Genomic DNA, 144,179 nt, shown 5'->3' with positions numbered 1-144,179 from the left:
TCCTTTGGCAACTGCCATAAAAGACTTATCACATTTTGATCTTGGAGAAGATTTCACTGCCTGGAAATTTCCAGACCCACAAAGTGGGTAAAGAAGACTTCATATAATTGATTATATGTTGGCTTAGCATTTTTTTAAATTTTATTGCCAAAGTCCTAGAGAATGGCTTGAAGAGAATTCCTATTGCGTAGCTTATAGGCTTCTACATGTGTGTATGAAAAACCTGTTGTATTATGGGACTTGTTTTCTGTTTAGAGTATAAAATCTTATAAATCTCACCTAGTGCATATTGATTTTACAAAGATAATTTAATTTCATACTAAACTTCTGTCTTTGTACTTTTCTCAAGAAGATTTCTTATTGCTTTAGCATTTTCCAATTGTTTTGCTAAAAACACCTGGGCTTTTAGGCTGCTGCAGCTTCTACAGATATGTCAAATTCCCTGGCACACTGGAGTGTTTTGCTTGCTTTTAATGTAAATGGAAAGGCTGAAAGCTTGGAAAGTAATGCAATGCCCAAGGTCAGCTCAGTTTGGTAGGAAGAGCTTCCAAAATAACAAGCCACTCTTGAATTGTTTCTTTTAGGAAAAAATAAAGAAAAAAGTTCTGCTTTTTCACTTTTTCACTCAGAGCCCTTCTTAAGGACCATGTTAGCTGTGCTTATCAGCAGGGCTCTCCCTCCTCTTGCTGTCAACTCAGGCTGGAATATCTGTGAGACAGGAATATCTGATAAGAATATCAGATGAGATAAGAATGGATTATAGCTGCTGCTCCCTGCCAGCCTAAGCCTTCTTTGGTGATTGTCCCTGAGAGCAGACACTGCTTTGGCATCACGTTGCTGATTGCTAGAGAGGCCATAGAGCTGTTGGGCTGTTTGATGGATACAAAGCTGGGCAGATGGATATGAAGGGTGGGGAGAGGAAGAGGAGGATGAGGAGGAATCACAATCCTCTGAAGCACAGCATCTGTGGGAGAGAGGAGAGAGGGGAGCAGGGGCAGAGCAGAACACAGGGCAGAATGAATGTGCAGCTACAGGACAGCTGTGTGGGACAATGAATAATCAATGAATAATCAGTCACACACATCAAACCCCAGTGCTTCTGGCTGGGCTTTTCAGAAAGTCCCCCGTGATTTAAGAGCACAACTGCCATTGACTTTCAGCTGGGCTTAAGCACTTTCCAAAATTCACCTCCTTACACATCAAGCTGTTAGCTGTTGTTCTTTGCACCCTTTTAAAGCCTTGTCTTTTCTTGATTTGGCTGCCTTGGAAACCTACTGACAGTTTCCATGGAGCAGTGCACTGCAGTTTATATCTATAATTAGGGCCTTATCTTTATGTTTGCTGCTTTTACAGCATGGCCATCCCCAGTGGTCATCCCCAAATCTCTGAGAAGCTGAAAGATAACCTTTTCCTGGGAAAAGGCTGTGAACTATGGAAATGTTCATATGTCAGTGAAAACAGTCTCCTCTCACTCTTGTCTTGCTTTATCCAGCTCCTCATCAATGTCATATTTGAGGCCATGCTAATTGCACCAGCTCTAAAACAGCCTTCCTTTAACTAAGTGCGGAAATAAAATTTGGGGTTTAGCAATTGTATTCAACACTCTCCTGCCACGTTGACATCTAAGGCCATGCTGGACCAGAGCAGGACAGGGTGTGATTTGCACCCTGATGATTTTGGGTATGGCAGAGAAGCTGGAAAGCAGCCTCTGGGGGCTCAAGATGGAGAGCTGGAAATGTTCTTGTTATTGATACCATGCACCAGCAACCTCTGTAAGGAAAATGGGGATTTATCCCTACCAAATTATTTTATGATCATTGAGCAGGTATTTCAATCAGTTAAATAAGGCTCTGAACTCCAAGGCAGAATTGAACTCAGTGAGTTCCTATCTCATCTGACAGCAAGAGAAAATGCAAATATAATATTCTTACTTCATTCGAGGTAGTTACATGCTATGGCTTCTACTTGGTGTTCTTAAATTCTCATTTATTCCCATATGAATTTGACAGTGTATTTAGCAGCAGGTCCATGAAGAAAGGAGTTTATAGATGCATTTAAAGAGCATTTGAAGTGCTCTTTATTTAGACTATAAAGTTGTTGTGTTATTTCTTTGTGAAATTGTAAAGTGCTTTTGCACCAAAAACAATACACAAGATCATAATTTTTAAGTACTGAAAATGCAAAATCACACAGTTTAACCTGAGTAGCAACTTTAGAAGTTCTAATGACATTGATTAAAAGATAATGGTTAGGTGTTTTTCTCTTTAGAGGAAAATAACTACAGGTTGGAGAACTCTCAAAGTCTTATGGCAGATTATGATGCTGTGAATTATCTTAATTTTTCAATAAAATGTTCGTAAAAATGTGGGAGAGGTAGACTCAGGCATTTGAGATGGATCTGGCAGTGAAGGAATAATACCACCATTAATGTTCAGTAAGAAATAATCCTGTAGATAAAACAAGTTTAACATTTTAAAGCCATATTTTATAATATTTTTTAGGTGTATTCTCATCCTGAAGAATTTCTTGCAGGGAGAGGTGCCATGTCCAAGAGGGCTTTCACAGTCTCTGAATTTGTTAGCTCTCATGAGCAGCTCAGTAGTGGGGATGTCTGATATGTTAGAACCAACTCAGGGGAACCAGTATAGGGTAGAAAGTAATTTGCTGGAAGGCCAGGTACTGAAAAAAGTAAATTGTAAAAAGTCTCTTTTAATAACAATGTTTTATTTTCAAATGAAAAGTTTTATTTGGAAAATTTTGATTGCACAGTGATTTCCTAGCAACAAAACTTGTCTCCTGGGGCAAAGCAGTAACTAAGGGCAGAAAAGTGAAGACTGGGTTGGAATGCATCACATTATATCTTTTTTATTAAAAAATGTTTGCAAAATATATTGCATGTAAAATTACAAAAGCACAGCTGACATAGGCAAGGTATCCATATGTTCTTTCCCAAAAAGTGAAGAGCAGAACTTGAAAATCTTGCTGGTTTACAGCCATCTGCTGGATCTCCCCCAAACCCACTCCTGTCTTTCCCTGCAAGGGACTGATTTAGATTCATGCACTCATAGACAGATCAGAGATAGCCTGGCAAAAAACCTCTGTGATCCACAGGCATGTCATGGCCTGTGTTTTGAATGCAGGTTTCAATAGACCTAAATGCTCTGCCTGCAGAACAATTGCTGTATGTGTTACTTGGTTTTGATGGGGTCAGCCTGTCACAGTCTATCAAGAGTTTGTATTTATGTTTTCTCTTCTGCCCAGAGGTGAAGGCAAGATGTAACATTTCTATCAATATTTGGAGTGGATAGCCTGGTTTAGCTTCTAGCTTTTTCTGAGTGGTATTTGGACTGATGCTGTCTGGCTTATTCTGATTTAAGGTAAGTAAACATTTCCTCTTTATTTTTTCCATTTAAAATTGTAGTTACCCATCTGTGCCTGTGGCTACTTGTGCTTATAAGTGCTTGAGCCCAACTTTCAGCTGCCTCTGCCTTTTTCAGAAATATTGGTCAGCTCCAGCAAAAAAAAAAAAAAACAGGTTTTCAATGTTCCTTAATGGCTCTCAACTCTGATATCGCCCCCATCCTCCCAATTGCCCATCCAGCTACTGGAAAATCAAGACCTGGTTCAGATGAAGGCTGGAACTTGGGATCCACTCAGCAGAGGCAAGGGAGGCAGCAGGACAGTGCTGGCAGTGGTGTTTTGTGTCTATTCCCAGTCAATGGAGCAGTTCCAAGGAAAGCTCACTTGCTGTGTTAATGGATCCTGCTCGGGTGCTACTTTGGTGTCTATCTCTCTCTGACTGCTGAGTACAGTTCAATACCTCCCCCAAAATGCTGTAGTACCTGCTTTTAATAGCACTTTTAGAGTTTTTGGTAGCTTTTCTCAAAATCAGATTGTACCTAACTCATTTTTTCCATGTAATGCCCAGCATATCCACGTGTGACTGGGATCCATATTTCTCCTTAGCTAAAAGGAATGTATCTGGGATCACTCCCCAGAAGAATTCCTTGGCTGTGTTAGCCCAAGTTGTGCACACACTTGGCACAGGAGTGGACTGAACAGGTTTATTCTGAATTGACTGCTCTTCCATGAGATCCTGCTGTACCGTGGAGATCAGCTTCTGAGATCAGTTTGAATTATTTGTTTTGCTAGTCTATTTTTAGCCAAAATGACATTTTTATGAATGCAAAAATATTCAACTCTGGAAGCTTTTTGTACTGTCAAAAGCTGCTTGTTTTTGTGAAGTTGTTTTTTACCTCTATAGGCAAAAACTTGTGCTCGCTGGACAAAAGTCTCACTCCAGTTCTTCCTGCCAAGAATAATGCAGGTAGAATTCCAGGCACTCCAAGGTTCTGCTCAGTGTTAGGAAGGGAGCAAGGGCCAAGTGTGTACACACAGGAGGATCCCTACACTGCACATGGTAGAAGAGATGGCTGCACTTTGATTGAGCAATCGAAATGTGTTTGTGTGTGTTGTGCTCATAACATGGAGGAGGTTTCTTGAGAAAAGAGCCCTCCTTTTTCCCAAGTGAATTATTATATTTAGATTTGTGCTGCTTTGTGCGACAGAATTGATGGGATAGAATTTAAGAGGCATCTCTGACTGGTAGGCCTTGTCAGAGGCACAGAGTCAATAATCTTCCAGAAGTTTGTGCCCTACCGTATGTCCCAGTATGGATCCCTCTCAATCTCACTGGTTTTTGGAACTAAAACTTTTCATGGTGAGAGTTCTCAGGGTTCACTTTGCCTCATGTTGTCAGCTTAGACTGAAATAAAGTTTTTTCCTTGATACTTATCCTGAATTTTCCAAGCAACACAGACATGAATTTAAACTACTCAAGCATTTACCCAGAACATTGACTGTGATTTCAGATTTTTTTTACTAGGTTGATATCAATTAAAATGAATATGCAAGAGAATTTTGTAAATCCTGTTTAGCACAGGTTTAGTGGATGAATTTCTTAATTCTTGAAGGATAGTCCTTGCCCCTAAGATCCAGCAGAAAGGCTCTACTAGTTTTCTGCATTTGTTTACTCAGTTTTCAGAGAATTATCTACCACGATTCCTAACTGGTAATATTTCATTTTAAGCTTATCATCATCTGTTTGTTTATAAAGTTAGGACTGTATTTTTCTTGTGTGCATGACTCTGCATTTTTTGAATAGAAATTTCATCAGAGGCTTTATGTCTTAATCGAAAGCCTTCTGTAACTCTTTGCAGTCAATTTAGTTTTGACAGCTGTGAATAATATTATATCACCAGCAAACCTTGATATCTTATGCATGTCTCCACTTTCTGGATTTTTCAGGAGAATGCTGAAAAACAGCAGTGTAAGAACAATCCTCCCCATGGTAATTTCTCTCTATTACAACAACTGAACAATTATTTCTACTCTTTCCTTCCCCCCTAACTGCTGATAACTCATATTGTCTGTGAGAAGAAAACTTCCTCTTTTTTCTCCTCTTTCTATACAGTTTCAGTTGTTTAAAATACTTTCATGGCTGTCCTCCAGCCCAAGGACTGAGTCCCACAGGATGTGCCCACACTCCTGCATTTCTGGCCAGCCCTCTGGGCTCCCCTGCTTCCCACAGGGCATCAAAGACAGAACTTGGCTCTTTCTGGAGGCTTCCTTTTCTTTCTCTTCTAGCTAGATGACTTATGAGACACAATTTTCCTCCACAACCCTCCTCCTAATGTGAATAACACAACACATTTATTTTTGTTTACTATTTTGTCAACTACTATGTTTATCTTTTGTTTTAATAGCATGTCAGTTTTTGGTGCCAGGCACCACACTTGTGGTGATAGAAACAATAAAAGGCAGTAAAGTCTTTAGACATTTGCACCTTGCTAAGCACGAAGCAGTCCAGTGTATTTAGCAGAGCTTTGACCTGGAACCATATTACCTTAGCTCATGATTATTATTATCAGGATGCAGAATTAATTTGGACTTAAATTTTATCTAGTTTGAAAGAAAAAGATTCTGCTGCACTTTTAATTATGGCTGCCCTAGAAGTTTGTGCTCACACAGTTGATGAGAAGTAACACTTAGCTCTCCGGAGAGAGATTTCAAGAGCTCTCAGTAGCTCTTGGGGCTCTTATGTGTTATGTGTGTGCCATGTGCCAGCTCAAAGACTCTGTGGTGTGGGTCACAAACAGGTTGTGCATCAAGCTGTGCCCTGCTGGGCTATAACACTGATCCAACCATGGAATATCTGTCCCAAAAGCAGAGCTGCTGATGAACAGATAGGGAAATGAGCAGGTGCTGGAATAGCTGCATTGGGTGTAACAGAAAGACTGAAGTAAGAATAGAAGATGCCATATTAAAGCTTGTCACAATATTATTGGTGTTAATTTCAATGAGCTCAGTTATCTGTGTTTGATTTTACTTCTTTGCATGGCTATATTTCCACAACATTTCTTTGAGATCTGTTAAGATCCCTTTTATTACTTTTTACTGGTTTTAAGTATTTTACTATCTTTCAAGTATCTTTTTCTGAAGTTTTATTTTGTTTCTAAATTTTACCTATCACGTTTTCAGTAAGAAAATGTAAATTGCTTTTGAAAAGGATGTCCATTTGTGTCTTGGCCTGAGAACCTCCTTTAGGTTTTAGATTCACCTGTCCTTGAAAGAGCCTATAAATCAGCCTATAATATGGATCACATACAATCAAGTTAAGTGGTGTAATGACATTATCTGTAGTCTCAAAAACTGAAGTAAAACAATTCAATAAAGTTGAATAAAGTTTCCTGATCTGATGCAGAGTTTGACAGATCAGACTCAGTGCTGAATAACTCTGGTTGGCAGGTACATCTTCTGCTAATGCTCTTCTTCTTTAGCTGGATGATTGCAGAAGCATTTTTGATCTGAACAGCCAAACAGATGTAAAATCAATGCCTGTTATTGCTTGGCCACTTCTATCTTGAAATAAGGAATCTTCAAATATTTGCTGTATGGAATTCAGCTGCTCAAATGCCCGCAGAATAAAATTCTCTGGCTAAGGTGTCATGAAGAAAGGAGTCCCACAAATCTAAGAATTTTTATTACCTTTAAAGCATTGTATGAATTTAAATGTAGAAAAATGCCTTCCTCCAAGATGCTTTCTTCATGGCTACTTTCCCAAAATGCAAAAGACATCTATATATTGGATTTGTCCTCCTGAGAAGAAATATCTTTAGTCATCTATACAGCCAAATTTTCTATCTATTCCTACTGTAACATAGATGTATCTGTCATACACTGATCATACACATTCATTGTGTATATACTCCAAAAACACAAGGATAAATTTATCAACAGAGCTAAGGTAACTCCCAGTTGTACCCTGCTCTCTCAATTACATGTTAGGGAATTTTTTTCTGTTCATTTTTACCACCACCCCTTAAAACAGTCTATGTAATAAGTTTGCGTTATGTTCTGAAAAGAGATGTCCTGGTAGAAAAATCTGTAGCTACTCTCCTGTATTATTATTATTAATTGTCCTCTTACATTTCTCCCTTTTTTCATCAGTTATTTCTTAACTCACCTGGATTTTTCTTGTTCACTTCTATTTTACTTTTGGAGAAGAAAAAGAGATAGACTGAGAGGAAAACAACAGGGACAGAACCACCAGTAGGAACAGCAGCATTAGGTAATATGTGGAGGGCAGGGCAAGCATCTTTGATACTGGCCCTAAGTACCGTCCCAGGTGCTAACAGCTCCAGGGACCTCTTGACCCCAATGCAGTTTATTTTGTCTAGGCTGCAATGGATCTTCCAAATGCTTAAGCAGTTTCTCTCTTTTAATGTATCTCTGCTTGCTATGTTATTCATAAAACAAAATCTTTTAAGCTTGGCTATGTATAATGACCTTAAATCATTGAAAATGGAGAGATGTCTCTCTTCAATCATGGGATTTAAAGGGCTACAGATTTATCAGTCAGGGAAAAAATACTACAAATATCCAATTTGGATTCATGGCAAATTTGAGTAATTGTGAAGGATGTGCAGTTAGTTTCTCTTTTGTTTTTAGCTGAGAGATGACATCAAATGAGTCTGCTTATGAATATGTATCAACCATAATACAAATTCTTCTGCATAGGAAATTTGACTTAACTGTGTGTTAGGAGACAGTTTGCCTCTGTAATTATATTACCACTTAATATTGTGTAAAACTCCACTCTGTACTAATTACACTCAACAAACAGAGTGCTCAGCGTAATTATTACTGGGAAAAGTACAAAACAGAAGACATTTTCTAATTTCTTGGTCAACAGTAGTAAGGAAATATCATGTGGTTATCTGAATCATACTGGAAATCAAATGTTCAATGCAGATTAGACGTCATATGCATGATATTTAGTTTTCAGATTCAGACAAACATAAAGTGTATTTCCTGATGTGTTTTCAGCCCTGTTTTCCTGGTAATGTGTTTTTCCTTGACATTCCAATTCAGTTCTAAAAGGGACAACATGGCCTAAATACTGCAAAGGAGCATATGGGGTTTTTTTTGATTTAGGACATGTAGAAATCAAGGTCTGAATAGACACCTTCTATTTTCTCTTATCTTAATGACATTAATATTGAACATGGATATTTTATAGTTTATTAAGACGTTTGTTCAGGGGTATGTTGGTTCGCCTTTCTCTCTGTAGGACAACTACCCGATTTTTGTAAGATTAATATACTCAGCTTTGCTCAACGGGTCAAGAAGTCCAAATTTTTGGGCTGGTGGAGAGAGAGAGGCCACAGTCACCCATTCCTTTCCATTCATTGCAAACGATAGAGCTACTCTGAGCCATCGTGCATGTCTGGAGGAGCACCAGGGCTGGTCCTGCATGATGGCTCCTGGGCAGTGCTGGCTGCAGGAGCTGGCTGGGCCGGGATCCTGGATGGCCCTGGAGCTGCCCCCTGCCCCTGGGAGCTCCTGGTGCTCCTGGAACCTCTCCGGCCAGGTGTGGGTGGCTCGGCGGCCGGCCGCTGGCGCAGGTCGTAGCGGCGCTGAGGGCAGCGGCTGCGGGACCTGTCGGCAGCCATCCTCCTGCGCAGGCGGGTGGGCAGGCCCACCACGAAGAGCTCGTAGTCGTCGTCGCCTCGCACGGAGTGCAGCACCTGCTCCAGAGACTGCCGGCACACGGGGCAGTCCTCCCTGGCCCGGGCCCAGTGCCGGATGCACCGAAAGCAGAACTGGTGCATGCAGTAGGCCACGAAGGCCGGCTTCCTCACGGCGCCCAGGCAGATGGGGCACTCCGAGCCCACCACCGCCTTCAGCGGCCCTGCCCCGGCAGCAGAGCCGCTGTCCCCCGTGCCTTCTTTGGCACCGCCTGCCATGTGCTGCCAAGAGAGACCTGGAAGGTGCTGGAAGTTGCAGACGGGCTTGCTTGGGATGTTGAGCTGCTCCCTCTCATTAGCACTGGGGCTGCGGATGTTGAGCAAGCAGAGGGAGAAAGGCCACGGTTGTTGGCTGGCCGGGGGACAGGTGGAACAGATGCTCAGATCCCCCTGGAAGGAAACCTTCCCAGCTTGTCAGGGTAAGGTTCCCCCTCCCAGACCATCTCTATGGCTATGAGACGTCATAATCCTTCACTAGGCCTGTTCTCACTGGCACCAAAATCCAGCACTGTGAGATCACAGTGGGCCATCCCCAGCCGCAGCTCACAGGCCGGGAGGCAGAACAACTACCCACTGCATCCCCCCTTGTCTTGTGCAAAGAAAAGAAAGAGAGAGAGAGAGAGAGAAAGAAAGAGAGAGAGAGAAAGAGAGAAAGAGAGAGAGAAAGAAAGAGAGAGAGAGAAAGAGAGAAAGAGAGAGAGAAAGAAAGAGAGAAAGAGAGAGAGAAAGCAAGAGAGAGAGAGAAAGGGGAAGGGAAGGGAAGGGAAGGGAAGGGAAGGGAAGGGAAGGGAAGGGAAGGGAAGGGAAGGGAAGGGAAGGGAAGGGAAGGGAAGGGAAGGGAAGGGAAGGGAAGGGAAGGGAAGGGAAGGGAAGGGAAGGGAAGGGAAGGGAAGGGAAGGGAAGGGAAGGGAAGGGAAGGGAAGGGAAGGGAAGGGAAGGGAAGGGAAGGGAAGGGAAGGGAAGGGAAGGGAAGGGAAGGGAAGGGAAGGGAAGGGAAGGGAAGGGAAGGGAAGGGAAGGGAAGGGAAGGGAAGGGAAGGGAAGGGAAGGGAAGGGAAGGGAAGGGAAGGGAAGGGAAGGGAAGGGAAGGGAAGGGAAGGGAAGGGAAGGGAAGGGAAGGGAAGGGAAGGGAAGGGAAGGGAAGGGAAGGGAAGGGAAGGGAAGGGAAGGGAAGGGAAGGGAAGGGAAGGGAAGGGAAGGGAAGGGAAGGGAAGGGAAGGGAAGGGAAGGGAAGGGAAGGAAGGAAGGAAGAAAGAAAGAAAGAAAGAAAGAAAGAAAGAAAGAAAGAAAGAAAGAAAGAAAGAAAGAAAGAAAGAAAGAAAGAAAGAAAGAAAGAAAGAAAGAAAGAAAGAAAGAAAGAAAGAAAGAAAGAAAGAAAGAAAGAAAGAAAGAAAGAAAGAAAGAAAGAAAGAAAAGAAAGAAAGAAATTATATTTGCAGTCACTTTTGTGGGATCAAATAGTTTCTTTTTAGAGGTTTTCTTTACTGATAGAAATGACCTTGGTTCCCCTTCCATTTTAAAAGTTAATCATGCTGGTATTTTGGTGGCGGAAATATAAATGAAGCCTCATTACAATCAACTACATGCAGGGTCAGTAAATTCTTTCTGTTGGAAAACTAGTGAGATGAAAATGAGACTGTTAATAGAATATCCATCACATTGATGAAACTGTTGATTGAAATTCACCCTCACATATAACTTATTTGTAATTTCTCTGTAACCATGTATATCAATGGGGCCTTGCTACTTTCTTATTAGTGTTTAAATGATAGCAGGAAATGTTTTCAATTCAAAACCTTTTTTGCTACTGGGTTTCACAAGAGCAAACCTTAGCTCTTGTATAGAAATCAATTGCTTTATTGTCTGAATAAATGCATTGTCTCAAAAATGCATTATATAGGAAAAAAAAAGGAGGCTTAATTAGTTTGCTTGATGTTGTGCTTACATGTGGATTTTCCAGACCTAAAAAAAGTCTAAACTAAATTTTTGTTTCCAAATAGGAATCTTAGTATTTAAAGGTAGGTCTAAGGAAGCTTTTCAATAATGTGTTTGAATTCTAATCTAAGATTGAATTCAGTATGACTTTCCACTTTGTCCCACTTTCTAGGTGACAGTTGCTCGTTTCAGTATGATTTTTACAAAGACCATATAAAAAAGGAATGAATCTCTTTTCATTCCTTCTTCAAAACACTATACAAAATTAATTATACTGGTCCTTTTTTCTAACTTAAAAAAATATTAACCATGGAAAAGCTAAATTGTCTAAGGCATGGATGTATATGGGGCTGTCATGAAACTTAATTTAGCCAAAGATACAGCCAGATGGCTTTTGCCTTAAGCTATGTAGCACCTTATTAGTTAGGTATTCTTTTTGCAAAGTTTTAAACTATTTTAAATCCAAATCTCATTTTTTCTTCCACTGTATGTCAAAGGTTTGGAAATACCCTGCTCATTTTTGCCATCTCAAAACCAAGCTCTTTGTTTTAATTTGCTGCTGCATGAAGAAAAGATCCCTAATTATTGGCAGTGAAAACTAAGTTGTTCCAAAAAGTCTTCTTTATTCATTATCTATTCCCATTTCAGTCTGGCCTTCAGTGTTTTCTTCTTTCAGCAGTGTTTCAGAAGGTAAACTGTGAAGAGAGTATCTTAATAGATGACAGTATCCAAATGAATAAATGAGCCAAATTAATAATATTAGTTCCTCAGGTGGCATCATGGAAGCAACAAGAAAATGAGCATGGATGATTTTGGACCTTTTCTCCCATGCAGAGCTCTTTGCTCTCCCCCTTTAGTGCTCTGAACAACAGAAACATGGGGATGAAGAGAACAGCTTCCTGTTTTCTCATTTTTCTTGCCCTGCTAATCAATCCTGTAGCCAAGTGGCCCAGAACGGGCTCTTGTTATATATAAAGCAGGCATCCAGATTTTCTCTGAGTCCTATTGTTTTCTTCCCACAGGTAACAATGGGAAAGAAACATCAAAGTTGACTAGACTGAATTTCTCAGTCTAGAAGAGCAGAGCACACATAAAGTTAAAACAAGGGCAGACAGCAAATCTTCTGAAAGATCAATGCTCATATCTCTAACCCAAACTGCGTGGTGGCTGCGTCTGGCATTACAAACAGCACTAGATTTTTCTAATAGCAGTTTGTGCTAAGGAATTAAATCTGGCATTCTGCACTGGCATAGTAGGGCAGTTAGGGAGTGATCTCCTATTGACTTCACACTCAAATGAGCTGTATTTTTTTATAAATCACCACTTTCTTGGCATGCAGAGCATGAATAAGGAAGATCTGAGATTCAAGGCATTAGAGAAATGTTATGAAGATCGATTGGAAGCAGTGATTAACTACTTAGTGCATCACAAAGCAGCATTTCCTCATTCTACAAAAGGGCAATACACAGTTATAGGTCACAAAGCGAAAATGATTCTTCGTTTGTAAAGTTTCACAGGACACATTCTCAGGTATTTAAATATGCTACTTTTTACACTTAAGGTAAGATCAACTCCATGCACTTTCCATACCCTGAAGAAGCAATAGGTTACTGTTTTCTGTTGGGAGATTGTGCTATGGCAGATGTTTTGCAGAGTGTAAGAACTCCAACAGGAGCTATTGGATGAGTACATGTGCTATGAGCCTGAGTTTGTGGATCTCAGCAGTCAATGGCATCTTGTACTGCTCCATCCTTGCTTAAATTGTGCTGTGAAGCAAAATATCAGCAATTGGCCCAATTGACAAAATGTCAGTCATAAACTTCAGCATTTTGCACCAGGCCATGGAACAATCTGCATTAATGGCACAGTCAACAAAATTGTTTACTGAATTTGCACCCTGCTGCTAATGACCAACATAAATAAGTGGTCAATACACCTGGCATGAGGAGCTTATCTGAGTGGGCAGCTTGTGTTCCACTTTTTGAGTTAAAAATTAAACTATTGTGTCAAAAATCATTAATTTGATAAAAACATAGAGCGCTTCCTCATCCCCAGAATCAGTATTTTAGAGGAGCTAATTTAGTCTGATATTCAGCCACTCTCAGGATTCCTGCCAATAAAATAGAAACAGGACAGGTATGGAGACAGTAAAGTGTAGATCTGGTGTCTAGAGAAATACATGGCAGGAACTCATGAATTCTAAGAGTGGGGCTGACTCAAAAAGATTACAATCAAACAAATCTGCATTCAGACAACTGGCAACTTCTGTTTGAGGACTGTAACTCTACAGAAGATTTAAGCTTTTCTTGAGTGAAGCCTAGCTGCACCATCAGATGCCTTAGAAAGCCGAGATGTTACTGGGATTGCACAATCAGGGATCAGAAAAATAATCACAAATGCAACAGAAAGCTGACCACCAAGTGAAGATGCATAAAACCACAGTACAGCGGACTGACTGAAATTGCAGAAAGCTGTCTTGCTACAAAGCAGCTGTTGCCAAACTTCAACTTGCAGCTGCAGGACTGTTTCAAACAAACTGGAAACACTTGAATTGATTTTGAATGTGTTATGTGACAACAGATAATATTCAGAAGCAGGATGTTATGCATTAAATAAAAATAAAAATTGAATTCTCCTCCATAAAACCATAATTTGATCCATTAAGTCTATTTACAATTTTTATTTTTTATTTTCCTCTGCTCTGAGAAATAATTAGTTGGCCTACCATCTTCCAGCTGGAAACAGTCTAAACACACCCTATAATTTTCTCTTTCCTTTACATCACTGGTACCATTCCAAAGAATTCCTCCTGTTTGTTTAGGGTATGAACCTTTACAAAATATTTGAAACATTATAATGAAATAAGCATCCTGGTAGTCACTTAACCAAACCAGGTTTCAATTGCTTGGTCATCCATGCTGACAGCAAGTTAATAGCTTTTGTTCTTTTTTCTCAGACTGCATACATCTTTGGTATTTTAAGTACTAAGAGTAATACTGGTTCAGCTCAAATTCCCAAGAAACTTGCAGAGACAGACAATACGTTTTCTCCTACATGATGTGCTCCTGCATAAACAGACTTTGTCTTTTTGTCACATTTATAAAAGGTCTTAAAGTGGTCACCACAAGCACCTTCATGATCTTTTCTGCAGTTTTCTATTTCTTCCTATTGTTCTTTCATTAACTCTTTCCTTGCCATCTAATTTAGGATAGATCCTGACCAATTTTAGTTCCTCATATTCTAAAATCCAAATATCTTTCATTTTGTTCTATCCTACCTTCTAAGTATAGTTCATAACTAGCTGATATCTGCTCCAGGCTTCATTCTTTTTGGGTTTTTTCTTTCTTCTTTCCCTCTTGCCATTGGAAGGTCAAACTCCATTGGAATTAAGACCTCCTCATTTAAGCCCTTTTGTCTCAATAAATATATTTGCATTTACCATTACTTTTACACTTCTCTGAGCTGAAAAGCACAACTTTTCAATACTTTTTCCCAGGAAGACTGTTTGGGACCACCCTCAACCAAGACTGAATGTTCCTCTGTGAATACAATGTGCTTAATCACCACATTTGATCAAGGGTTGATTATTTGGGTTACTTCATATCATGGTTTAGGAATGGTATTCCCCAATTTAGCAAACTCCGAAAAGAAAAATGCAAACATATTTTCTATCCGATGTTTTTAGGTATTATGCCTATGAATATTCTCTTCCTGCACCAAGTTGTTCTCCCACAAAGGCACTCATTTGCCTGAAGTTTCTCTACAAACTCACTTTCTTGGTACTCAGAGAGGAAAAAAAATCTGTGGTAAAGTTCTGCCACAGACTGCTTATTAATTGTGGACTAGACAGTTGATCAGTTTGTACCACCCCCTAAAGAAAGATAATAATCTCATCACTGCCTCATTCACACATCTATTTAGATTATAAACTCAATAAACAGACTTTCTCTTACCATCTTGTTTAACAAAAAGAAGAAACCCAGGCCTACCACAAAACCAAAATATACTGTTGGCATAATTTCTCCATTAAAAAAATAAAAGTCCTTTCTTTTTTAGGTGATAGTGCACATTAATGCAAGTATCATTATGATAGTTCTCTAATTCCTAATCTACCTCTTCAGAAAGGATGAAGACTCCTGCATTCATCCTCTGAGTTTGTCATTGTTTCCTCTTGTTCTGATGTAGAGCTGCTGATAACTGAGATCACAGCATGCCTTCTGCATCTGAGTCCAGAGCATCCAAAGGAGCTTTCAAAATTGGTTTTGAAGAGATGCTTTAATTCTTGATTACATTGACACCTGCCCACCTTTGACTCCTGTGATCAAAGACTCAACACCCCATCTGCAAACACAATGCCCTTATTCATCTAGCAGTGCTCAGTCCTTGCTGGTTGTGTTGATTATCTACTGTTCCTTTTCCATGGTATTGGACTTCTGCTTATTAGTAGACATTGATTTTTGGTCTGTTAAAAAAGGGGATGCATTCCTTTTCTTTCTTTCTCCTCTTATCTCCAGCTCTTTCAACTATTCCAGATATGCATCTGGAAACACGAAAAAAACTGTGATCTTTCTTTGCCCCATGATTGAATTTTGCTATAATAAATTTCCCTTGGAGTACTGCCTTTCTCTCTGGCTGTTGCAACCAAATTCAGGTCCACGTACCAGCTGCTAGCCTTTCTGAATCTTTCAAGCAGAGAGTTTCCACTTACCAGGTAGTGAGACAACAGGACCTGTTATTTTCTTTGGCAGCCCTAGTTAGAGGGAATTTTGGTCGTATTTTTTAATCTCAAATCTGTAGTGTTTGCAAGTGTCTCTTGTGACTTGTCCCTGCAGTTGGTAAAGCAAAAATAAAATGTTCTCAAGACATGTTGTGAGAGAGGAAACATGCTTTTCTTCCAATGGCAATGCTTGAAACAGTGGCCTTGGACTAAAAAGCAAAGTCACCTTAATAAGCTTATAATTATGACATGCCCTCAAAATTGCCTTTGCTATGGTATTTGTACCTTCCTAGTACCCAACTTTATATATACATATTTATACCCCTGTTTTGCACCATTTCTTTCAAATTCAGTTCTTCTAAAAGCAAAAAAGTTAGCAAAGCTATTGGCCACATAGTGTTCTATCATTCCTTCATTAATATAATTTTACTTTGACTAGAAAAAAAACTGTCCTGATATATTGAACTGAAGCAGAAGAAGGAAATCACTGGAAAAGAAAGGTAGAAGTAGTCTATTAAATAAGAGAAGGAAAATTGAGCTAAATCAAATGAAAGAATTGTAAAGGATGAGAGACACTTTAAAAGAATTATTTTAGAAAGATGAGGGCAAGGCAGAAGAAGAAATGAAACAAAGAATTTAGTGTGGTGGTAAGCAAAGAAATTATGTACACAGCAAAAATTTCATTTGATGTTAAGTGGAGGGTTAGATTTACTGCAAGATCTAATGCATTCATCAAGGTTATTCTAAGAGGAAGGATTTTAACATCTCATTTGCCATCCTTTCCTTTGTCATCTTCAATCTAACATACGCACATATTTTTTAATGTTCTGTTTCTCTAGAAAATGGTGGGGACAGAAACCACTGGGTGTAAATAGCTCCAACTATAACAGAAATTAAAGTGAAAGATTTAACATTTTTTAGTTTAAACACTTTATAACTGTTTAACTCATATCGGCTTCTTTTATGCTTTCAAACCCTAGCCCAGTGCAAGCCTCTTTTGTCATGGTTCTTTTCTGTACACTGAAGCAGAGATGGACCTCTTCTGCTTTCTCTTGTAATAATTGGGTGTCAAAAGTCACAAAATTATTCTTTCTTACTGTTTTCTTCATATAGGTCACAACACATTGAAGCAAACTGAAAGGAAAAACTTCTGGAAAGTGAGACATTCTCTGGTAAGGCATCTAAAATTTCTTCATGAGTTTTTTTCTTTTTATTTGTTTAAGAGGGAGGTGTTTCCATTTAAATTTTGATTTCTCTGCTTTTAACTTTAACTTATATCTAATTTTCCTTTCAATATTAGCTTCTGCAAAAATCTTACCAAAATTATTCCAGTATTTTCTTGATGGTCAATGAAAGTCAATCTGAAAACAAACATTGAAGTCTTTGTTAAAGTTTGTTTTGTGTATCTTTAAAATAAGGAAGAAAACAAATCTGGACAGCAGTTATACCTGTCAAAGATAACTGAACTGGCCAGCTTGCAGTTTTAGATGGGAAGAGACAAAAAAGAACTTAATATAAGTTAAAATATTCTTCTAGATGGCCTTTGAAATGTCACAATGCTTGTAACTAATACAATACAACTTATTTTCAGGAGAAAAATGCCTTCTGTATTAAAAAAAAAAAAAAAGTGCTTCTACCATTATAATGATTTGTCTCACTCTGGAAGCCTTGTGAGAAAAGATTTTTGTCCTTAGTACCTCTGTCCAGCCTGAAGGAGCTGGATGCACAGATATACCTTCAGGGCAGGATTACATCCACTTCAGAGAATTTAGAATTACAGAGACAATAGCAAATCTGCTTTCAGCCTCATTCACTACCACAGAAAGAAACACTCTCTTTTCTACAAGATGGGAAACTAAGGTAGTCTCTGAACATTAAAAAAAAAAAAAAAAAAAAAAAAAAAGAAAACATAAAAATTAAGGGCTTCAAAACACAGTCTAGTTTCTTGGAACAGACAAGCCACATGCTGCTCCCTGATCACAGCTTGAAGAAAACACCCAATTTAGTCCTTACTGTGTAACAAAGAAACTGTAGTTTCTACTAGGAAACTGAGGACTGCACACTGACCACATTTTCTGGTTATAAATAACAGATCACAGACTACAAGCACTGTGATTCTCAGATTATATTTTTATCTCCATTGTGCATTCTTGATCAAACATCTCATCCTCTGAGTGATTTTTATATCACCTTGCGATACATTGCTTTTAAAATTTAATGCTTCCAAGTTGTTATTTTCCCCTTCAACTTCCCTAACTTCTGGTTCTCAGTTTGCAGTTCCAGAAACTTAGTTTCTTTTTAAGTAAGCAAAGTAGTAGAAGCCCCCAAATTGAGTGCTGTTATCATAGAATCACAGAATGTTTTGTGTGGGAAGGGACCTTTAAAGGTCATCTGATCTGACTCCCCAGGCAGGAACAACTTTCACTAGACCTGATTGCTCAAAGCAAATTCCATCTTAAATTATCAATGGCAAAAATACATGTACAAACCAAATCAAGAACCTGGAATAAATAAAAACAGTACTAGCAAACAAAGCTATTTTTGTTCTCTCCTTTTCCAGGTACCACATAAACAACCATCAATGAAGAGAATTGTAGCATGTTGCTGAGCCACTGGCTCAGCCTGAATGATGAATAAAACAAAGTAATTGTGCTTCAAAATCCAAATGCAAATGGGCACTCCACTAGTAAAAATTGGGAAAGGAAGGCTTTGTAATTATTAATAGCTGTTAGCAAAAGGATATAAAATTTGTAACTCCTCCCTAGAACTTGCCTTGTACATAGCCAGAACAAATTCTTGGTAGAAATTGCTCTTTATATAATGCTCAGTTCTTCAAAATACTGAGACACAAACTATATTTTAGGGGTTAGACTTAGTGATAAATGCACTAGAAATGGAGAAGGTGAATCAATTTCTCACCCCTTGGTACTGTCAGCATGATCTTCTGAAACGGGAAAATGCAATAGAAAAATCTTTGCATCTGGCTATTAACTTCCAAGCCATGAGGGACATGTAACAAGGCTGCATGCCAACAGATGTTCAGCTGCTAGAAATACACTTATTTTGAAGTTAAATCCAATACATGAATTATGTTCTCTGGACACAGTGCTGCATTGATTCAAGGGACATTTTGCTATTGTTTAAGTAGTCGAGGTTATAAAATTGATTGAGAAAAATCCTACATATCAGACAGGTTTCAGATACTGAGTGATCCTCAGGTGTCTCAGGCAGCAGTTTTCTTCTGACAAAATGTGCCTCAGTGCAGCTGCACCACCCACTTGAAGCACATCCTGTGTAACCTACACGATGACTTAACAAAATATCTGATACCCCTTCAATGTCTGGTAACTGATGCCCTTGAAAAAAGTAACTAACCACATGTCTATGTTTTCAGTATATGAATTTCTGCTTAAAATAGAGTACTGAAATATTACTACTTTGGAAACAGCTGGAAATGAGACCACTGCTAATCCAGCTTTCTCTCTTCTGTCACAAATCTTGCCAAGAATCATTTGCTAGGTTTCCATGTGTAAGGCTGAGAACTTTTATTAGAATTTGTAAAACTTCTTGAAAAATTTTAGAAGAATGCTCATTCTCAAGAGCTCATCTTCAATGTTAAGTGTCCTGCTCCAATGTAATACCAATAAGGAAAAGTGTTTGTGTTATTGAAAATACCTTAAATGCAACATTAAACAGAAATTCCTGGAAAGGGTTAATCATGACACAGTGACTAGATATAACTAAATCACAAGTATCTATTTAGGGTTCGTTTGGGGATGTTTTTGCCAGAGCAAGTGATAAATTTTGGAAGCATAAATTTAGATTTTTAGTCTTTGATAAAGACTAAAAATCTTATTATGAAGCAAATATTCTAGCTAAACTAAAAAATAATATAACCCAATGAAGATTGTTTATATGTTAATGCTGCTAAGCATTGTTCAGCTGTTGGCACTTTTTAATTTTTCTGTACCAAATGTTTAATAAAATGCACAAACTTAGCCAAGTTGCAAAAAACCTGAATAAGCTTGAAAATCTTTTAACAGAAGTGTGACTAGGCATGGGGAAGTAGATGCTATGGCTCTAGAGAAAGTGTATGCAGAAATTTCTTTTTGTACATGGTTTTATTAGGGAAGATCCAGGCAAAATTGAGAAAAATGCACATGACAAAAAGACCTGAATTGAAGACAAAAATTTTAAAAAAGGTGTTAAACCTGTAATCCTTAATAGTTCAGCTAATCTGATGTGTGGCTTGCTGTTCTTTGAAATATGAAGACATTTTTTTCATCTGTTGCAAACAAAACCTGCCGCAGAATGAAGCTGATTTTATCTTGTTATTACTGCATTTATTTTTCACAGTTACTACAATGAAATTGTTTGCTCTAACATCCCTTGACCACATATTTGTGTGATCAGTAATGCATCATTAACAGAGAAACTGAAAAAAAATTTGTTCTCAGAGGGTTGTATTATAACTCCTAGGGGAAAAACAAGTTTGAACATTTTTACTGTTCTTTTTTGTAATTCATGGGTTTCCCAAAACAAACAAAAGGAAAAAAGAGTCCTCTTTATGAATACAGTACACACAGAAAGATAACTGTGAAGCACTCATTAGTGACGTTTATTTAATTAAATAAGTACATGTCATTTTAAACTCCCCCAACTAAGACTTAGAAGTGATAAATCTGCTAAATCTTTAAGCCTTCTTTACCTTGCACTAATCATCTAGCCTCTAATTTTTTTTATGAATAGGTAAAGCAAATTTATAACATTCATTTGAATTACAGTTTTACCAAACATAAGTCAGACTGGATGCGACCTTTATCAACTCACAACTTGTAGTTTGTTATCATTCATCATATCTCTTGAAATTAACATATTAATTTAGGAGCATCATAAATATTATGGAAAAGGTGACTCTAGATTTTTCACCAATACATATGTCATCCACATACATAGCAATCAGTCTCTACAGACACAAAATATGTTTTTAACATTCCTCTGGAGTCAGCCCAGCCAATGACAAACAACCTTAATGGAAGGCTTCCAGAGGACAAAACAATGTCCATCCTTTTGGCTGACTGAGGTAATGTTTCACATTCAACTGTCTGGCATTTCTTTGTACCATGATAAATGCTCAATGCTGTAGCTAATCCATTCTGAAATTTCATAGTGTTTTCATGGTATCACAGAGCAGATTTTTTTTTTGTGACAGATGCAAGCATTAAAGAAATAAATAGGGGGAAAAAAGCAAAGAAAAAGTAGCTACGTTCACCCTCCTCTCTAATTTCTGACCAAAGACATAGTGAACTGTGGTTCATGAACTTTTGGGGTAAAACAAAACTTCTGTTCCCACTCAGTCTTCTCTTCCTATTAAAATTTAAAGGTAGAGAAACCTCAAATAATTTCCATTAACTGTAGAGAATGGACAAGGAATACTTTCTGATAGGATTGGTAGAGTGAAGACACACAGGCAGATCTGGATACAGAGAGTGAGAGCATTGCACAGGAAAAATCCTGACTGAACCACTTTTCTAAGAGCCACATTGAATTCAGAGACCAATCTGCCATGGGGAAAATGAGTGTCCCAGAAGGGAACAAGAGGAAGAACTCAATGAGAGACTGGGAAAATTAAACGCATGAAAGTTCAGATATCAGAGGAGGAGATGAAGGCAAGTGGAGGGAGATTGATGCATGGAGTACAGAAGTTTATGGAGTGATGTAGAGGAATTTACTTCAAGAGTGTGCAATAATTTTGTTACCTGCCACTTTCAAAATGGACAAGAAAGATAAGGAGGAAGAAGGAGAACTTGTATAATTAGTAGAGGAGAAAAGTTCTGTATTCCCTGAAAGTAGTCTTTTTTGTAATGAAATGTTGTATTTTCAAGGCAAGATAATATGACAAGTCAATCTCCTCTTCAGAGTTTGGGTATATCTGATTAAATAATAAATAAATAAATGGAGATTTGAGGCTCCAAGAAAAGCAAGTGCTTCTGCACTCAGTCCAATGTCAAACTGTCTGCTTAAGTCCATTATTATTTTAAGTGTGTCTCATCACTTCTTGCTTTATCGCTCCTAGAAAGAATACATCTGCAAAATTAATATTTGGGTATGCAAATACTTAGTTTGCATTCTAAGATGAGGGCAGACTGCATCTGAAAAATCACAACACTCTTGTCCTTCAAGCTTGATGTGAGTTGTAAGTCTTGGTATCATCTTCAAAATAACCAGAGGCTCACACTCTTAGGGTCTGTCAATTTTTAGTTAGCAGAGTAATAATCATTTTAGAGGAAAATCATTGTTTTTATTCAAATAACTATGTTCATCAAAGTGGTCTTGCTTGAATTTTCTGTTGCTGGGGACTGTGTAAGAAGCACAAGGATGGAGACATCTTTTCACCATCTTATATTGTTGTGGTGATAACACAACAGACAATATGGAGGTTAATCCAGCAACTCAACAGCTATACACATAGGGCTTATCAGGTTTATTTAGTAAATCTCTAAAAGATCCAGAACTGAAGGGATGGAGATAATCATTAAAATCTTGTTTGTTCCATTATGTATACCAAGATAATTTGCCAAAGCATCTAAAAAATTTTAAAAAAAGGTTTCACAAATGTGGTGGTGCTCTTGATACTCCACGACACTCAATATCACAACTCAGCTACACTGCTCACAAATGTGGTATAAAATAAGAAATATTATAGGACCTTTCTAAAGGGAGATTAATCTTTCAAAAACTGACAAGGAAGCTCTGTATAATTAACAAACATAAACATTTCTGCCTCTCTGCTTGATAATAAGTGCATATTATGGCTACTTAAACGTCAACAGCTATTTTTTGTATCATTAACTCACACAAGAGCCAAATGCTAAATAGCCATTTCAGCAGCATAAATGATGGAGCAAACTTTTGAGTAGGAAATAAAAAATTTTAATACACAAGCAGAATTTTACATCCCTAGCAGCCAGCAGCCATTTGGAGTTGACAGATCAGCTACGTGCTTCAAAACCTTTATGACAAAACAACTTACAAAACAAAATGCACAAATAAAATTCATAACATGTCACATACTAAGAGTTTTCCAAATGTGTGCTAACATATATATCATTATGGTAAAGGTTAGAAGACCTTCAATATACTCAGCTTTTATTTTGTCAGATAGGAAAAGAGAGGTTGAGGGGTCTTGTTTACAGAGATTTACTTTTCACTGTGTTTGGATGAACTATTCATTGCATATTTAACAATTCATGATTTTTTGTCTCTATAGACTGGCTGTATCCTACTGCAATCTGTTATTATTTTAACAAAACAGAAACTTTCTCCCTACATTAAGCATTTTGGAAGATAATACTGCTCGGCTTGATACTCCAATGGATCCTGCTGGACTGTGCACTTTCCTGTGGGGTGTGATGTGTTGGGCATCATCAATCCATCAGACTCACCTCAGGTTCTGGATCTGAATTCACAAATTCTCTTTGACTGCCTCTTCCAACCCCATGAGTCTTCTCCTTTTGACACATAACATATCACTCCTAGCCAGAACACCACTCCAGAGCTGCTCTGTGCCAGTTGTTAGCACAGGCTTATGGAGAAGCCTTGGTCCAGGGGGCTTCTGCTCTGTCAGTCAGCTGTGAAGATACAGAGCATCAGTTTTGGCAATGGCAACATCAATTCTGGCGCCAGGCAGAGCAGGGAGAAGAGTGGAGCAAAGCAGCAGAGTGTGGAGACCCCAAGCAGAGTGTGATCTGATTGAGGAGTGTCACACCTCTTGTGACACTAATTCCTGTCTCACTGAATTGGGGCAGGCAGACACAGCACATCCCAGACATAGGCTGGCCAACTGTGGCAGCACAGTTTTGAACAGAGAAACAGAGAAAATTGGTCTGTGTGGATACCCGTACACAGCTCATCTTTAGCTGTCGTGGCAGTGTACAGTTCAAGGGCTTTTTATAATTATTAGCTTTTTCATTTCCTTTTAAGTCCATTTTTGTTAATTGAAAATTAATTACAAGCAAGATTTTTTCTCATGGAGCTGCTATTGGTGAATAGCAACCAACTGTGTTGTGAGCAATCCAAGGATGCTGGAAAGGCTGACTAGTAAGTTATGGGTGGTGGTGTTGAGTCCAAGGTTTGTTGCTGTGGTTTTGCATCCATTAGTGTTCCAGCATTACCAAAAGAGCTGTGGATGGCACAGCCTCATCCATTGCTGTTTCTACCAAGGCTCTTAGTTCTCAAGACTTGTAGTCCAAGGTGGGGCTTTTTATTAGGGAGTAGATCTGCTGAGTTTCATCAGTCTGTTATTTAATAGGAAAAGAAAGGTTGTTTCCATGGCCATTACTTCAGACTTCAGAGATCCTTTCTATTTCCTGAGTCTGCAATTCCAGATTTATCTTCTATTTCCTTTGGTAATTAAGTCTCTTGGTGGATATTTACAAGTTCATGCGGTACTGCATTATGTCCAAAAAATGAAAGTCTACTTTTCAGTGAAATGCTCAACTTTGTAACATTCAACAAATACTTTTGGATTTATTTTATATACTGCTATGACAAAATGGTGCAGAAAATATTTTTAAATTAACTTTACAATTCCAAATCATATGATATTGATCAAACTGTGAAGCACACTGACTTAGTGGATTTCTCTTATCATTCAAAGGACACAGCTACATGAGAATTGCTCATGGTGAAGTACAAGAGGAAGGGCAGCAAGGGACATGAGGGCCGAAGATCATGTCTGGGAATAATGAGGGTACTGTAGGAACTTTTCAAGACAGACTTTTATGAAGAATATCTTTCTTTGTTCCCTGTATCACAGAGGGAAGTGCCAATAATTCCAGGAAGCCTTTTATTTGACCTCGTTAAATCACCCAGCTACTTTGGTCTACAAACTACAATCCAGCTACAATTCAGAAGTTTCATTTCTGAATTATAAATATATTCTTGTTATGCCTCTGTTTTAATAACAGCAAATAATTGACTATCAAACTACATTTCCTGGTCAGTGATGTATTTCTAGCCCTTGCTCTGCAACATCACACACTCTTTTCATTGTGTCCACATTTTTTCTTTTGACTGAGGTTCTCTTGATCATTTCCTTGTTCTGCTTGCACTGGGCTAAGGAAGAGGACACGTGTTAAAAAAGAGCAACTCTCTACATTATTTTCAATCTTGAAATCATGCTTGCATTTTAGTGAAAAGTTTCACTAAATCACTTTAACCTTGCTGATTATGGTGCCCACTACCTTCTTTAATAACCAATTTAATATTGCTTGCTGCCAAATCTGCCCCTTGAGCCACATACATGTGTTAAATTACCGCATAATGCAGAGGGCTCATAGGTGAAGTTCACTTTAAAAATCCCTAAGCAGTTTAAATGATGTTAATATCTAAATCTCCTTGGTAAAAACTAGTTTTCCCATCCTAATATGAGTTTAGATTGTTTAGAGTTGGGACTTCAGACACAAATACTTTCATTAATCAAGTCAGAATAACACTGGAAGAAAATTGATGAGGAGATAAATCAGTTAAATGGAGGGAAAATCCTTTAATCAAGGTTGCAAAATATTAATTTTTACCAATATCTTTGTACAACCAAGACATTATATTGACAATATAACATGGCTTGCTTATTCTGGACTATCGCTGTTTAATTGCAGTCACAAGTTCAATCATTTATATTGACATATTCAAACCATTTGATTTAACATCCTAAATTAAAAATTGTTGGCCTAGCTGATGTCACAAAATACCGTGCCACAAATGCTACTAGTTACTAAACTATCTGTGTGACCAGACTGCTCAAGAATCAAAAAGAAATCACATTAATTTAGAGGGCATCACTCTTTCTACTGATTTCATTCTGTTCAGTAAGGAAAACAAAGCAAAAAAATTAACAAAAAGCCAATCAAAAAAAAAATACAGAAATTCATATTGTTTAGAAAATGTTTTTTTCCAAGAAGCTGACCAAAAGAAACAAACTCACAAACTGTTTTTTTAATTCTAAGCTGTCAAAAAAATCTTTAAAAATATTTTGAAACAGAATTCAGAGGCAATGTAGAAGGTTTGATCTCAGGGAGTTAACCTGATGGAAAAAATACACTTTGCCTTTACAATGGATTTTCTTTCTGGATATTCCTTTAAAAGTTTTTCATGTCATAAAGTGAAACATTGAAGGACAGGAGGACCACTTCAATCACATTGCCTAACCCATGAGAAGGGATATGAGCACATTACTGTAATTATCTGAACACAAATGCTCATGTTGGACAGAGTCTCTTTTTGTCCTGTTGAAAAAAAATTGAACAAACTAACTTTGAAGGTTTTCTTTAGGAAGCCACCTTGGATTCTGAGTTTGGAGATGATCACTGAAAGAGAAAAGGGGGAAAAATATGTGTTCCTCAAACTTTGTGTCTATTTTCTGTCTATTTGTTTCAATACAGTATACTCAAATTTCACACTTTTTTACTGGAAGAAAACAGATACATTCTAAAATTTTCAAACCTAATATGATAAAGGATTTTTTAATGAGAAAAGGTAAGAAAGTCCTAAGTACAGCCAATGATATTCTCAATTATACCAGTTAACAGCAAAAAACCCATGACATTTAGCCATGGATAATCCAATTTGGATGAGTACTGGACTATAGTCCTATATTTTTGTCTAGACTCTAATTATCTAGACAATGATTTACAGGACAAGTCTATAGAAATGAGAGGAAGAGCTATCTAACTACCAATTGTTATTCCAACTTGTTCTTTCCTGATCATACAAAGACTGGATCTAAGAATTTCCAGGGAGGAAAAAAAGACAAGTTAATACTATTCATGAAACCCATGAACAAGGTCTAGCTCAATACAAAATGTCTACCAGCTAGCCCAAGAGACACCAGCTATTCATCAAAAAGAGCTCATTAAAAAGTGTTGCATAATTAGCTTCATTTTGGAGCACTTTTGATTCCCAAAGTTCCCTTTTTTGTGTAGAGCAACAAATTTCTGACTGATTCCAAACAAGATTCCAAAATTTGTTTGGGAGAAAAGAGGGTTCAATTAAAAGCAAATTGTCTCCTCTGCTCCATCATTACATCTCATGAATCCTGAAAAGATTTACACAAAATTATCACTGTTTTTCCTAGCAGCCTTATAGCAGCACCCTTCTAAAATGAAAGTCTATACATTTTGCTTGCCCAGGCTTTATTAATAAATAGAACCCATTTAACATCTTCATTAATGATCTGGATGATGGGACAAAGCACACCCTCAGCCAATTTTCCAATAGCATAAAGGAGGGGAGGGTGCACAGAAGGCAGAGCCAGGCTTTATTCAGTGGTGCCCAGTGACAGGACCAGAGGCAGTGGGCACAAATTGAAACACACAGGTTCACACTGAACATCAGGAAACACTTTTTTACTCTAAGAGTGGCTGAGCACTGGTAGAGGTTGCCCAGAGAAGTTGTAGAGTCTCCACACTTGGAGATATTCAAAAGATCTGGTCCTGTGCAACCTGCTTACGTGACTCTGCTGGAGCAGGGATATGGGAAATATGGACCAATCTCAAACCTTCTGTGAATCTCTGAAAGCTGGGGAGCTGTTCCTAAGGGACAGGACAAGTAAAAAGTCATCCAAAGTCCTGTCACACACTTTAGAAAGCACACCTGGAGAAAAACTTGCACAAAGACTGGAGAATGCTGGCACACTGCAGGAGAATATAAATAATTTCCATCAGTTCTACAGAGCACAATTCTCTTTCTGTTTTTAAAGGAAGAATGTGACTTTTTTTCTAATGTTAATAATATGGGTGTAGTCAGCAAGGACTGTAAGGTGACAAAGGCAATACAGATATTAATTGGCACATCTCATTAAGAATATGCTGCATGGAATCCTCTGATGCCATTGTCTAGAAAACTTGACTTTTCAATCAGTAAAAAAAACCCTCTTTTTCGGGGTTATTTTATTTGAAGAAGCAGTCTAATTAGAAAGTTAAAACAAAGAACCTGGCTTTTCAGATCACACAGTAGCATTTAGCATTTTTCAATTTTTATTACATTATTATTATGGTGTTACCAAATTGGTTTTGAAAGGGCTTTCATGTTTTGTCAACACATTAGAGTACCTGAATATAATCTAAAACTCTATAATAAATCACAAACCTCATGGAAAGGAATACAGTGCAGAACTGATCCTTTTCCCTGATGTTCTCAGCACTTTTCTCAGCTGTACCACAGGTGCCAATAGACATTTTCTCCAGCTTGTGCTGTGGATTCCCAGACACAGCCAGGCTATGAGAGTCAGCAGTGCCATCTGGAAGTTATCGGTGCTAACAAGACATGTGGAGATGTGCCTGTTTTTAACAGAAAGGGATTTCAGTCTCTGCACTGTCCTTCATGATCAAAAAATAATGTCTTTTGGAAGAAAGGCTTAATGTTCACTGCGTTTCTATGCTCCCCATTTAAACTGTAAAGCAGAGGAAGACTACACCTGTCTCAAAGGCAATGGAATGTGTTTGTGTCTAAGGAGATTTGAGTTAAATGTTTTATTTCAAACTTTTTCAGCTCCTTGCTCTTTGTCAAGAAGGAAAATCTTGACAATGAAAGGGAATTTAACAGCACCTTAGCAAGACTGTCCTCTCTAGGTCACTGGTTTAAAAATAGTTCAAGTCAGTGTAAAGGAGGATTTAGTGTCTAATAATTGTTTTGCAATCTTCATGAACTGAATTGATCTGAACTCAGAGACACAGAATTTGTGAATTTTACCCTGTGGTAAAAAAAAGCTTCCTTTAAAATTGACACTTCACAAGTCTATCACTGAAGCAAAAAAAGCTAGGGAAACTTTAAAGTGATTAATTTAATGAACAATTTTCCAGATGCTTTCACTTCCTCAAACCTGATGTTTAAGGCCAAACTTTCCTAGTCATGCTGATCAACAGAGCTCTTTCTGATCTCTTGTATAACCATCTCCTGAGCTATCCTGAGGATCTGGAGGATGCATCTCACTCTTTGGATGCCTTAGAAATACACACCATGTCCTGGCCACAGAAAGTCTGGGCCATAACCCTGGTTTTAAAATGAGACACCATACAGATGAAATGTGAGATGCCAACCAACTAACTGAAAATTTCTATAGACAAAGCATTAATAAAGTTACAGCAAATAAAAAACATTGGCTTTTAAAAGAAACTATAACTGACAAGTTAGGTGCAAAGATTTATGGAGTCCAGTGTCAGGTATAAGAGCAAATTTGGTCAGCTTAACTTCAGACCAAATTTGAAGAGTCCCCTTTTCTGTACCCATCCAAGAAGCTCTTTAGAATGTGTGGAGTGAGAAACTTGTTCTAATTACAATATGCTGTGTCTTCAAACTCAGCTCAAAGCAGTAAACTTCAGTGTGGATAAGCAGACTTGCATCCATACCCTATTTCCTCTTCAGAATTCCCCTGCTGTATAATTAAATTGTCAAACAATCATTAGCCCATTGTAAGTAAAAAGCTTTTTTCTTCCTGGATGGACAGTTTGACAATCCACATTCAGGCTTTTGCAAAACACATAATTTGACAGCCAGAGATTAATCAATCATATAAATTGAATTAATACATTCAGTTCATTACTGGTTTTTGTTTGTGACCAGGCAAAACAGTAGCTTGTGAGCTGTCATTCAGATATGGGGTACATTGTCTTACCCCTTTCTTCTCCATCACCCCCTCACTCTGAACCTGATCTCACTCCTACAAATTAATTCAGTTATTCCAAATGTCAGAAAACTACCACATGAGCATTTAATGTAGAAAATTGTAAAGAAAGTAACAAATTGATTGTCATCAGAGCTTTTTAATGGAAAACTCAAAATATTCTTGCTTTTAAAAATTAAGATAAAAGCATAATATCCTCTAGTTGTGTAACAGATTTTAGAGATGGCAAAACAATTACAGGAAGTGGCAAGAACCAATAGGTTCTGAAAGCTGACAAGTTTAATATTGAAAAGAGATTATTGTGCTCCTTCATAAAACAGTGTGAGTCCACACCTCAAAAGCTCATATTCTTTTCCTTAGATTGACATTTTTTCTCTCCTTCAGCATTGGTTCTTCCAGATGAGCAGCAATGAATCCTCTCTAACTTCTTTTCAGACATTGTTCTGTGATTGCTGGACTCAAAGAGCACCCCAGGGATCATTTAAAGTGATGTCCCCACCAAAACCAGGATCATACAGGCCTTGACCATCCTTCATAATTTGTACCATGCCCTGATCTTGACAATTTCTCTGAAAAGCAAACTCTCTGTATCTTCAGGTTATCCAGTCTTATGCTTCGCCATCCTCCCAAGTTTTCTAAGCTTTTGCATCCAAAATCATCATCATCTGTGATAAAAGACAAATTGATTTCTTCAGTCCTTGGAAAACATTTAGTGATTGTTGATATTGCAATGATCACTAAACGATCAACCACATATGATCAAGTCACCCTCTGGCACCTCCCAGTGAACCAGGTCCCTCCCAGGTTGTGCTTTCTGAACCCATCATTCACACTGCTGGATTCTCTTCATTTTGACTTAAAAATGCATTTCCCAAACAGAGATGATGCATATTCCAAGGCTTCTCTGGAGTTAAGTGAGGAGTGTAACTAGATGTTTTCTGTATAAACTTCTGCTTCATGAATCTAAAATGAAAAGTACTTTCCTACTCTATCTTTTTCCACTGTACTCTTTGCTTTCTTTAAGGAAAACATATCCTGTTTCAAATTTTAATTTGTTTTCTTTTTTCTCACTTTGGTTCATAAATACTTGGCTGCAAACTTTCAGGTTTCTGAGCAACTCTCCAATCTGCCACAAGCATTTTTAGCATTTTCCTCAAAATACTTAAAACTCTTTTCATTTTTGCACAAGCCATAAATTTAAAGGCATAGTCTCCATTCCACTATTCATATTTTTCATGAATATACCAAGTAGAATTTGACCAAATGCTTAAGGGGATTAAGTCAGCATGTCTTCCATGTTTGATGTGGTTTCACTGATTATGAAGTTTTCAACTACTTTTATAGCTACCCAAAGGCAAATCCATGCATGCCATATTTCCTAAATGTATAACATTCTACTGTTGAAAAAACTTTTAAGGACACTATTAGAGTTAATTTACATCTATATCTACTGCTTTCTCCTATCTACACCAGGCTGCCACCATTCTTAAGAAAGTAAACAGAAAAATTTGATATGATTCTTTCTTGACAGTTCCTGGTTGCCTGATGTTACAACCCTTATATTTTTTAGGTACTTAAAATTACCTCAGTAATTTGTTCCGTATTGTTTCCAGGAACTGAAACCTGACTGCTTGATTTATAATCCCTTGGCTCCTTTTAGAAAATGCTATGAAAGATTTTGTTTTCCTTCATTCTCTAGGATCTTTCCTGTCTGCATCTTCTAGAGATAATCACTAATCATTCAGAGTTTACTTTGGCTCATTTCTTAGAATGAATTTCATCAAATCCTGAGAATTTTAATGTAACAATTTTACATAAATATTCCCTGAACTATTCTCTTCTCTACTCCAGCCTGAATTCCAAGCAACTTGTTAAAAATAATGTTAAGGTATCCAGCACAATCTACCTTTTCCACAAAGATTAAAGCAAACAATTAATTTCCGTTTCCCCTCATGAAAGAAAATTATTCTTTTCCTCTCTAGAACACTTTGTTCAATATCTTTCTCCTTTTCTATCTTATTTCTAATGTATATTAAAAAGCTTAATAAAAGAAAGGTTTCAGATGCATTTATACACATGGAGCAGTTAATAAAAAAAAAAAAAAAAAAGAAAAAAAAAGAAGATAAGAGGAACTAAAAAATTAGACATAAACACCTATAAAAAGTCCCATCACAGGGGTGCTTCTTCCCAGTTAAGGCAGACTCCCCTCCAGGGCAACAACTCAGAAAGCATCTGACTACTTGGGGAACAAGGAGATGTGGTCTTGACAGTTTTCTTCCCTCCTATGGCTTTTACCCTGGAGACTGGCACTTTGGTTAACATCAAAGTTATTCTGTTAAATGGAAGTAGGAAATCTATACAGTAGGTAAAATTCATTCTAGATATTCTGACCTTGGCTATGAGGTATAAATTGGGAAGGAATTTAATAAAGTAAAAAATCACCAATGTTGTCTGCCAGGTTGCAAAGGATTAGCATCTAGATCAGAATATGTGACCTGTGCTCTATTTGTCCCTAGCAGAAGAGTTTTTATTTATACAGATTATCCTTGTTCTCTTTTATAACTTATTTGGGCTTGATTAAATTTTTTTTTTTTTTTTGTAGGCAGCACTTGAAACATGTAAATTACTTTTCTTCTTCAGGAATATTACTTTAATGGGGGCCTACAAAAGCTCTGTCCCCTAGCAACAGCTCTCTGAAAGCTCTCCGTATAAATCAATGCCAGATAGGTGGAACACATAGAAGGGACAAAGATATTAAATGGATTTTGTTGGTCAAGGTCACTTTTTTGTCCATGTTGAATTCAACTTCATTCATTAATTAATTTTAAAAATCAAAGCAAAAGAGAGACAAATGTGTTCCATCTTCCTCAGGAGGCCTTAACAGTTTTGTAATAATGAAATTATATACAATATTATATTAAATGACTACTTTTTGAAGACTTGATGAAATCTCAGCATTTCATTAGCAGCAATAATAATGATAAATTATTTCAGTAACTGTAAAATTTGCTTATCATGGAAAACTGATATCTATATTTTCAAGGTCTTGTTCAGTGCAGTTCAGCTCATTGGTGTATTTGGTTTCCAAAATAATTTGATCAAGTAATATATTTCAACCTGAATTTCAACTATAAGTGTAAGGATCAGTACACTCATTCTGAAAAATTTTGACTTAATTTAAATATCACATTTAGAATTGTTACATTTGCAATTGAGAATGTTGCATTTTTTCCTTGCTTTCCATACAATGTTCTTTCCTTATGGTAAAATTTGTTATGACAAGGAAAAAGAGCATCTGTAAAAGAAAATTCATTCTGCCATTACTCAGATGCAAGAATTTAAAGATGAATCAATAAACTAAGCAAGGTGAAGAAATACTTATAATACCATTGTGTTATCTCTCTGCATTTGCATAGATTATCAACAGGTGATTATCAACAATTTCAAATGTATTTGCATAGTGAGGATGAAAGAAACTGCTCTGTTTTGACCTTGTTGAATTTCACATTTCTTATCTTAATTCTTGAAGAAGCATTGCCATTCAAAATAATTGGAAAAGACAACCCATTTTTATATTTCATTCTTGAAAGTAAATAAATTGGCTTTTAATCAAACTCACCAAAAAACCTCTAAGAAACGTGCCAAGAACAGAAGGCTTCAGCCCTCAAATGGATGGATAAAACTGGAATAAATTCAAAGGTGATGGATAGAAAGCATTGAGTATTATGCCTCAATGCAGCAGTGAGTGTAATTTAACTTAGAATTTGTTGGCCCATCTGTAAGTCGTTTACACTTTGGAAATGTGAAAGAACACAAAGATGGAAGAAGTCTGCCATGGAGGAGAGCAAAGACTGGTCTGAGAAAGTGGCAGGAAATTTTCTAGCACCATAAAGGGTCCCATTAACATCTCTATAATTTGATCTTATATCCAATTCTGGTAGAAAACTGATTACCCATTCTGCACTCCATTCAGCTGTAAATATTTCAAACCTGACTGTTTTATGTCCCTTCCCTATAACAAAGTTACAATCTCTAAAATGTTTGTAACTTATACAGCTTGTTGTAAAGACCAAATGTCATTGGCTGAAGGAAGAAATTGTACTCAAGAAAAGAGCTTTGTTGCATTTTGGCAGATTAAATTCAAAAGAAATACAGTATTAGTATCCAAGCAATGCAGTCTGTCAAAATAAAAGGCAGGCAAGAACTGTTAGAGCTGAAGTAATGGGTAATAAAAGCCAAGGGACCAACAGGAAAGTAGCTGAGCTTAATATGAGCAACTTAGAGCCGTGAGTGTCTTTCTGAGCTGGGAAAACAAAATCTGAGAGAGCCTTTACACTGAGTTGGTGCCAAATGACCCCTTTTGTGCCCCATCTTATTCACCAAACAAGCAAGAGCATTTTTAACAATAGCACTTGAAATGTTGGTTTTGCCTCCAACAAAAAGAAAATTCGGGATGGCTGTTCAATAATTTTCCTCATATTTTCAGTAGTTACAAAGTAGTAGAAGCAAATATAAGTTCTTATATTTCCCATATCTATGTGTCCCTCTGATTAGGAATTGTTTTTAGCCACAAGCAAGGTGATCAGTATCAAAAGCAAAGCAGTCCTTGCCTTCCCTGCAAACAACCATTTCCTTAAGCCACAAAATTTTGGTTTATTTTTATCCCCATGCCTACTAATAGCCTGCAGAGACATTCAAAGCATCTTATATAGATGAAGAGATGGAAATTCAAATAAACACCTGCCTGCAGGACATTTGCATTTGTCTGGAACTGTCTCTGAAATGCTGGCACTGAGCAAGTGGGCAACACTTGACTGAAAGAGCAGCTGAGCTGTTGGAGATCCTCTCCTGCCCAGTCAGCCTGGCCTCAGGCAGGGTACAGTCCCTTTGTTGACAGGTTAAATTATCCCTATGACTGGAGTAAAGTCATCTTAGGTGGTTACGTTTCCTACTACCTCCCACTAATGCCAGCAAGAGTTACAGCACACTTGAAGAAGACTACAGGCTTTGGATAATTTCCCCCTCTGAGGTAGGAGTGTAGCAGTGGCTCTGTGGTAAGGGTTAGAATTGAGCTGCAGTTGTGAGATTTGATTGTGGAGTCACTGGGCATCAGGGCTGTGCCTGTGGGAATGGCTTAATTTGTTTATTCCCTGAGGAGTCTGAGAATCTCCTAACAGTTGCATGCATAGATGGGACAGTGAACTGGTTTGCAGCAGCCATCCAGCTTCAAATTTTGTGATTTACAGAACCTCTAACCACTTTCATCACTAGACAAACCTCAAAGGTTGTTGCAGACAACTCTTATGGAAAATTCTTTCCTTAGGATTTTTCCTCCTGAGAAGCCGGGAGGCCTCAGGAACAAAATGCAAACATTGATTATCTGCTGCTGTGGAATGCAACAGGTGCATCTGTGATTGGTCTCATGTGCTTGTTTCTAATTAATGGCCAATCACAATCAGCTGTCTTGGACACTGTTCGAGACACAAGCTTTTGTCATAATTCTTTTTCTATTCTTAGCTAGCCTTCTGATGAAACCTTTTCTTCTATTCTTTTAGTATAGTTTTAATGTAATATATACCATAAAAAAAGAAATCAAGCCTTCTGAAACACGGAGCCGACATTCTTGTCTCTTTCCTCACTCAAGAACCCCTGTGAACACTGTCACAAAAGGTCTCACCTTTATACCTTTATAACCCAGAGAACTCTAGGGAGAATTTTGGGCAGTTCTTGTTATTCCCTCAGGCAGATCCAGTTGTATCAGTTCAGTTTTAAACTAGTATGGATGATGATATGCAAGTAACTGCCATGGCAATATTTACTCAGAAATTAAAGATATTTTCCCTAAAAATCAAAGCATCATTACTTTCTGGAGCAAGTGAGGGAGTGGTTTTGGCAGAGCATCAAAGTTACCAATAGTTTAATCATAAGACCATGTTGTGTGAAGAGAAAGTTTTACAATCCTTGTGGGTTGTCAAATGTTGGGTTTCAAATGGAACATCTCATTAAAAAATATTAATATTATTTCTGGAACAACAATCTTAAGACCTTTTCTTTTGCTGACAACTGCCAAAATATGGAAAATATATTTGCATCTACCAAAGTGAAAAAAGGTATATAATCCTTAACACTGTGATAGCAAATGAAATTGCCCCATTTTATGAAATTTATCCTCAGCTGAGCTGATACATTCCAGTAAGACAAAACCTTCATGTTTTTCCAATAATACACTGGCTCCTGTTACAATAAAAAAGAAAAAGAAGAAGAAAGCTCAAATAGAAACAGCCTTTCTTGTACCTTCTGATGCTTCAAAGTATAAAAATTTCAAAATGTTCCCATGAAGATTTTAAGCTCCTCTGTAGAACTGGATATTTCCTTTCTGTTCTCTGGACACTGTCTGAGCCTATTTCTCATCTTTCTTTCATGTGGTGTGAAGCAAAGCCCGCAGTGCCTGGGTGCTGAATTAACCTCAACTGCACTTGCTGGTCCCTGTGCATCAGCAAATGGCAGTGACAGTGACTCCAGCCTGGAGACTTTCTCTCAGAAAGCATATTCCAAATATTAACTGAGCTGCACAAGAGATCCATGATCTTAGAAATACGCTATATGGAACTGTGAGCAAGACTTCTCAGCAGAATGACAGACAAAAGGACTTCACTAGCAGTGCCCTGAGAGGCTGATGTGGCTGGAGATCCTCAGGGAATATCTGTGAAGGCTCAGGCAAAGAAAGCCAGATATATTCAGAGGACTGCCAAGGCCCTTCACCAGGGATAGAGACAACCAAATGCAGCTGCTTGCTGTGCTCTGGTCATCTCTCTCTATTCCTCTAAAAACCATTTTCCACTGATTTTTGGTCTCCTGAGCCTTATGGAGGTCTTACGGTATAGAGTTCCAGTGGAACCTCAGAGGAAAAGGTCAAAAGGGGAACTATGAAATGGGCCCACACATTTTTGACCATAGAGGAGATGTACCCTGACTTATCCTGAGGGGGAACAGCCTTTCAAAGATAATAGAAAGAAGAAAACTTCAGGATGCAACAGAGACACAAGGTTTGGAAAGGTCATTTCCAGCAGAGACTCAGGCACAGTTCAGTATTGCAAAGTCCTTTGCCTTTTCCAGATATAGGGCAAATGCCACTTTTAATAGGAACATGTTTGATGAAGGGCTGTCGTAAGTTTCTTGGTTGTTTGAGGTTTTTTGGTAAACAAACTAAATTAAATACAGTCCTTAATTCAACTTGGATCCCATTAGCCTGCCTACAGTAATATTAGTAAACTATTGATAAGACCTTTGAATCTAACAAAAGCAGAAATAAATGCTTGGACTGCAGCTTCTGGAGGATGGGGAAAGAAAAATGGAGGAGTTTGTTGTTTTTGCTTTAACTCTACCTCAAATGAAGACATCCTTTCACCTTCCTGAGCAGTCTGGAGCCAGAAGGGGATTTGCACACCCTTACCCAAGGGCAGAGCTCCTGTCCTTCCTTGATCCTTTTATAGGGAAAATTTGTTTGCAAGAGCATTGAGCAGAGCCATACAGTGAAATTCTATTGCTTTCATAGTATCCTCACTGTTGTCATTTAAATGATTAGAATAATGTTGACTGGGATTACATTGAGCACTGATAGCACAAGATATTGATGTATGATTCAATTACAACATAATTAGGTATGCATCACTTGTTGAGCTGCCTGTATTGCTGATCTGAGCCTGGAATGACACAAATGTCCTGTTTGATCCAATATGCTTAGAATAACTGAGCTGGGGCTGGGAGAGAGGAGGCTGGTTCCTACAGCTGAAAGGATATTAGTGCAAGTGTTAGTGCGTTTATGCTTTTGGTTTTTCTTTTCTTTTTTGGGGATTCCTCTCCCACACTGGAACTCTGTGTCAGCACAGATTCACAAATAATACATATTGTGGAAAAGGGCATTCTGAAAATTCACAAAAATCTGTGTATTTCCATAAATTGAGTATGTTCAGATCAAAAAGCCACATTGCAATTTTTTTCTCACTGATCTGCTTCATGTTTCATTTGATCTTGTGGAAGCTCCAGTGTATGTTCAGAATGCTTCAGCAGTAGCTTGCACCTTGTTCTGGGCAGGGAACTGTACTCCTCAAATACAGGCACACAAAGATCACCTCCTCACACCACTTCTGGTATGAGGACTGACTTCTTAAATAAACCTTACTTCAGCTTTTGCTAGATAATACAAAAAAATGTCTCCAAATGGATTTCAAAACTCAAATGGATCTTCTATCCTTTATTTCTAGCCTGTTTTACACTGCTTTAAGTGGCTAACAAATTGAAGAAGAAGCCATAAGTCATTTGGGCAGAGGTAAAACTCTTCAAAAAGTGACATACTGATGATTTACACATCAAATTTGAAACATGAAATTTAAACAAGAAAATACATTACCAAGCAACAGTTTTCATTGTTCACTTTACTTTAGAATATTTTTCTTTGAAATAAAACTTACATAGAAATTACATACAAATTTTATCTAGAAAAATCTGCAGGAAGACTTTTTAAATTTGCCACAATTTCTCTGTTCCAAAATGAAACTGAAAACGTCATACCATTTGCAAAATATTTACACCTGGATGGAGCTAATTAGTCTATAGTTTCTAGGGCCTTTTTTCATATTACTCTGGTGTCCTGTATTACTGAATAATAAAATATTTTTATTAACCCATCATAAGTTTTTCCCTAAATAATAGGGAAAAACTTATGATTCCGTCTTCCTAAATATCATAAAATTCTTTTGTACATCTTTGTGCAGTGGCACTATTCCCACTGAGACTGCACTGAAATAATGTATTTGAAGTGTGCAGAAAAGACTGAATATGCACAGTGATTTTTAAAAACAAAAAAGTCCCAGAAGAATCTTTTTAGAAAGTGATTAAAACATCAATGAAGTCTTCTGGTAGATATATATTAATATCTTCTATTACCTTTATATGGGGTACCACATCTAACATTTTCATTTGATGTCACCTCTATGTAACTGACATTTTATGAGCAGTCACTAAGGCAAGTCTGTCACAGCTCTTCTAAAGGGTTGCAGCCAAGAATCTTTGACATCAGAAATTATATATAAAAGTCAGTTTGGGTAATATCATTATAATCTCAAAATTACAGATAATCTGGACCACAAAAAAATCTAAAACTTTTGCAGTGCATGTAGTATTCCTAAGCAATATTAAGTAGACAGGTAACATTTCATACATAGAAAATCTGATAAAGAGGCAGAGGATAAAAAGAACAGGCACCACATCACCTAGACCACCTATGGCAGAGCCAGGAGCATTTCTGCAGAGCTAAATCCTGATGTGCTTAATCCTATTGAAGTACTCCATCTGTTTGGCCATAACAGAACTTTTTATTTGAAGAAACAAACCAGAACACTTAAAACACAATCTGGCCATGAAATCTCTGCAGAGAGAGATCAATGTCCCAGCAGAGATCCACTGGCATAAGTGAATTTGCATACAAGTAAAGGGGGTCTCATTGCAACACCAGCTCTCATTGCTTAAATCACAAATCACAGTCTTAAACTGAGACATTTTAACATCTTCACTCATAATCCTGCTAAATGGTAGTTAAATGGAGAGGACATATAATTTCTTCCTTTTTTATCAGGTAAGGATGCAGGGCTTTGCAATCCTAACAGGTGTGCCTCTTTTATAACTTTGGGGTAAACTGCAGCCATAAACAGACAAAATTTGGCCCAACCCTCATGTACATGATTCTCCAAGCTTGACCAATTCATGGTAATAAGAAGCAGACACATTCTACTTCAGCTGCACTGTTAGAAAATTTCCTTTTAAGAATCACAGCTCATTACAGAATGTCAGAAGTCTCTTAACTGCTTATTTCTGCAGTCCAGACTTCCATGCTTGAGGAAGTGCTTATAAATTACTTTTTCCAGGTATTTTACTCCAGTGACTGGAATCTGTTCTGAGTCAACCAAGAGCCACAGTGCAGAGGAATAAGTGCTCATTAGGATGAAAATCTCACAGAAAGAAAAGAGAAGTCTAAGATATACAGGACAGGCATTTCTTAATGTTTATTTATGAGATACTCATTCAGAGCACCATCTTTTGCAAGAATATGACAGATATATTTCTGGAGCTTAAGGCTCTCTTATGCCCACATTTCCACATAAGAATTTAAGCAAGGTCAACTCTGCTACCACTGACCAGTTTTCCTACAATTTCATCTGTGTTTGTTTTATAGCTGTTTTTCCAAAACCACCCACATGATCAGGCACACCTTTGCTATGAATTCTCACCATGGTCAGGTCCCCCTTCTATTTAAATTTAGAGTATGTGTGGGCAGGAAAGTGAAAATAGCATTTATGTATTGGCTGCCTTGGATTTACAGCAGGAGAAGCAGAGGATGCTGTGTTGTTGGGAAGGCAAGGAAAGGTAAAAAGGTCTTCATTTCCCTGGATGCACATAGCTCAGGCCCTAAACTTCCACCCACATCTCTCTCTGCCACTTGGCAACACACAAATAGATGCAGCAGATGTACAAACCCACAGCCAAAGCTGGTAGCAATGAGATGTTTCTAGATGGTATCTTTGAAGGAATCGTTTTTAACTTCTAAAAAAATGTTTCTGCAGCAGTGCTGGAATCACATCTGCAGAAGCAGAGTGAAGCACTAACTTCTGGATTCCCTTCTGTGTCCCTCTCTCTTGAGGAATTTGTTTTAAAGGGAGTGAGATTTGCTTCTGAGAGTTGCCTCTTCACGCTGAGGTCAGGAGGTGAAGATGATGTTTAATTGCTGTCTGATAACAGCTCCTTATTGTTATATTTTCCCTCCCTACATTTTCACTCCAAGCAACAAGCAGTGTTCCTCCCAACCACTTGCTTAAACATTTATCCTTGTAAGCTCTTTCCTTCTAGCTCTAAATCCTTTTTTGTCTCTGCTGTGCAGAAGGAAGAAAATGTGTACTTTTGTGAGTGTAAACACATCAGTTGCCATGGGAGCAGGTGCTGGAGCTATGATTATTTGCCTGCAGCTGCCACATTTGCTAGGTGCCCAATTACCTTACCTGGTTACTCTAATTGAAGGGAGAACGAACACAATGCACATAATTTAAACAAAATGCTTCTTGACCGGAAAGTGCAAGACGAGAGCTTCATGATCTGTGGCTTGGAGCTGTTTGTGTCATGTATTTTCATTACAGTCTATGTTACATAAGGAGCAGTTGATTAACAGAGATGAGTGCAAAAGAAAAAACAATGATGAAGAAATGTGTTTATAGAAAATGAGGTAGCTTAACAGCTTGAGATAAGCAGCATTTAAAATAGTAAGTGTAACAGGCAGTTTTAGTTTTGACTATTAAAAAAAGAGAGAAAAGTAAATTTCTCGTCTAGAACCAAGTAGCTTCAGAGGCAGTTTGAAGAAGGACAAATAAGCATCAGTGTAGGATGTTTGTGGGTGTCAGACCAGACCCTGCCTTCCCCTAACCCTCCTCCCCACTTTCCTCATTTTCAATCCATTTAGTTTCTCTTATAAAAAAATTTCACACAAGGCTGAACCTACTCTAATTGGCTGACACAATAACGCCCAAAATCCAAAATAGAGATCCATGAAGGGTTTATCTGAGTAGAAAGATTCCCTGTATGCATCAGTCAGAGTGAGAACTAACAGAGAAAGCAGAGGGTCAACAAGAAAGAATGAGCTGCACTCACAGCAAGAGAAAAAGCTTTTGAACCAAGCTTTTAGCAAGGCCTTGAAAGTGTAAGCATGTAAACAGTCTTGATTTTCACTGAATAGAACAGAGAGAAATATTCCAGGTCTGCTCTTTGTAAAAGTGCAGAGCTGCACATAATATGTGACCGAACCAAATGTTTGTTTTCTATAGAAAATTAATCCCTCTAGACACCAAGCTCTGACTAGCAGAAGGTCTACAATGCCAGTGTAAATTAATGCTAAACAGATCAGTGTGTAAGGACTGAGAGTCTGGAATTTGTCCCAATTCATCTGTGAAAAGCAAAGGACTACATCTGAGCTGCTGCATTCACGTCTTGCTGCTGACAGGGCATCACTCCTGGCAAGGCACATCTTGGAGATTTAATCCTTTCCAGCAACTCTTGTCCATTCAGTCAGACTTTGCAGACTTGTTACCATAAACACACATGGACAAATTAGATGAAATTAATTGCAGGGTGGTTGTAAGTGGTTTGGGCTCCTATAGAGGGTGCAGTCAATTATTAATACTCACACTTAGATGAGGGTATCTCACCTTGAAGGGTAAATATGTGCTTAAGGGCTTTGCCCAATTGAGACAACAGCTTGTACGTATTTCTGACGTGGGAGCAAAAGTGTATAGATTAAAAAACCAGAAATTTTACTGTCATTTTATGTATTTATCTATTTGAAACTTATTTAATAATTAAATCATACCTTCTTATTTTAGGACACTTGATATCCAAAATCTTTCTTCTTTTATTTATTGTTTTTTTTAAAGTCTATAGTATACCAAATTGAAAAGCTAAAGTGAAACTGTGAATATACACAGTAGAAAATGTATTTAAACTTCCTAATATACTTTTTCATATCTGTATCTTTGAGGCCAAAATGAAGTATCCATCAATAATTTTAACCAATACACAGAAAAGTTAGGAAAGTAAATCTGAGATGTGAATGCAAAACTAATACCTAGGTATCTCTCAAAGTCAACCATGGATATTAGGCAATTAATGTATATTATAAAGAGCAGCAGAGCTCTCTAAGGTCAATATTTAAGGCATATTGATGATATAAGGTAAGTCTCTGTACTTGGAAAGATGATCTCATGTGAATAGAGGTAGAAGCTTTGCTACAATAAATCCTTCTTATTTTTTTCAAGTAATTGAGCTCATAAAACATTTTTAAAAACCCAAACAATGCATATTTTATTGTTCTTAACACAGTGAAATAGTTACAATACATCCAAACTCACTCTTCAGGAAAAAGAAATATAAATTCTTTCATATGCTGCTAATTTAATCAATTTACAACATATAGTACCAAAGTAATTAGCTTGGCAAGGAGCTGTGATAATTTAATCTGAGATAGAGCTAATTAAATTTAAATTTTCCATAATTACTTTATCAGAGAAGAACTGGAATTAGTTTTAAAACAAACATGAAAAAGGTCTTTGAATTCCAGGAAAATATTTTGAATATATGCAATTTCTAAAGCTGTGCAAACCACAGAAGCTATAGTGTGAAATCTATAGCCTTAGTCAAACAAATTACTCATTTACAGCTGGGACTTCTGTTTTACCTTTTATTACTAATTAATCATTAATCAGGTATTTTTGTTGGCAGGGGAGATAGATCTGTGTTCCAAATTTAGGGCAGAACTCTAATACATTAGACATTTGTGTTTGCTGTAAATATGAATTAAAGTTTGTGATTTTCCATCTCTGCTGTACGGAATGCCATAGTTCCATCCCCACTTTTTTTCCTTGACTTTTGTGAAACTTTTTTTAACTAAATGGTGTTGATTATGTTTTCCCCAGAATGCAGCTTCTCACAGCACTCTGGGGATGGCAGCAGGGAAAGGATTGAACTAAATCAGCTGCCCAAGATCAATTTACAGCAGTTGCTTTCTAACCTCAAGTTCCCCAGCCCTGCGATGTGGTGGCGTTCGCAGGGGTCCCGGGATGAGGGAAGATATGAGAATGTTGACTCCATGTTTCAGAAAGCTTGGTTTGTTATTTTATTATATATATTATGTTAGAACCATACTAAAAGAATAGAAAAAAGGATTTCATTAGAAGGCTAGCTAAGAATAGAAAAGGAATGATAACAAAGGCTTGTGACTGACTGAGACAGTCCGGACAGCTGGACTGTGATTGGCCATTAATTAGAAACAACCACATGAGGCCAATCACAGATGCACCTGTTGCATTCCACAGCAGCAGATAATCACTGTTTACATTTTGTTCCTGAGGTTTCTCAGCTTCTCAGGAGAAAAAATCCTAAGGATACGATTTTTCAGAAAATATCATGGCTACACTGAACCTGTACATGGAACATACATGTACATATAAATTTTCATTAACCTCCAGAGCTAAGCACGCAGCTTGTTTTGGCTGTTTCTTCCTTCTCACAGTTATGCACATCTAGAAGAAAAAGCATTTTGTTAAACTGTTGTAACTCAGAAAGAAAACCTGAGCAGGGTCCTTCCTAATATGTTCCCAAACAAACTTGCATCCAGGCATAGCACATCAAGCATTTCTACAGGACATTCAGCACCATTTCTTTCCTTCTCACCACTCAGCAACAGATTTCATAATTTTCTGATTACAACCAAAGGAGAAATCATCCTAAATTCTTTAACCAGACACATCCATAGAGTGTTATTTTGCAGACTTCTTTCAAGTGATATCAATTGCCTTCACATTCAGCTGTGCAGAGACAAAGCTGATTTCAAATCATACTCTCAACACAGCAATGGAAACCAACTGAAAATTAAGAAGTCATTTAATTGGCTGAAAGCAATTGAGAGCTACCTGTTACCAAGGCAATGCAAGGCTTCTGTGTCTGAAAATTTGCATGATATTGTGATTCTTCAATCACTGAACAACTTTATTGTACCTCATGTCCAACTACTGCATCCATACACGTATTGAAATCTGCAGGTATTAAAGGAGATGTTTTTAAAGCACTGGCTTGAAATACAAGGGAACTGAAATTTGGTACCCTGTGTTTTTCCCATGTTATCTTGGGCAGTACACAGACAACCACATTTATAACAGTATCTGACATTTAAAGATGCAGACAGTTGCCTAGAGAGGTTTGAAAAAGCCCCCATTATTGGATGCATAACTTCCAAGGTTTTTTTACTTCAGCAGGCACTGGAATCAATGGACAGCACCCCTCCAACCTCAGTGGATTTTAAGTCATTGCTTTCTTTGCCTGTCTAGAAAAAAAAAAAAAAAAAAAAGAAAGGTCTCCATTTGGGCTGCTTTATCCCACTGCAGCACAGCAATTAAACAACTGTGATTCACATGAAATGTATTATTTCAGTGATCCCAAATAAGTAAAGGTAATTGCAAGCAGGCAGCAAGAGGGAATAGCATGTTATCTTTTGCACTGTGCAATTCACAGCAAAGAGAGTGGGTTCCTGATAAGCTGTGGTTGAAATTACTCATACCTGAGGAGAAGGAGGTATTAAAAATCATTTGGTACACATCTCAGCATTAAGTGTACACTAAAATTTACCTATGTAAGCTGATACAGCTGTGGTAGTTCTTTTTACTATCTCCTCAATAAATAAATCTTTTTGTACTGTACATATTAAGTTCTAAATTATTTGTCTGACTGATGTCAAACAGGAATTCAAAGAGGAAGGAGTTCACTGCCAGAGGAAAGAGTTACTATGAAAAATATTTTTTATCTAATAATTTTGGCAAAGGACATGGTTCCCAGGCTCTAAACCCATCATTATTCCTCTTAAGTGGACAGGATTTAATCTCTACAAAAGTGGTATTTAACTATAGAAGCTTTCAGTTCTGGACCAAATCATTTGGTTTTAAACCATGCTGCACACCAATTTGTTGAATCAAATTGCTTCCCTTTCACAGATTTGTGAATAAGAATCTACTTTTATTTAAAACTTGTCTATGCTCCCCTGCATTTCTTACATTTATGACCTTGCCTTTTTGTTTCTTCCATCACTAGATGCAAAAGGAAGGAATGTACAGTCTTCTCAATTCCTCAAGTTTGCCACAGTGCAAGGTTTTCAATTAGGCACTTAGAGCGATTCTAGTTAACAGAAAATGAACTTCTGAAATCTCGCCACTAAAATGAAGCAGAGGCAAGAAACATTCACCAGAAAATCCTTATTTCTGTTCAAGTACCTGCTGAAGTGTGTTTTCTCTGTGGTCTGGTATGTTCTTGAGACAAAATTCTGCCTTTTCTATCAACCTCCAAGGTCCCCCAAGGGATTAGCCAGAAATGACCCTTCTAGCACAAGCTCCCCTGCACTGTTTGCCATGAACAGGAAAACCATTTGCTGCCATTCTTCCTACAGCCTAGCCCACAGGTCTGGGAAAGAAGGAAGCTTGAAGAAGTTGTGTAGTTCCAATTCCACCTGGTTTTGCTTGGCAATTAAACCAAGCCATGGGAGGGAGGTGGAAGGTTGGCGAAGCACTCAGCGGAGGTCCAGGTCTATGTCCCACCATGTCCCTGTAATCAATCACGTGATGTTTTTCCCTTCAGTGAAGTTTTTCCAGTGTAACTCTAATTTTAAAACTGGATCATATGCCACTTCTAATGAAAATATTCTTTTTGTGTCTTTCAGATCTTTTCATGGAAGTAACAAAGTATTTTGTTTGGGATTTAAAATATCTTCCTCAAACTGAGCAATGACATCTTCACAGCCCTTTTCTTAGAAAACCAGAAGCATTTTTGAGGTTACATGAGGACAAACTGGAAGATGACTCAGACACCTACTGCTTCTCCTCATCTGACTTTTAGCAGCCTGTCTTCTTGTGTTTTTTTACAGACTTATCTATGCAACACAAAATCTTCTTTAACAACTTCCAGCAAACAAGAAGTCTCCACTACTAACACAAGCTCATCTGAAACATCTTAGAACATCAGGATAAGAGGTTTCATGTGTGATTTTTCAGTAATGAAAAGAAATTTAGTTGTAAATTAATTTATATAGGGATATGCAAGTGATCTAGGAAATTTAAATCCTGCCTATACCATGCTTTCTAAAATCAACAAAGTCTTTTCATGTTCAGGCATCTTGGTACCACTCTAAAATTCTGCTTCTATTTCCAGGAATGGACAACATCTCTGAAAGGCACATCACAGTAAAAGCCACTCAGCGTAGCTGATGCTGCCTCTGTCTCCTTCATGTATACAAATTCCCCTGAGCAGTGACTTTCAAACCAACCCTGCATGACCAATCAGCTCTGATGGTCCACAATTTCCCAGAAACCTTTCTTTAGAAGAGCAGTATTAGCTGAAACTAATTTTGCCCCATACTCCAAGAAAAAAAAACTGTTCTCATATTTTCTTGGTAAACTCTAGAGGTTTGTAACAGAAAGCCTTCACTTTTTTTCTTTTGCTTTCATCTGTCATAGCCCTCTCACACCTCTTAGAAAAGCTTCTTTTGAAAATCCACAAGTGATTTCTTTGTACCACTACATGGACACAATTATTCATGGTGGATGCACAGATTACAAGAAACATATTTATACTGTGCTTCTCTGTCACCATCATATTTTCTGAAAAATCCCTTCATTCTCCTGGGAAGGTGAGAAGCCTCAGAGAAAAATGAAAACAATAATTATCTGATTGCTTCTCCTGTGTTTTGCTGCTTTGGAATGTGGCTGGAGATTGTTTGTCCAATATGTGAATTGTTTTTACTTAATAACCAATCATGATCCAGCTGTGTCAGATTCTGGAGAGTCACAAGTTTTTCATTAGTATCTTGTAAAGCCTTCTGTAAGTATCCTTTCTCTATTCTTTAGTATAGTTTAGTATAGTATTCTTTAATGTAATATTATATAAAATAATAAATTAGCATTCTAAGGACATGGAGTCAGATTCGTCATTTCCTTCCTGCCACAGAGGACCCTGAAAATATCACATTTCTCTCTCTCTCTCTCTCCCCTTCTGGTTTTAAAGAAGAAATGAGAATTTTGAAAGCCTAAATTTTGCCTACTTCTATGGACAAAGTAATTCACAGGGTGAGAGGGATTGAATTAGGAGCTTTCAAGATCAAGCCTGTCAGAAATACTAGATTTAGAGGGTAAGGCAGAATTTAGGCTGACTGAATATGGCCAATAATCTTCAGCAACATAAAGCAATTCTTACAAGCTAACTAAGCCCTAAATCACCAGCAATGTGTTCTCAGTGATAAAGGAGTAAGATTAAGTGTTTCCTGCATACCAATAAAATTCAGCTGACATTTTAAATATAAACTAGAATTGAAGATTAAATCTACAAGGCTTGAAAGCCAGATCACCTGTGAAGACATATTACTCTATGCACAACCAATGCTCAGATGATGATTTTTGGTACTTTGGGACTGAATGTCTCTCCTGTGCTCAGCCCATTAATCCCATCCAGATTTTTCTGAGCACTGCAGGCCCTGGCCAGCTCTTAAACACTGCTTCAAAACAACATCTAACTTCCAGCTAAACTTTCCAAAACAAATATTGATTAGAGGCGTTGGACTGAGCATCATGTAGGTCTTCTGTACCCAAACAAGATTCTTTAAGGCTGAAAAAATCTTTAAGCTGCTGTAGAAGGGGGTGAGCCAGCTTGACATTGAGACACAGAGCACTGAGTTTGAGCATTTTCAGATGTGACATTAAGTGACTACAGAAAGAACAGAAAGCTCCCCTGGGGAGTTCCCAAACCCCTCAAAAGCCTCTTTCAGTGGTGTCTCTGTTGCTGTAATGGGGAGACCAAAAACCAAGGTATCTTTACCATGAAAATTGTCGGTATTATTGTCAAAAAAAGACCTGAAAACCTGTTAGGCAATAAACACATGATGCAATAACACTACTACCCTCTGAGAACCCTGATTTAAAGTTTCTCACTGATAACAAAACTAGCCATACAGAGGCTGGTCAAACTTTAACAAGACTGTCACACAAAATTAGCAGGAGTGACAGATGTGAACCCAGTCATAAAAGGTCCAACTACTCACTATTACTTGACTTTTTAAGGTGGGCTTTTCAAGGAAAGAGCAAGCTGGATCAAAGAGAACATATGTCCTCTCCCATCTGGGTTATGTACAGCAGGGAAATGATTGATTGGTTATTCCACAGATTTATTTTCTGTGTGGTTAACACAAAAATCCGCCCTAATGAAAAGCCTTGAAAAATAAATGCTTGAATCTGGATTTTGCTTTGGCAGTTAGTGAAGCTGCCGGCAGTTCACCGTGCGTGTTTGCCTTTCCCCAGCAGCGGCATCACGCCAATGTTTTGCTCAGTATCTGCAGCAGGCCCAGCACAGGGGACTGCAGGGAAGGGGAAGATAAGAAAAGCTCCACTGACCAGCAGCTGACCCAGCTGCCTGGGAGGATGAGCTGCTGCCCAGCTTTACAGGGGAAAACTGATCCACTACTGGAAATAATTTAAAACTGGGCATTTAAGGCAAGAACCAGGAAGAACACACACAGCTTTATGCTTCAGTGGACTTCATCAGGCTTGTTTTTGTGGTTCTTAGGGGTCCCCTAAAAATGAGTCAGAATGAATCTGACCCCATGTTCTTAGATGGCTAATTTATTATTATATTATATTATATTATATTATATTATATTATATTATATTATATTATACTAAAGAATAGAGAAAGGATATTTACAGGAGGCTAACAAGATACTAACTAAAAACTCATGACTGACTCCTCAGAGTCCAACGGTGATTGGTCATTAAGTCAAAACAATTCACATGTTGGATAAACAATCTCCAACCACATCCAAAGCAGAAAAACACAGGAGAAGCAATCAGATAATTATTGTTTTCATTTTTCTCTGAGGCTTCTCAGCTTCACAGGAGAAGAAATCCTGGTGAAGGGATTTTTCCAGAAAATATGACAGTTACATATTTTGAATAATTTTACACAACCTTGTTGGGGTCTATCCTGAATGCAGCAGGGGTTTTGCATAATTTGCATTGTCTTCACCTTTTAATGATGTTCACTCTTTTCTTGCTGAGAGGACATTTAGTTTAGCTCAGGCACACCTTTTATGACCTTACTTACAAACTTTTCTTTATAGTACTTTCAACGTTAATACTAATGGCAATATTGAGGGCCAAAACAACAAACTTAACAACTTCATAACAAAATCAACATAGTAATATACATTTGTAGCTAGTTAAAATTTAGCAAAAATTACATAGTAATGTACCTTTTCATTTGGTTAAACTATATTCTCCTTCTTTCCTAACAAACATCTACATTACAGAGACTAGAATTTGAGTGGTGTAAGATAGAGCTCTGCTTAGCCTCTGACAGTCTGTCAATAATCATTTTGTCATTTTTTTGCTCAGAAATATTTCTGAGATACAACTTTATGCCATGGCAGTAATGCAATCAATGGCAAACTGCTCATGGGCTCCAGCAAGGTCAATGTGTGTTCTTCACCTTGTGATGAATGGTTAACCTGGGGTAAAGGGACAAGGCACAAAGTCTCATCTATTTAACCAGCTCCTCATGCTTTTCTTGCCTTTTAAAAACATCTCTTCTATAACCACAGTATTATTTACAAAGTGGGTGTGGCAGTGCCTTATTTGATCCAGCTGTCAGCTGTTTGTGCACTCCTACACAGGGACCAGATAAAATTGTACCTGACTGTTTCGTGGGGCTGGGCTTTGCTTTTGTCAGGAAAAAATCATTTTTCCTGGAAGTAAATAAACTGAGTAGCTGCCCTTTTACAGGAATTCCATCATGCAAAGAGATGATACTGCAGCACTTAGTGCTTTGTTATGATTTTTTTTCTAATTTAATTGTGTTTTGTGCCCTCAGAACTCCATTACAGAGATCAGAAAAACTATTAGCAACACGGTATGTAAAGTGGAAATTGTCTCTTGCCCTATGGCCATGTTTTAGTGAAGTACTTAAACCACTTACCCATCATCATGCAAATTTTTTTGAAAGTGCATTGGCCAATGCTGATGTTGCCACTAAATGCGTGCTTCAGTACCTAGCTGAAGAGGAAAGCAATTACTCATCTCTTCAGAATTAAGTACACCAGGAGCTCTCGTGGTGTAGCAGGTCCTTGTCTTACCTGCCAGAGATGCCTCAGTTGTTCTTTTCTTTCTGTCACTGTTTTCCAAGCAGCTACAACCCTACTCTTTAGGAAGCTGAATATTACACCACGCAGCCTGGGCCTTCTGTGATTTCAAGTCTGGCTCTTCTCTGTGCCTGGCTAGGAAATCACCAGCCAGTGTAGGCTTCATCTTGTCCAACTCAGCCATCTACAAGACTTATATCTTCATTTTTACTGAGGTCCCTTACAGTCAGCAGAGAGAAACAAAGATATCTTAGCGGTCACTGGATCCATGAATAGAGGCACACAGCCCTAGACTGCTGCTCCTATGAAATAAATGTGTTTCATGAATACCTCTGGTTAATTTAACTTCTACACCAGACATACAAATATATAAAATGAGAACTAAATCACAGCTGCTGAAGTATTTTCTTCCTCATAAATCAATGTATTCCTAGTAAGCAGCTTGGGTCCTTCAAACCCACCCATGTGCATTTTATTTCTATTGAAGCTGAAATAAGGATCTGAGATGCCAAAACACTTTCTCCTACTGCCAGATAAATAATAGGACAAAGCCAAGAAGTCAGTTTTCAGAAATTGTTATTAGAGCACAAATCTCCATTGTCTGCATAGCACTTGAACTAGCACACCAGAAAGGTCCAGGGCCACAGGTAGTGTCACCCTGTTCTTCTAAGTTCTTCTAAGCCTTCTGATGTTCACATTCTTGTAACGAACTTTCTCACGCAGTTTTATGCAAATAACTATTATTTTACATTCTTTTCTGGAGGAGGAGAAATTTGATGGACTGTTGGTTTGTCTAGTGTTATTGGAGAGGTGGCACTGTCATCGTCCAACCCACTGTCACTTTAGAAAGTCTATAAATGTTAGAGTCAAAAATTAAACTTCCCTTCTTTTTACCTTAGAAATTCCAGTATCTGCGTTGTTTCATTTCGTATCCTATAGCAGCACAGGTAGCACCACAAAGTGTCGCACCACTGTCAGTTCTCATCGGAGTCAGCCTGGGAATAAAACCAAAATGTTTTGCTTTGAGTGGATCATCCATGCTCCTCCTTTAAAGGCCTTCTGCCCAAGGGAACTTGGCATCTAAACAACATTTTGGTCTTTAATGCTTCTTCTGTAGATGCAGCCTATTTTCTCAGTATCAACACAAGTGGATTTATGGATAACTATCTTTTTAATGGATTCAGATTACGAACTGGCTGAGATTGCTTGCAGAGTTGCCTGTTTTATATTTTTAAGAATACCTGGAATTTTCAATTGCCATAGTGTAAAGCTATAGTGGTTAAAGATTTTTTTTTTTAAAAAAAACTTATCATTCCAAGATTCACTGGAGCTACCTAGGAGAGAAATTCTCCATAAAAAATTAAAATTTGGTGCATCCGACTTGGACAATCATTTGATCTGTGTTACACTGACTTTGTATTATTCATGCTCCTTGATAACCAGCTAAAACAACCCTGCAGAAGCCCTGGTACAGGGCACAGACATAATTATTTCCATTAAATAAGTCATAATAAAAGATGCCAAGTTAATTGAGTCACACGAGATCAGTTGTTCATAAGTTCATATCGATCGACATTAATTACACTATTTTTACTTAAATTTGTTATGAAACCATTCCATTATTTTAACTGACACTATATCAAATTGACTATAATGAGCCACTTATCCCATTAATGCTCTTACATTTTGACATCAGCATCAAACCTTCAAGAACATCCCCTGTCATGCTTTAGCCCTAGCAGGCAGCCAAGCACCCCTCAGGTTTTGTCCCTGCTCACTTTTAGGGCACGGGGAGGAGCAGAAAAGCCCCTGAGACTGTGCCAGCACTGCTTTGGACAAGGTCAGCATTAGCTAAAACATCGTTTATCAGAGATAGATTTGTACTTAAAGCAGCAAGTTTGATAATTTTATATCTGTGATAGATTTGGGGTTTACTTTAATTATTCCATGTGTATTTAACTTCTGAAAGACAAATTTGGTAACAATACAGGGACTAAATTTTACTTAAGGCTAGCAATATAATACATGAAGAAAAGCTGAAATTTCAGTTATGGTTATTGTTATAAAATTGGATATGTTTTGTTAAATTGTTAAAATCAGAACCTATTTGTGTTTAAGCCTGTGTTTCACAAACACCTCTAAAAAGTAAGCAGATTTAATTCAATAGTAAGACTAATCATTTTAACAGGCTAATCAGCATGTAAAATATAATTCCATTTTTTTTGTTATCAAAATTTGTGTTCTGTTTTGTTATCATTTTCGAATCAATTTTGTTGCAATGAAACTAATTTAGATGATCTATACCACTATTAACATATTTATGTGTTACTAAAATGAAATCAGCATGGAAACAGAGAGTTTCCTGTATTAGCTTATTTCACAACATTGTTGTTTACACAGCACTAATAGCACTTGTTTCAGATCTCTAAACAATAATTTGGTTTTTCTCACTCTGGCCATCCATATTTTCAAAACCACCTAAATATTATAGCAGCTGCTCACATTGTCAATTAATCTGAATGCTGAACACAGACAGCCATGGATCTGTTAATAATTTAATTTATTTCTGTCAAAATCAGGACATCATCATTTTTGTTTCAATACAAGTCATTGTCTTCCATTTTTAAAAGCATAACATCTCAGTTTTCCAATTGATCTGTTAAAATACAATGAAGATTGATTGGCTTTGAGATAGAAATTTGGCCCTTAAGTGTTTCTATTTCAAGCAGACCCTGTTGCTATTCCAAACAACTCTGTCCTTTCCAGGAGCCCTTCTGATCAGCCCCCTGACTTAGGAACCGTCTTAGGACCTCTCCTAATGCTATAGAAAATGTGAGAAGAAAAACTAAGGGGCAATACATGGCACAGGCCTGTTAACAGCAAATACAGCACTATAAAATCATCTCATCCAAATTCTTAGTTTGCAATAAACACATCAAATTTGAGCTTAGGTAGGAATAGAAGGATATCAAAAAGGAAGTGTGGGAAGTCATTCTGCAGAATGAAGCAGAAAAGGGGATGGGACCTGAGCAGGAATTGTTGATGGAGCTCGAGAAAGAGATGAGTTAATTAGAGGTGATTTTATTTGGCAAAATTCTGTCCTTTGGCTTTTTCCCTGAAGAAAAAAAAGAAGACCTTATTTTGATATATTTATCACCATTAGCTTCAACCAAGGAAGGTAGGAGCACTTGGAAAAAACATTTCAATTTGCCCAGTCTTTGAAGAATAAAAACAAAACATGACATGGTAAAAATAACATTTCTCAGTGTGTGGTCAGATAATATTCTCTAATGTATGTGTTTTAAACTCATACTTTTTAATTTCTGACTGGAGCTAACATGCAAAAATATAAAGGGTTAAAACCAATCTTCTGTGCATGGCCCTCCTGGGAAATTTTCAATGAGAAAAAAACAGTATTCAGCTGCTGTCTTGCATTTTGCATTCACTTCCCCACATTATTAAATGGATCCTGAGTCTAAGAATGCTGTAAAACAATTATTTTGTCAGTGGTTCTAGGGAAAAAAAAAAAAAAAAAAAGATGAAATAGCATTAAAAATTTTATCACTGCAGTTGGAAAATATCTCATAAAATATGCAGCAGCATCTCTTTCACTTTCAATATTCAGATGGCTTCTGACAAACCTTATTAAATCTTTAAAATATTTGTGAGATGGCGACTTTGTCTGGAAGATCTTAGAGGAATGTGTGTGGTTATTCCCATTCCAGCAGATCTGCCTTGAAACCTCTGACAGGACACTTTGCCTCCTTTAACTCCCTCTCTCTGATGCAGAAAGAACATGTGCTAAAAATCCAGAGCAGAAAGGTTCTCAGGCAGAATTTTTACCACATTTCTCCTTGTGAATGTGGAGATCTGCTTCATTCTTGGGGAAATCTGAGTTCTCTGGGGTCAAAAGCCATTCATTCCTTATTCTGTAGGGAACAAGGGATGTGAGCTCCACAGCAATTCACTGGCTCTTGAGCAACTTTTCAGCTGTGCTGCTCCTGTTCCACTCATGCACAAAGTTCTGGATGTCCAGCCTGGCTCTGGAACAATCACATTGCATTTGTGAGTACAGCAGAGAACACAAAATAATGTGGCATTTTATTTATTATTTTTCGCATAATAGATTTTCTCACTTAGGACTTCCTGCTCCAGCCAGGCATTTTAAGTAATCTCTATAGGGATTGTTTTGTGTTAGTTCCCATTTCAACTGGAAAGGAACTGTGAGGTCATGAAAGCCCATATTTGTAAGGGTATAAAGTTTCTAAAGTGTCACACTTCTATGCCTGGCATTTTTGTGCCCAATATAAAATAGTATTTTGAGTCTGCAAGAGTTAAAGATGGAGTTAACACCACAAGAAGCCCTTTTCAACCTGTTCATAAATTTTGAGAGATATTTCCTATTTAATTCAGTTTTTCCTGGGAAAGATCTTTTCAAAGGAAACATGGAAAAATAACTTTTCTGAAGTTTACTATTTGTTTTGTTCTGGTTGGTTGCTATTACAATAATAATTCTTGTTATAATGATAGTATTATTCATATTGATAGTAGTAGTAACAATAGTAAGAAGGATTTACTCTCCCAATTTTGTTTTGCTGTCCCGTAATGTTGTAAAAGCAACTCTTTGCATATTGGTCAATCTGCTGCTGTATGGACTCATTTAGCACTGAGAATGCCCAGATGATGCAAAAATCATTATGATTTCATCACCCCTCTGTAAGATTTCACATGCAATATTATATTCAGGGAGGTGTCAGGACCATGAATCCTGTTTTCCCTTCTGCAGGGGCGGCTCTCTTGAGATCACCTGCAAGCAGACAGCAGGGCCCAGGAGCTGCAATGAGTAAAGAAATTGAGTGTGAAATGACTGGGGACCACAGCAGTGCAACCTGTTCTTAAAAATCCACTGCCAGAGTCCTGAAGCATCCCCAAGGGGTAATCCAAGATATGCTTCCTGCAATAAAACTTCCTCAGAAATTTGCTGGTGAAGGAAATACAAAGCATGAAGGAAAACGAAGATCCTGAGTTGGGGTTGCCTTCCAAAGTCTGGTGTCCTGTCCTGTAGGAAGAACAGACCACAGGTGCAGTTGGATGTGGAGGCTGCTGCCACTTGTCTTCATTAAAATTTAGTTCAATCTTCTCCCTGTTTTCTGAGTGGCCTAACTAGTTAACCTCCATCCTTTGTAATTTAATTTCCTGAGCAGCCTGCAGGACAAGAAGTCCATTTAGCTTCATCCTTCCAAATGCACATGAGCTGTCCAGGGCTGCCACAGTCTCTGCCAGGATAATAAACCTGTGTATTTTTATCAGGCTTTACTTTAATGTGTGTAAATAAGAATCTACCCTTTTCAGTAAGGCTGGTTATTGAATTTGAAAATTATTCTATGAAAGTCGATCCTGAAGAATTTTGTAGACCCTTCCATTTTTAAGTATCCTAAAACAGCTTCTTGTCTTGTCTCTATCTCAAGATATATTTGAAACCTATTTCAACTTATAAAACTATATATTTATTTTAAAAAAGAAAAAAAAAACATTTTCAGAGCAAAATTTAAAGGAATATTCAAATTCAATTCCATCTTTTCAAATTTCATCAGAGGTTTTTTTTTTTAGATTTCAAATATTTCAATGGCATAAGTTTTGTCTATCCCAAAGTTTCACTTATAATGAAAAAGAGAGGGGTTGTCTTTTTTTTTTTTTTTTTTTTAAAGTTAGTCCAACATGCTCAAACTTTTTTGTGCAGGCCACTGTCTTTTTACACAGGTTTTAAAAGAGAAAAACATGCTATGCCTAAGTCTTGCTCCAAGCTCAGTGGGAGAGAGGCTCCCTCCTGTGGAATATGAAGTCTCCATAACTTTTCACTTACACACTAAAATTCCCCTAAGGAAGTAAGCTGTGCTTAATTTAATTAAAAAGTAGCTAAATTTTGAAGGCAATCAAGAAAATAAGGCATTTATGCAAAAAGCTGTTATCAAATATTTTGAGATTAAAAGATTTGGGCATTAAACTCTCAGTGAAATCTCAGCAGAACGCCTTGCTGAATTTTTCTCCACGGAGCTGAAATTTCTTTTTTATTTGAAAAGTTTGGTCTGGAATTCTTACTAAGGCTTGATGCTCTCAAATTTTCTAAGAGGAGGTTAAGCAGATTTGAAAAAACTCATGAAAAAACAGAGTGATGCAGGAATTTCCATTTAAGGGCACCATTCAATAGTTAAGAGGCAAAATAACTGAAGAATGTCAGAAATCTCCCCAGATGGCATCCTCTCTTTACCCTTTTCTGTTTAAAGAAAAGAAAGATGCAGACTTTGTGTATTTGAAGATCTGAAAAAATGATTTGCAGATGGATTATGCTGACTTAAGTTAAAATTTTCTCTTTTTTTCAGTGAAAAGAACTTTTGCTTAAAGAAGGAATATTTCCTAGGTATACATGTAAAGCACTATACTAAGGGTTTTTTTAACTTATTTTAAAAATTGTATTGATTAAAATGCTTATTCTGCATCATCTCTCTCTTAATTTTCTTCTTTTATCCTTATATACTTGCAAAATGCTTGGAGCATTTTTAAGGCAATAGGGCATTCAGTGAAGAAAAGGAAATGATGCTGGAATAACACCATTAAATAATGCATTTTTAAATACAATTTGCTTTTGGGTTCTTTTTTGGTACTTTTAAATGAATGGTACATCTGTGATATCATTGCTGCATTTCCAGTGCTCCATTTATTAAAGTACATCACATTTTTAAAGAGCCTAGTGTCTTCAGGTTACATAAAATGATTAGAAAATTCAATCAAGGAGAAATATTGTCTGGGGTTTTGATTAGTGTCGTTAGATTTTTTGCGTGTATGTTTCAGTGCAACATTACCTAGGCATTAAAATAAAAAATAGAAAACAAACAAACCCAACACAACAAATAAACAAGGTGGCACATCCCTTATATTGTTTCAATTATTAACAACATATTTCAGCTTACATGAGCAAATTTCCGTGCATTTTATCTTAGATAAATAGGAGGTAGTATAATTAAGATAAGCAAAACATTCCCTTTCAGCAGGAATAGAATTTATCAATAATTGTAGACAATGGGATTTTGGTTACAAAAGGCTTGTAAATAACTTGTTTAGCAATTTGAAATAAGTAAACTACAGTGGATCTTGCTTTTGAAAGTTGATTAATTGCTTTCATTCTCAGGCCAGTTGCTGTTTCTGAATAGGTTGGTTGTGTTCAGGTGTTATTGGTTTATAGAGCAAACACCCGCCAAGACGGTGAGTTCAGTTTCTATTCTCAGTCGCTATATTCCATTAATTTCATCACTGGTGCACAGTAGGCACTGGCCAATTTATTCTTTCTTTATCCTTTATCCTTTATTTTTATTCTTTGAGAATTACTTAATAAAGTAATCATACTTCATCTCTCAACCAGAACAAGTGGGAAATGTGCATGGTGGGAGAATGGAGCCTCCACTCCATCCTTTCCCTGAGCTTTTCATAAATATGAAGCAAGATGGAGGTTTTAGGGTGGAGGTAGGTTGTTCTTCTCTATCTTCTTCTTCCTTCTTCTTCGTGGGTTTGTGTGATGTTTTGTAATTGGGCAGAAAAGTCCACATTGCAGGATTTGAGGGATCAGTTACTGGGTTAAAAGGGAAAATAATCTAGGCGTCCTTTCTTAATTGGGTAGTCTAGTCTTAAAAGACCTTGTAACAAGAGAGAGTTAGCCATTTTTTGTCTTGCCAATGAAAGGCTGCAGAACTCATGGTTGTGAAGCTGTTTCAATTATAAGAAATAATAAACACCTGAGTCAGAGCATGAACTACCATCTCAAGCGCCTTCAATCCAGACCCAGAGAAACCGATACCTTTTCACCGCCACAATTTTATTAAAACACATCTCCATCACTGGGATGTCTGTCTCATCCTGCAAGTTGAGGCTGATGTGTAAATTAGAAGACTTTCTTATAATTTTTCAGAGGTATTAATTTCTATTTATCACTGTTGATTGTAAGAAGAAAATTTATATTTTCATTGAGATAGAAAAATCTATTTTTGTCTTCCAGATAAAGTGCTGAACCTGCTTCATTTAGGCAAACCACATCTTACTTTTAAACTATTAAGACTTTTAATGAAATATATGCCACACATTTATAAATAGACACAAAATGTTGTGTTAGTAGGAGCACACCACTTCCTTGCATGAAACATGATGAAGCCATCCCCACTGATTTCAATCTTCTAGCAATTTCTAAATGTCCTTTTTTTTAAACTGAGCAGTTATTTCTCTATTTGCCCAGCATAAGCCAGTGGCACACATGTATGTTCATAAAATGACTATTCTAATTCTATTTAGAGAAAGGACAATAACTTAACTAAGCATATATTTCCAACGCAGCAATCTCCTCAGCTTAAATTCCATCTTTCCGTGGTAAAGTGGAAAATTATCTCACTCTAGACCAAAATGACTCTTGAAAGTCTCAGTAATCACACATGACATAAGTAATTTCATCTTAGAAACTGCAAGAAGATGAGCATCCACATATTAAAATCCAATACTGCAAAATCAGATACAGCTGTAAAATTAGAACTCAAGTAAATAATCTGCTCAGCATAGCAATCTGACTGCAATCATAATTACTCCTCTTGTAATTAATTTTAATTAGATGAGATGAAAATAGGTAGATCAGTTTAGTAAACAAATCTTAATAAACATAATCAAGAATGGCATTGCATCAAAATCTCCTGATAGCACTTTATTTTCTGCTGCTAGCTTCTTACAGTCATTTATTTTTCTTAAAGTATATGTATTAAATAGAGTTGCTGCAAAAACAAGAGTATTTGTAAAACATGATTTGTGTTACAGACCTTTTTTCAATTACAATTGCAATATGAATTTGCCCATGCCTTAAACAGGTGGATCAGAAATTAAGTTACAGGCTGGTTACATCTAGCAATTAGACAATATTATTTCAATTCCATTTTGGAGTTTGGCCTGGACAGTCTCACAGAATAGTTGAGATGGGATCTTGGGAGACCATCCAGTCCGAGCCCTTTCTCATGTCAAGGTCAGAGAGCAGGTTGCAGATTGTGTCAAGCCAGGTTTTGTGTATCCCCAAGGATGGACACCCCACAAGACCTCTGGGCAACCTGTTTCAGTGGATGACCCCCTTTTCCCCCTAAATTAGCCCATGTTCCCTTTCCTTTTCCCTTTCAATTAGGGAAATTAATGTCTTATTCATGGAGCAGGTGATTATCTGTGCTCACACAGTAGATCACTCTTGGAAAATACAATCCATAGTGAAGTGATGGAGAGGAGTAGCTCGTGAATATTATGAAAGACCATATTCCAGCTGGGTTGTCACAAATCACAGGCAGTCTTGATAAATGGAAGGAAAATGTCTGTCCAGACTGTACTCATTTACTTACAAATGAGTGCTAAGCCAATTTGGAAGTTGCATTTTTGAGCCCCAGGGAGCTCTGCTTTTCTCACTCAGGTGAGGATAAATGCATTTGAGAAAATATACCAATCCTGATATCTGCTTTGTGACAATGTAAAGCTGGATTTATTTGATCATTGAAATCTTATGGTTTTCATTTTTCCAAGTACTCATGGCAGTGATGGGAAGTTTGGTTCCAAAGGAAAAAGTGTAAGTAGAACTGCAATGGTTCATTGTATTTTCTGTGTGTGCTGAGGCTGAAAGCAAAGCTCACTTAAAATGATTTGTGAAAATCATTGTTCAATTAAAAATTGGCCTCTTGGCCTCATCTTATCTCTCACAAACAGCCCAACACAACAGAGTGATAAATTCCAGTCCCTGAGATTCACCCAGGATTGGGATTTTAACAGGGGCTATAAATTCCTGAAATTGTTGGCCCTAGGCAGCTTTGCTTTCCCCCTTCTTTTGCCTCATGAAAGTCACCACAGTTTGGAGGACACGTGAAATATCTCCAACTCTTGACTCAGCATCTATAACACCAAAAATGAAAGTCCTCAGTCTTGGCCATCTCCTTGCTTCACCTCAGATATAAGGTGGAACATCTGGGGTGTCTCCTTTTTGGAAAGTCTGTGGCAGTAGAGCTGTGACTGACTTCTGAGCCTCAAAAATATCTATATCACCTTTTTTACTATACACTTAGACAGGAAATAACAGTATTTAACTGATCTTAAGCCTTCCATGGAAAAAAAGATTGAAAAGGCTTGCACAGAGGAATCTTGACAACAATCTACCCCTTCTTCCAGAGTACCTTTTGTGTCATGTTTACCATATAAACCAGTATTGACTAAAATAGCTGTTTTCCTTTGCTCAGGAGTATAATGGGTTTTGGTTTTTTTTACTACAGTTTTGTTGACAACCACAGCACTGCAGGTGTTGACCAAACTCTCTGACAGCTAATTGAGATTTTGTATTAGCATGTTTTGGATTGTATGCTTCAGTTCTTTTTTACTTGAAATTTATTAAGTTAATTAAACAACTCTGAACGCAATTAAAAATTCTAACTTGGCAACCTATTAATTGATATTAGCTTGTACATCCCACACAATATTTGTAAAATGCCTGTTTATTTGTCAGCTGCAGGGAAGTTAGAGCACTTTGTCAGATGATAGTTTAATAAACTTTAAGAAAAATTGCTGTTCAAATCAGTCATGTTTTGGTTTGCTTTTTTAATACAGTGCCATTTATCTTTCTCAACAAAAAATTTCCCATGTAGGTTTGAAGCACAAATCAGTTTTTTTAAAAAAATACAAAGATGGCTTCAGAGAGATCTAATTTAACCCAGGATATGAGATTTAGAGTTAATCACACATACACACAAAAAATATATATGGTAGGAAAAGCCTCTTTTTATAAGATACCTGGTTTTCTGCCTCCTCAAGTTTCTTTATGCTCATCGCTTAGGTATGTGACCAAAAATATTCCCTGCTTCACAAACATAAAAGCTTTGTCAGAGTACACACCATGGCTCATATTGAAGGCAGCTGTTGGAAAAGGAAAGGTGAAGGAAAAGGAAAAAGAGAGAGAAAAGGAAGGAAGGAAGGAAGGAAGGAAGGAAGGAAGGAAGGAAGGAAGGAAGGAAGGAAGGAAGGAAGGAAGGAAGGAAGGAAGGAAGGAAGGAAGGAAGGAAGGAAGGAAGGAAGGAAGGAAGGAAGGAAGGAAGGAAGGAAGGAAGGAAGGAAGGAAGGAAGGAAGGAAGGAAGGAAGGAAGGAAGGAAGGAAGGAAGGAAGGAAGGAAGGAAGGAAGGAAGGAAGGAAGGAAGGAAGGAAGGAAGGAAGGAAGGAAGGAAGGAAGGAAGGAAGGAAGGAAGGAAGGAAGGAAGGAAGGAAGGAAGGAAGGAAGGAAGGAAGGAAGGAAGGAAGGAAGGAAGGAAGGAAGGAAGGAAGGAAGGAAGGAAGGAAGGAAGGAAGGAAGGAAGGAAGGAAGGAAGGAAGGAAGGAAGGAAGGAAGGAAGGAAGGAAGGAAGGAAGGAAGGAAGGAAGGAAGGAAGGAAGGAAGGAAGGAAGGAAGGAAGGAAGGAAGGAAGGAAGGAAGGAAGGAAGGAAGGAAGGAAGGAAGGAAGGAAGGAAGGAAGGAAGGAAGGAAGGAAGGAAGGAAGGAAGGAAGGAAGGAAGGAAGGAAGGAAGGAAGGAAGGAAGGAAGGCTAAGTGAGCAAGACAGAAAAAGAGAGAAAAGAAAACGAGAAAAAAAAAAAAAGAAAAAGAGAAAAAAGGTATGGCTGCAGCAGTCCCTTAATTTTATAATTCATCCCCACCAAGATCCTTTCTACGCCTTTACCAGGAAAATTAATCTGAAAGAAAGATCTTGTATTACTCTTGCTCTCTTTATAAGACCACAGGATTCAACTATCATTCAAAACTACAAAGTATGATATTGGAAGAACAAGAAAATAATTTGTTTGATATCAAAGGAAAGCCCTAAGTTATTGATGTTTTAAACACTATGAATCTTCTGAAATGAAAAAAATCCACATGTTTTTATGCTGCAAATCAGAACATGAAGGCATAGCTGACAACAGAAGAGTGGCTGGAGTGAAGAAGTCTTATTTCAGCTAATACCACAATCCAACCAAAGCAGAGCTATGTGGAACAGACAAATTAAAGAGTTATACTGAGTGCTGATAGCAGGTATTGAGAAAGAAAGAATGTAGTCAAATGACCTCCTTTTAGCACTGCTCCTGGTAAATGTTACATACAACATTGAACACTGGATAGAAATGAATATGCACACTGTATAAAAATGGCTCCTTTAAGGTTTCACACATGTAAGAACACAGAATTGTGTCTCCACTTTATACTTCATTCTCAAAATAATGCTGCAAGATTACAAAGAACTACTACAGGTCAGTTTTTACCCATAGGAATAATTTTGTGGTTTATAATTTCTAGTTGATGGCCAAGGCACATACTGAGAAAAGCCCCTTGGGCAGTCTGTTACCTCCAGATGACATGGAAAATACACACAGAATGTTCATACTCAGCATTTTTTGGCGAAGTCATTTAATTCTTCAGTTCCAATGTCTTCATATTGTAGTTTCTTTTCCTTCTTTCTAGTTTTATTTGGGGAGTAAAAATATGCTGGCAAGATTAATATCACAGCATTAAAATCTTATTTCCAAAAGAAGCTGGAGTTTATTGCTAAAGTTGGCCTATCCTTTATTTGAGTCAGTTTGAAAATTCAGTTTAATGCAGGCAGGTTCATACAAAGTTCTTTCAGTGTATTTACTGATCAAAATCCAAAGTTCTTATCATATCAAAAGGCATTTAAACAACAGATGACTCATTTTCCTTTTCTTTACTCTGACCCTTTCCACTGCAAATTTTCCTATAATTTATTTATTTCCAGATTATTGCTGGCCAGGCTAGAACTGTACATATTCTATGTGTGTCTAAAGTGTGTCTAAACTCTCACATTTCTTAACTCAAAATCCTTGAATTCATAACCTTGGCGTTCTCTTCTTGAAGTTCTCTTAATTAAAGCTGCAAGCTTTAATTTATATTGTGTGTCAGTGGTTTGAGGGCTTTTGTGCCAGGTATACTCATTTCCAGGGAAAGAATCCTCATTTCACATAGTAATACTCATTTCCAGATGGTTGCCAGTGATGGTAACTATCTTATATGATTGGACATAGAGATTTCAGGTCCTCTCCCCCACGAAAGATTCACAGAAAAGTCTTTTCAGAGGGAGAAGCACAATCCACTCAGTGTGGTAATTCTTCTGTTGCTTTTCCTTCAGGAGATGGCGTCTGCATGGCTGATAAACACCAACACAAGTGCCCAGCCAGCCATTCCTCACAGTCCCTGTCACCCTGCTGCTCCCTTTGATGCTTCTCATCCTTGTTGCTCTTCTGTCGTATTTTCAGGGACTCCCAATGAAGGGAGAAAGGAATGATGAATCTGACTCCTTAGAAGGCTAATTTATTATTTTATCATCTATATTACATTAAAGAATACTAAACTATAACTATACTAAGCTATACTAAAGAGAAAGGATCCAGACAGAAGGCTGGAAAGATACTAGTGAAAAACTTGTGACTCTCTCCAGAGTCCAACACAGCTTGGCACTGATTGGTCATTAAGTCAAAACAATTCACAGCAGAATCCAATCAAACAATGACCAGTTAGTAAACACATTCCAAAGCAGCAAAACACAGGAGAAGCAAATGAGATAATTATTGTTTTCATTTTTCTCTGAGGCTTCTCAACTTCCCAGGAGAAAATCCTGGGCAAAGAGATTTTTCAGAAAATATGACAGTGACACTCTTCCTCCAACAAAATAAAGCCACTGAAATCATCCTGACCTCCTGGTTTGATACAGACCTTCAAAGATGGAAATGTCACATGCAAGCTAGGCAATATTCTTTTGAACTGCACTGTAGACACAAAGAAAAAATTATTGAACATCTTGTAAGAACTTGCTTTCCTGGGAAGCAAAAGGGGTAAAATCTGACAAAAGATAGCTGGTAACAACTCCCAGGGAAGAAATCTCATTTTTCAAAAAGATCCAAGAGAGTGGGGAAAATCACTCAGGCATTGTGCAGCAGCACAGGAACAACAAAGAGCAGTAGAGCAGAAGGTCCTGGGGGGTATCTGTGTATAAAACACTACTATCCCAGAATTGAAACATTTGTGTGATGGTTTAGCCTGTTTCTTCTTAAATGTGCTTGACAATAATGCAGTAATTCCTCTGTTTCCAAGACAGGACTCTGAGCAACTAGAATGAGGTGAAGATGTCCCAGTTCATTGCAGGGGGTTGGACTAGGCGGTCTTTAAAGCTCCTTTCCAACACAAATTATTTAATGATTTTTTTTTCAGGATTCATTCAATTATCTTAAAATGGGGTCTTCCATATTTTCCATCAATATCCCACAAAAGGTAGTACCTTCCAATCTTGAAAGACATCATTGACTTAGCTTAATTTAGGTTGCCTCTGGCACAGCACAGGTGATTTCTGTGAACTGAAGCCTCTTGGACAGAAGAATGCCCAAAATGATACTTTCATTTTTTTCTCTATAGGAGATTTTTGAACTCTTAATGATTATCACATCTCAGATGCATCTCATATAGGCTAAATTTAAAGCTAAAAGCTCTCCTGATGATCACAGTTAAAGTTCACACATTTCAATAGATCGTTTTCTTGGACATGCAAGAGGTGTCTTAATTTCAGCCATGACTTATCTCTGTTATTTCAATGTAAATGTTAAAAAAACAAAAAAACAAAGATGACTTTTTTGCTCAAAATAAGTCTTTCCACCTTCAGTGGCCTCTAGGTTGCACACAGTCATTATTTTATAGCCATCATACTTTATCCTTGTTTCTCCTAAAATGTTGTGCTTGTGCAAATATCCCTTTCTAGAGCTGTGAGGGGCTGGATGGGTTATAATATCCTTGAGTGGAATTATCTTTTTTAACTTACATGACATTTCAAAAGGCCACTATATTCTATCTATTTTTCAGGCCATGGTGTATCAACAGGTTTTAAACTTGCAATTCCCTATGGACATATCACTTTGGTCCCAACAGAGAGAATATCCCACAATGTGGGATAATAGCCCACAAATCTTCTCTTTCTGCAGAATATAATATGATGGGTATGAAACATGCAGACTCATTAGTACTTTATGAATCCCCATTTTGGTTTATAGTGTGATAAATTCAACCCACCCTTCCTTCTCTCTTACATAAAATAACTTTCTTAAAACTTTTACTGGCCTGTGTGACCAAAGAGAAATTGTAATTTTTCTTTATTATTTGTCTCAGTAAAAAGTTTAGAAGTATCAATTAGAAAATAAATCATCCAGATTTTTAATGAGACATTTTATGATATCCCAACATATTCTGCTTTCAGAAAGTTGTTTTACATTTTCAGATTTATGTTTATTACAATAATTTAGCATATTTATTGTCTCATTACTATGCTTATTGTAACATGTAACTTGCCTATATTTCCAATCTTTTATTATTTCCCATTAAAAAGACACTAACAATACAGAGACACAATTCAAAGTTCATTAAAGTTTGGAGCAGATTGATTCAACCCCAAGTCCAAATACTTTCTTGCTATTATTACTCAATTCATGAAGGCTCTATTCTCAGTGTGAATAAATCTAACACCATTTCCCATCTCTTTTTATTATTCTTTCTTCATCATTTCCTACTTATTTCCTCTTGATGAAAACAGAAAATGTGGCTCTTTCCCCATCTCTGTGCTGGAAGCAGATTTCACCTTGCTCAAGGTAAGCCACAGTCCTTAGCCCCTTCTTTCCTCCTGCCTGAAACATTTCCTGAAAAGTCTGCACGTAAAGAAACCAAAGAGTTCAGTGACTCTCACAGAACTTAATTGCAATGTTTTCATGAGACTTTGAAGTCAAATAGTATAGAAGCACATTTTCTTATAACTCCTTCAAAATTGTCATTAGCTATATTCCAAGTGACCTTTTACTAAGTTTGAAAAAGGAAAATAACACTCTGAGCAATTGTAACTTTAATTGCAATTTTATTCAAAGATTAAATCTCTGTGCTGTTTAATTTCTTTCTCAGTAGGCTACAAGATTACATAATTTCTGAAAAGGAATAACACTGTGTAGGAAAAGTGGCTGACAAGTGCAGTCACACTCATCTTCTATGTACAGTAACGAAGAAACAATATCAGTAATTAAAAATCAGCTTTTGGAGAATACAGAGAAGAGCTTATGTTTGACAAATGTAGCTAAGTTTCAGCAAAACAGCCCATGTTGATACACAGCCTCTCTATTTTTCTTAATTACTTTTATTTCACACTGAAGTCCATAATATATAGTTATCCTTTATAAGATGGAATACAAATACGAAATTTGTCTTTTTGAATACTTCTCCTTCTGGAGGAGATAAAAACAGGGATAGAAGGCTCTTAACTACCTGAACAGCATTATTGCCATTTGATGATTAATACAAGAGAAATGGCTCAAAGAACCATTAAATTCATACTTAGAACAAAGAAATCACCAGCAGAAGGGTCAAATCCTGGACTGGATCTCAGGAATCAAGACCTGTATGGCTTTAGGCAAAGTGAAGGAGGAGATCTCCTGGGGTTTTCTATTGTCTCCATTTTCCAGCTGGCAAACTTGGATTTGTCATGCAGCTTTTTGCTGCCCCATCTTGTAGCCTGACTTACTGAGGTTATTTCTTAAAAGGTAGATTCAGTGTGAACTGGACACAGGCTGTGCCATGGACAAATCCCAGCTCATACAAGGATGCAAGGCTCACTTCTTTTCCTTTTTTTCACCTTTTTTCACTCGCCCTTGTCACACTTTGCTTTCAGAGGAAAGAAGCGTGGCTACATGAAGCCAAACATTATATAGTGCAGCCATGTTATTTTATTTATATGGCCAAATCCCATTTTCCTTTTATTTTATATGGCCAAATTCCCATGAATATGATGGCAGAAGCCCAAGGCATTTTTGTCCCCCCCTTCTATTGCAGACAGCATGAAAAGATACAATGAGCTCTGTACTGATACAGCTTGGGAAATAAGTTGATTAAAAAAGGGTCAAACATCTACTCTGGTTTGGATGAAACATGCATTCCTTGGTCCCACATACAATCACTGAATGCACAGATCTATGCTCTCCATGTTGTAAGTCATTTGTTCTTGGATTTTCTGTCCGTGTGGAATTCCAACTGATTAAAACCTCGACATCCCTAGAAAACAATTTGCAGTCCTATTTCATAGCTATGAGTAGACAAGAAATCCAGAGTTTCTTCCTCTCCAGTGAACTGCCCTGGACAGAGGAATGAGAGCATTAGTCTGTGCATTCCTCTGTGTGCTCATACACAAAAAATGAAGAGCCACATCACCCGTTACTAATAGACTGCCAAACCTCAGAGCAGAGCACAGCCCAGCACTGAGCAGGGGCTCAAAGACCTCAGAGCAGCTTTCACAATGGGAAAGGAGAGGAAACTGAGGAAAAAAAAAAAACAATCCTTGAAAGCTGATACAGCACAAAGAGATCTATATTAACAGTATTCAATTTTCTTGATTTGAGGTATTGCCAAGATGTTGTTTCAGAGCTGTGGAATACAGCAGAGAAGACAGAGCCTTTCTTCAGCCATGTCCCTGTGATGGAGAAAGGGGGAGCTAAATTACTCAGTCCAGGAGGGAATAAACAAACTGTTACTGATGGATCCCAGTAGTGAGAGGAAAGCTAATGGAAAGTATCTCATGCATGTTTTCCAACTGACTGCAATTCCTACAGACACAAATTTTCATCTTCTTTTCCACTTAAAATGCATAAAATTGGATGTATGCATTTTACGTGTATGTTTGCCTATATATATTTGATGAAACAACTTAATTCCCTGTCCGTACTGTGGAGTTTTTTTATTTTATCATCTTGCAAGAGAGCAATGTCTGTCTCATCTGGGCCACTGCACTCTGAGTTACACTGAACTCTTTAGAGAGAGGGAGAAAGGAGAAAAAGGCATAAAGCAGTGACAGGACAGACCCCAAGAGAAGTGAGGGGCAGCCTGCAGGAGAGAACAAACCTGTGCAGTTTGAGTCACTTGCCAGCTACTGCCAGAAGATTTGGTGCTGCTCCTTCACCTGCCAATCTCACAGAAAACCAACCCAAAAAAACAGAAATTTCTTGTTTTGCAGTAGCTACTGCAAGGCAAACCTGGAACCTCACCCTGTGACCAATCTGCTGCGACACCCACCACAAAGGAAAGAACAAGAGCATCTATTGAAAGTGCAAAAAAAGAAGTGAGACCTATCAGTTTGGCAGCAAACTATGTGAAAGTTGGCATTGCACAGCACCCTGAGACAGGCACCTCCTTAGCAAAGCAGAGGAGGCTGCAGGAGTTTCTGCAATGTCCTCTTGGTGGGCAAGGGGAAACAAACAGACCTGCAAGGATCAGAGTGGTCAGGAAGGAGATTTATTATAGTTCATCCATTTTAACTGTAAAAAGTCCTAAAACAACTGGGATGCCCAAATTGATTGATTTGCATTTTAAATGAAATAGTGATTTAGCAACTGAAGGCCTTTGGTGTTCTTTCCTTGTTAAAAAAGCAGAGTTTGGGGATGGAATTCCCACCTTTCTGTGCACATGATTCCAGGTCTAGTGGGGAAAACTTTCAGCAGGGCTTTCAGAGAGGCTGGAAAGGAACCTGTCAGATCTAGACAAAAAAGAAATGTCCTTGTCTGCTTAGACTGCTTTTGGGTTGAATATTCCAGTTTAAACTGCCTGTTGAGATAAGGGCTTTTTGCAGCTGCAGGAAATAAATTAGTATCAATGGCATGTCTAGGGATCTATTAATTTTCATCAATGCAAAAAAAAAAAAAAAAAAAAAAAAAAACACTTTAACAAGATCAGCCAGACTGGATTCAGATTGTGGAGGGACTGACAGATTCATTTTAAAAAAAATCTCAAGTGTGTTGCCAAAACCAAATTAAACAGATTCAGTGGAGGCCAAGATAATATCCATCCATGCTGTATCTGCATTACTGATAGTGACTTCACATCAGGGATGCATTTGGAAGCATTCTTCAGAATTTCAGGAAGCAATTTATCCCATTCTCCCATTTGGAATGATTGCCTGGAGTTGCCAAAGGGGAGTGAAATACAGTGTCTGCTGGCACAGGGAAGGAAATTCCTAGTTACAGTCTTCATGAATCTAAAAATGAATCAGGATACTACAGAGAGCACAATGGGTCTGCACATATTTTTTATAATTTACCTAAAAGATTCCACAAACTGGCAAAAAAAAACAGCAGCATCCAGATCTCCTGCAAATATGACAATGATAGCTGACTTCAGGAGAAGCAACACAAAGCAAGGAACTGGCACAGAGAACTTCCATTGTCCACATTGAACACCTGGATCAACAGACGGCAGGTGCTGTGGTATACAGATAGGTACACCTGAATTTATTATGCAACAAGGGAGGCATGAGAGTGTTTGGGGATATTGATCAAGCCACAGCTAGAGAGTGTTTGTAAGAACCCCCCCAAGGATTAATCTCATTTTGCAGATGGCTGGAAGGCCCTAGGTGTCAAACTCTCTGTTTGGGTGATGCTGTCAAGTTTGGTTCATGAACACAAGTGAAACATTTTGCAGACTTTGGAACAAAGCAAGCAATTTAAATTTGGGTTTCATCCATTGCTTGCTCTCTACAGGTTAGAAATATGTTTCTAACAAATATTTTGGTTTGCTCCTTTAGACCTTCACAATTTTAAACTGCGTTTACACACTTCACCTTCATCATTAAAGCTGATGTGTTTTCTAAAGCCCTATGGACACCTTGAATGACCACCAAAATTACAGCAGTGGTTTGATGTTGAACTGCAAATCTCAAATCTCCTACAGATGTGTCAGGAAAAATATTTTAAAGCAATCTCAAAGCAAAGTCTACACATTAGCACTAATCCAGGTCAAGATCAGGACAGTAAACCACAGGGACAAACTAAGAAAAAATCCCTTTCAGAGAGTCTGCCAGGACTGCAAATACCATCATAATAGTAGAATTTAATTATTCCTATGTACATTTAAATGTCACTCTGGTATTTTTAGACACTCTGCAGGAATGTTTCATGGATAAGCTAGTCAGGCAGCTCAAGGGGGAGCATCTGGTTTTGTATCCCTTCCCAGTGGCATTTTTGGCTCGTGTCACAATGTTACTATCAAGGACTATCTCTGTAATAACCACTAAAATGTGTTTATATTCAACATACTTCAAGGAATGTGAAGGTCAAAAAAAAAAATCCTCTGTACTAGTGTTTGGCTTCAAAATGACAGTTTAGAAGCAGCCAAAAACGCTAACTGAACATCAAGGAATTATTAGGCGCAGAACAGAAAGAAAAGAGGAAAAGAAAGGAAATAATGACTATATTACTGTGTAAGTCCAAGGTGTCTCAGCACCTTAAATGCTGTGTGCAGTTCTGGCATCCCATCTTAAAAATTGTAGAGTTGAGCAAGAAAAATGAAGGCTGATAAAGGTGACTTACAATCTGAAACAATTTGCATAGAAAGGGAGATGAAAAGGTGAGAGGACTTTTCAGCCTGGAAAACCAATTTCAGAGGAACATAACAGTGAAGTGTATAATCAGTAGAACAGACAAAGAAACTCTAATTCCTTTTTTTTTTTTTTTTTTTTTTGTCATAATACCAAAAATAGATTACATCAAATGAAATCATCATCCAGCATTTTGGAACAACACAAAAGGGAATGTGCCTCCCCATACCCTGTCATTAAGCTGTGTAACCTATTACAGAGGGGCAACAGTCATGCAAAAAGGCATCATTCAAACAAATGGGGGAAAATCATTAAAGAAAATTAAACACAAAGGTAATGCCTCTGGCTGGAGGCATGAGAGCTGCACACTGCTGTAAGCTGCAGAAGGATACTCAGGGAGTGCTGTTCCACCTTTGTGCTGGTTTTATACCGGATATCATCCATTGCTGGCCACCAAGACAGCAGGGTAGGTTACCTTAGGGTAGCCATGGCTCTTGTGGACTCCCTAAACCCTGCTGGAAATGCCTAGGATATTAACTTTTTCCTTGTATCATACCCGCCACTCATTGCGCTAACAGCAAAACGTAAATAGAGCTACAAACCTTAAAAGTTTAGGAAACCAGGCAGTTTTTTACTGCAAACTTGCTTGCATTTATTTTGAGCCAGGATCAGGTTGGACTGTGCTTTTCCTGACATCACTCACAAAAAATGTGCCCATAAAATGTGGATCAACCCGATTGATCCAAAAATACCCATCCCCAAAAAACCTCCCTAAACTGTTGGGAAGTCACTGTGTCATGGAGCAGCTCCTGACAGCAGTCCTTGCTGGCCAGGTGGACCTGCTGGGCTTACACACAGATTGTTATAAACTCATCTGATTGCTTATAAACTCATCTGATTGCTTATAAACTCTTCTGGCAGCTGGAGTCTCACTGAGGTTTTCCCTCCCCAAGAACAGAGGCCAGCCAGTTTTGTGCCTGCTTTGCGCAGTCGGGAGTTCCACAATGAACAGGCATGTACACTTCGTTTTCCTTCCAGCTTCATCTCCTGTAAATTTTAGTGCATTCTGTCCTTCTCTCATGGTGACTGGGGAGGATGGATGCATTACCTGGTATTATGCAGATAGAGTGTCTGTTATAATAAATCTTTCATGTGTGCATCCTCAGGTTGTGGATCAACAGAATGATACAGAAATAGTTTCCCATCACACATGAAATATATTAAAAGCAGATTAGGAAGATATCTGCGTTGTTTTAGATACAGTTAATCCTGTTTTGCAGCAGCAGATGAGTAGATATACTCCTCAAGCCCCCTTAGCACGTATTTCTACAACTTTGCTAAATATAATCGGAAAATAAATTAGGATATTTTAATGAAAATACGAATTTTCATTTTGCCTGAAGGACAGCTGTCGACAGTTCCTTTTTTTTTTTTTAATGTAGTTTTATCTCAAAGTTTTATCATCTTTTTGATGGAGGAAATATGACCAATGGAAACTCTTTTACTAACACTAAGGAAAAAAAAGTGTTTTAAAATGTTACTCTAATACTTTCCTCAATAACCCCATCTCATACATTTCAAAATTAGGAGCCAAAAAATAAGAGATGGTTTTCAGTCTCTGGGATACCATATTTCTTAAGGAAAAAACGTTTAATTTCTCCATCCCTGTGTTATATATAAAGATGAGACACCAGCCATTTGGATGGTTCTGTTTCCTTGTAGCACAGGGTGAAGCCAAAAAACTCTCACACATGCAGCACCCAATGATAGAGGACCTTGATAAAACTCAGAGCCTCTAGGTGCTACTGCATGCAATAACAGCTCAAATAAACACAAATAAACCCAAATGTCCTCACTTTCAGAATATTTATACCTCCACTTACATATACAGCACATTCTTTCACCAAAATGTTCATGCCTGGCAAAGCATCCACACCTGAGACAACAGAATAAGAGTGCTACCCAAAGCAGAGATTGCAGCTTCCTGGCATTAGCCCCACTCCATTCCTTTCATTCCAAGCCCTGCAGACAGTCACACTGCACTGCTGGTCTTTGTGGCGCAGGATCTGATAGCACCATCTGAATGTGTCTTCCCACATCTTTCCTGGCTGTCTTCCCAGCTCCCAGATGACTCAAGGACTGACAGATGCCGGGCATAACCTTCGTTCCAAAAACTGCTTATGTGCATCTCTGAGGCTGGAAAAGGAGAAAGAAGAAGAAAACACACTCTTTTAAAGTATTACACTTGATTGTTAAAGTGAGAGTCTAAAAATGATAGGATGAAACAGGGCTCAGGGATTTGGAAAGGAAATAAATGAGGACCAGAGAACAAGACTTAGGCACAGGCAATTGCCTGAGTCAGCAGGACAACAGTCCAACATATGGACAGGGCCATGCTGTTACTTTATTGATGCTTAAATGCAGCATTACCAGCTTTGCCCGTATTTCCCTGCTGCTCAGTTTTGTCTGCTTTGCCAGCAAGACTTGAGCCTGCTGAGATAAACTGGGCAAGAAGAGCACAGCCAGGGGAAAGTTATCCACAAGATATTGACTGGCTGGGACAGAAGGGGCTTTGCACCTTCCCCAGAATTTGCTGAGCACCCCACTGTGATCGTGCTCACAGGGGTCTCAGGATGAGGGAAGAGACGAGGATCTGACTCCATGTTTCAGAAGGCTTGATTTTATGATATATATTATATTAAAGCTATACTAAAAGAACAGAAGAAAGGATTTAATCTGAAGGCTAGCTAAGAATAGAATTGGAAGGAATGATAGCAAAGGTTTGTGTCTTGGACTCTCTGTCTGAGCCAGCTGACTGTGATTGACCATTCATTAGAAACAACCGCATGAGACCAATCACAGATGCACCTGTTGCATTCCACAGCAGCAGAAAATCAATGTTTACATTTTGTTCCTGAGGCTACTCATCTTCTCAGGAGGAAAAATCCTAAGGAAAGGATTTTTCATAAAAGATGTCTGCGACACCCCACCTCCAGATCACAGCGTGGTCCTGCCACACACAAAGGATCAGCTGGGAGACAGAAAATTTACATTAATGCTGTCTCCTCCATTCTTAATCTCTGCAAAATATCTTCCCAATGGGGCTGTGCAGCCAGACTGTCCCCTAGCCACAGTGCAGAGAAGCCTGCTATCAAGTAAAACATTCCCCAAGATCAGTCTGGGGAAGCTCCACAGTGATTACTCATAGCCAAGCATGTTAAAAACTTTGTCTCAGCTCCCTCTGTTCCTGCTGCCTCCTTCACTGTGACAAAACTCTTTTACAGCATCACAGAGGACAGATGTCATTGTACACGAGGGCAGGACCCTTTCTCTCAGAGACTGCTCTGCTGTAGCAGGGCACAATCCAACCCCACAACCTGTGCTGGGCAGAGCCTTCAAACACATCCCTTGGCTGAAAGCAGCCCAGCAAAGCTCTCCAGCAGATCTCTGCCAGCACCACCCCATTGCCATAAGATCTGTCACTGTGTGGCAGTGACACCACACAAAGCTGCTCCTCAGACTGTGGCAGAGGTTTTACCTGGGGGTACAGCACTGGCCAGCATCAGCTGCCCCCTGTTCTAGGTGGGATAGACACCAACACCTCCAGCTGCAGGGAGAAACAAACTGAGGCCTGAGTGATGAAATGAACTGTTAAAGGGGGCAGGATGCAGGAGAGTCCTGTCCTACTGCACAATAAAAAAGAGAAGCCTGAGAAGCCACTGTTATCTGCAGTCTTGGCTCTCTGGAGACATAAAGCAAAGCTCATGGCCATGCAGCAGTTTTGGTATTGCTCAAGTCCCTTAGTCAGCTCTAGGCTATGGCCTGGAATTTCAAAACCAGCAGTTCCACACCCACCTCATGGAAGTGAGTGAAGGTTTGTGACGTCTCAATGAGAATAATTTTCATAATGTGTGTGTGACTGTGGTTTCCCTTTCCTCAGGCAATGTGCTGCTCCTTTGAACTCTGTCTAGGTCAGGAGAGAGCCTTGTGAGAAACAACTGCTCACTTTGAAAATTTAAAAAGGTTTATTAAACCTTGACAAAAATACAACAAAGGACTACATAAGGAAAAAGCTGCAGCACTGGTAACTGCCCTCATGCACACCACATGGCCAGTTTGTGGTAAAGATGGATGCTCAGTCTTTTATGCCCCTGGGGTTGCATCAGCCAGCCCTGGCCCCTCCCAAGGTCTGTCACTCAGCTCTTCTTGGCCATTTATCAGTGGAGATGCTTTCTTGTCACTGGATTGGAGGTCAGGTGTTGCCATGCTGCCCCCCTGAGCACCCCCAAGCTTTTCCATTCCCCCCTGCCCCATGCCAGGGACACCTGTGCAGCTTCTTTGTACCTGTCCTGGACAGCCCAGGCTGTGTGATGGCAGCAACACAGGGGGGAAAGGGAACTGTGGGGAGAGCAGAGGGCATCTAAACTACAATAACATAACTGTACAGCACTAAAGCTTTTCTTAATGTTCACACAATAGTTATCCCTTAATTGTGAGAGCAAATCATCTCATTATCCATCTATAACAGCCTCAATCACAGCCTTTACTCCGTTTATTGCCATATCTCTTACAGGCAGAGAACTCCTACCACACTCATTTTGCCAATGTAAAAATAGCACATTTCCTCTAGGTGTCTCAGAAAAAAAAAATATATATATATATATTTACTTTCAATTATCCTACAGGACCAAATAGATCATCTTCCGCTTCTCTATTGTCAAAAATGATGCTAGAGTGAAAAAAAAGAAAAAAAGAAAAAAAAGAAAAAGGTACTGGAAGAAGATACAAACAAAGCTGCAATGAAATGCGGTTTTACAGCTCGCAGTTCACTCTTTCCAACCTCTCTCTGCCGGGGCTGGCACCGGGCGGGCCCGGCCGTGCCGTTCCAGCGAGGGGACACGCGGTGGCACTGTGGCCTCTCGCTCCTCCGAGCGCTCCTCCTGGCCAGAACGAGTTGGCTTCTTCCCTTTCCCTCGGCGGGATCCCCAAATTTAACCACAGGGAAGGGGACACGTGTAGGGAGAAAAAATCCTGCTCTTCCTGACTAGCCGGTACTAATGTTAAAAATAGGTTAGAAACTGTTGTAAAATATTTGATAATTGTTAAACGTGTTAGTTTTGTTGTTATATTGTAAAAGGGGTTTAAAGGGTAGTTATAAGAAATACGGTACTCAGTGAACCATAACACACCTAAGCAAAGTGCAGCGAGTGAAACGAGCCAGCCTGGACAAAGCTGTAATGGGCCAATCCAGTGCCTTAAACCTTGAAGTATCCAAAAAAGAAACCAATCCAAAGGGACAAAAAACAGGATAAAAAGGGGCTTCTGACCCACTGAATCTGTGCCGTTCCCCTGGGACATTGGGGACATCCCCAGCCCCAGCACCGGCGCTGCAGCATCCCCGACGGGAGCGCTCCTGCTCAGCCTGGGCCCTCTTTGCTTCAGGCCTTTCTTTTTCTTGCAATAAAACCTGAAATCACTTCAGTACTAGGAGCCTGCTCTCGTTTTTCACACTTAGATACAGCACTTTCAGCCACAGGACCCAAAACAAAAACGGGGGGAAAACCAAACCTTGAGTGAATGGCAATCCACTTTCTGTGCGGTCCTGGAGGTTCACACACACTGTTTCTGGGTGTATTGAAGATGTTGCTTCACATTTAAATGAACACATCGTACTTACACCCGTTTTGCAGCTGAAACATCTGTTTCCAGGGCACAAACCCAGCTGGTTCCATAAGTCCTAACAGAGAGAGAGAGAGGGGGACTGGGAAAGAAAAAAAGAGTGAAAGAAAGAATCGCCACAACTTTCACATAAATATCACTTGTGGGAAACGTCTGATGGAGAAAGGTTTTGTGGTTTAGGCCAAGCACATCTGGTAAGAATAAGAAGTATGTCTTATAAAAAAAAGTTAGGTTTCCTGATCTGCTTGACTGCATCGGACACTGGGCTGAAAGCAAATGTTTTTATATGGTGTTTCACACCCCTCAATCAGCACTTGCACTGTAATTAATTACCTTTTTCAAAAATCTAATGAGCAAACATGCTTCACAAGTTGCAATCTTTTAGGGATAATCCCAGCTATGTTGTTTCCTCCCTGCAAATGACACTGCTAAAGTATTTCACTCTCAAAAGACTTGGGGCTTTTATTTTTAATTCAGTGGAGATGGGATATTAATCCAAAATGAATCAACTTCAAGGAATTGATGGGGCAATCTGTTACATGATATTTGTTTATTTCCTTCAGCTAAGAAAAAACCTTAATTCATTTCTATTTCAGATCTTGGCTAAGCATTTTCTGAATTGCTGAGCAGGCGAAATTCTTTCTTTCTCCTGTCTCTCCCGGCCCCCAACTTTCCAGTCAGAACTCCTAGTTACAAGGAGAGAAATCTATCTCTAAATATTTTAAAGCCCAGAGCAAACTGCTATTTCTTTTGCCACGGATCTCATGAGCACAAATCAATGCACATACTTGCTAAATAAAGTTAATAACAATTCAACAGAGGTGATGCCACTGTGCCAAGAGCTTGCAAACCACTCTGTGCTGTCAGCAGCATCTGAGGACATTGCCTGCAAGAGTATTTTCTAAATATTAAATCCATTTCAGGTGCATTAGTTTGTGTTAAACCAAATTGGTTCTGACTATAAAAACTATCTAGAATTCGTGTTTGTGCTGGAGTTCAGGGATGGAGAAGAGGGCAGGGAAAAGGAGGAGGGGAGGAAATGTTTCACATTTTTTAGACTATTTCTAATCTCCTCACTCATACTGCCTGAGAATGAAGTATCTTTTGTTTACTGGAAATGCTTTTGTGACTGTCTGCATGTCAGCAAAGGGTCTAACATAGCTTCTGACATAGTTTACATTCCTTTCTAGCTGTGATGTGTCTTCCCCATTGTTTTTCCTACCCTATCCTCTCCATTCTTTCTTTTTTCTACCCTTGCACTTTTCTGTTACAATTATTTCCTGTCCATCCCAATTCTGCCCATATTCATCAGGAGTGTATGACTGACTGATGACATGAACACAGCTTTATTAACAAGTTAGTTAATAGGGTGCGAGTTATTCCTCTCCTACTGCACAACAAAAGGGCTGCATGCCTGAGGAGCCACTGCTATCTGCCATTCTGCCACATACCTCCAATTTCCTCCTCTCCACAAATTCCTGCTCCTCTTTCCCAGCTGGTTCCCCCCTCCACCCCACCATCTCCAACCTTTCTGCTCCAATATTTAATTTTTCCCCGTTTATAAGGAAGGGAGTGTGTCACTCATTTATTTTCCCTCAACCAGTGAAAGTATTCTCATGCATCACTAGCATGACCTCTCCCGTGGGTGCCACATTAGAACAAAGGGGAGTGACTTTAACTCAGAGAAGGGCCAGAGCTCCCTCCCCCTTTTAATGAAATAACAGAAGAGAGACAAAGAGTAAAAATCAGGGGTAAACGGATTCTGAACTCAGAAGTGCAGAGCCAGTTCTTCCTCTCCATCCTGATTTTTGTGACAAGGTGTCCAGTTTCTTATGTTGCAGTATAGCCTAAGAGAAAAATCCCCCCAGCTCCTCCCCAGCCATGTGTACCCCCACTGCTGTCTGAAATTTGGTAAAAAACAAGCTTCAGCAGCTCATTTTGAGTCCCAGCATGTCTCTGAAATAGCAATACATGAAGTTGAAAGCCACATTAGTTATCATTTGCTTTTAAGAATCAACAGGTTTTCTGTTGAAATACCTACATCTAGTTTGGTGGAATTTGTTGGTTTTTTTTTTTTTTAATTGTGCAACCCTGGATCTCTCCGTTCTTTTCTAAAACCTGCATTTTCCTTTCCCCAAGTTCCCTTGCTCCTCCTCCTTTGAACCCACCGTGAGTAAAGTGTTTGAACACTAAGTCCAAGCTGTGTCCTGAGATGGTGTGAGAATTTCAGCCTTCCCCAGTGGGGCAAAACCCGCTCAGGACAGCAGGGGCAGAGCCAGCCGGGGTTTTTCTGAGCTTTAATTGAGCATTTCCCTCATCACCTCTTTACAACCACATGGAGAGAAGGCGGCTGTAACTCATCTCTCTGCAATCCCTTAGGGCAGCCTGGAAAATCCCAGACAGCAGGAAAACCTCCCAAACCAGCAGCCCTACAACCACTCCCGCCTGAAAGTTTGGTCTGCACAGCGTGAAAGTTTGGTCTTCACGGATCACCACGCTTACAGCATCGTCCATTTCCAGGCTGAAACTTAGGTACAAAATGTGTAAAGGCACAAGAACATAGAATGACCTGATATATATTGTGATGCAAAGCATCTGTGAGGGATGACGTGCGAGGACAGTGCATATTTGTATGTTTAAAATGGGTCCGTGTGTTTGTTCACGGGGAGGGGTGTGTGTGCCACAGGAATCTGGTGTCCTGGCGGGTGCGACACAAAGACACAGAAAAACAGAAACAGAAATACAAACACACACACGCAGATACACACACAAACACACACACATACAAACACGCAGACACACACAAATAGAAACACATGCAAACACACACTCACACAAACACACACAAATAGAAACACACACACAAACACACAAGCAAATAGAAACACACAAACACACACTCACAGATACACACAAAAAACCACACACACATACAAACACAGGCAAATAGAAACACACACAAACACACATTCACAGATACACACAAAAAACCACACACACACACAAACACAGGCAAATAGAAACACACACAAACACACAAGCAAATAGAAACACACACACACTCACAGATACACACAAAAAAACACACACACATACAAACACAAACACGCAAACACACATGCAAACACACACTCACACAAACACACGCAAATAGAAACACAAACACAGAAATAGAAACACACACAAACACACTCACAAATACACACTCATAAAAACTCACACAAACACACACACACAAAAACACAAACACACACACACTCACACAAATAGAAACACACACACAAATAGAAATACACACACACACTCTCACACACACAAACACGCACGGTCGAGGCCCCAGGAGCTCACACCCGGTCGCTCCGGGACTGCCCCGGAGGGAGGACGGGCACGGGCGGCGCTTCCCGGAGGCGGCGGCCGCTCCCCGCTGGCCAGGGCCGGGCTGGGCTGGGCTGTGCCGGGCTGGGCTGGGCTGTGCAGGGGAGCGCTGTGCCGGGTCCCTCCCGTCCCGGGGAGCGCTGCGCCGGGCTGAGCTGTGCCGGGCCGGGCTGGGCTGGGCTGTGCCGGGCAGTGCCGGGCCGGGCTGGGCTGAGCTGTGCCGGGCAGTGCCGGGCTGGGCTGGGCTGTGCCGGGCAGTGCCGGGCCGGGCAGTGCCGGGCCGGGCTGGGCTGGGCTGGGCTGTGCCGGGCTGGGCTGAGCTGTGCCGGGCAGTGCCGGGCTGGGCTGGGCTGTGCCGGGCAGTGCCGGGCCGGGCTGGGCTGGGCTGGGCTGTGCCGGGCTGGGCTGAGCTGTGCCGGGCAGTGCCGGGCAGCCCCCCCCAGACGCTTTTCCCCTGTAGGCAGGGCAGGGGAGCGGAATAGCGGCGCGGCCCGAGCAGGGCAGGGCAGGGGAGCGGAATAGCAGCACGGGCAGAGCAGGGCAGGGCAGGGCCGGTCCCGTCAGGCCGGGGCGGGGCGGGCAGGGGGCCGTGCCTGGCACCTGTGCGGCGGGCGGGGCGCGGCTCGGCCCCGGCGCTCGGGAAGCGGCGGAGGCGCAACAGGTCCGCGGAGCCGAGCTGAGCTGAGCCGAGCCGAACCGAGCCGAGCCCATGGCCCGAGCAGGGCCCGAGCAGGGCTACATCCGCACCGTGCTGGGCCAGCAGATCCTGGGCGAGCTGGACAGCTCCAGCCTGGCGCTGCCCTCCGAGGAGCGGCTGAAGCTGTCGGGAGATCGCGCCGGGGAGGAGAAGGCGCTGCGGATCCAGCGGCAGGTCCAGCAGACGCTGGCCAGGAAGAGCCGGGGCTCGCTCTACAATGGTGAGTGCCCGCCCGGGACGGGAGATGGGACCGGGGACACGGCTCCGGGATGGGACCCGGGACACGGCACCGGGATGGGACCGGGGACACCGCTCCGGGATGGGACCGGGGACACCGCTCCGGGATGGGACCCTGCTGGCCCCGCGGCTTCCCGGCCCTGGGGCGTGCGGATTGCTCGGGCATTAAATCAAAACCGTGGCTCTGTCGCCTGTTCTTTCACTCTTTTCCCACCCAGGAGTTTCCCCCTCCCAGCCCCGCCGTGCTCGGTGTGTGCCGGGGCCGCTCCAGGCTCTCCGCTGCCCGAGACGGGAACCGAGCTGAAATTCTGTGCGAAATCCCCCTAATCCAACAGCCCCTTCATGTGCTTATTTTAATGCCTTTAGCTTTACCCACTGCTCTTGTTTGTTAAGTAAAATTAGGGAAGCATAGGAAAAGTTTTGCCTTGTTTAGCCGTGAAATTTAAAAAAAAAAAAAAGTTTGGAAAAGTAACTGTAGGAAAGGCATGAATGGGGAGCGCAGAACGATAACGCTATCAGACATTATTTACCCAGCTCTTTCACATGCGTGCTGCAAACTGACGTCAACCATCCCTCGCTTCCCAGATCTCGTAGCCAGGAGGCCAAACCCGTCGGGAAATCAGGAAACCCGCGGCCACACCTTGTGCCCCAAGCAGAGCCCGACCACGGCCCCAGGCACCGCAGGGTGGCTGCCAGCTGCTGGGCTTAAAGGCAGGATGCTCCAGGGGCTTAGTCTGCTGTCCTGTTCATCAAAACTTTATATACCATGGAACTTTAATTTTGTTTCTAAATGGGAAGATATGGCTGACTCTCAGGCTACCTGCCCTGTTGCTCCATTGTCCTTAAAGAAGTTGTCACCTTTCATTTGCTAAAAGCTGTGAGAACAAAAGTCTTTATAACCATGCTTCACTCATCTATCTTAAGAGACAGGCAGAAAGATATTTTCTTGTTCTTTGTCTGGCCTCTATTTTAAAAAACAGCTCATGGCAAAAATGGACATGTTCTGGTTGTAGGAATCAATTGTACAAATCACATAAATGGGTATGTAATGGGTGTGTAATGTGCACACCCAAACATGCACGTCCTTAGCTTGGCTGCTGTAATTTAAATACCCATTCTAAACACTTTTAGGGTAGCTTAATTTCTTTTTCTCTCAGCAGAGAGCCTGCAAAAAGCTTTGTAAGAGTAGCTTTTTAATGTTACAGTGTGGTGAACCTGAGCTCATGCCTCTAAACCATGCATAAACCACTATGAAAACAGAGTTCCCCTTACCCCCAAGTCATCCCGGCTTCTCTGGAGTACATTAACAGACCTGATGTATCTGGGGATAGTTATCTTGGTTTGCTTTGTTATTCTAAAGGTCAAGTATTTGATGCCCTTGCATTTCTGAGACACTAAAGCTTTTAAACTTCAGGATAAGGGGTGGAAAGTGGCATGTCTGTAACATGTCTTGTTCATGCAAAAAAAGGAACTTTTCTTCTTTCAAACTTATTTTTATGGGCAAGTTGCCGTACAAATTTTAGTCCCACTGTAAAACTCAGAAAAAAATAATGAAAATTGAAATGTAGTCCATCAATTTATACATATGTATAATACCTGTACATATATATAATGTGAATCATAGCCAGTCTTGCATTTAACATGTTGGCTTTCCTGAAAAATATACATAAACTTGTATGTATGTCCCAATGTGCTTTCTATACAGACTTCCTCAAAAATGGACCATGCTTTCAGAAACATTAGAATTCTGATGTGTTGGGAACTTTTTAAAAATATGCCCTTTTTTACATGCAAAAGCACCCCTTTCTGTGAATTACAGCCTTTTTCTGGCTACATTCATCAAGGTTCTTACATTGTTTTCAGTTTCATGGAGGATTACACAGATTTAGAGGGAGCAGGAGCTCCCCTGTGACATAACTGTGCTGTCTGCAGGAGTATTTCAGGCTCTGCTCAGCAAGGCACTTAGTGCATACCGAGCCACAGTATTCACATGCATGCCTAAAATTAGCCAGCACATAACCACTGGGTGTGAAAAATCAGTGGTAGGAGCAGTTCTTGCCCAGTGTCATCAGTGCACACCCATTTTCTGCTGACTCTACTCTGACTATACTCTACTGAAACTCTGAAGCCACAAGAAGCAGTTTGTCAGCCAGCATAATTTCTCCCTAGAGTTTCAAATTAGAGGTGTCTGCTTAGCCTGCAGCACTACTTTTATATGGAACTTTTTCTGTTCCTCCCACCCCCATATATTTGTTGTTTCATGCCCTTTCCCCCCTTTTGGAGGGTATGTTTCTTTCTGATAATAGAAATCCAGTAATCTTCAGATTTGAGGATTCCACTTGCTGCCAAAGGAATGAAGTTACCTATGTGCTCAACTCTTTTCAAGATGTTGTCAAGGATTGTTAATAGCTTTTCAAGCAGTTCAACAACAGCTGCAACTTGACCAGTTTACCCACTGCTGAGCCTTTATAAATTAAACCACAGCACTTAAAAGTTTTGAACAACTAAAGCAGTCATATCAAATTTCTGGATGCTATTTAGGAATGGAAGTACAATGGTAGGTAGTTCCACCTCATCAAAGTAAAAGTGGCATTTGGAATCAGAGGTTTTAATGACTGGTGTTTTGTTGCACATGCTGTTTTTATTTCATGTACATTTTAGGAATCTTTTAAACTTCATTCCACCTGCCTCTGCTCTTGTTCCTTTTGGATTTTGATTGGCTCTTTAAGGCATCCTTTGCAGGATGTAAATCAGGATGCCTTATCTGACTGTAAAAATTGAGGGCAGAATTAAGTAATCTATCACACAAAACCAAATGGCCTCATGAACTGCTGTCTGTGGACTGATTCTTTTTCTAACAAGTTTTATAAACACAGTGTGTTTATTAAAAAACCAAACAAACAAAAAAATAAAAGCTGAATTCAATCTTACGTGATTTCCAAATAAACAGCATCAGATATAAGATGAAGGAAATCAGAGATTTATTTATTCCTCACATTTGATAATTTCTAGAATTCCAAGTATTTTCTTGTTACAGTTGCTTTTACGGACTCTGTGCACTTTTCTGTCCTTAGCTTTCTATTTTTCAGAATGCTGGCATGTTAACTGTTCCATCGTAATTTTCTATCTTTCTGGGATAAGGAAGTAGAAAAAATATCTGTGTTGACTTTCAGTTTTTGTTGGTGTTGTTACATTCCTCTGCTTTCTGAGCCAGAAAAAAATCTTTTTCTTGTGTAAATGTCCTAACCAACACAAAATGTTAGAAAAGCTCCTCTGGGACCAGGCACGTGCTGGCAGAGTGATGAAGGAGCACCATCAAAAGGAAGGCTCTCTGATCTGGAGATGAAGGGATTCAGTGATGGTTTTGATACGCCATCATTAAATGTCATCATCTCAGTCCATCCTGAGTGCTGAAGTACAGAAAGGGATGGGAGGGTGCCACTCTGGAGGTGGCCTGAGCAGGAGTGGGCAGTGAGCACTGGGCAGGGTGTGTGACAGTCCCTCAGGTCCTCTTGCACTGATGTGTACAGGTACAGATACATTGATCACTGCACTGAGAAGTTCAAAGCCAAAATTTGGCTTTCATGGTATCCATTCAAATATGAAAACTCACATCAGAGAGTTCCCCCTGTCTGTGATTTAAGGGGGATTTGAGACACCCAGCCCCTTAGCGGAGATAATTGCATTTTTCATCTTCCAGATATCTTAGAGATGCCTCTTATCATTGCTGCTTCTGAAAGCAAAGCAAAGCAGACATGACATTAGGGTGGTCTGTCTGCAGCCACAGGGAGAAATTCCCAAGGCCTTGGGAGGTGCTGGGCTTGTCACCTCCAGGGGGACAAAGGGAACTTTGAGAAGAGCCTCTCTGGATGCAGATGGGATTTCTGCTCTCTCATCTGCACAGCCTGCCCCTGCCTCCTGATACTGGAATTATTTGTTCTGGACTCAGAATTTTCTTGTAACTGTTGCAGTATCAGGTGACTTCTGCAGAGCTTTTATTTTAGGCTGGAGAAGAGCAGAGGGGCTCAGTTTTCCTCCTCCACTGACCAGATCCAGGGTGTTCCTCGGCTGTTTTAGTTCACACTGACAGCAGAGGGACAGCTGATAAGCAGCTCCACTCCATTGCCCACACATGGGTGTCTGATGCTGTCTGAGGTGCCTGGGTTGTCCAAAATACCCTTATGGGTTGACAGACATGATGCAGGGCCTGCAGCAAACCCATTTTTTTTCCTGACTGGCTGCTGGAAATCAAGTGTGATGTCCTATGGCCTCTCAAACAGTGCTTGTCCCCTGTGGATGAGTAACTGAATCTTGTGCTTATTTCCTGAGGAGACAGTTTTTGGGAGACTTAAAACACTGAGAACCACAGTCGGAGAGTACTAGTCCTAAGAGTAATAATAATATAGAACATAAGTAATAATAAGTAATAATAATATAATATAAGTAATAATAATATAAGTAATATTAATATAAAATAAACCACTGAGAACCACAGTCAGAGTGTACTGGTCCTAACAGCAAAAAAGAACATAATATAAATTTTAAAACCAATAATTCTCGGCTTTTTAAAATCAAAGAACAAAACATTGCTCTGGGTGTGTAAGGTTTTTGTAGTACAGTGAAAATAAGCTGAGGGAAGCCTGATCAGGTCACCTATTCTGCATCTCATAATTCTTGCAAAGGCGCAGCACTTCAGTTCCCACTTTCTCCCTTACCACACTGACTTTTGGCACAACTAACCAGCACACAGTAAAAACCATGCCTTTCATGTCTGCCTAATAAATCTACAGGTAAAAGGCCAGCAGAATAACTTACTGATGTGATAAGAGCAATCAAGACACAACTGCCAAGTGAAATTCCATAGGTTGACAAGTACTGTGTTCATCTCTGAAAGAGAAAAATTTTTATTGATGGATAATTTCACAGGGTAAAAAAAGGGGACTGCTTGAAAAATAACTGCATAGTACAATTTTTGATTTACTGTATTTTGTTTTTCTAAGAGGGAACTATTAGATATGTTGTTTATCAGCCAGTTAATGGGCAGCCTTGTTATTTTTAACTTGTCCTCTTTTTTGTATTTTTATTTTCAATAAAAAAAAGCTTAGAGTTATCTAAAATACGCAAAAATTGCTTGCTGAAAGGGCCTTTTGTGCCTTAAGTAGATAACTGAGAATACTTTCTCACTAAGTACAGTAAACAGGAAAAAAAATACAAACTGTAAAGTAACAGAAATTTATGGGTATTTATATTTCATGATTCATTGTATGAAAGTCCTTTAATATGCAGCAGTGAAGAAAGTGAATCTTTAAAAAGCCAGCACTTAGCTGAGATGGACTCTTACTGGGCACCTGAAATGGTACATTTCTGTGGGAATTATGTGACACAAATGAGACATCAATATAAATCTGTAGATTTGGGATGTTGGTGCACATTTCTGTGATTTTTTTGTATAAGAGTATAAGAGAACAATTTACTCCTGCCTCTTTCTCATGTGCTCAGGTAACCCTTGGACTATGGTAACCTTGTAATGTCAGGAAGGAATTATTGCAATCCAAATCATGAGTCTGACCAAGCTGCACCATTCCACTCTCATGACACAAAGTTACTGTGAATGTGTCCTAACAAACACCTCATACATGTTTAAATCTGCCAAAATGAGAGAATTGGAAAGTATGATTATACAAGCAAAATAATTGCAATTTATGGTTGAATTAGGCCTCAAATTATCACATTCTGCCATTATATTGTATTGTATTTTACTGTGTTATGGGATACATAAATTTGGGCAAGTCAGCAATTGGTTCTTTAGATTTCTTCTCTGCAGTACCTCAGGTAATATTTGCTGTTTTGAAAACTGATGGCCAGTTAACTTCTTTATTGACCACTGTTGCCTGTTCAGCCTAGTAGGGCCATTTATGACTGATTTGAGGTCCTGCTTTCAACTTCTATTTCACCTCTTTAAACCTGTGTTAATTACATTCCTCTGTGCAGATTCTTGTAGTAGCATGAGAATCTCATGAATAATTATTTCATTAATATCTGTTGCTTTTAAAAGTTTCATTAATAGAAGCACCCCCTCCTTGAAAATGAAAGGAGTGAAAAAAAGGAACAGCTCAAAGTTTTTGTGGGCCTGTTTGGGGTTTTACTGGAAGAAGTAACCACAGTGTGCTGCTCTGTTTTCAGAGCTGGGTCATGGAAAAAAAGAGAGCAGATAACCAGAGAAGATGTGGATATTTGGTATTACTGGAAGCTTTCAGGTGCAGATTTGAAGTGCCACTGGACAAGCCAACTTTACAGCACCATGAGCTGTAGAGTTTGTTCACAGACTCTTTGGTGGAGCACTGAGATCAGTGAGGCATTATTTGCTCCAATACTCTGCCATTAAATTGGCACCTGAGGGAGAGGAAACAGCAGCAGCTGAGGCAGACAGCTGTGAAATAAAGAGCCTGTTCTCAGTGTGTGCAGTTTGTGTACAGCTGTACATGGTGAAATCTGCATCTCTAGCATGCACAGTAACAAATACAGACATCAACCTGTGTTTCTCAGCTCCAGTCTACAGCTGCAATATTTTCATCTCTTGTGTACACAGTCAGCCATGGTAAACCGTGCATTTTTATATTTGCATGTACATTCAAAGTGGTTACAGTGAAAAATAAGTGTTCTTAGTTCAGTGATGCTGTTTTTCAGCTCTTAATCAGTTTGTTATCTGGGATGTTTAAAGTATCAGCTTGCTTTGTTGAAACATTTTTCACAGCTGCAGGAGTCACTGGACTCCTAAAAGCTAAAAAAAACTCTTAAGCAAAGTACGCAGGGAACTGAAAAAAAAATGGCTTGTATCCTTGGGAAAATGCAAATATCCCTCCATCATTTCCCTGTTCAATTTTCAGCTTACAAAAATGTCAGTGCTGACTGCCACCAGTATTATACAGTATATACCAGTATTATACCAGTATTATGTATCATCCTTTATAAGAATGCCATGTTTTGGTAAGATCTTGCTAATATCAGTTTTTGTTTCCAGGCAGCCTGCACCGTGCATCCAGTGTACCAGAGCGTGTCTACAACATGGGCATCACTGAGAATGATTCTGCACCAAGGTCTCCCTACAGCTTCTCATATTACCAGGCAAACCAGGTGAGGAAAGGAAGACAATGAGTAGAAATAAAAATAGTATCACACACATAGTTTATTCACTTTGTTGCCACAAATAAATAGCATTTAGATGGTGTTACGAGGTTTGTTTGCTTGTTTGTTTTCTTCTTAAAGCCTGATTTTTATAAAATGAGGGTTTTACAATGAAATCTCTTCATGTTCTCCCTTCCTTCCAATGACTTCAGTAGCCAAATTCAAGCCAATCCTAAAGATGGGCTGTTTGCAGTCCTGTTGGGTTTGTGAGGATTGGCATCAGGGTAGAAAATGAAAAATCATATTTAGACTCCATGGAGGCAAAGGCTGTGACAAGACAGATCTTCATCCCTGTCACAAGACAGCAGCTCAGTCAGCACATCTGCACCTCAGGGTGACCAGGCAAACAGAATTCAGCATCCAAAACCAAAGGAAAACAGATTGCTTTAGTTTCACAAATACTTTATTTTTCACAATGTAGAGTGGTTCCTTATAATTTTCAATACTCCTGTTGTAACCTGTGTTATCGTTATAAGAATTCCAGCAGCACAGTCCTGGCAACATAATGGTGTTTCCAAACCATGTAATCATAAATTATCTTTTTATTTTGACCAGCTTTTTTTGGGGTCATGGCCTGAATGCTGAGATAAATAATTGGTTTTCTGCAGGGTTTTTGACACAGCTCATAATTGGTTTTGGACCTATTTGAAGGAGCGAGTGGGAAATTGCCACAGCTCGATAGCAATGCTCCTGCACAATCAGTTCAGTAAACTGAAAGCATTTTGGCTTGAGAACAGAAACATTTATTTGGTAAATAACTGTGTATGAAGGGGGCAATTATTTCCTAATTTTAGACTACTCAAGAATGGTGTTTTGTCATTAAAAGCAATAGCCCAGCTTTTGACCAGGCAGTGAAGCAGCTTTGGCTCTGTACAGGGAGGGGCAGAATCATTTACCTAAACACATTTCATTCTCTGTCCTCCCATCCTCTATTCTCACCTGTCCTGCAGTCCCTAATATTTGACCTGAATTCATTCCTTCCAGAAGACAGCAACAAGAGGAAAGCTGGAGGTGACATAGGAATCACAAAAAAATAATACAGTTTACCAGGCAGGGGCTGGGGAGAAAAGAGAAAAAAGTGTAAAAGCTGGGAAAAGCCACAAGGTCTAGTACTTCACAAAAAATGTTAATTGTCCCCAAACAACAGATAAAGATATCCTTGCATAACTTTTGTAGAATAAACAGATATATCCAATGATCTTTGCCTGAGCCTGCTAGTTTCTATAACCTTTACTCCTTTCATGAGTCATCTGTCACCCTCAGGATCTCCTCAACAGTGAAATAAAGGGAATTCAGTCTGGCATCTGTCTGCTAAGCACTGTTTCTTCAGTTAAAAGCTTGTGTAAACTTCTCAGTTTACCTTAAAAAATGCCTGTAATATTTCTAAACTGTAACACAATGTGGAGATATGGAGCTTTCTTTTATGGTTGTATGCCCCTATGCTTACTGATTTTTTAAAAAATTGGTCCATGACTCCTGTATTTCAAGGTCAGATAGTGTCTCAAGTTGATTTAGTTCCAGATGGTTTTGAATGGAGTATGCAAGAAAACAGTGTAAGAATTGAGGCTTCAAACGGTACCTAAAAGTAAGAATCTTGAAGATATATTCTACAAAGAAAGGTTGACTGCAGTGGATTTGTTTGGTTTAGAAAAGAGAAAATTGTAAAGCCAGATTATGATCTAATACAGTCTCTCCCCATCAGGTATAGGAAGAAAAAATAATCTAAAATTGCAACTGTAGAATTAGAGAAGTTGTTGAGATGGTGAAATGGTCATTTTAATTTTCTTGGAATGTTATACAGTCTCCTTAATTTTTAAGAGGCTAAACAAACAGAGAAGGAACCATCTTTTTCTAGATCCTACCACAAATGAACACAAGTGCTAAATAACTTTATATTAATAAGGTTATTGCCAATATCAAAATATTTTAGTATATTTTTTTTATATCTGATTGATTAATTTTCTTCTGTCTATTAAACAGACTTGAACTTAGCTTTAGTAGCAGATGTTGGTGCTAATCCCTGAGGAATTTCAACAGAAGAATCTCCATTAATAATCAAACTGTTCATTACCTGGCTTAATTACGCGACTGGTTTGAGTTGATGTCAAAAGACAGGATGCTTAGCCTTTGCCTCCTGATGTTTAGACTGTACTTCTTCCTGCCCTTCATAACTGAGATACAAAGAAGTGTGGCAGAATCCCATTTGATGCACAATTTTGGCAACATTCGCGGGGGGTTTTTTGTGATTCTGAGAGCAGACCATAGAATTTTTGCCTTTCCTTTGTTTGGTTTGGTTTCTCTTGGTTTGGTTTCTCTGCTGCTAATACTAATTTAGTTTTAGTAGCAGATGTTGGCCCAAGGAGTTTCACCAGAAGAATCTCCATTAATAATCAAACTGTTCATTATCTGCCTTAATTGACCTATGCAACTGGTTTGAGTTGATGACAAAAGACAGGATGCTTAGCCTTTGTCTCCTGATCTTTAGACTGTACTTCATCCTGCCTTCATGAGGGAGGTACCAAGAAGTGTGGCAGAATCCCATTGGATGCACAATTTTGGCAATGTTGACGTATTTTTTTTCTGATTGTGAGAGCAGACTGTAGAATTTTTGCCTTTCCTTTGGTTTTGTTTGTCTTGGTTTGGTTTCTCTGCTGCTAATCCTAATTTAGCTTTAGTAGCTGATTTTGGAGTTTCACCAGAAGAATCTCCATCAATAATCAAACTGTTCATTACCTGCCTTAATTGACCTATGCAGCTGTTTTAATTTCATGACAAAAGACAGGATGCTTAGCCTTTGCCTCCTGATGTTTAGACTGTGCTTCTTCCTGCCTCCATGAGGGAGGTACCAACAAGCGCCACTGGTGCATGATTTTGGCAACGTTGACGTATTTTTTTGTGATTCTAAGATCAGACCGTAGAATTTTTGCGTTTACTTTGTTTGATTCGGTTTGTCTTGGTTTGGTTTGTCTTGGTTTGGTTTCTCTGCTGCTAATCCTAAGTTCTGTGACCTTACTGTGGCTCCTGTTGTTTGGTGCTCCCTGGAGCAGGTTGGCTCCCCATCCTCTTACACCAACGGCTGGGGGACGAGGATTGCCTACAGGACGATGGAGGAGAGAGCTCACAGGCAGCCTCTGAAGAGACTGGAGGTTTCACCCCAGCGAAACCCGGACAGGTTGGCCTACATACCCAAGGATTATCTCTACGATGGAGGGATCTCAGCTGGGCTGTCCCTGAGGCACGGAGGAGACGTCCTGAGGTGCAGCGGGACCGTGCCGCCGCGCTACGCGCGCTCCGAGATCGTGGGGTACAGCCTCCGCGACTCCGTGCACAGGGGCCGCTCCTTCAGGAGGCACTCCCGCCTGGGGGCTGCCAGTGATGCTCTCCTGGACGGTGCCTACCCCAGCCCCGCTGTCCCTCTGCACCACCAGCCTGGCAACAGCCGCAGCATGAGCAACCTCCTGGAGAAGGAGAACTACCTGGCCTCGGAGAGCGCCGTGGGACAAGTGCGGTCCCCGGCCGCGTCCCGCTTGTCGCAGAACCGGCACTCTGTGAGGTCCAGCTTCTACCAAACCGCCTTCAGAAACACCCAGAGCAGGAGGGAGGTTTCCCAGCCAGCTTCCATTGGCAGTGTGACCGCAGAAACGGATGGGAAGAGGATGCCAGTGACAGCTGCCGTGGCCGCAGCGGGGAGGAATGGGTTCCTGCAGAGCGAGCAAGCAACCCTCAATGGATCTCAGCTGGGGTAAGCACAGTAAAGTGTTGCAATCGTATTTCTAAAGTCCTGTACCTTCTCGGTGATATTTCTCATTGGCAGCTCCTCACAGCACAGACTTCTTCCTCTGCTTGTTGCTGCTTCTTAGTCAGGGCTCCTTCCAGGCTCTCCCTGACTGGAAAGCCTTTTATCCTAGTTGCCTTCATGAGCCACAGCTGCTGCCCAATTAAGGACTTCGGAGCTGTAGCCCATTTAGAACAACTAGGATTGGGGCACAGCCACTTACACAACACAGATATTTACTAGGACTCCTACTATAGTAAAGGACCTGCTTTGGCTCTGGGCTCTCACAGCTGACAAGAACATGCTCGTTAGAAAGTCAACTGATAGCCTTTGGTTCATGAAATATCCGTGCAGAGGAGGCAGAAAGTACGCTGGCTTTTAAAAAGTCACATCCAGTGCAACGGAGGAAAGAGGAGAAAAAAGTGTATGTACAGTCTGAGGTGTACACCTCCTGCTGAAGTTTGGAACACCCTTTTGCCAAGAGTTAACTTTATCAGGAGACGTGAAACAGCACTGAGCAATTTACTGCCTAAATCACAATACACAATTGGCAAATGTGCTCACAAGAACCCATACAATATCAGCACTGTTCTCATAGAAACAGGTCAGAAAAGTACCAGTGGGACATTTTGGCAATTGACAATTTCCAGTTAAAAATCCTCCATGGTTTCAAGGACACCTCTTAGTTTTTACAAACTTTATCAGGAATGTGAAACAGTCACTGAGTAATTTACAGCCTAAGTTACAATACACAAAATTGTATTGGCAAATGTTGTGCTCACAAGAGCCGATACGATATCAGTACCGGTTCTCATGGGAACAGGTCAGAAAAGAACCAGTTTGATATTTTGGCAATTGACAATTTCCAGTGAAAATCCTCCATGGTTTCAAGGACACCTCTTAGTTTTTATAAACTTTATCAGGAGACATGAAACAGTCACTGAGTAATACACAAAATCATATTGGCAAATGTTGTGCTCACAAGAGCCCATACGATATCAGCACTGGTTCTCACGGGAACAGGTCAGAAAAGTAGCAGTGGGACAGCTTTTGGCAGATTGACAATTTCCAGTTAAAAATCCTCCATGGTTTCAAGGACACCTCTTAGTTTTTATAAACTTCAAGTAAAACACAGGCAGAAGTTTTTCTGTAGCACCATCCCTCCCTAGAACAAATACAAACTGCTCTGAATCACAAGACCCCAGAGCTTCCCACCACCATGAGATCCTGCATGCTCTGAGGGAGTTATCCTAATTTGAAACTCTGTTAGCTCCATGACAAAAAGTCCCAAATCTGCCCCAGACTTCATGAAAATCGTTTAAAATTCTGGAAGGGTTGTTTGGGCTTTTTCCCAAAATTACTTCCCCCACCAAAAATTCCTTTCCAGAGATTTCAGAATGTTTAAAATCTCTTCCATTTTCAAAAGAGAAATTGTATTATTTCTGAATTTCCTCTCAGGAGTGAATATCTTCTAATTTTAAAATAATTTTGAATGTTTCCAGAGCTGTTACATTTCAGTGGACAGAACAAGCCACTTGGTATACAGGAGAAGGTTGCATGTTTATTCTGGTTTTTGCTGTTGTTTCAGAATTCAAATAGGGATCCTAAAATTTCTGCTAAGTTAATGTAATTTACAACAGCATTATTAAGACATGGCTTTTTCCCCATAACTGTGTAGCTGTTAAGTTCATTTTTCTGAAGACCTATCTTTCTTCTTTTTCTGAGTTTCTTTCTTTGTGAGAAAAGGCATCACCTGATATCACTGCCATGTGCAGATCAGGTATTTTTTGTTGTCAAGTAAATGTTTTGTGTTATGATTATATTTACAAACATATTTTGTTCACTTCTGTTCTCAACATAAATTTTCACCTCTGGGTGATGCAGGACTTAGGAGATCTGACATTAATTATGTTGACTTATAAGTATTCAGACTTTGCTGCTAGTAATTCCAAAAAAAGTGGCTGAGAGCTCACAACAGCTAAAGATTGTGGAGTAGTAATACTGAAAATAGGTACCTGGCTTTGTTTTTCAGTAGGGAGGACTTTGTTTTTCAGTAAAACCATTTACAAACACTAATCCCATTGATTTAATAATCTGCTTCACTTTTGGCACATTCTAGAATGCATTTCTGAGCCACAACCAACAATTTTTATCTTGAATTACATGTAGGAGCAATTTTGGCTTTTCTTTTGCAGGTGCAGACATTGGAGTCTGGTTGTCTGTCTGTACGAGCATCAACCAAAATATTTTAATACCTTCAGATGTAAAAATCAGTCTTGAGTCATTGTGCAAGTGGCTTTAATGTGACCATGTCAACTCAGATAGAAGATTTGTGATCTGCTGGAAATCTTTGTGATGGCATAATTCCGTAAGGGACAGTCTTTAGGTTCAGCATTTGCCAGAAGTTCTCTCAGTTCAAGGAATTTGTTGACACTCTCAGTTTTCTTGTTATTTCTCATTCTCTTATTTGAAGGTTGCATTTATCTGACATATTGCTACCTTACTTGTTGCTCCCTTAATAATGTAAATAGGAGAAAAAAGATAAGCTTGTTTCTGGAGTCATTTAACTTTTCCAGAAACCTGTACTTTTTTTAATGCAGGCCACAATTTAAGTCTTTCCAAGTGAATTCAGAGAATGCAAAATAGTTGTGTAGGTAAAGTGTTATACGTTTCAAATATTGTGTACAATATTTGAAACGTATCACAAATGCATTTTCAAACTTCCTGTAAAAGAATTAGCTCATGCTATGAAAGTGAAGTAGAAAAATCAAAGTACAGAGATGCTATCTCTGTATCTTCTGGTGAAGTGAATCAGTTAAGAGTATCCTCATGATTAAGAGCTTAGGAAAGAGAGAAGCTCAACCTGAAGCTGTCTGAGAAATGGCTGCTTGCAGAATTTGACGTCTAAATGTGCTGAAACTGACACAAAATGTATTTGTCTCAAAACTGGTATACTTTGGCAATTAAGCTGAAATCAGAATCTGTCAAATCACTGTTCTGTTGAACAACCTCTGCCTGGCTGACCATTTGTTTGGTGTCTCTTCGTGTGTCACTCTGCCACAGAGCTAATTAAGTTTGCCTGTAAATACTTTGAGGGTGGGAACAGAATCTTTGCATCAAATTCTGTTTTGACAGGAGTTAGGGTGCTGCAGTTTTATGAATGCCACTGAGGGTCAGAGATGGTATTGCATCCCTCATTGCTGCCAGATAAAACGTTAGGGAATGTTACTTTTATCCAGTGGAGAGCAATCCAAGTATGGAAGTGCACAACAGGAGAGAAATCCTCTGCCTGCTGCATGGAGGGGTAACTGTGACTGGGGAGCTGCACTGTGTTTGCAGGCACCCATGGCAGGGAAGAATGATGCATCTGACTCCAAGTTCTCATAAGACTAATTTGTTATTTTGTGATGCTACATTATATTAAAGAATACTATACTATACTAAAAAATACAGAAGAATACAGTTTTCATTAGTATCCTTTGAGCATTTTAGTAAGTATCTAATACATTACTAAATTATCAAAAGATACTAATGAAAACTCGTGACTCTCTCCAGAGTCCTGACACAGCTTGGCCCTGATTGGCCAAAGAGTGAAAACAACTCACAGCAGAATCCAATGAAACAATCACCTGTGGTAAACAATCTCCAAACACATTCCACATGAGCACAACAGAGGAGAAGCAAATGAGATAATTATTGTTTTCATTTTTCTCTGAGGCTTCTCAGCTTCCCAGGAGAAAAATCCTGGGCAAAGGGATTTTTCAGAGAATGTAAATGCCACAGAGCTGCTGTCAGTCTCAGGGCAGAGCTACACCCAGCACCTAGAAATGCACTGTCTGCCTGTCCATGTGTCCATCTCAGGTTTTTACTCCCCTAGAACACCCCTGGCATCCTGATGTTGAGGTCCCACATAAATTCTCTGGTGTGGCCTGAGGGATAAGCTCATCCTTGACCTTGGGAAGCCCATGGTTCCATTCCTCTTCAGCTGCTGGTCACTGAAATGCCACAATTCAGTACATCAGAGATGTCTGCTGCTCATAGAAGGTGACTGAATTTGGTCACAAAACTCCCAAATTATTGCTGTGTCCAACAGGTAGACATGGTCACAGGGGCAGGGTTATAACATGCTCTCAAAACCTTTGCTGATTTAAGACACATAACTAAAACCAAAGGTTGAAAAGCCTGTTTTTCAGTTCCACTGCAGAGTAAAAAGAAGGAATATCATCTGGCTAATTTTCCATATTCCACTTTTCTGAGCATTTTTAATTATTATTTAATATTTCTGCTTAGTTTAAAGAAAAAAAAATAAAGTTTCAACTTCAGTTAATCTACTTCCCAGGTGCTAATTTTAATGTAAAAGGCAATTGAGTTAAAATGTCTAACTGCAGATTTATTTACTGAGATGATTATGAAGTAAACCATTCTGATTCTGGTAGCTCTGCAGCGGGGAGTTATTGCCAATTACTGCTTGTTTTGCTGTGGGTCACAGACTGCCCTCTCATCCCTTTCTGGCTGGTGGCACAGCTGCTACTACAAAATGCTCTGGATTGAAAACAAAATAAAAGAATGCTCACATTCTTCTCAACTTTTCTCTCCCCAGTTTTTTTTTTTATCTGCATGCAGCATATTTGAAACCAAAAGTAAATAAAAAGTCTGGGGAGCATAACCACCTGTCCCAGAGCTAATGCACCTGATTGTGCCATTAATTGTTTTATGTTCCATTTACTGGGAAAAAAAATGTGTTTGGTGACCTCTCTTTGCATTTTTTTATATGGTAGTCTAACACAATCAATCATTTAAGCAAACATGTTGGAAGTTGGAAGGGAAGTTGTGGCACATATTTTTGATATTCTCTACATTGGCTCTCTACATACTCAGTTTAATGAGTGGTATTCTTATTTTTCTCACCTGAAAAATAGCTTTGCCCATCTATTTCAAACAAGAACAACTTCCTTTTTTGAAAAAATGAGGTTCTGAATCCTGCATAGGTGTAGTCTGGGAGCTAAGACACTGATAAAAGGCATAAGGACAAATATAAAGAATCAATCCTCTCACTATTGAGGAAAACATCAAAGTATCTTCACAGCCAGTAATAGTGACTCTGGCATGGTTATGGCCTTCTTTTGATCCTCTTCCACTTCTTCATCCTCCCTTTCACATTCTTCATTCATCCACTGGTTGGAAACACTGATAGAAACATCTACTGATATTTCCATTTTGATATATAACCTAAAGCATGACCTGCTTTCTCCAGAACCACACTTCTATTTATGGCTTTCTCTTCCCCCTGAATGTCAGTACCTCTGAAAGGCATTATGATCTTTTCTGCTACTGGAAAGGAAAAAAAAAATTCTAAGGAAAGCTAGAGTTACATGAAAAACACAAAAATCCTAGTTTTACCAGACTGGTAATTTTTCTGCAGTCTTTCTTCACTAGATCTCTCTGTCTGTACTTTGAAGGAGCCCAGAAGTGGAGATGACCCTGGAACGTGCAGTGAGCATTCTGAAGAGTGAAAATACCCAGACCATCCCCCGGATCCTCGCTGCAGTGACTTTCATTCAGCATGAGTGCTTCCAAAAAGCAGATGCCAGGAGAAAAGTAAGTCACTATTCTTTTGCCAGTTACAATCAGGCAGAGAAAATAAGATTCTATACTATTCTGTACTTTATTCTATTCTGTTCTATACTTTATGGCACTATGTGCCAACATGAAAAGAAAGAAGGCAGTCTGAGTAACCATATAGGATACGGATGGTAGATATTTTCTCTAAAATGCATTGGTGTGTTTTGCTGCAGTTCTTTTGAATCCACTTGTATACCCACTCAGTTTGCCCTTTTTCTGCCAAACAAACAAATTCTTTCAGCCTTTAAAAATCATGGAGTCTGAATTTTGTCAATATAGTTGCTCCTGTCTCCTTTTTTTTGACTTGCATGCAGAAATATCCCAAAAAACAAAATTCTGAGCACAGTGCAAACTTATCCAAGCATCAGGGTTTGCTAGGACTGCACAAATGTGTAAAAAAAGTACTTGGATTAGCAAAAATGTGAAGGGCTCACTGGAACTGTGCACATGCACTACTACATTGTTTAGATTTACCAAATTTTCAAGATTTGAAATTTTCTCTTACAAGAAACTGGTTAAGTCTCTTAGAAGTTTTTTTTAAGGGTCTATTACAAATATTCTCTCTTCCTTTTCTTTAAATGTCACTAGTGAACGCAAATATGTCTCTCCTGCTGAACAGTTCTGTACAATAAAGTGTAAGGTGATTGTTCATTTTAACACCTGCTTTGGTTTGTAATATGCTCAGTAATCCCAGCCTTACTTCCATAATTATGGGCATGCAGTGCAGTTCAGTTCAGTGACAGCCAAATGTGTCTCTGTCCTTTTAACCTGCTTTAGGATACATCAGAGTCAGTTTTGGGAGAAAATAACAGTACAGGTGTCAACCTTAACTTCAAACTGAGGGTAGAGCTTCAGAACTGAATGTTTGAAAGTGGATTACTACACAGACTTCTCTCAGGCAGCTTCCCAGAAAAACAGAGGCTGACTAGTGTCCAGATTGGAGCAGTCAGCCTGAAGCTGCCTTACATTTTCCTGTCTATCCTGTAATGAGCTTTTCTGTTTGGTGCCCATCAGATTTGTTCACATTGTCATGGTCTTGTGTCCCCTCTTTAGCCCTTCAGCCTGCATTCTTTGTCTATTGCTCCCTGATATTTGAGAGTTTGTGGGTCTAGTGGTTTTTCTGTTTCTGTGAACTTCTCAGTATTTTAGTGAATTTTGTCTACTAATGAAAATTTAGAAGGACCAGTCAATAGCTGTAAATTCTCAGCAAATTAGGCTGAAATAGCACTCCCTTTACAACAGCTATAAATGCCTTAAAATTATTGACAGAAACTCTGCAGAAACATTTAGAGGAACCAAACAACTACAGTATTGGTGTCAAAAGGGCTGATCCACTGCAGTGAAACAGGTTGGTGTGCCTTCAGCCTGGTCTGTGCACCACAGATATTCCTGTATCCCACTCTGCTGGCATTTGGGTGATTGCTGAGGGATTGCAGGGGGAATCAGCTCAGCAGAGCAGGACAAAGAAACTCTGCCTTTTGTACAGGTGGATCAGAGGAGAGGCTGCCAGGCTGTGTAGTTTGCTCCACGAAGGACAAAAGGCTTTGTTGCATTCCGTTTCTTCGTGTTGCCAGCACCTGCTGGTTGTATTGAATTCTTTTTATGGTTAAACTCTGGACTGTTTAGGACACTTGTATCAGATTTCTGAGCCTTTCATGTGCTGTTGGTTCTGCACAAGGGTGAGTTTGTCCACAAAACCATATGGCATTTTGAGATGCTGGAGGAGACTGTTGGCAATGGTACATTAATGTAAGGAACTTTCCATAGTAAATTCATTCCTGAGTCAGCTCAGGCTTGCTTGTGTCATATCACAGTTTGTATGGGATTCTTCATTCTCCACAATAAACTATTTTTTTCCATACAGCTACTGTAAAATAACATCCTTTAAGTCCTTCATTTATCTGGGGCCAAAAGCTCGTTTTCTGAAGACTTAAATACTGAAAAGTAGTCTTTCAGTAGATAGCTGGCTAACAATGCCTAATGCTCTACATTTTCATGCTTACTTTTACTATTCTTCCTCTGTGTGCCATAGCTAAGAAGTATTAAGTATAATGTATTGGTTTTTAATACACTTTCAATCCGTGCATTGGGAAGAGCACTGTCTTCTCATCAGGCTGATTGCTGAGGAAAAAAAAAAAAAAAGAACAACCTGTTTATAAATGTTCCAGAATTAAATCTCAAATATTCATTTCACCAACATGGAAGCCAAAGAGCAGAGTGATTAAATGTCTTGTCAGAGGGTACAAATCTGTGGCATAAGTGGGAAGAGATTTAGCATCACTCTCTGATATTAATTATGAAAACATGTTGCCTCTCCTAGTTGTGGATTTCAAGTATTAGTCACACAAAAGCCCAGAGGTCAATAGCCATGTCCAAATGATTAATGACCAAGTCTCTCAAATAGGAGCAAAGGAAAGGAGTCTCTATGACTATTTAAACGTTTGCTGGGGCAAGGGGAAAGGGGAGTTTGTCATTTACAGCATCTGAGCATTCTCTGCTCTGTTTTCCTGTCAGGTTTTCTCACTCGGTGGTATCCCCAAGCTTTTGCAGCTCCTTGAGGTTCAGAATGAGGACATTCAGCGGGCAGCCTGTGGTGCTCTGAGGAACCTGGTGTTTGAGGACAATGACAACAAGCTGGAAGTGTCAGAGCAGAGAGGGATCCCGCTGCTGCTCCGCCTGCTCCGGCACACCCGGGACATAGAGACCAAGAAGCAAATCACAGGTAGTGTTTGCTCCGCAGCCGAGCGTGAAGTGCTTTAAGCAGTGCAGAAGCTCTCAGGGAGAGGTACACGATTGTTTAGTGACTAAACACAAAAACTTTGTCACCTGCTCTGAGCAATTCCCGCCGGGTGAAATTCCAAGGTCATTACTCAAGACCAGTCTTTCAGTCAGCAACAAGAGATTGGGAACTGCAATTTCCCCTCTTAAAGCTTCTTCAGAGATTGAGCATGCTTGCAGGACGCTTTAAATCCTTGATATTCCAGGGGTGCTGGGGACCATAATTAATACCTGCTACTTACACAGCAGCTCAACTTTAATTTTTTGACTCTGTGCAGTCAGCACCCACTGGAAGTTGAACACCCAGTTGCCCTGGACAGAAAGTGCTTGTTCTGTTCCCCACAAACCCCCTGCCCCAGATTCCTGCTTCATCCCTGCAGTCCCCAGTGTGCCTCTTGGAATTCCACTGCTTGTGACCCACATTCTTTCTAATTAACATGCAAAGGAAGAGCGGGCTTATATTTTATAAATGGAAAACATGAATAAATGAATGGGGATTTATTTCAAGTGAGCTTTAAAGACACCAGGAACAAAATCTATTAAGAGAGCAGTGCGTGAAAAGATACTGAAATTGCCCAACAGCCCTGTCCTGAAGCAAAGACATGTTGAGACTTTCTGTAATTCTGCATTCTTTAAAGTATTTGAAATACTCTGCTCCCTAAGCTTGAGAACAAAGCTTTGTATTGTTGGCTCTTTTTTAGCTCAGTTCTGCAGCAGTTTTTTTAGCTGCAGCTCTGCAATGTTAAAATGTTTTGAAGTTTTTCACACTCATCAGTTGCAGAACTGGGTCACGTAGTAATTTACTGTACAGTGCCTTAACTCTCAGTGCTGTCACAGACCAGTGAGGGAAGCAGTGAAAGTGGTGGCAGAGTGGCCAGAAAGCCAATTCTCTTTCCTTGCTAGCAGTTTCATAATTTCTGACAAAAATGTTAAATGTGCATGATAACTCACATGTGTTTTGAGTTCTATTCTATTCTATTCTATTCTGAATATTACTGTCTTCCCCTTCACCAGTGTGGAAACGGATAAAGGAACATCTTTCAGCAATTATTGTTGTGACTGAACGTGCATATTTACTCACAAAACAAAGAGGACACCAAAAAATATTTATGCCAAGCAGGATGATGTAGTTTGTGTAAAACAAAATATTATGATGTGCTTTCATGCCTATCAGTTGCAAAGGACAACTTTAAAAATACACCAAGAGAGAAGTGTTTCTTGCTTTGTTTGAGACCAAATGTGCAGCCAGGAGGAAATGCACTGGGTACCTTAATGAAAATACCACCAGGACATACTTTTTGCCATCACTTGAACAGTTCTTCCAGCTCCCTAGGAAGCTGCAAGGAGCCTGCAAGAGCAAAGGGCGGACTGGATAAATAATTTCACCTCTTGCATTGCCTTTGACTTCATACAGGATTGGTAGAATATCATATCTATGCATGCAATCTCTCTGAAAGATTTGGTCTTACACCAGTCAGCACCAGAAGTTCATTTGTCTTTCCTCATCCTGCTCTGAATATAAATTAGGGACTTCCAAATGTATGGCATCCTATTCACCTAAATGCCTTTGACCATAAAAGATTTATAAAACCATCTTGGTACCTGATAATACCTCATTGAACTGTAGTGAAAAACTCCTGGCCAAGGATTGAAAGCATGCAATAGATTATAAAGATGTCTAAGCTCAGTAGAGGGAAGTTTTTGGTTTCTACTGCTGTGGGGAAAGCTTGGTACTAAAGCACTCCACCTGACAAAAGTAGGAAAATATATATTTTTCATATATATTTATATATAATAATAAATAATATATAATGAATATGTATAATTTTATATAATATATAAATATATTATATTTATATTTAAATGTATACAAATATATAAATGTATAATGTGTATATAAATATATATAGATATATATAATATATACATATTTTATATATTTTATATATATGTATGGGTGTATATATATATATATATACACACACACACATATATATATATATATATATATATATGAAATAAGGAAGTTTTAGGAGAAAAGGAAATTAAAACTCTGAGATGGCAGTTTTCTGATACTGTACTTCATTACCTGTCAGAAGTACAGTCCTGGTGGACTTGAGATAAGTAAATCTCAGCCTTAGAAGCTTATCTTTAAAGGTCACTGGTTTATGAGGACCATCAGTGTTAAGGCAGACAAGCACTTGCCTAACATTAATCCATATTTTATCATGTGTTCTCAAGGAATACTTTGATGGCCTGGATTTTCTTCAGGACCCAGGCTTAGGAACACAGAGTGAGCCACTGTGCCTTGTACTGTGCTGAAAAAAGACTGAGAGCAGCCCAAGTGTGTGGAGATAAATGAATTTGACTAAATTTGGGAGCTTCACAAAAGCATTGATACTCTTAAAGTCAGCAGAGGCTCTGTCCTTTCTTTGGCACACAGGCTACTTAAAAAACTCTTGGGAAAGGAGTGAGGTTCCTCCAAAATTTTCATTTCATTTCTGGGACCTAAGACAGGATTGGAGTTTTGTAGTATTTGGAGAGCATACTGAGGAACAGAAAATAAAATGGCTGTGGCATGAAAGAACCAAAATATTTTAGCTTTTAAAGGTAAGCCAGATGAGCCTCCAGGGAGCAGCTAACCTCCTGATCCTGTTATCATGCAGCATAAATATAAGAAATGAAAGAAAATTTTTCCTGCGGGGAAGATTACAGCATGAGCAGAACTGTCATTAAAAGAAATGTAAATCTAAAACCAGACCCACCCATTTTTCCAAATAACCATCTAAGGGAAAACTGTGCTCCTAAGAAAATAGCATAGGTGCAAGGAAACAATCCACTCCTAAAGACAATTCCTAATGTGCACAAATTCATCCACACCCACTGAGAGAATCCATCTGAGCCCAGGGAACAGTGCCTGTGGGTAAAGGTAGGGTTCTTGTTGGAAAATTTATAGTGAGAGCAGTATCTCAGATTCTCTTCTGACAATTCTAAGTATCTACCTGTAATTCCAAATGTATATTTTTCTTTTTCAAAGTGTATTCTGTCCTTGTGCCATTCCTTGCATTTGTGCCCTTCTGTCTTAACTTGCTTCATTTAGCAATGCCCTTTGGACTGCTTGTCTGTTTTCCTGTAAGCCTTACCTATCCTTCAGAAAAGCACATTCTTCCTTTCATCCCCTGATTCAGAGGCTGAAGAGCTGATCCCAGAAGAAGGAATGGATTGCTTCTGGCTGGCTTTTGTTTTGATTTTACTGTTGCTCACAATAACTGAAATTAAATTCAAAGTGTAAGGAGATACAAAAGAAACATTTTTTTGTTGTTGTTCTTGTTGTGAGCCGATGAAAGGAACGTTCACTAATACTCTGCCAGTGTGTGGAGGAGGAGGTCTGTGAAACTTGGAGCAGCAAGCTGGAGGAACAATGAATGTCTTTGTAGTGAAAAGCAGAAATATGTGTTGTTTTCCAAGGGAAGAGGACTTTAAAAAGAATTGTTGTCTGTTGGAACAGAACATAATGGAACCTGTTAAGTTCAACAAGATTATACTTGAAATTAGCCTTGGAGATTGTGAGTGGACAAGGTCTGTAGCATTACTGAATGATTTGTTTAGTGACTAATGTCTGGACAGTAGCAGCCAACCAGTGTTAACAGCTTTCCCTCCTATGAGAAATTTTGCTCTCAAGTGTTAGAGAAACTTGGAAATGGGCATTTCCTGTCTTCCAGCAGATCTCCTGGAAACTCTCTGCGCCTCCCATCTATCCCTTTTGTGAGTTTGTTTTCCCTCAGCTTGTGCTGCTTGGCTATAGAGAAGGTGATAGCACCAGATGGACAATGCAGAGCCATGGAAAGCTGCACTTCTTGGCTGGGCATTGGACTGACTGTGTAGAGATTTTACTTTATTCACATGGGTAACTGTGCCCCCTTTTTTCCCCTGTTTCCATGTCCCTGGATGAGGACTGGTGAGCATTTACCAATCCCTTCTGTTTCTCTCCAGATTATCAGTGCCAGGCAGGCTCTTCACTCATTAACACCAAGGGCTGTGAGATGAAGTCTGTCAAAGTGCAGAGGAGTCTTTTTGCCTCTCTGATTTTCTCGTGGCTGTTGCAGGTTTGCTGTGGAACCTGTCCTCCAATGACCAGCTGAAGCACCTGCTGGTCAGAGAAGCCCTGCAGACCCTGACTGAGGCTGTCCTCATCCCCCACTCGGGCTGGCCAGACAGAGATTACCCAAAACCACGTGTTCTGCCTGACCCTGATATCTTCTACAATGCCACAGGATGCCTGAGGTGAGCACTCTGTCCACAACTACCCAAAGCAGTGGTGATGACACAACAGGTCTGCTCAGTTATTTTTGGGTAAATACACAGAGCCACAATCACTTCTCATGCAAACAGATGACTTGGAAAGGGGACAATGGTACCTACAAGCACATAAATGTTTTCTATTTCCAGCTGCTTATTTGAAGATATCATAATCTGTGCCTAAACTGATTAGAAAGTGATTCAACTTAAAATATGGGACAGCCATTTTTTAAAGCAGAGTAATCCCTGTCCAGCCTTTTGCACAAGTTCGAAAGCAAGTTGCAGCCGTGGGGTGGGAGAATAGATCTAGTTGAGGTGTTAGAACATGGGTTGGACTCAATGATCTTACAGGTCTCTTACAGCCTAGAATTTCTGTGATTCTGTGATTCTGTGATTTATAGTTGTGTATTTAGTGCTGCACTCTGCTAATAGACCTGTGGGCACAGTAGCACTTACCACAGAGAAACACCCAAGGCCTCAGTGAACACACTCCTAAATGTCTGAAGTATAAAAATCACATCTTCAATAAAAACATCTTTAACAATCTATAAATTGGGGGCCCTTTGTGAGTTCAAAGTCATTGCACGTTAAGTAAGTTTACACATTTAAAAAGGCACAAAAGGACACAGTTTGAATTGCCTAAGGAGTAATGTACAATTGCAAAGGCATGACCTGAGGTTTAAACTCCTTCTAGAAAAATACAAGGAATGAAGTTTGGAATTTGGAGGCTGGAAAGGTGCCCATTTTGCCTCAGACATACCTGCTATGCTGACATGTCCTATAGCAGAGTATTTGTGTGTGTATGGCATTGATTTTTCCTGTGCAACAGCTCTGTGTCTAACTCGTGTGGTTTCAGAAGACAAATGAATTGTAGCCTTACAAAAGCCTTACAAAATACTCAACAACAATACACCTTTTTCTGCAGGAACTCCTGTCAGCCCACTAACTGCTAATTAACTACATCTCTAAGTATTAATTAACTTTTATTTACTCTGATGACTCAAGAACAAATACAAATAAATACTGACCACCCATAATAAAACTTCTCTAGCTAACACTTAGTGCTGCTGTCTAGGAAAGGAAGGAGGGTGTCTTTTTTCAAATTAATGAGCCCAAGCTGCCTTTTTGTGCAGAAACCAGTCTGGCTGCTCCTCTCTTGGTGTCTGGACTCTGGAACTGTCCCTTCCCTATGAGGCAGCTGATGGTGGCACAGATAATCTCAGGTTTAGCTGGTGTTGCTCTTCCTGAGCTTGTTTCAGCAGATTGACAGGGCTTGTTCTGTGACAAATAAGGTGTAACAGTACCTGGGTTCTTTTAAATGAAAGTGGATTCCTGGGTTAACCTTACTCTGGACACAAAGTCAGTGCTTGGGGCTGCTCCAGAATTGCTGTGAGCTCTCCAGCCTTAGTTAAAAGTCTCTGAAACTGCCCTTATGTAGGTGCTTAAGGAGACATAACCTATTTTAAAAATACGATATCCACATTCTAATCCTTCTCATTTCTAAGAGCTTCAACACTGAAAATTAGAAATAGAAAAAGAAGGGCTTGAAAATTCCCAGGAAAAATGATCTGCAGGATTGCCACATACTTTCTAGCACAGAGTAGTTTTGAATGAGGCTTACCTATTTGTACAGACTAAATAGCTGAGATCTTTAAGATTAACCAGTTTGCATTTCTTCTCTGGAAAGTGACTCACCTCCCAGATTAGGTCACTGGAATTATTCCTCCCTTATGTATTAGGAAAACACAAAATCTCTGCATCAATAAAAAGAAGGGCACACCATGGAGTACTGAAAGTGTGCACTGAGGGAATGATGTTACTTATGAATATGTTAAAAGAGTCTGCTTATTTGCAAGAATATAAATCTGTAATTAGTCTTGCCTTTTGTGATGCTAACGTGTTTGTTGGGTGTGTTGGTAGAGTCTGTAGCCTGCAGCTCCTATTAGAGGGTAAAAATACAACTTTGAAGTGCAATACATTATGCACAGTACTGTACTTACTTACAGGAGAATGCCAGAAATTCTTTTCAAAAATTCCCATAAAACTGTTGGCTGAAAAGGGACGAGCACAGCCCAAACCCAACCCTAGCACCTGGTGGGGGTATGTGCACTGCACCACACCACTACCAGATTATAAATTAAAGCTTCCTTCATCCTTTGTGAGAAAACAGCAGCAGGAGAAGTGAATCCGTGTCTAGCAGATAATACTGCAGGTACTTCAAGCACTGGAATGAGAGCATGACCAGAGCAGTCCCCAGCTCCTGCCAGAAGCACTGTGAGTCCTGAATCTCTGTGTCACTGATAAGAAACTCTGACCTTACAAGGATTTGTTAATCCCATTCTCTAGGCCTGCATTTTGTCTTAAGACCCTGTGAGAAGCAAAGCTGTACAGAAACCACAGGTCACAATCTTTGTGTAGTAAAAAGAAGCTGTGTAAACCATGGAATTCTGAATTGGCAGTTAAAATAAGTAATAGTGTTGTTTGGTTGTGAAATATGAGAAAATGCACTCTGCTTGGACCCCCAGAGTAAGCCAAATCAACAGACTTCACTGGCTGCCTGACAATAGCTGAACAAGTAAAACTGGTGTGTTAAACTATCTAGAGGAGTGTTACAGACAATTGTAGAGTGTTACAGACAATTGTAGACAAGTCCTGTAGGATTTTAAAGGTAAAGTCTCTTTTTCTTGGCCTGAAAGTCTTACACATAAAAGTTCTGCTTCTAGTTCCAATACAAAGGATAAAAATCTTCAGGATATTTCCCCATACTCCTCTGAGTCTGAAAGGATAAGATCCCAGCAGCATGTAGAATGCATGGTTTTGAATATTATCTGTATACATATGTGAACCTCTGGCACCGCTTTTCCTCTGAAAGGAAGGTTAATGGAAAGCTGTTGGATCACACCTTGAAAGCTGATAATGAACTGGTTCCATTTTTATCTTGAAACACCTTTTCCTAGAACTTCTGCAATGCTGAACTTTCCCAAATTGATACACAGTTATCAAATTTTCCCCTACAGAACATTTAATTTAAGTGTTGCAGCTGCTGTACTTCCCTACAGAGCCTTCCTTTTTATCTACCCTGTAACTGAACATCCTGTGCTCCTATGTATTCTAATTTTTCAAAACTTTCTAGACAACTATTTCCAGGATAGTCAGCTAACCTCTCTCTTCTCACCCAGCAAAATTAAAGCCATCCTTCCTTTCTCATTATTATTTTTCACAGTTTGTCTGCCCCAGCCCCTTTCTGAGCCCCTTGTGAATTACACAGTGACCCACAAGGACAGTGGGGAGCTGTGTTTGGAGGGAGTTGTGTCACTGCAACCCAGGGGGCTGCAGAAACATCTGCTTCCATTTACTCTGGAGAGAAGTGAAGCCAAAGCTCTCCCCATGTGTTGGAAAGCTTGGACTCACGGTGGCAGCTCCTGAGAGAATGTAAAACAAGTGACTGATGATAATAAGTCTTTGAACCAAGGCCTCTTGCATAGCACTGCCAGTCCTTTAAGTTTATCTCCATCCATTCTTATCTCCTCTTGCCTCCTCTTCAGTTTATCTGCTCCCCCAATTCCTGAAAGGAATTTTGGTACTTCCAATAAGCAGCTTGAAACCTGGCACATCTAGTTACCAAGTGGATACCTTTACCTCCTTGGTGAATTTTTGAATTGTGCAAGGCAAGAAGGGAATAGAATTTTCCAAAATGCTGTCTGGTATTTGAATTAAATTCACATTATCAGTTTTAGCAGAATGAGTCCCAGGAGCAAAATCCTTCTTGTTATCAGTTATATGGAGTTTTCAGAGCAGTTCAAGAACCTTCTCCAACAGTCAGTGCATGACTCAGTGTTGGCTTAGAGGGAGTATCCCTTTCATTTGCTGTCATTTATCAGCTATTTGAACATTTATTATCATAATTCTGTTTACTTCAAAGTCGCCCTTGGTTTAACTGCCTCGAATGTCAATGTATCTACCTCACAACTCTGGATCAAAATAACATTTCCCAGCAGGAAATTAGCTGATCCTCACCCCAGGACTGTGGGCAAACAGCTCTTTTATATCTGATTACAGTTGCACCATGCATGTGTGCAAGAGGGGACAGAAGCAGCAAATGCAAGATGAGATCAATGAGATGTGCAGATCAGCAAATGGCAGAGCTTGAGCACATCACCAGGATTCCCCCAGCCAAGAATGCCCAGAGTCAGAGATTTTTCATAAGTGGGTGCTGCCAAATGGTCAATTCTGAGTCATTTAGAGGAGAGCATCCCCACAAGGGGCAATCTCCCCAAGGCTGTGTTCTCCTCACTTTGCAAGCGCTGAGTATTTCAGGGCCTCCTGGAACTCCACTGCAATCAAGTCCAGCCCCTGAGCTCAGAGGGTGGCATTTCAATTGTCATGAACCTCAAATCTTAGGAAGCCAAGATTAAGTCAGTTCTTAAATTCCCTAAGCAAAATGTCTCCATTGTTTCTAAAAATATATATATATTTAAATTTACATTTCTGTGACACTTCTCAGAATTTTTTTTAATAAATCAAATTATATTTTTACCTCCTTAAATTCCTCAAGGTTCAATAACCAAGTGCCCAAAAAACCACTGATCTGCGAGTTTAGTAGATTTTTCACCAGATACTTGCGGTCACTGTACAGGGCTTAAAATGAAGAGTATTGCCTAAACAAACTTTTCACTCTTTTGGGTATTCCTCTTCAGATACTTCCATTTGGTGTTACTTTCAAAAATACATAATTGAAGTAAATTCTACACAGATTTGGAGAGGGAGCTTTTCTTCTGCTCAAAATAGGGTAAAGGAAGGTGATTGCTGAGTTCTGTGCTGCCACAGCTGCATAGTGCTTTGCAGGAAATCACAGAGCACCTCTAATTCTTCTGGCAAAGATGAGACTCTCTCTTATTAGACACAAGGCTTTAAAGGTTTCAATAACCAAACAAATTTAAGCTGTCAGCTGAGGTTTTGCCTGAAATGCTCTTGTCTGCCCCTGTTTTTTGTAAGGTGGGTACAGCAGTGTTTGGAGGGGTGGGAGAGCAGGAGCTCTTCCCTTCCCAGTCCATGATGTCACCCTAAGGACACAGGGAAAGGGGGAGAAAAGAGGAGCCACATGTGTACAGCTGTGCACAGGGACACCCACTGATACCTGAATCTGGCTGAGCATCAAATTCTTAATGAAACAGAGCCCAGGAACTCATTTCCCTTGCAGGACAGGCCAGTGCCCCTAATTCAGGCTCTTCTCTGCCTCCTGAGCTGGAAAACCTCTTTGCTCTGTTCCTGCTGACAGCAAAGCCAGGGCATGGCCTCTCCTTGCACAGCAGGAGCAGTTGTAAAAAGTTTGGGGGATTTTAGAATATGTGGGACAAAACCAAACACTGCATCAGCTGAAGTATCTTTGGCAAGGGAAATTCCACACTTATCTTTAACAGTATTTTTAGCCTCTGTGCCCCAGAAACTATTTTTGCTATGCACCAGGAGGGCTGTAACGTGCACACTTCTGTCAGCATAAGCATAGGAAAAGGTGACATGCCTTGAACGTGACATATATAGCTGAAATTAAATTCCAAAGGGATCTCTACAGCAGGTCGTGTTGTGGGATCTGAATATTGATTCTGTGATACATAATTCCATGAGAGGATAAATGAACTCATAAATAGAGACATCATTAACATCATGACCCAAAGTAAAATTGTAATTACAGTATGCAATTACATGTAAAAAGTTACAGTAAAAAAATTACATGTAAAAAATGTAATATTACAGGTATGTAACCTGAACATGTACTTCCCAGAGGAAAAAAATGAGTAGAGGTAAAATGACAGTGTATAAAATGCTACATTCATTTTACAGTCATAAGCCACAGGAAAGCTTAAACCTTACTGGCTTTGTCATTAATAAAATTGTGAACATTGTAATTTTTAATGGGCAAAGCATGAAAAATAAGGAACCTGAAACTATCTAAAGGAACATATCCCTCTGTGTTTTGATGGATGCTAAGATTGGCATGGGCTAATAGTTAATGTTATTTCAAACAAAGAAGTTTGAATGTGCAGTGTGCAGTCCTTTGTCCACCAGAGCTGCAGGAGTCAAAAATAAAATAAAATAAGAGCTGGATTTACGATTCTGGTATTCCATAATTCAGATTTTGCTGAGTAGTAAAAATAATCACACCCCAAAAGTCTAAGTGTTGTTTCTTCCATGGAAACCAGTAGGTTGTTTAGAGCCAAGCAGCTTCAAGCAGCAAGTGTGTGTTTGGTTTTCCAAGAGTTTTTAAATCAGTTTTGTAATTCATTTGTAAGTGGTACTTGGTTTACTACAAAGCCCAGCAAATGTTACTTGAAAGGCAGAGGGTGGGTCTGGGCATGTGGATGTGGAGATGCTGCTGAAACTCTCAGACCATGTTCCAGCTGATGGCTCATCTTGGATCAAGAACCAGCTCAGTGTAGGTAAATTAATTCTAAAGGACACCTGTGTGCATGGAAATTTTCTCCATCCATGATATTTTCACCATCCTGAATATTAAAATTATAACTGAAAATGGAATAGGGAAAACAAGTCCAAGTTTGGGGGTTTTTGGTTGTTTTTCTTTTTTTTTTTTTTTTGACTGCTTAAAAAGGATTGACTCAACCTTGAGACGAAAATTTGAGTCAGATCTCACCCATCCAACCACAGTGGTTTGTTTCCCTGGAGTATTTATTTTTGTCTGTGAGTGAAAGTTTTATCTAGAGGAGGCTCAGATTGTCTTACACCTGTGAAGAAAAGAAGCAGTCAACCCGAACTTCTGTATCTTTAAGTTTTGGCTGGAAGAGTTTGTGAGAGGAGCACAAGAAAATCCCTCTGACTAAGTCTCTTCTCCCCAACATTTTCTTTCCTGCACAGAAACATGAGCTCTGCTGGCCCAGAAGGAAGGAAGAAGATGAGAGAATGTGAGGGCTTGATTGATTCTCTTGTGTATTATATCCAAGGAGCCATTGCAGACCACGAGCCCAATGACAAGGTACTCTTTGAGATTAAAAGTGTTTTCCTAGAGGAAATTGCCAAGTGAACGTTTTTCTGTTGTTTATAAACCAGTGTTCAGAAACTGCTGTGATGCAATTACAAAACTTATTTCTTAACTATTTTAAAACTGCCACCAAAGGTGAAATTCCAGTAAGAAGCTTTTTGAAGCATTTTTATCCAGCAATCTAAGAGAATAGTATAACTCAGCACTGGGAAAACATTCGCAGAATCTCTAGAGAGAAAGGTAGAAACTTCTGGGGATTTTTTGGGTGGTTTTTTTTTGTTTGGTTTTTTTTGGGGGGGGTTTTGTTTGGTTGGTTTTGGTTTTGTTTTTTGGGGGTTTTGGAGGGTTTTTTTGTTGATTTTTGGGGGGTTTTTTTGGTTTTTTTTTAAAGTGAGATACAATCACAGCTTTCAGAAATGCTGGAACACAAAAGAGTCAGATGTTGCCTTTTTGGTTGTCTCAGGGTGCTAGATAGCTAGAAGCTTAAAAAATTAATCTGATTAGTGTCCTATATATTTAATGCTTCTCTCCTATATATTTAATGCTACATACCCCTTAGGAAATGAAGAACCTAAATCCCTTTGGGTGGCTGTGTGATTAAGGAGCTTGCATCATTTAGAACAGAACCAATTTCCTAGGGTATTTTAGGGGAAAAAAAAAAAAGCTGCACATTTTTCCTTGCTGCCTAAGCCTAAGGCATTAACTGCAAGGACAGGAACACCTCCAGTGCCAGTTTCTCTCACTCTCCCTCCCTGCAGTGAGTGCAGGTGAAGCCTGGACACAGATTCTTGGAGCAGAGGCTTGTCTTTCAGCTGGGTGAAGCTGGGTGAGAAGAGCAGCTGTCACTGACATTGGCTGCAGCCTGTAAGGCACTTTCTGGTGGGCCTGCCATAGCTTGTGCTGTGTAGTGGTAATTACTGCACATTTACAGCTCTGTTCTAGAATTAGTTATTCGAGCTTGCCCATCTCCCTGCATCCAGTGCCATTAGCTCCAGGGAGAATCCAGCACATTACACGTGTGCCAGTAGCTCCCTGCTGCATTTTGTCTTAAAAGCTCTCATTCCTTTTTGGCTTTCTAAAGAGGAGCAACTGGTAACAAAGCTCTTTGCCACTGAGAAAGTTGTAGACCTGACCTTAGCCACGTTCAGGAAGGAATGTCTTGTTTTAAAAAGCATTCCACCACAGAAAAACGCTTCCTCTTTGGAGAAGATAAAAGGCTTTCCTCTTGCTGATGCTGTGGTGAGGTGTGTACATGATCATCTTTGCTCCTAAGCCCTTAAACTCTTCTTGGCACATCTCTGTGTCGAGCAGCACTCGCCCAAACAATTCCCAGGCACAGCTGAGGAATTGTGATGTCCCAGGACCATTTCCAACAGGCAGGCACCCCACTCCCAGTGCAGCCCCAAATACCCCCCTAGGCTCAGGAGCATCCCAGGGCATGTTTCATTTCTCAGTCTGGTGGATCACTGCCCTGAAGCCTGGCTCTTCCATGAGGCATTAGAAACTCTGCAGTCACTTACTGAAGATCCACAAATCTCCTCCTGTGTCTGTACATGTCCCTTCAACGCTTGCCAAAGCTTTCAATTTCTATTCTTTTGTTATTTTAGGCCACAGAGAACTGTGTGTGCATTCTACACAATCTTTCCTACCAGCTAGAGCTAGAGCTCCCTGAGAGCTATGCCCAGAGCATATATGTGCAAAGAAGAAATATTTCTAACAATGATAAAACACCAGGCTGTTTTGGAACACGGAGCAGAAAAGTAAAAGAGGTAAGGTACATGATTAGTTACATCTCATTTGGTTAATGACTAGTAGCAAACTCTGAACAATAAGGCTGTAATCTAATTAAGCGTTTGTTATTGATGTATCTGGTAGGGCAACACTTCCTTGCCACAAAAATGCAAATTTATTGATAGCCCTTCTTGACACCAATTCTCTGATGACAATGGCATAACAAATGTTTTATTAGTTGAGGAATACCCCACTGGATGGACTGGCCACTATCATTAAGTACTGAAATTTTGCACATTATTATTTGAGCTTAGAACTTGACAGTCTCCAAATAACCTCGTCATGCAGAGTTACAAAAGGGCTAGTTCAGCTTGTGGTGCATTAAGCTATGGAGATCACTGTTTCTAAAGGCCTGATCTGTTGGCATGTTTAGAAGCAGCAGGACACCCCGCTTCCTGAGGAAAAGAGCAATCCCAAAGGTGTTGAGTCGCTCTGGCATTCTACCCTGATTAGGATATACCTCTCCTTAATAGCAAAGAGTACCAGAAACTACACCCAAGAAGCATCCCTGGGAGCTCTCCAGAACCTCACAGCTGGCACTGGACCAGTAAGTCAACTTTTTTCCTTTTCTTTTCATCTAGTTCTTGATGTGAATGCATAGAGCTCAGGGCTGCTGTGCAGCTGAACTCAAATAAGCACTGACAAGTCCCTGGCTCGCTGACATGGTGAAGGAAAATGAAGAACATTGAAGGGAAAGCCATAAACAGAAGTGCAGCTTTTCCTTGGGCAGATAGTGGGATCTGCTTCTTCTCCCTCTGTGTACAGCTCCATGTGTGGAGTTTACTAATTCATCACTCTATGAGGAATGAGCAGATGTTAAAAGCACTAAAAAAGTTATTTTGTGGAAGACATTCCTGTGGAGAGAGCAGGGCTCTGACGCAGCAGCAGATCACTTTTGTGTTGAAGACTAAACTAATGCTATCTGTCTGAGAGAGCACTTGGGAGAAAGAGGGTGCAACTGCTTTTTTATATTTTCCCTTTCGTGTTGCAACTCACGTGTAACTGGCTTAAAACTATTTGAAATGTGCTTAAACTGGTGCAGAGAGCTGGCTTTTTCTCAGGCTCTGCACTGGTGGCAGTGACACAAAATGCCTTTCCACACATGCCATTGGCAGTGGCCCGCACTGTTGTGCAAAGGGGCAGCAGGCTCCCGAGCATCCGCGCCATGCTGCACATCAGCCACCCTGCAACTCATGTAACTCTGGCTTAAAACTATTTGAAATATGCTTAAACTGGTGCAGAGAGCTGGCTTTTTCTCAGGCTCTGCACTGGTGGCAGTGACACAAAGTGCCTTTCCACACATGCCATTGGCAGTGGCCCGCACTGTTGTGCAAAAGGCCAACGGGCTCCCGAACATCCGCGCCATGCTGCACATCAGCCACCCTGCAACTCATTTGTAACTCTGGCTTAAAACTATTTAAAATATGCTTAAACTGGTGCAGAGAGCTGCCTGTGTATGGCTTTTTTTGAGGCTCTGCACTGGTGGCAGTGACACAAAGTGCCTCTCCACAGATGCCATTGGCAGTGGCCCACACCATTGTGTAAAAGGCAAACGGGCTCCCGAGCATCCGCACCATGCTGCACATCAGCCACCCTGCAACTCACATGTAACTGGCTTAAAACTATTTGAAATATGCTTAAACTGGTGCATAGATCTGACTTGTCCCGAGGCTCTGCACTGCTGGCAATGACACAAATTGCCTCTCCACAGATGCCATTGGCAGTGGCCCGCACTGTTGTGCAGAAGGCCAACGGGCTCCCGAGCATCCGCGCCATGCTGCACGTCAGCCACCCCGCCGTGAAGAAGACAGCGGTCTCCCTGCTCAGGAACCTGTCCCGAAACCCCTCCCTGCAAAATGACATAGGTGAGCAAAAACTCAGAGCTTGCTCTGCTCTCTTCACATCAAAGTTTTGTGCTTTGAAAGAAAGAAATGCTCGAAAAACCCCTGATCTGTTAGTGTTGTAGATTTTTTCACCAGATACTTGCGGTCACTGTACAGGGCTTAAAATGAAGAGTTTTGCCTACACGAGCTTTTCACTTTATTGGGTATTCCTCTTCAGATACTTCCATTGGTGTTACTTTCAAAAATACATAATTGAAGTAAATTCTACACAGATTTGGAGAGGGAGCTTTTCTTCTGCTCAAAATAAAAGAAGGTGATTGCTGAGTTTTGTGCTGCCACTGCTGCATAATGCTTTGCAAGAAATCACAGAGCATCTCTAATTCTTCTGGCGAAGATGAGACTCTCTCTCATTAGACACAAGGCTTTAAAAGTTTGCAGCCCACACAGTTTTCCTGCAAAATTTTTTTTAATAATGGAAGCTATAAGATGCTATAGAAAAATAGTTAATTCTTTTAAATTCTCTCATTTCTAAATGAAGCCATTTCTATTCTGAGTATTCTCATTTCAAATTATTGTGTATTTAAGACATTTTCCTACTGACAGGATAAAATGTGTTCATATAATTTGTTGTCCTTTTTTGTGTTGCCTCTAAGGGGGAAAGGGGAAATTCCAGGTATAAAGATATCTCATGGGACAGATTACCCTCTGGAATTCTGCAGAACAGCCTCCTGTGTCTTCTTGGAGCCTTAGAGAACATTCCCTATTAATGAAAATCTTATAACATATTGTTGGAATGATTTCAGAGGGATAATCCATATGGTGTTAGCAATTACAGGTGGTGAACCCCCCTGAAAGAGAAGAAATTAAACTGATAGAAAGTTGGGATGTCATCAGGAAAAAATCATTTATGAGACTATGGGCAAGACAGACTAGCACAAAGCTTTGGGGGCAGGTGCTTCATCTTGCACATTCACAGTTGTTTTATCCATAATAGAGAGAACTGGGGGAATTTCAGGTGAACCTTTTCTCTATCAAAAGAAGTTCTTTTTGATTGACTGAATGCATGTGTGAATTCAGGTCAAATTCCAAAAAGAAAAACTTTGGCCAAAGGAAAACATTTGAGAGGGCACACTGTTTTCTAGATTATAAGGGTCTAAATTTATCAAACAAAATGAACCTATATTTATCCAAATTCATCAAGCAAAATTAACTTCCATATCAAATGGAAATAAATTTAACATAAAACATCTCTAGCAGGGAAGTGGCATGCCTGGTTGTGGTATTTTCTGGGGTCCCATGTGGCAGGAAGGAATTAATCTGACTCCATGTTCTTAGAAGGCTAATTTATTATTTTATGTACTTATATCATTTTAAAGAATGCTATACTAAAACTGCACTAAAGGATAGAGAAAGGATATTTACAGAAGGCTTAACAAGATAATAATGAAAAACTCATGACTGCTTCCAGAGTCCCGACACAGCCTGACCATGATTGGTCATTAAGTAAAAACAATTCACATGTTGGATAAACAATCTCCAGCCACATTCCAAAGCAGCAAAACACAGGAGAAGCAATCAGATAATTATTGTTTTCATTTTTCTCTGAGGTTTCTTAGTTTCTCAGGAGAAGAATCCTGGCGAAGGGATTTTTCCAGAAAATATGACAGTGACACCTGATGAGTTCAGTCCAGCACATGAGCTGTTAATGGACTGTGCATGAGGCAAGGTACAGGCTGTCCATTGTGGGGGTGCAGATTCAGCTGAGTTTTGGGGATGTAATGCAGGTAGGAAGCCATGGGAGTGTGGTGGGAGCACAGAGCTCCCTGCTGAGGGAGAATGGGAGGAATAATCTAAATCTACTCCTGTAGTAATGGAATTGCTTGTCTCTCTCCCACCCTGCAGCCAGAGAAGTCCTGCCTGACCTGGTGTCAATCCTGCCCGAGGGTGTGCCAGGCTGTGAGGTGGCCTGTGAAACCACAGCATCCATCTGCTACACCCTGTTCAACCTGACCCAGGGCAGCTCGCACAACGCGCGGCTGCTGCTCAGCGCCCACGGCCTGCCCAAGGTCATTGCCATCAGCATCAACGACAGGTGAGGGCTCCTCAGGGTCATTGCCATCACCATCAGTGACAGGTGAGGGCTCCTCAGGGTCATTGCCATCAGCATCAACGACAGGTGAGGGCTCCTCAGGGTCATTGCCATCACCATCAGTGACAGGTGAGGGCTCCTCAGGGTCATTGCCATCAGCATCAACGACAGGTGAGGGCTCCTCAGGGTCATTGCCATCACCATCAGTGACAGGTGAGCGCTCCTCAGGGTCATTGCCATAGCATCAGTGACAGGTGAGGGCTCCATGAGCCCCAAGGTCATTGCCATAGCATCAGTGACAGGTGAGGGCTCCTCAGGGTCATTGCCATCACCATCAGTGACAGGTGAGGGCTCCTCAGGGTCATTGCCATCACCATCAGTGACAGGTGAGGGCTCCTCAGGGTCATTGCCATCACCATCAGTGACAGGTGAGGGCTCCTCAGGGTCATTGCCATAGCATCAGTGACAGGTGAGCGCTCCTCAGGGTCATTGCCATAGCATCAGTGACAGGTGAGGGCTCCTCAGGGTCATTGCCATCAGCATCAGTGACAGGTGAGGGCTCCTCAGGGTCATTGCCATCAGCATCAGTGACAGGTGAGCGCTCCTCAGGGTCATTGCCATCAGCATCAACGACAGGTGAGGGCTCCTCAGGGTCATTGCCATCAGCATCAACGACAGGTGAGGGCTCCTCAGGGTCATTGCCATAGCATCAGTGACAGGTGAGGGCTCCTCAGGGTCATTGCCATCAGCATCAGTGACTGGTGAGGGCTCCTCAGGGTCATTGCCATAGCATCAGTGACAGGTGAGGGCTCCATGAGCCCCAAGGTCATTGCCATCAGCATCAGTGACAGGTGAGGGCTCCTCAAGGTCATTGCCATCAGCATCAGTGACAGGTGAGGGCTCCTCAGGGTCATTGCCATCAGCATCAGTGACAGGTGAGGGCTCCTCAGGGTCATTGCCATCAGCATCAACGACAGGTGAGGGCTCCTCAGGGTCATTGCCATCAGCATCAACGACAGGTGAGGGCTCCTCAGGGTCATTGCCATCACCATCAGTGACAGGTGAGGGCTCCTCAGGGTCATTGCCATCAGCATCAACGACAGGTGAGGGCTCCTCAGGGTCATTGCCATCACCATCAGTGACAGGTGAGGGCTCCTCAGGGTCATTGCCATCAGCATCAACGACAGGTGAGGGCTCCTCAGGGTCATTGCCATCACCATCAGTGACAGGTGAGGGCTCCTCAGGGTCATTGCCATCACCATCAGTGACAGGTGAGCGCTCCTCAGGGTCATTGCCATCAGCATCAACGACAGGTGAGGGCTCCTCAGGGTCATTGCCATCACCATCAGTGACAGGTGAGGGCTCCTCAGGGTCATTGCCATCACCATCAGTGACAGGTGAGCGCTCCTCAGGGTCATTGCCATAGCATCAGTGACAGGTGAGGGCTCCATGAGCCCCAAGGTCATTGCCATAGCATCAGTGACAGGTGAGGGCTCCTCAGGGTCATTGCCATCACCATCAGTGACAGGTGAGGGCTCCTCAGGGTCATTGCCATCACCATCAGTGACAGGTGAGGGCTCCTCAGGGTCATTGCCATCACCATCAGTGACAGGTGAGGGCTCCTCAGGGTCATTGCCATAGCATCAGTGACAGGTGAGCGCTCCTCAGGGTCATTGCCATAGCATCAGTGACAGGTGAGGGCTCCTCAGGGTCATTGCCATCAGCATCAGTGACAGGTGAGGGCTCCTCAGGGTCATTGCCATCAGCATCAGTGACAGGTGAGCGCTCCTCAGGGTCATTGCCATCAGCATCAACGACAGGTGAGGGCTCCTCAGGGTCATTGCCATCAGCATCAACGACAGGTGAGGGCTCCTCAGGGTCATTGCCATAGCATCAGTGACAGGTGAGGGCTCCTCAGGGTCATTGCCATCAGCATCAGTGACTGGTGAGGGCTCCTCAGGGTCATTGCCATAGCATCAGTGACAGGTGAGGGCTCCATGAGCCCCAAGGTCATTGCCATCAGCATCAGTGACAGGTGAGGGCTCCTCAAGGTCATTGCCATCAGCATCAGTGACAGGTGAGGGCTCCTCAGGGTCATTGCCATCAGCATCAACGACAGGTGAGGGCTCCTCAGGGTCATTGCCATCAGCATCAACGACAGGTGAGGGCTCCTCAGGGTCATTGCCATAGCATCAGTGACAGGTGAGGGCTCCATGAGCCCCAAGGTCATTGCCATCAGCATCAGTGACAGGTGAGGGCTCCTCAAGGTCATTGCCATCAGCATCAGTGACAGGTGAGGGCTCCTCAGGGTCATTGCCATAGCATCAGTGACAGGTGAGGGCTCCTCAGGGTCATTGCCATCAGCATCAGTGACAGGTGAGGGCTCCTCAGGGTCATTGCCATCAGCGTCAGTGACAGGTAAGGGCTCCTCAGGGTCATTGCCATCAGCATCAGTGGCCTGATGGCTCCTCAGGGACATTGCCATCACCATCAGTGACCTGATGGCTCCTCAGGGTCATTGCCATCACCATCAGTGACAGGTAAAGGCCCCTCAAGGTCATTGCCATCAGCATCAATGACAGGTGAGGGTTCCTCAAGGTCATTGCCATCAGTCTTAATGACAGGTGAGGGTTCCTCAATGTCATTGCCATCAGCATCAGTGACCTGATGGCTCCTCAAGGTCATTGCCATCAGCATCAAGGACAGGTAAGTGCTCCACAAGCCTCACTCTGTCCCCAGGCAAAAAAGAAACTGCAACCTCTGCCACTCTAGGGAAAAAAAGCTTCATCTCAAAATACAGGACAGCCTGAACAAGGGATGTGAATAGAATAGCACTGATTGTGAAATACAGAAAGATCTCTTAGGACAACTCTCCCATCTCTAAACTCACCAGGTTCCAGCATTTTAAATGGTCCTTATTTAAAGCAGTGAAATAACTATATAATATTAAAGCATTTAATATTATATAAATTTATATAATTTAATTTATATAATTTAGGCATATAAAATTACTAATAATATTAAAGCATTTTAAATAACTCCTCAGAAGATAACTGCACCACATTTTCTGTATTCTGACATATATGTAGTGACTGATCAGCAGATCTCATCTGTACCCAAAATGTCTTTCCTGTTCCTTGTAACACAGCCCTGATAAACTTCAGCAATAAAGTACAGGGATGCATTTTATAGAACCTATAGATCTGTACTTAAAAATAACATATTGGCATTTTAGAGAACAGATTCAAAATTTAATGGTTCTTTAATATGTAAACAAATGCAATTAATATTTACTCCAAAGATAAATAATGTTTTAAAAATATGAATAACTATTCCATTTGCCTTGCTCTCTCTTTGCAAAATGAAAGAGGAAATAAATCTCAGTAAAGGAGGCCTCATGAGGACCTGAATAGTTTAAATCCTGTTTAACTAACAAGAGATTTTACCTACTGGAAAGATTCTTTCAAGTGGTTGTTGTGCTGAGGTTATTCTCCTCAGCTGAAAGTGCACAATATGATAGTTGCTGTAAGATGTAGGCTACAGAGAGCTTGATTTCTCCCTAAGTTTGAAGAATGAGTGGAGCAGGGAGCATGTTTCATTTGTTTCAGTAATGAGGACAGCCTGAAGGGTGCTACAATTCCTAAAGGGTGGCAAAACAGCACTTAGGAGTAAAGAGAGATAAAACAAATGCTGTGAGGTTATGTTTGCTGAGGTCTGTACATGCACCATGCTTATGATGTGGGAATTTAAATTTGTTTTATCATTCTTTTTTTGCAAAATGGCAGCAATATGTTCAGCAAAGCCAGCAGGGCTGCTTCAGTGCTCCTCTACTCCCTGTGGTTACACACCGATCTCCACAGTGCCTACAAAAAGGTAAGCACAAAGAAAAATAATCTGTTCCTTCAGACCTAAGACACATTCATTTGTCCTCTGGGGCCCTTAGCACTCCTGCTCATTTAAGAATCAACCTGTGATAGGATTCAAGTGGTGCCTGAATTTGGTTTTCTTATTTACTTGTGTATAAGTAATGCATGGCCTTCATTTTTGCTCCTCTGTGTTCGCATTCTCTCCCTCTGTGGTTTTATATCCACTTGTAAAGCTTATGAAAAGCTTTGCTGCTCCTGCCAGCAGTGTCAGGAGGTGGGAAGTGATGCAGAGTGGAGGTGATGCCCATCCACAGTGGCTGAGCTAGCCTGGCACAGAGAAACCACAGAAGTGGCAGCAAAGCCAAGGGCAGGGCAGGCAGCTCCCTGCTCTAAAAGCAGAGCAGCTCTGTTCTCCTTGCTGTTTGCACAGCCCAGGTTATAGTCACACAGAACCCAGGGCCTGGGAAAGCTGGTGGCAAACATTTACTGCCATAGTCAGATCAAACAGGAAATGGCCAGCGTGAGTCTGCCACAAACCAGTTTGGATTTTTTAAAGCTCTGTGCCTGCTTTTTAACTCAGCTTTAACCCTCAGCTGAGTTAACTTCCATCTCTCTACCTTCACCCTGCATCTCAAACTGTTTTCAATCTTTGTGTGTTTGCTGTTCAGAATTTGTCACTTCAGATTCCCTATAATCTAAAACTGTCCCATTTGCCATAGTTTCCCATAGCATTTGTTAATAGCTGTTTCTCTTTGTAGATTTTTTTTTTGTTGAAATTTGCTCCAAAAAACTTTCTTAGCATAAACTTTAACAGTGTTGCATCACACTTAGCAGGTATGGCCTCACAAACCAGAAATCTGTGTTCCAGAATAAGGCTGTTGGGCCATATAAATTCCTAACTAGTTGTCTCTGGTTTTTTTACAACTGCATTCCTGAATTTACCATACAATAAATTTATCATACCATCAGCAATATCCCCGATGGCATGAATTTTATGAATTTACTGGTAGTTTAGGAAAGGTCTGACCTGATTTTCCAAAATGCTGATTATTTGCTCTTCCTATGCAAACCATGTCCCCTAGAGACACCAGCTATGGCACTGAAAACTTCAGAACAACCTAATGCCCAGACAGTTTTGAAACTTCAGTCTAATAAGCCACAGAAATCACTTATCAAATGAAACAGATAAAATCCTGAGTCATTTTGGCATTGCCCTGTGTTCTTTGTTCTGACAGGGTTGATCTCAGCTAGGTTTATCTCAGCTGTTAGTCACCTGAAAGTTAGGAGTCTGTAGAGCTGAGGTGGAAGAACAGGCTCCTGGTAGAGACAGTGGAGGGAGGTCAGCAATTCCAATTATCCTCTCATCTATCCTGGGCTAAACGAGCTTGTTCTGTCCCTGTGACTGCTCAGGACCCTGCTAGACCCCTGCCATGGCTCCTTATCCAGCTTTTAGGCAGCTGGAGCCACCCTTCCCTTGCAGAATCAGCACTGAAGATAATGAATCCCCACCCTGCTCTTCTTTACAGCACTGCTTAAACATCTGGGTATCTCCTGCAACTTCAGTAAGAGACTTAAGGTCTTCCTTTAGTTCTAGAGAAATCTAAAAGCATTTTTTGGCCTTCAAAAATGTGTCCTTACTGTGTTTTCACCAGAAAGGGAAACAGCACTGAAGGTAATGACCTGTTGTGTTTCTTCCCTTCCAAAGGCTGACTTCAAGAAGGCAGATTTTGTCAACAGCAGGACCACAAAAGCCTACAACTCACTGAAAGATTGAATTTCCAGAGCACAGCACCAGGAGAACAGAGATCCTACACTTCACAGGGCTGGTGTCACCAGCATGATCCACAAAGCATCTCAGAAAAAAAGGAGCTGATTTGCTATAAAGACTTGAGTGGCTTTTTTGAGTTTTTAATCCTCATCACCTCATTGTCACTGACAGCATCAATACCAGTATATCAACATCAATACAAATGTCAGTACAAGAATAACCAAAGATGGATTCTCCAGGATGGCTGAGGTGAAGTTTCATCCAGGTTTAGCAGGAGTCAGAGCTCCAGGTGACTGCCTTTGTTCCATACAGAGGAGTTTGAAATGCTGGTGGGCAGCAAATTCTTTTCAGACTATTTTATACCAGAAGTTTTCTACGGTGGGTAAGCATCAAGTGCACTGCTCAGAATTTAGTAATTTTCCACTATTTTGTTTCTTCACACAGCTGAATAAGAATCTCCAGACTCTATGAGTATGCACAAGAAGCTGTTTCACTACATGAATTATAAAAGCACCAATGAAGTTAAAATTACTATTTTTGTATTGCTTATTTTCATGGGCTCACTGGTTCTTAAGCTTCTTTCCTTTGAGATTTCATCAGCAACAGCAGCAAAACTGATTTTACATAGTTCTTACCATCCCTTGCTCCTCTCATCCTCCCTCACATGTCTATTGCATTTCACAACTGTGTCCTGAAAGGATTTTAACTAGAACCACTAGGTTTAAGGCACTGTATTTCAGACACTTTGGACTGAACTCAATCTCATCATTCTTTGCTAGTTGGTGGAGAAATTATTTGTGGGTGTTTCAATTATTATTTTAAGAAAATTGCAATTTCAAACAATTCTGTTGATAATCCATATATAATAAAGGGAGTGGAGTCTTGCCTTTATTTTTGAAGTAACAGACACACACAAGGGGCTGGGTTCTGTGCTGATTAAGGAATTCATCTGATCCTGCTTCATATTCTCTTATTTGAAATGATCATCCTCCCTACAGCAATTACATGCAATGTGATGACTTTGGGACTATGCCTGCACAAGTGGGAGTAGGTAATAGGAGGGAAAAAAAATTCCTGAGGACCTGAAGGCTCAGGTTTTCATTATATGATGCTCAACATGGTAAAGAAGCACTTAAAAAAAAAACCTAGCTGCTGCATTTAGTAAGTCAGACTTCTCTCAAAAAAAAACCACAAACCCAGGGGTTGGGCTGTCCATTAAACCAGCAGGAAATTATTATCTAAATAAGAATTTATTTCTGCTGGGTTATCAGCAGGTGTGATCTGGCATTACTCTTCTGCAGTCAGGGTAGGTGAGCTACCTTTATGGCAGTGGATATTTTGTCATGTGTGTTTACAAGCCCTGCTGCTCCAGCAGAGCCCATCCTGTGCCCTCAGTTCCGAAGGAGATGGAGCAAAATCCTGAGAGTAGGGACCTCACAGGGGAGGTCACCAGCCCTCCTCATTCCAACACTCCTGGCTGAAGGTCTGGCTCCTACCAGACATTTAGAACCAGTGTGTTGTACCTCTGCACCGTGTCCAAACATATTCCTGCATATCTGGGAGCTCAGTTCTGCTGGCAGATCCCGCAGCTCCCCAAGGAGTCCCAGAAGCCCCACACGTGCACACAGCACAGACAGAATGTGCCCCGGGCAGGGAAGCAAACAACGCTGCTTTCCTGTCACTGGTCATTTTCAGAGGGCTCTTAGTCCTGCACGTCTGCTCTGAGTAACTCAAATCAAATGCACTCCAGTAGGAGGTTTTAAAAATACTATTATTTTTTTGCGGGATGTCATCTTCAAAATACTGCAGATCCAAAAACAACGCGGGGAAAAAGGAATTTACAGCACCACACACTGAGGGAATTGTTTTTATAACTTTTTCAAATATGATAGAAAACAGACAATTAAAATCCAACTTTCTCTTCTAACTTGTTAACCCAAGTAACTCTGCTTGTGCCATGAAAGAATGAACACCAGCAAACTTGGACAAGTCTCTTTTTATTGCCCAAAAGAAGTGGTAGGCAAAATTAATACAGAAAGAGTAAACCTGAATGAAGAATTGCAGTCTAAAAGATCAAGAAGAGAGCTTTTAGAAAGGCTCATGCATTTTGGAAAGGCTCATTAAACTCACATGGTATTTAAGAAACAAAACAAGCAATGGTGTTGGGTACTTTTAAATATATGTGTACCTCTCAGTAAGATGTCCTTAAAAAGGAAACACAGAGTTTTTGGGTTGTTTCCATTGGTGCAGTGATTTTAAAGGTCCTCTTCAGCCAAAATGAATCCATGATAGTGCCCCTTTAAAATCAAAGCAGTGTTCAAAAGTCACAAGGAATTATCTCAGTCCTGGCAGCAACAGGAGAAACATGAGACACACCTTATTACAACTGATCTCCTACTTGGATGCAATCAAAAACGTTTCAGCAGGGCTCCAAAGAAAACAAAGCAGAGAAATAATAAATGCTTGCTCTAATGCAAAAAAGCTGTCTTTGGTCTTTTTGTTATTAGTGAACCTACTTGGCTGGGATGCAGCGAATGTATTTTTAAGCCTTAGCCCTTCCTTCAAAAGGGCAAACTCATTTTTCAATAAAATCTAGGTATGGAGACTTAGATTTTCCTGCTACAGCACAGTGTTACTGAAGGCAAGCTGTGTAATGCTCCTGTTGGCATCAGAGGCCTCCTGAAAATAATTTCTTTGCCCAGTTTTGCTGACCTGTCAAACCCACAATCTGCTTTTTTCACTTCTTTTTAATTGGTATTTTCCAGTAAACTTCACCATGGGCCACTGGAGATCTCAAAAATAATTAAATCAGCCTCACCATAGTCATGGTTCTGAGAAATAGAACATTCCCACTTGCTCTGTTCCTGAGAGGAGATTGGAAACCTGGCATTTAAAAATACTGAGCAGTGCCCAAAGAGTTTTTTGGCTGAACAAGGAACTTACCCCAGGTCCTCTTGTCTTGTGTCCTAACCACAACCTAGGGCAACCACCTTTCACAGAATTGTTTTAGTAAAAACTCTTAAATAGTACAGATATTTTTGTAGTAGATTATAGACATTACCAGAGAATTAATCATTCATTTCCTGATTTCATCCTCCTACCTTATTTTCTACTGCCACTGCTCCTAAACATAAGCACTTCTTCTTCTCCCTCCTTTCCTAAAGAGAATTTATGTAAAATAATTCTAGAATTATTTTACATAATTCTAGAATTATTTCCATAATTCTAGAATTATGTCATTAATTCTAGAATTATTTCCATAATTCTAGAATTATGTCATTAATTCTAGAATTATGTGAATAATTCTAGAATTATGCAAAATAATTGCATTATATCATGCACGGGCACAGGGTTTGGGTTACTTGTCTTTTTTGTGGGGTTTTTCTTTAGAGGAAGTACATGCTATCTATTGAGAGAGGTTCAGCCTCCCCTTCTGGGCCCATAAAAGAACTGGAATGAGCTGGCACCATCTAAAGCCGCACACGGAACCCCAGCCCTCTCTCACAGCCCTCCTGGGGGTGCTTCAGGAGCTGCCCCGATGAGCAGTCACACACTGAATCATGCACAAGCCATGCCAAGTGTTGGGAACTGCTGCTTCCCAAGCTATTCCAGCTCCTGCAGCTGCTCCTCCACTCCTTTACTCAACGTCCTGCTGATTAAAACCTCAGTTTACATTCCTGACTCATGCTCCCAGACCCATCCCATGGGCAAGATAACATCACCTCAAGGCATCATCTGATAGGAGACAGAGATCTGCAAACAGCAGTCAGACCAGAGGAAATGCGTATTTCCATCACAGCACTCCAAGGGCAAGCCCTGAAACGTCAGATGTTGGTGCAACCATGAGAGTCGTGCCTGGAATATTGGTGTAGATGTTACACAGTGGAATCCCAGCAGAGAGATTTGCTCAAATACACAAAAATCAAAAAGGGCTTCAGTGCAGATGCTGTACACAGATCAGGGGTTGCCTTTCTCTGCAGGCTTACTCTGGATATATTTATAGGTTTGCATATGAAGGGGAAATAAACTATTTTTGTCTTATTTCATGTGTTCAGAGCTAAAAACAGCCTAAAATACACATTAGAGGCATTCTAGGCTTATCAGAAATTAGAATTTGCCTGCATCCTTCCTTCAGCTCTATCTTCCAGTCCCAATGTAACTGTAAATAATTCAAGTTTAGGAACTTAACATTTCTTTAACAATTTTCCAATTATTAAGCTCCCATCCTCTTATTAGTATCTTGTTATCCTTAGTCCTCTCTCAGACCAGCCTAAATGTGCACAGGTACAGAAAAGAGGAAGCAGGCATGTTCTTAGCAGCCACAATTTAGAGCAAATACCCCAAATTTGCAAATACTACAAATACCCCATGGTATCAGTGTTTTGCATGCTCTAATTTGTAATCAGCTTTAGGACTATGAGTCAAACTATCACCACTCACACCCTGAAGGCAGCTGGGTCCCCAGAATTCCCACCCTGCTCTTCTTTACAGCACTACTTAAACATCTGGGTCCTCCTGCAACTTCAGTAAGAGACTTAAGGTCTTCCTCAGTAATAGAGTTTTTATATAAATATATTTTATATAAATAGAGAATTTAAAGGCATTTTTTGCCCTCAAAAATACATCCTTACTGTGTTTTTACCAGAAAGAGAAACAGCCATATCTGAGGCACAGAAAAATAATAGTGATAGGCCAAGAAGGGTAAAATCTTTCAAAAAGTTCAGAAACTTTCTGAAGCCCATGAAGGCCATAAGAAAATGGGTTCCAGGCTGTTTTTGGCTTGGAAGAACAACAAAATAAATCAGTAATGTTGTAGTATCAGTGCTGAACTCTGCCTGGAAAGCACACTGTGCCTTAGGACACATGAGCACACTTGAGTTTTAACCCAAAACTCTGGACATTGGGCTTAGCCCCATTACAAACTGAATGAGTTTAAACCCTGCACAATTGTTAAAGACTGGAGAAATGATCAGCAACCTTTGCATTGCAGTTACTGCAGCACACAGGATGCTGCAGTGAGAGCCTGGGACGTATTATGTCTTTATAAAAATTAAAATAGGGATTCTTAAGGAGTTTTTTCTTTCCTGATGCTGGGAAAAAGAAGTGCTCTAAACATATGATACCCTTGAAATACTATTTTTATAATAGGATAATATAAAACACATAGCCTTGAAATACTATTTTTGTAATAGGATAATATTTGTTATTTTAAAAGCATATGGACAAAAGTTAAGAGTTTTTAACACAAAGGGAGGCTGGGATGAGAAGCTCAGGTCTGATGATGTAAATACATGGTGATAAAAAGGAGAATCTACAAATCAATATTTGCACCAACATTGCAGTGGGTTTTTGTGTTTTGTTTTGTTTTGTTTTAGGGGTACTACTGCTTGACCTGAAATTACTTAAAACCTGGAAGTCAAAAACTGGTGCCTTGGATAGCAGCAATATTCTTGCAGAAGTGTTATTGAAGAAGATTTGGCACAGTTAAAATGACACAAAGAGATGGAGGGAAGATTGTCTTCTGGGGTGAAAGACTGGAGCAGAGGCCTTTGAAAGAATTCCTCCTGAGTACATGAATTACCCACCCTCCAAGGACACATTTCCTGATCACATCTGTAATTTTCATCTGTGTTGCAGAGAGGTGGACAAATTCACCATTACCTCAGGGTTGTAATTAAGTTATTGGGAGGGTTATTAGGGATAATAAATAAGCCACAATAAATTCTACAGTCTATACTATGCTATAAAAGAAGAGCCATTTAGTTTATCTGGTAATGGCACTTTGTAAAACCTGTGTTTTACAAAGCAGCCTCATGTCCTTCATACTCACTGTAGTGGCTACAGATATAGATTTGTAAAATAGGCATTGAAAAAAAGAGAGAGAGAGAGAGAGAAAAGCCATTAAAGTGAGCAAACAGCAGTGAGCTGATTGCCAACAGGAAAGAAAACCAAGGTAGTGAAGGTGTAGCCCTGGACAGGGCTGATCCCTGATCTCTCACCTGTTCAAACCAACCACCTGTGGTAGATGCATATTTTGCTCTGTTACCTTTTCCCCTCCTGCAGTCAGGCAGTGAGACCTTGGCTAGATTTTTTTTTTCTCAATAGACACAAAGCAAAAATAAAATTTAAAATCAGTGTAACATCTCAAGCCTGAAAAATATTTTACCACAATTCTAGTAAAACATGAAATTCTTGTTAAATGCTCCTGACCCTGTGGTTTGGGCCAGAAGACACTCCTGTGACTGCTGACAGCATCACCAAAAGGACAGGAAATAGCCCAGAGTTTACACTTATGATGCTGTCCTTTAAGCAGAATCCCCTTTCTGGAAGGGGACAGTTTAATTTTTACATGCATGCCATTTAACAATTGCTTTTTCAGGGTAAGGAAGAGGAAAAGAAGAGGGGAGTTTCTGTGAAGATCTTGCCAACATTCTTTCTGGGCTCTAACAATAACTCTCCTCCTAAACTAAGAAAAATAAGATTCTTGCCCAGCCTCTTCCAAGACAAATCAATTCCTGTTTTTTCAGGATGCCCTGTGTACAGCAGGCATGCAGAAATGTGCAGGCATGCTATAAAGTACAAACTGGTTTTGTTCTGCCTCTGAAGGTGACAAAGATGAAACCAGAAATAATCCAGCAGTTCCTTCTCTGCTCCCACACCAAAATCCAGGAATAATCCAGCAGTGCCCTCTCTGCTCCCACACCAAAGTCAGCTCCATCTCCTCTACATCCAGCAGTGAAGTCAGAGTAACACTTTGCTTACCTCCATAAAACCCAAAACCTCAGACACAGGAAATTCCCCACAGGGTTGAGAGAAAGGAAGATCCCAAAACAAAGGATGTTTCAGGTGTGGCTTGAGGATTTTCTTTCCAAAACAAAGTAATTTACATCTCTTTGTGTCCTTCATTTCAACAGTAGCTGTGCTGATAGAGAGGTGGCTCCCAGGGCTACGAGGGATTCACCGGGAGATTCAGCTCACTGAAACTTCCTTCACATGGAAGGAAAGTTCTGAAGGGACAAGAGAGCTGTGCCTGGCAACTCAATATTTCCTATGCTGTGCACAGCGCAAGTGGTTACAGCTCCAGTTGCTCCCCTTTAGTACAATTTTTTAGGGTTTTGAAACTCCTTGTCATAAAGATCTTGTCCTCATTTATTATTCATCATTCCCTAAAGAGCTTTGATGGGAAGCATTTTCAGCAATATTATTCCAGTTGTTGGAGTCCTCTAATTGCCCACACATATTTCTCAGAAACTGTGGCCCAATGGTTGGTGGAAACAGCCCAGCTCCAGCATTTCTGAGAAAACTGGTATTTGACAGCCCTGCATGCTCGTGTTTCCTCCTGACAACAGGGCACTCACCTGCACTGGCTGTCCCCCATGGCTGAATTTACCAGATTATTCCCAGACTGCATCATTTGCCAGCTGCTCCTTCCTGCTATGACTTCTTCAAACCTGTGTGTCACTCTCATATATTATGAAAAATCCCATTGCCAGGATTTTTTTCTCCTGAGAAGCTGAGAAGCTTCAGCTTCTCCATGTTTTGCTACTTTGGAATGTGATTTGGAGAATTGTTTACCCACATGTGAATTGTTTTTAATTAATGGCCAATCACAGCCAGCTGTGTTGGACTCTCTGAGTCTGTCGTGAGATTTCATTACTCATTCCTTGCTAGCCTTCTAATGAAATTCTTTCTATTTCTTTTAGTATAATTTTAGTATAGCATATATAATATCATATCATATAATATATAATGTTATGTTATAATATACATAATATAACATTATATGCATCATATAATATTATAATAATATATATTATAATATAACATTATATATTATATATATAATATATAATGTTATATTATAACATTATATGTACTATATTATAGATACTAATATAAATTATATATATAATATAACATTATATATATAATATATAATGTTATATTATATATTATATTATTATATAATATATAACATTATATATATTGCATTATTATATAATATATAGTATATAATATATAGTATATTATATATTATATATTATATATTATATATTATATATTATATATTATATATTATATATTATATATTATATATTATATATTATATATTATATACTATATATTATATTATTTCTATTCTATCAGCCTTCTGAAACATGGAGTCAAGATTCCCATCTCCTCCCTCGTCCTGGGGACCCACAAACACCACCACACCTGTGTATCTCTGACCCTTGACATTTGCAGATAAGGAGACAGATAAGCTTTCTAACACCTGTGCTGTGCAGTTCTTTGCATTTTCTGGTTGCTGTGTGCACTATAAAGTCTGTTTGGAGTATTTTTTTTTAAAGTCTGATATGAGACATCTGTCCACATAAACAGCTCTTTAAGGGCTTTTGATGGTGGGGAGGATGAACAAGATGGAAATTTTCTGTGAAAGCTGAGCTTGTAGTTTGGTATAAACAATGATGTGGTAAAACTACAAGTTGTAAAAAACAAAATTAAATCACACCTTGGATTTTCAAATTCTGTTAAAGGATTTCCATGACTGAAGCTATAATTCATATTCTTCCCCAGAAATAAAGCAGCATAGCATTTGGACTGTTTAAAAATTATTCATGCTCATTGGACTGTACTTTTTAAGCAACCTACAAATACTTGCATCTAAGCCCCAGAGAGTACAGAACCAAATTTATTCCACTATAGTGAGGCAAAGGGCAACAGCACCATGCTGAGGTGTGGGAGATTCAGGTTGGGCATCAGGAAAAAATTTCTTACCAGCACAGTGATGCCATGCTAGAAACAGCAATCCAGAGAGGTCAGAGATGCTCCATTCCTACTGTTTTGGAAGACTTGGCAAGAAAAAAGCAGCCTGGCCACTCAATATTTCCTATTCTGTGCACAGTGCAAGTGGTTACAGCTCCAGTTGCTCCCCTTTAGTACAATTTCTTAAGGGTTTTGAAACTTCTGGTCATAAAGTGATACCAGTTTAGCTTTATGGGGATAGAAAAAAAATCTTTGAGGTAACTTTAACTGGGGAACTGGTAAATATTTTCCCCTTGAAGGCAAACTCATCCCCTGGTTGGCAATTCAAAGTCTAAGAGGCCCTGCCCAGCTGCGTGAAGCAGAGAGAACAACATTAGTTCCAGCTAACATCAGCATTAACTGGGATTGGCCAGGGACACCAGAACAAGATGTTTGCTTCATCCCTTTCTCATTGCCCAGCACAAAGCTCAGTTTCACAGCAAAGCAGATAAATTTTTCAGAATTTTGAATGCTTCTGTATTTCTTTGTTGTTGCTGTTCTAATCAAACCATCACTTCTGCCTCCAAAAATTTCATTTAACCATACCTGAAAGGAAAAACACAGGTTTGAGAGGAAAACCAGTTGCTTACAGACTTTCTTGAAGTGTGTCTTAAAATCACCACTCTAAGAGAGCTCCCCCATATCTGTTCTCAGAATCTGTTGTACTTTTGATTTTCCATGATGGTGACAGCTTCCTTCACCATACTTTTTATCCTTTTATGCTCTCCTTTCAGCAGAGCTCTCACATTACAGCAGGAATAGTCCCCATCAGCCAGAGCAGGCCAGCCCTGGAAATTCCTTTAATCAGCTCCCTGATCAGGATTTTACATGTGAGCCCCCACATAAAGCAGCAGTCACATCCCCCTTCAAGATAACTTAAAGGATGTTGGGTCTTGCCCAGCTGATGAGTGAGCAGCCCAGTCAGCTGTGAAAAAGCTCTCAGACACAAGGAGGAAACTTGACCTTGTTCTTTGGCTGTTTCCACCAGCTATAATCCAGATAAATTCAAATCTTGGTCCACCCGTGCAAATATTTGCATAATGTGGAACTCATTTTTCTCGTTAAAGTTGCCATGTTAGTTTTAATGAGCATTTTAAGTAGTAAATATTAGAAGATATCAATAAAGTCTCCAATTACAGATTCATTTTGGTATATGGGTCTCCATGGGTTTTTGTGGGTTTTTTTTTTTTCTTTTCTTAAAGAGAGAGTAAAATTAGGGTAAAGGGGAGAAGATTTAAAATGTACTGTTTGAAATTTTGGGGCTAATTTTGTAATGAATATGATAAGTTAGAAATAGGCTTAATTCTGCTGACATTTTTTTTTCAACAGCCTGAGTTAGAGGTCCTGGTTCACCTGGGAACCCAGATAAAAACAAGCAATATATTAAAGTGCCCAGGGATACTGAGAGCAGATTTTTAAACCTATTTAGAGCATATTTTAAAACTTGTTCCTACTTAAGTAAGGAGAATGGAGAAAAGCCTGGGACACACCAGTGGAGAGGGTAATGTTTGTGCTGTATCTGTCATTTACTAAATGCTGAACAAAGAGAGGGGACAAGATATCATAACTGAGGAGGGAAGAGCCCAAAACTGCAGGAAAGAACTTCATACTGAAATAATTTATTTGTTATGCCTCCAAGGCAGAATGCTGCAGCAATCTGCTATTCTAGCAGCAGCAATAAAGTTGGAGATGGTTTTTCCACAAGATAAATCCTGTGTTTCCTCCTTAGTTGATGTAAAAATTAAGGGTTGTCTGCTAAAATCCCCAGATCTCAGCAACTCTGCTGTATTGACCAGCCTCAGTTGAAGTTCTTTAAAAATACATCAACTCTTCAGCAGTAATTACTAATAGAGGAGTTAGTCCTGTCCTTGCAAACCTGAGATGCAAGCGGCCCTGAGAGCCCAGCCACTGAGTAAGCCGAATTAAGTGGTTTAGGAAGCATCAAAACCTTGTCATAAGGGAAAACTTTAGCCTGGATTCTTCCTTTCAGGATGTTTGAAGCCTTAAGAAGCCTAGTTGCCATCAAGAGTTGCCTATAAAAATTGGAATTTTTTTATTCCTAAAGCATGCAAGCACTTTAAGAAAAAAGCATATAATGCCACTTATGTACAGAACTGCCCTTTAATATTGCACATCTGAGCCTCTGCTTACAAAGTACAAAAGTAAAAGGAAATTACAGCCTGAGCAGAGTGCCTAAGCTTCATTCTCTGTGTTAGTGCTACGGCTCAGAATGTGCTGCAGGAAAAGAACAAGTTTTACCTGTTCTTGAGGAGTTTCCTGCATTCCCACACCCAAAGGTGTTCTGTTGATTGTTGCTCACCTGTCAGATCAATGAAAGCCTCTGGGCATCAGTGAAATCTCCTGGGGACAGGACAGGGTGCCCTTCAAAACAAGCAGTTTGCCCTGGCATCAGCTGCAAGAGCTGAGCTAACCTCACCTTGTCCACCTCAAACACATAGGGACAGCTCCATTCCTTCAAAAATCCACCTCAGATCATTTTCCAGGGACAATCCAAGCCACTTCCTCAGCAAAGCATTGATGTAGTAGTTTGTTGTTTGTTAATGCTTCGAAAAATCTTATTAAAAGAACCATTTTTGCACCAGGGGAAGGAAATTTCTGTTTTCCAGAAGGCCACAAGTATGCGAAATGATGATGTGCTGCCCTTCAAAGATGGCAACCAGAAGATGCAGCAAGCACTAGTCTGGCTTTTGGAAACATTGATCATATCTATATCTATCTATAAATATAAATATAAATATAAATATAAATATAAATATAAATATAAATATAAATATAAATATAAATATAAATATAAATATAAATATAAATATAAATATAAATATAAATAAAATTTTATCTATTATTTCTTTATAATATAAAAATTATGTATAAATATATTATTATCTATTATAAATACATAATATACTTATAATTTATAATTTATATATATTTATTTTTATATAAATAAACATATTAAAATAAATATAGATAAAGAAATATAATTATAAATATAAATATATAATAAATATATGTAAATAAATATAAATAAATAAATTATAATTATAAATATATAAATAAATAAATAAAAATATAGTGACATGAATTGAGAGCACCTGTTTCAGACAAAGTGCTTTATTTTTATTTTGCTGCTTCCTGGTAAATTGCTTTTGATAGCTGTTCATCAATCTTGCTATCAGAAAGCATGAAAGCTCTGAGCAGAAGCAGCAGCATTCACAAGCATTCAGTCTGCAATCTGCACAGCAGGTTCAGGAGTTGGTTGGGTGTTACTTCACCTTCAAGATTAAATAACTAAAAAGATTTTTTTCCTTTTTTTTTGAGATTTATTGTTTCTAACAGACAAATGTAGATTAAATATATTCAGCAACTCCCACGCATATTTATTTTAGGAGCTTCCTCATGCAAATATGATACCTCAAGGGCATTCTTTTGCCAAGAGAGATTTCATATCATCTAGGTTGTTTCTGGAAAGGTGTGGAATCTATTCAAGCACACCAAATTCCAATGTCTCTCTCAATACACCTGTGTGTTTGAGTGTATCTGTACCAATTTGTGTGCAAGGGTTATAATAAGAATGTCTTTGAGAATGAGGGGGGGTAAAAAAGCTAAGTATTGAAAGTTAAGAAGGACCAACAGTATAATTCCATTTTTTAGTCCATCCTCTCATGTTTCCAGCAGATGCTCTGCATTGGAACAGAGAGAAAGGATCTGATCTTCAAACAACTAAATTACATTATCAATGACAGTCTAATGTCTGTGTCCAGAAGAAGTCACATTACGTCAAAACTCACTCAGCCTGCACTGGCAACAGCAATTTTTGACCCAGCCTCAGTGCTCACAAATTCTTCACCTGGCTGAAATGCTCAGATGCCCTCAGATGCTGCACATTGGCAACAGAGTGTAGCTCTAAAAATTAGTGCTCCTTTTTTCCTCTTCTCAGAAGTATTAAAAACCCCACAGGATAATTACAACAGTTCTGCAACCCAGGCAGAACGCTGAACCTGCCTGAGCCATTCCCTCACTCGAAAGGGACACCTCAATTACAAGTTTCATTTGGCTGGGGGCTTTAATTTCCCACATTTCAGCATTCTGCTGGAGCTGTAGCTTTGTTTCCCCCTGCACAGACCCAGCCCACGCCAGGAGAGAGCCAGATGCAGAGATAAAGCTGAGCAGAATTTATTTGGCAGCTCCTCCCCACAATCCTGGAAGGAGGTGTTCAGGTGCCAAGTTTAGACAGGAGCTTCTGCTGCATTTTGGCTGTTGCCTCTAAAGCATGTCTGCAGAGCTTTTGGGACCACAAAGTGAGGCCCCATGCCAAGAGCTGACTGTAGAAAAGTGAGAAAGTGGCATATTTAAAATATTAATTTTAAATGTACTCTGCATGGACAAGAGCACCAATGATTGACCTATCAGCTGTCTCTGCAAATTCACCCTGGACCTGAAAGAATACAGAAAATGCAGAAAAGCAACTGTCAGTCCCTCACATTGCAAAGGAGAATGAGAAGAGCAAATAGCTCAGGTAAACTAGAACAGCTGGTTGTTCTAGCCCAGTTCAGGTAGAAACAATCCCTTCGTATTTCAGAGTACCCTTCTCATAATGTTAATAATAAAAGCGCAATCTTCCAAAACACTTCTGCCAGAATCAGAAAAAAATACAAGAACACATGGCCCAGGAAGGTCTGCCAGGGAGGACAGGACCCAACAGCTCTTTTTAAGATCTCCTGTTTGAAGATCCTGACTGCAAACTGTCAGCTCATACTCAGAATTTATTAAGGCTTGTGCAAATGTAGTTCCTTTAATGACACTACTAAAACCATCTTCTAAGCATTCAAGAAAAATACATTTCTGACTTGGCCAGAATGGAAGAAGACAGCTTAATTAGAACAACCAGATTTTCAGACAGAGCATAACATTTGGTATTTCAGCTCTGTAGTTTTATAGCTCTGCAGAAATTACCTTGCAGAAGCTGAGATCTGCTCAGATTTCTCTCAGATTTCTTCCTTTCACAGGGAATGCTCACCTCGTGTTTGTGCTAATAAAATTATTCCTCATTATTTTGCTTGTGTTGTATATTCTCTTCCATTTCTGAACTACAAAGACCAACAGAAAAAATTATTCCAGCAAGCCTGTGGCATGTCCAGCTAAGAAACCATCGAGAGAAGTTGGAACTGTGCTAATTTCAGTGGCTGAACTCCTTTCTTGTTAACCTTGTATACAGCATCAGAGTTGGCCAACTCAGAAACATGAGAGCATTTCCAGCTTCTCCCATAGGCTCAGTGCTCTAAGAGGATGAAAAATCCTGCATGAATGACCTCATTTGGATAAAGGAAATGGATGAAACAAGACAGATTGGATGGAAAATAAAGTCATCACTAATCTAATAAAATACATATTGCAGTGTTTAGGGTTTGGTAGAACACATTCTAGAATGTGTTAACTGCCATAATCTCTGAAAATAACCAGTTATCTCCAGCAGAAGGTTCCAAAGGGCCACAGGATGCTAAGCACAGGACTTGCCATTAGAGAGGGTAAAAAGCAGGTTAGTAATTTAGAGATCAGTCAAACCAACTCGACCTCTGGGATGATACATTAATCTCCATTCCAACACAAAATAAGGTCAGTCTGAAAGTGCCTCATTCATTGCCTGCTAAAGATTTACTAGGTGTCACCCAGATTTGAATAATGCTTCTCCCGTTGGAATTCAGCAATGGTACACAAGTAAATTTCCTGGTTGCCCTCACCACTGAATCTTCTCACAAACTCAGCAAGACTCCCAGCAAGCAGAAAGATGGCCTGTGATTTAAGGTGAGATTTAATTGGCTCTGAACTGAACTTAAAGAGAAAAAAAATGAATAAAACCAAAGAGTGATAGCCTCAAGGTGTTATGAACCACCAGCTAATTGCACTGAGGATGCCTTTGTAAAGAACACCTTTCCAGCCTGATACGCTTAATGACTCGTTTTCAACTAGTTGCTGATGGCCAGTCCTTGCAATGCTTCCCTAGGGAGGTTAATCAACACATGACCATGCAGAAGGTTTGTGGAGCACCTAGAAGCTCAAATCCTGCAGGCTGGTGGAGCACTTAGAAGCTCAAATCTTGCTAGAACATATTCACTGTGGAAAGTAAAGGCAGGCAGCCATCACAGCAGCCTTCATCATGCAGGACACAGAAACCCTATTGTTCAATCTGGATGTCCCTGCTGGCCCAGAGTGTGGTTTTGTGTTAGTTTAAACCAACTTAAATGGTTGCTTTTCCCCCCTTGTGACCTACCTTCCCTCTGCCTCCTTGCATGAATTCTGGCATTTATTTGACCACTCTTTCTGTATTTTCCACCTTGGCTGAGGCTCCTTGAGCCTGTAGCTCCACAGCCAGTTCACCTGGGTACCAGGTGTGTGTGGCATTCACTGGGGCAGGCACACACAGCCAGGGACAGGCTGAGGCTCTGGAGATGTCCCTGCTCATTTTGCTTGGCCATGTCACCAACCTTGGCTGTGACTCTGACACCCTGATGGGCACCTTACTCTTCAGAGGAGAGAGACACTTGCTGCCATCCTCATGAGAAATCAAGACCACAAGGACAGCAACTGGACCTCTTAGATATCCCTCTTTCTTGCTATTATTTCGTGCAATTTATTGATATATCAAGTGTCTTCGGGTCAGGTGGAGTCCCATGGCAGGTCCCCAGGCAGTCAGATCATTGTGATCACAGAAAAAAACAAAAAAAAGCTGTGGAAAAAAACCTAACCTTCAGGTCAGGGCTTTCAGGGAATGATAGAGTGAGCCAGATCCCGTACACCTGGTGTTGCTGATCAGAAGAGAAGCACTGCAGGAAAAAATGTCTCCAGTGTTGGCATGCTTGCCCATCACACCAGGCTGCCTTGCTCTGTTCATGCAGTGAGCCAGGAGAGTGGGACTCAACCTTTTATGTTAGTCTGGACAGGGCTTCTCCCTTCTTCTTTCCTTCTGAGGACAAGAATCATCCTTTTCAAGTCTTCTCTTGCTCAAAGCCATTTGACTCAGGTGCCAGACCTGCACCTCCTCCCGAGGCAGGTGAGAAAAACCAGAAGCTTTGTTATTCACATTGCTTCATGATCGTGGATGATGTAAATTGCCCCCAAAGCAATTAATTTAAGGAAGCATTCTCTTGCCCACTGAGTCAGGAACACAACCACTAAACAAGACATAAAGATACACATCACAGCCCATTATTTCACTAATCTCAGAAGAGCTGCAGTAGCATGTCTTACCTGTGACTCACAAACCCACATTGGTTGGATTCCACCTGGTAACTTAAAGCCTTGAAATGCTGTCCTGGGTTCCTCTTCTGGATGAGCTCAGGACTTGCATCCTGGAAAATTGCAGCCTCAAACCTTCAAGGGGGTTCAGCATCTCAGTCACTGATAGTCCCAAGTCAGAGCAGTCAGCCCACAAGAGATTTAGAAGATTTAAGGAAGGTGCTGACTGACTGTAATAAGGCTTGGGCAAAGTGCAGGTGCCCAGGTAAAAAGCTGACCTTGTAAAGGAGGAACCTCATTAGCAAATGACAGGACCCCCTTGGATAGTTTCTGTGCAGAAACAAGAAATAACATATGGATCATTAACAAAAGGAAGTGTTCTGTGTCAAGCTGCTTTCCCCTCACCTCTCCCTGCCAGGCAGGAGAAAAGCCAAAATTCTGCTGCTCAAACTGTCCCTAACTTGTGCTACCACACCTCCCTGCTGCCTCCTCAGTCTCCCTGAACTGTCAGGATCCAGGACATCCATCCCTCTGGCTGTCCTGAGCAGCCAAGACCCCTGCCAAGGATCTCAGAGCCCCTGGCACAGAGCCCAAGATGCCTGTGGGTTTGATTGTGACCATGGAGCAAGTTACCAACCTTAGATGAAAATCTGCAAGCCACAACAGTTTAAGTAGAATGACAGTGAATTTATCACAAGGTGAAAAAGTAGATTTTGGGGTTTTTAGAATGGGGATTCAGGAATCTGGGCATGTCCAGCCTTTCTCCTTCTTCTTGGCCTCCATCTTCTGCTGTGATGTTGGCACTTTTTGGTTGGTTTAGAGTAGAAGCTCACTGTCTAACATAGGTGATAGGTATTGGAAAGTAATTGCAAATATTGTACACATAGTTTTCAGTATAAAGACATAACACAACCCTGGTGGCAGGCAGAGTGCCCTGGACTGTCTGGCTAAACAAACCTCAGCTAGACAGGAGAAAGAATTTTACAGATAAGATACAATAAACAACCTTGAGAACAAGAAATGAAGAGCCATGACTCCTTCTTCAAGCACTGGGGCTGGGAAAAGAGACTTTCTAACTTTGCTCAGGGTCACTCTGACAAGCTACAGACCCTGACACTGAACCAGCCTTAGAGGAAGGAAACAGAAAAAGCATCCAAGTGGGAGTGTGCCCCAGCTGTGCAGGTTTCAGCTGCTCCAGATGTGGGATGATGGGAATAGGGCTGCAGGTCTCCAAGTGCCACACTCAGGAAGGTGCTCTCCTTGCTGCAAGGCTGCTGAGGGCACAGGAGGTAAAAGCTCAGGGTGGGGTCACAATGTTGGCACATTTGATCTGTGCCATGTGTGCTCAGCCAGGAACTGACTGACTGACTGACTGACTGGGTGTCACTCCCTGGCTCCTTTGTCTGTGGCTGTGATTGCTGCAAACCACAGCTGGCCAACTGAACCCCAGTCTGGAAAGGCACACCCACATCCTTCATTGTGGTTTAAATGGATTACTCATTTTTTTCACAGGTAATTTCCACTGAAAGTCTCTCTGGTGCATTACTGCAGCCACAGAGAAATCAGTGAATCTCTCAGGGCTTTAGCTGCTCAGAGTGACCCTGAGATGTGTTAGAAAGTCTCTTTTCCCAGCCTGGGAGTCAGGGGGAGTTAGAACTCTTATCTTTCTCCTGTCCTGCCAAGACCCATTCAGCCAGACAGTCCAGGCACTCTGCCTGCCCCTGGGGTGGTGTTATGTCTTTATACTAAAAACTATGTGTACAATGTTTACAATCACTTTCCAATACCTATCACCTATGTTAGACAGTGAGCTTCTACTCTAAACCAATCTCTAAGTGCCAACATGACAGCAGAAGATGCAGGCCAAGAAGAAGGAGAAAGGCTGGACATGCCCAGATCCCTCCATCCTGCCCCCCTGGATCCCCATTCTAAAAACCCCAAAAATTCAAATTTTCACCCTGTGATAAATTCACTGTCATTCTACTTAAACTGCCACCGCTTGCAGATCTTCATCTAAGGTTGGTAACGTGCTCCACAGGTCATAATCAAAACCACAGGGGCATTTTGGGCTCTGTGCCAGGGTCTCTGAGCCCCTTGGCAGGGCTCCTGGCAATCCAGGACAGCCAGAGGGATGTCCTGAATTCCAACATGCATCCATGTGAATTCCCAGCTGTACAGGAAACTGAGGGGAGCGTTGCCCCACTCCTGCCAGCCCCAGCCCTTCCCTGCTGCTGGGACCATCCCAGGACGTTTTCTGGAAGCCAGCCCAGGGCAGCTACAAAGGGAAGGCGTTGGCCTCTGCCTGGGCAGTGCCAGCCCAGCCCCTCTGGTGACTCACCTGGCACTGCCACCCGGGCAGGTGAGGGTTTATGAAGTGGGAAATGATTTCCAAGGCAGTCACTGGTGCCAGGATCCAGCCTTGCTGCAGGGACCTTGCACTGCTGCCCCCTCAGCGTGGCATGATGGCTGCAGCAGGGCCAGGGGCAAGGGAACAGCAACATGGGGCACTTCAAAGCCTCTGCTCTGCTGAGCCCTGGCTCCCCAGCAGCCAGGTGGAGGAGGAGGCACAGCTTCAGAAACCCTGAAAAAGTTCCAATTAGGATTTATAAGAAAAGAGGAAACATCTAATTTAAAGGAGGAAAAAAAGAAAGGCGTTTTGAACATACTGAACATAGTATTTCCTACTTCTAGATTTTACTTTTTCTTTTGTGAAAGGGGAAGTGGAGGACACAAATAAATTAAATGCATCAGAGGCCCACAGAAGTCTCTGGTGACCTCAGAGATAACTCAGCCCAAAGGTGAGAGATACCCAGCATACCCTGTGCCCCTCTGTGGTATTTTTGGGGTCCCCTATCATGGGAAGGAAAGATGAATCTGACTCCATGTTCTTAGAAGGCTACTTTTTTATCATATCATATCATATCATATCATATCATATCATATCATTATATTGAATGCTATACTAAAACTATATTAAAGAATAGAGAAAAGTTACTTACAGAAGGCTTAACAAGATACTAATGAAAAACTCATTACTCCTTCCAGAGTCCTGACACAGCTGGATGTGATTGGTCATTACATCAAAACAATTCACATGAAGCCAATCAAACAACCACCTGTTGGATAAACAATCTCCAAACCACATTCCAAAGCATCAAAACACAAGAGAAGCAAATGAGATAATATTGTTTTCCTTTTTCTCTGAGGCTTCTCAGCTTCCCAGGAGAAGAATCCTGGGCAAAGAGGATTTTTCAGAAAATATGATGGTGACACCCTTCACCTACCCAAAGAGCTCACAGGTGTAACATAACTCTTCCAGGAGCAATTTGCCAGGAGCCATCAGTCAGAATTCCTGTACTGGTGAATAGCAAATTTCCAGAGATAACTGCTTCCTTCCCATGCCTCATCCCAGGAAAAACTCAAGGCCAGGTTGCATGGGGCTCACAGCAATCTGATCTAGTTGAAGAATCTGCTCATTGCAGTGGGATCAGACTTTGAAAGGTCTTTTCTAACCCAAATCTTTCTGTGAGTCTCATTAAATCCTTTTGGTTAAAATCGTTCCAATAACCCCACCCTTTCTAGTAAATCCTAAGGGTGGACTTGTGTGCTTTCCTAATCACCAACATATTAATCACTTTTCCAGGAATTCTGCAAGAGGAGACTTTGCAACATAAAGCAGATTTAGTTAACATAAGCTGGAGCCAAGAGCATTTTGACATCAAGGGTAGCAGCCTTGACATAACAGAATTAAACTATTAAACTACTAAAAGCATTTAGGGTGTGGAGGTAACTTGAAGAAAATTTAGGAAATCAAACCCAACAGGCTACCACATAACAAGGAAAGAGACTTGTTTTGGAATCTTGTAGGGCCCCTGATTCTGATAAGAAGGCATCCAAGTAAAACAAGAAGAATTATGAGATTAAAATCAATGTGTACCCATCAAAGGTTAAGAGCTATTGCCTGTAGTTTCATGTGCAAGCACTCCTATTCCAGCTGTGAAAAGAATAATTAAAAAAAATTTTCAAAGTTTGATGGAGTAAACACACTTTTAACCAAATACTCACTCCTTTTCATCATACACCACCTTTGATAGGTGAAATTCCTCCATGACAGGATTATTGGATGGTGTTCAGCAACTGAGACTTTGTGGGGAAAAAGTTGTTGGGGCCAGAGAAGCTGCTGTTGGAACATGCTGTGGTTTCCTACCAAAGAAGCGTGCACAAATGACAAGAGGAAGGAATTAAGCCAGAAAAAGTCACTTTTGGCCCAGTTGCTCTATTTAACTTGCAATACTAGTGCTGAAGTATGGGTGTCTCTGGGTCTGGATTGAAGGCACTTGAGACAGTAATTCATGTTCAGACTCAAGTGAGTCTCACTACTTGTGAGTTTGGCAGCTTTTCATGAGAAGGCACAAATTGGCCAACAATCTCTTGTTACAAGGTCTTTTAGGAGTAAACTATCCAATTAAGAACTGACACCCAGATTATTTTCCCTTTTAACCCAATAACTGATCCCACAGAGCTGCAATGCAGACTTTTCTGCCCAGTTACAAAATGCCACCCAAACCCATGAAGGACAAGGAAGAAGAAGCATGAAGGAGAAACCCTGTGCCCTCCATCTTGCTTCTATCCACAACATACCAAAAATCCCAAACCCTCAATTTCTCACCTAGTGAAACACCTACACTACTCTCTATAATCTATTTCACACTTTTGTGGATTCCAGTCTATCTTGAAGTGTAGGAAACTTTCTCCATGAATGAGGGTCAAAGCCAGTCCTCCCCTGGGGGTCAGGGCACCTCAGAGCAGACAGAGAAATATTCCCAGTGCCCTGGGTTTCCACACTGAAGAAGTAAAAGCAGTTTAACTACAAACTCCATGCATGCCAACAACTGGTGAAGCGATTTTTCAGAAAATATGACAGTGACAAACTGCTGCTGGCTCTGACCCTAGTACACTTTAGCTCCTCAAGGCCCATCACAAGGACTATGGAAGCCCAGAAAGAGCAGCATTAGGCCTTTTACAAAGGCATTATTGTAGTGCCTTGTATAGCTCTCTGAGAGCCCCTTTGTAGTCACCTTATATTGGGAAAGAGGTTTGACAAGTTTGCTTGGGCTCAAACCATGGAAGAGGGGTAGCCAAAGAGTTACTGGGAAGGGCATCACTCCCAGCACGAGTGCTGTAATGTCTTCTGAGACAGAAGATAAATAAATCACATTTCAGATGACAGGAATGCTGCAAAAACAACAAGAAGAACCAAAACCACCAAAACAAACAAACAAAAAAAGGCAGGTAGCATGGAAGGCTTAGTAGGGAGCTGCCTGATTAGCACTGCACAAGTGTGAGAGGAGAGCTTGAGGCTGAGCCCTTCACCAGCAGTCCATGCATTTCTGGTGCTTAAAGGATAACATTCCTGGAGGTCACTCAGGCAGGAGACCTGAGAAGAAGCAAAGTGCTAAAATGAAAACCTC

The 144,179-nt window shown here is 40.0% G+C and overlaps 1 protein-coding gene across 1 annotated transcript; it reads left to right on the top strand.

Moving 5' to 3' along the window:
- Positions 1-80,410: 80,410 nt before the first annotated feature.
- On the top strand, positions 80,411-123,540 carry PKP2 (plakophilin 2). The gene is made up of 13 exons (XM_058804937.1): positions 80,411-80,621; positions 87,660-87,772; positions 90,871-91,565; positions 97,058-97,196; positions 99,735-99,942; positions 104,105-104,282; positions 111,168-111,285; positions 112,899-113,060; positions 113,456-113,629; positions 114,794-114,947; positions 116,829-117,018; positions 120,801-120,888; positions 122,587-123,540. The coding sequence occupies exons 1-13, from the start codon at positions 80,414-80,416 to the stop codon at positions 122,653-122,655; spliced, it is 2,496 nt and encodes an 831-aa protein (XP_058660920.1). The 5' UTR covers positions 80,411-80,413; the 3' UTR covers positions 122,656-123,540.
- The last annotated feature ends 20,639 nt before the right edge of the window (positions 123,541-144,179 follow it).

The sequence above is a fragment of the Ammospiza caudacuta genome, chromosome 5 (assembly GCF_027887145.1).
Source record: "Ammospiza caudacuta isolate bAmmCau1 chromosome 5, bAmmCau1.pri, whole genome shotgun sequence".
In the NCBI taxonomy this organism is placed as follows: Eukaryota; Metazoa; Chordata; class Aves; order Passeriformes; family Passerellidae; genus Ammospiza; species Ammospiza caudacuta.
The sequence above is the reverse complement of the archived record's forward strand: the minus strand, read 5'-3'. Positions and strand labels throughout refer to the sequence as shown.

Coding starts and splice junctions, on each gene's coding strand:
- PKP2 (XM_058804937.1), top strand. CDS start 80,414: ATGGCCCGAGCAGGGCCCGAGCAGGGCTACATCCGCACCGTGCTGGGC. Junction 111,286..112,898: donor ACCACGAGCCCAATGACAAG/GTACTCTTTGAG, acceptor TTGTTATTTTAG/GCCACAGAGAACTGTGTGTG. Junction 113,061..113,455: donor GGAGCAGAAAAGTAAAAGAG/GTAAGGTACATG, acceptor TGGCATGTTTAG/AAGCAGCAGGACACCCCGCT.